Below are 144,179 nucleotides of genomic sequence, written 5' to 3'. Positions count from 1 at the left end.
CCATTCTAACTGTGGAGGGCAGCATGCCTTTCCACCCCAGCCAGAGACAGAGGGCACAAGGTGGGGCAGGTGACCTATAGCCGTTTGTGTCACTCTAGAGAACCTCTGCTCAGTCAGCCATTCAGTTTACCAGCCTTAGATTAAGATCTTTGAAAACAAGATAAATGGTGAGGAAGTTTTCTCCCAGCAACAAGGCAACAAACTGATAATTAGAGTAGATAATCTAACATCTTATGTTTGTGTATTTTTAATGATTTACAAAGCGTTTTCTCTTTTAGTGCCTCAGGATGACTCTGAGAGGTGGGTAGAGGGGTTAAACCCCCATTTCCTGGGAAGGGGCCCTCATGTCCTCATTCACCCTCATGTCCTTTCCTGGCTTTACTTAGCACTTTACACTCTTTTCTTTGTTTGTCCATTTACAGATAACGCTTTGGCAAATTGTTCTCCACGCAGAGTGTGTTAAGCCCAGTTCATAACTCATGAACTGTAGATTCCCCAGCTGCCCTTGCAATTAGTTTGGGACCAACTCCTACTGGCCGTTGACTTAAGATAGAAGGCAATTAAGAGCCACTGTGCCCTGTCCAAACTTCTCCCCGCTGAGCTGACCTTGGAGGCTGTGTATTCCAGTTGACGGTGTAGCCCACGACCTCTGTCAGCCTTAGGAATCAGAAAGTAGTCTTTCCTGTGTGAAGACGCTGACACTTCAGGGTTTATTTTGTGGTTTCATCATAACATATCCTATCCTGATTAATAAAATTACTTACTCTCCAGCCCTTCTAAGTGTATCATTAAGAGATGTTTCTAAGAATCCTTAGAAACTGGGGCTCTGAAATTGGAATGCTGAAACACTCCAGAACACGATCAGTATCATTTCTACTTTTAACTTTACAGGAGTTTTCCCATAGGCAGAATCGTAAAAAAAAATTCTTTTTATCAAAACCCTACATTTACATAGTGTAAAATGTCACTGGTGCTATCAGGCTTATGAGTACTGACAGCGGCAGCTCTCTGCCCCAGACTTTCTCTCCCAGGTCTGATTCCTTTCTGTGGTTTCCCCTGGCATTTATGTCGATATTTGTAAAACACTTATCCTGCTGTGTCTTGTCCTATTGTTTCAGACATTTTCTATTGACTTTCTGCTACTGCAGATGAGGATTCAGCCACATTTTCCCCCTCACCACCACTGCGCCTCCCCCATCTTCTCACATCTTCTCATTATATCACAATTTTTGGCTAAATCTGAATTTACTATTTATTATTTATAACCATGTAAATGTTGCTGACTGCTAGGACAAATATTGTGCTTCGAGTACATATATATTTTTTTCTGTGTAAGTTCCTCTTTATTTTTTATTTGCTTAGTTTGTGTACATAGCCATCAATAATGCTTCTCTCCTCATTCAAGCGCCCTTCAGTTCCAGTTTCCACATGGCTGAAGGTCATGGATCATTTTCTGATTGGAGCCTGTACTCATGGCACTTGCTCTTCCTCCCACAGTTGGGTCTGGCTGGATTGCTCCTCAGCTGCCATCCCAGATCCTGTTTCCTGGAGTCCATGTCTTCCTTCTCTTTGGTTTATACTCTTTTGTGATAGGAGCACACCCTTTTGGAGTTTCCAGAGAAAAGATGCATGAAAGGTGAAACTTTTGATATCTTGCTTATGTGAAAATGTTTGCTGATATTGCTGTGGATAGTTTGATAGTTTGGACTTAGAAATGGAGTAGAAAATAATTTCCTTCCCAGTCCGTCTCTGGAAGCACACACTGGGAGTGGTCACCCTTGAGGAGGAAAACAGGTTAGGGATGGAGCGAGACTTACTTCACTATATAACCTTTTGCACTATTCAACTTTTAGAAACCATTTGTAGACACTGCTTTATGAAATTTAAAAAGACATTAGTAAACAGAAATCATGAGCAATATGGAGAATATACTGCCCCCAATTTACCATGTGCTACATTATATTTAACATTGTTTTAGTCCTATGAGAAATGCATTTAGTGCAATACAAGAATTTTAGCACTGAAAGGGTTTACACCAGAAATGGTGTAAGCCCAAACATGATCATACTTGCATGTTATAATGGAAATTCATAACCTTGTTATCTCAGAGAATTTAGAAATTAATGAAGATTTGGAAATTTTAGGGAAAAAGAGCACATGTAAACCAAATTTTGGGTATCAAAGATGGAAGTCAATTGGTCTCTAACAGTCTTCCTATATCCTGAAATTCTTACTGCCTTTACCATTACCATTACCATTACTCTCCCTAACAATGCCACCCCAAACCATTTCCACAGAAACCAGGTTGCTTTAAGTGGGCTTTCTTGAACTTTCCCAGTTAAACCAAATAGCAACTCGGCAGAAAGGTAGGTATCTCCATGGGCAATGCAAGACAAGAAAGCTGACATTTGGCTAAGGGCTTACCTGCAACAGTTACATCATGGTACACGAGTTAAGTGAACATATGAGAGGGACGTGGTTCAACCTGTATCTTCTGTGAAATGCTCTTCTTGTTACATAATATTTTACATGTTTATGGGGTACCTGTGATATTGCGTTGCATGCATAGACTGTGTAATGATCAAGTCAGGGTATCTGTCACCTTGAGCATTTATCATTTCTACCTGTTGGAAACATTTCAAGGCCTCTCTTCTAACTACTTTGAAATATACAGTACACTATTGCTAATTATAGTCTTCTTACTCTCCTGTTGAACATTAGAACTTATTCCTTCTATGTAACTGTATGTTTTTATCCACTAACCAACCTCTCTTCATCCCTTTCCCACCCATACAACCCTTCCCAGCCTCTGGTGTCTATCATTCCACTCTCTACCTCCATGAGATCAACTTTCTTAGCTCCCACATATGAGTGAGAACAGGTGATGTTTGTCTTTCTGTGCCTGGCTTATTTCACTTAACATAATGACTTTTGGTTCCCTCCATGTTACTGCAAATGACATAGTTTCATTCTCTTTTATGGCCACATAGGGGGTGTGTGTGTGTGTGTGTGTGTGTGTGTGTGTGTGTATGTGTGTATATATATCTCACCATGTTTTAATGTGATATGTTTCTTATTATAAAAAGCTCTCAGGCTTGTCCTTAGGCATTAGAACATTTAAAAACATCTATCTATCTATCTTATCTGTCATCTATCTGTCTACCTAATCTACCATCTATCTATCATCTAATCTATCTATCTCTGTCATCTATCTATCATCTATCTATCCATTTACCTTATCTATCTATCTATCTATCTATCTATCTGTCTATCTATCTATCTATCTATCTATCTATCTATCTATCTATCTATCCATCCTACTCCCTGCCATGGTCAACCCAAGAGCATTTTAAATTATACAGATAATCTTTGCTAATCCTTCCTGCGTTTCCCAGTAATTGTGGGGGAAAATGGCCAAGGAGGAGCCTTCAGTGGACACATACATAAAATAATTTAAAATGTTTGCAAAAGGTAAATTCCCATAATCTAGCGACAGAGTGGTTCTTAATCTAGAGAGTGGTTCTCAACTCAGGCTGAACATTGTAATGACCCAAGGACCTTGAAAAATACCGACGCTTGGGTCTTTCCTGAGAGATTTTGATTTAATTGGTTTGGTTACATCCTGGCCGTCAGGAGTTTTAAAAGCTCTCCAGGTGATTCTAATGCAGCCAGGCCTGAGAAGCACTGCTCTAGGGAGGATACTGACCTCTAGAGATGGAAGTGAAAGAGGTCATTATTTATCTCCGATGGATCATAGACACTCTTATCTTCATATGTTTATTTATTTGGCAATATAGATTTTCCATTAGTTTTTTTCCATTTAATAGACTTTATCTCTTAAAGCAGTTTTAGTTCACAGCAAAATTGAGAAGGTACAGCGATTTCCCATACACCCCTCTCCCCATCCATGGATAGCCTGCCCTTCTATCGAGGGTCCCCAGCAGAGTGGTGATGCATTTGTTACAATTAATGAACCTACACTGACACATCGCTATCACCCAGAGTCCATAGTGTACATTAGGGTTCACTTGTGGTGCTTTGTAAATTCTATGGGTTTGGACAAATGTATAATGACATGCGTGCACCTTATCACACCATGCAGAATAGTTTCACTGCCTTAAAAATCTTCTGTGCTCTGCTTATTTATCCCTCTCTCTCTTCTGGCCCCTGGTAACAACTGATTTTTTTGGTAGTCTCCATAGTTTGCCTTTTCCAGAATGTCATATGGTTGAAATCATACTGTATGCACCCTTTTCAGACTGGCTTTCTTCACTTAGAAATGTGCATTTAAGTTTCCTACCCATATTTTTGTGGCTTGTTATCCCATTTCTTGTCTTTTCAGTCCTGAATAATACTCTCTTGTCTTGAGGTACCACAGTTTATCCATTCACCTATTGCTTCTAAGTCTTGACAATTATGAATAAAGCTGCTATAAACATCTATGTGCAGTGGTTGTGCAGACATAAGTTTTCAGTTCCTTTGGAAAGATACCAAGGAGTGCGATTGCTGGATCATAGGGTAAAAGTATGTTTAGTTTTGTGCAGAACTGCCAAACTGTCTTCCAAAGTAGCTGCACCATTTTGCATTCCCACCAGCAATGCGTAAAAGTTCCCATTGCTCCACTTTCCACCAGCATTTGGTGGTGTCAGTGTTTTGGATTTTGACCTTTCTAATAAGTGTGTAGTAGTAGTATTTATTTACTATTTGTTGGATTTTTTAAACTTATTTTATTCAAGGGTACAAGTTCAGGTTTGTTATAGAGGTAAATTGCTAGTTGTAGGGGTTTGCTATAAAGATTAGTTCACCACCTAAGTAATAAGCATGGTACCTGAAAGGTAGTTTTTCTATTCTTACCCTCCTCCCACCCTCCACCCTCAAGTAGGGCCCATTGTCTGTTGTTTCTTCCTTTGTGTCCGTGTGTACACAGGGTTCAGCTCACACTTATATGTGAGAACACGTGGTATTTGGTTTTCTGTTCCTGTGTTAGTTTGCTGAGAATAATGACCTCCAGCTCCATCCACGTCACAGCAAAGGACATAATTCCATTCTTTTTCAGGCTGCATAGTATTCCATGGTGTATATTACATGTACTACATTTTATTTATTCAGTCTACCATTCATGGTCATTTACATTGATTCCATGTCTTTGCTATTGTGAACAGTGCTTCAGTGATCGCATGTGTGCATGTATCTTTATGGTAGAATGATTTATATTCCTTTGGGTAGGTAGCCAGTATTGGCATTGCTGGGCTGAATGGTAATTCTGTTTTAAGTTCTTTCGGAAGTCACCACATTGCTTTCCACAATGGCTGAGCTAATTTACATTCCCAGCAGCAGTGTTTAATCATTGTTGGATTTAATTCCTACTTAAAAAGAATACATGCTAAATGCTCTCCAGACTTAATTAGTGTTGCATTTTTGGTATTACTTGTCTTTCATCTACATTTTCAAATTAAAAAATGAAATATACATGAAACTTGTATATTCATTATAGTACAGTTTAATGAATCACTATAAGGCGAATGCAGGAAACCATAACCTGGTCAACCAGCACTTAAAGCTCATTTCATGCCTTGCCTGAAAACTCCTGATTCTTTTGATAATCCATTTCTTGCCTTTGTAGTTCTGCCTGCCTATGCATGTACTCCTAAACAATCCAGTTGTTTCCTTGTATTTAAAAAATTGTTTAGCTTTGTAGCTGTAGTTTACACATTACTGTAGGATGTTCCATTGCGTGAATGTAACCTAATTGACCCTCTCTATTGTTGATGGACATTTTCATTGTTTGCATCTATTGGTTATTATGACTGATGTGCTTTGAACCATCTTGGTGATGTCCCCAGTGCCCAAATACACTAATTTCCTTAGCGCATACGTTCCTAGTGTGGCATTGCTGGATGATGCATATTTTCAACTTTAATACAAAATACAAATGTATTTCCAGATTGATTATGCTAACTTAGCCCCACAAACAGTATATGAGCGGTCTCATTGCTTTAAATGCTTCATAGCCCTTGGTATTCCAAGTTCCGTAGTGTTTACCAGTATGGTGGGTGGATAACAGTGTGTCCCTAAAGTTTTAATTTGAGTTTCCTCAATGAATAAAGAGACTCAGAATATGCAGTGAATGCTTCTGTTGCACTATGTTGTATCCCCTTGGCTCACCATCTGTTTCTTGGGTTTTCTTTGCTGTTCCTTTTCTTACTCCTTGAGATGGGTTCTCAGCCCATTCATTTCAGCCCTTCTTCCTTTCTATCTGTGTATTCAGGGCTATGTGTTTCTTCCTACACACAGCTTTAACTGCAACCCACAAGTTTTGACATGTAGTATTTCCACAAACTTTCAGTTAGGTAACGTTTATTATCTAACTGATGAGGATTTCTCAGACATGTACATTAGATTACATTTCTTTATTCATGGTATTTATTTTTACTATTTTTTTTGTCTGCCTGTTCTATCAATTACTGACAGAAAAAATGTTAAGATTCTCCCATAAGTATTGTGGATTTTGCTTCATATAGTTTGAAGCCAAGTTATTGGATATATATTAATTTAAAAGAGTTATATCACCCTGGTCAACTGAGTGCTGCATCATTGTGAATGACCCATTTTAACTCAAGTAATGTTTTGTGCCTTCCACTCTTGTTGATTTTAATATGTCAGCTTTATCTTTCTTACTTTTTACATGCTGTATTTTTCCCATCCTTCAACGTTCAACCTTAGTATATCCCTATATTTTACATGTGTCTTTTGTAAATAGCATACAGTGAGATTTTTTTCTAATCCAACAGTTTTTATGCCTTTTAACTGAAGTATTTAATATGTTTACATTTAATATAATTATTGACATATTTGGATTTTCCATTATTTTGAGCTTTGTATTTGTATTACCTGTTCTGCTTCCTTTTTTCTCCCATCTTGATTTATTTTGGGTTTAGTTAATTATTTTTGTCCCTCTAATAGTTTGGAAATTGTGAACTCTGATTCTATTGCTTTAGTGGTCACTCTGAAACCACACAACCATAATTCTTTGATAAAAATCTAGAATTAATCAATGCCTTTATCCTCTTCTTGGTTCATACAAAGAGATTAAACATGTTAATTATAGTTATTCTCCTCCTGACACGAGTTAATGTTGTCACATATCATAATTCTCTCATTTCAACCCCATTAATTGTTATTATTATTATTTTATAGGTAATGTTTGCTTATCTTTGCCCATCTCAGATCTTCCATGTGGGATTGTTTTCCTTCTGCAGAAAGTATCTCCTTGAAAATTAATATAGGATTGGAAGTTAGCAGTTGTTTTCTTTTAGGACATTGAAGATTTCATTCCAACCACCCTTTGGCTTCCATTGTTGCTGCTGAGAAACCAGCTATTGGTCTAACTGTCAGTTCTTTGCTTTAAGATTTTTTTCCCTTGTCTGGTATTCCACATTTTCACTATAGATATGGATTTATTTTTATCTCCTCTTTGTGGGAATCATTGAACTTCTTGAATTGCTGATATTTCCAAGGCTGTCTTTTATAATTTGAACTTAGGGAGCGTGGGCGTCTTGGAATCTGTATCCGAAGTCTTGCAAGCCTGTTTTGCCATTTGTTATTCTTCCCTACAGTGCCTTGTGTCCTTGTGTAGTTGACTTCCTTTGATTGGGCGCTGATCATTGCTCTTAAAATTACTTATGGGATTCCCTGAGGCCTAGGATGAAAGCACCTGCCTTCAGCTCTGAGGCCCACTCTCTAGGCATGGAGGTGCACTACCTTTTGGTACACTTCGACTTTACAGCTTGAGGTTTCTCGGAATGCTCCAGTGTGGTGGATCTGGGCTTCAAACCTGCCAAGCACCTGCCCAAGCACCTGCCCACTTTCAGACATATTTTCTCCTTTCTTGTTTTTTTATATTGCACTAAGCACCAAAGGCAGCATTCTTCACAGCTGTTTGTGGGTGAGAGGAAAGAAGCAGGCTCACCCCCACCCTAATTGTGGAGCTGTGTGTGGTTGCAGTGAATGTGCTGGGATCCTAATAGACTCACAAAGTTTACTGGGCCCTGAGTTTTAATTTCTGTCCCTCCCAACTCTGTGAGTCTATCAAAATACAGCTTTATCTTGCAGTCTGGACTGGCTGAAGGTAAAGGGGATCAAGCATTTCATTGACTTCTCTGGGGTCTTGCTTTCCTTTAGGTCTAGGCTTGGTCATTCATCATTATGTTGTCAACTCTTCAATGCATTTAACAAATGTAAAAAACATTTAGACAGCATTTTAAATTATTTCCAGAAGATTATTGATCTCAACAATTTAGCCCAGTATTGTTCGAGTATGTTCTGTGGGGATGGAAATGTTCTCTATTTGAATTTCCAATATGGTAGCCGCTGCCTTCTGTGGCTATTGAGCACCAAAAATGTAGATAGCACACCTGATGAATTAAATTTTTTATTTTACTTGATTTAAAATTTACATAGCCACACGTGGTTGTGGCTACTATATTGGACAGTGCAGCTCTAGTCCATAAACAGTTACCAGAAGTGAGAATGCCTTTATTCTTTAGATTTCCTTTGGTTGAGCAGATAACTGTCTGCAATGCATCTAGTCCAACTGCCAGAATCTTGGTGAAGCATAGTGGCATTTTTGGGTTTATTTAAATTTCCTATTCATATAGTAAGGCTGTATTCTTTGTATAAAACAGAAGAAAATTTTTGTTTTATTAAAAAATAATTGATTTATTTAGAGACATGGTCTTGCTCTGTCATCCAGGCTGAAGTGCAGTGACATGGTCATAGCTCACTGTACCCTTGAACTTCTGGGATCTAATGATCTTCCCACCTCAGCCTCCCAAAGCACTAGGGGAAAAACGTCGTTTTAAGTATCACCATAATGAGTAGGTAGAATGCCATTTCTTAAGATGAGTCACATTAAGCATAGGAGAGATACATACTTTGTGGACTTTTTTGGTGACAAACTTTAATTCAATAAACTCCAGTTTGCTTGTCATTCCAAGGCCAACCTCAACAACATAAGCCCTGTGCTCAGTCTTAGAGAAATATTTATGTAGAGAAATAAAAAAAGCAAAGCAACAAAAACATGAATGGAGTGATTTTCCACCTGGCTGGCTGCTTCCACACCGCTCACCCGGTGCAGGCAGCAGTAGATGTGTGGAGGAGGGCGATGACGTGTCCCGCGGCAAGAGTGTCTCCCTCTAACAGTCTCACGAAACTCTGTTGCCTCCTGCTGGGAGAGGAAAACAGCTTGAGGACAGGGTTTTGTCTCACATGTTTGTTCCACTCTGCAGAACTAAGCTTTGAACTGTACTTCATGCACCATGGGTGCACAGAAAAGATTTTCTGGGTAAAACTATTTTGGTGCCATTGTCTTGTAATTATTAGGAAATCAGAAACAGTACAGAATTATTATTTCCTCCAGTATTCTGGAGGATCCTACACTTTGCAGCACAGCAGCTGGCGTTGGCTTGGCTACAGTCTCCTCCCTTCTTGTTTCTCTGGTAACAAATGTTCACGTCTGTTGACAGGGTGATCCAGTACTGGCCAATCAGGGTGCCTTACTCCCCGCTCCCTGACCCAGGAATTGTTCATGGACGGCAGCTTTGTGCAAGCCCAGATCAGAGTCCTTCTTTGAGGCTGTTCTTGCCAGAATCTCAGGAGGCCCCACATGTGTCCCTCAGGGAGCCACAAGAATGGGGGCCAGCTGCTTTCCCCTGTAGCCTTCCCATTTGGAGAAGGCCTCTCAGTAGAAGGAGAGAAGGACACCAAGCAGGGAGGCAAGAGGTGCAGGTGATGGCAGAGAGGGTCCCACTGGTGTCTGGTGCCCAGTCCCCATCGCTGAGGCCCCCAGAGCAGGCCAGATTCTCTAGTTCTTCTTTCAGTTCTTTGAACTCTGCTAGTGTCCTTTCAACAAATTAATTTTCTGTTATAAATGATCCTTAATTGGGTTTCTGCCACTTGCAACAAATATCTTTTATCCTAAACGGTTAAAATGAAAAGTGTGTGTGTTGGGGGCACATGTTCAGGGGAAAGGAAATTCCCACCAGCTTTGGAATCAGCTGAGGTGGGTAAGCATATTCTTCCCCATGTTCTTCTAGCGCAATTCTTTTGTCCCTCTGTTGCTTTGATAGTTTTTAGTGGACATTATCCTAAAATTCAAATACCAAATGCATTTCTCATCCAAGATGAGCCGTGTCACCAATGAACAAGAAGAGCACCAGCATCGTGATTTTGTTTTTTTAAACAGAACTTCCGGACACAGAAAATAACACCACCCTGTCCAAATTTAGGGCCACACTGTCATCGAGGGATAATCAGTTTTTTTTTTTTTTTTTTTTTTTTTTGAGACAGTGTCTTGCTCTAGAGTGCAGTGGTGTGATCTTGGCTCACTGCAATGCACTCTGTCTCCCGAGTTCAAGCAATTCCCCTGCCTCAGCCTCCTGAGTAGCTAGGACTACAGGTGCACACCACCACACCTGGCTAATGTTTGTATTTTTAGTAGAGACTGGGTTTCACCATGCTGGCCAGGCTGGTCTCGAACTCCTGGCTTCAAGTGATCCACCCACCTCTGCCTCCCAAAGTGCTGGGATTACAGGCGTGAGCCACCACACCTGGCCTAGTTGTTGTTTTCATTTGCCCAAGACATACTGTTCTGTTCTTCCCCTCAGGCCCTCTGTCTGCAAGTGAAACATTGTCTTTTTAACCTAAATACAAGAAACATGATTAAAACTCAGTAATGGACATGGTCACCAAAAGTTCATGGCAGCATCTTTCATACTAGCCCTGAAGGGGAAACAATCCAAAAACTGTAATGGATGTATTGTCATTTGTTCATACAGTGGAATACCACCCAGCAAAGAAAAGGAATGAACCAGCTCCACGTACACCATTGTGGGTGAATCCCACAAACGTGACTTAGAGTGAAAACCAAACAAATAGAGAGAACAAAATGTGTTTACATAAAGTCCCCAAACAGGCAAAACTAATCAATGGTGTTGGAAGTCTTGACTATGGTCATTGTCCCTAGCCTGTGAGAGGAAGGGAGTTGGAAGAACTTGCAGGGATGAGGTGGGAGCAGGGCTTCTGGGCTGCTGACCACGTTCCATGATGTGATCTGGGCAGTTACCCATGTGTGATTACTTAGTAGGAATGTATCAGTTTGTGTGCTTACAACTTGTGAACTTTTCTGCATGTGACTTATGAATAAAAAAGTCTGAAATAGGCCGGGCGTGGTGGCTCAAGCCTGTAATCCCAGCACTTTGGGAGGCCGAGACCGGTGGATCACGAGGTCAGGAGATCGAGACCATCCTGGCTAACACGGTGAAACCCCGTCTCTACTAAAAAAATACAAAAAAAAAAACTAGCCGGGCGAGGTGGCGGGCACCTGTAGTACCAGTTACTCAGGAGGCTGAGGCAGGAGAATGGCGTAAACCTGGGAGGCGGAGCTTGCAGTGAGCTGAGATCCGGCCACTGCACTCCAGCCTGGGTAACAGAGTCGGACTCCATCTCAAAAAAAAAAAAAAAAAAAAGTCTGAAATAAAGCCAGTACTCTGGAGGGAAAAATGCCACAAGGAATGAGAAGTGCCTGAGAAAAGCTCCCTTGACATTCACCAAGGAGAAAGCAAATGCAAGTTGGATGGGATAGTGGCTAAACGGAACTCATAGGGGAGAAACGATTGGCATTGATAAGATGAGTTCTTTCTCTGGACTCAGAGCTTTGATATTGGCTTGTCATTGGAATTTGGGTGGCAAGACTGCTTTATGATAAAGACTGAAGTTCTTCAAAGGATCTCCAGATAACTCAGCCTTTTGCTAAACTTCTGAAAAATGAGCAATTAATTAGTTCTTCAACCCTCAGAAATTGTAAAAGCCAAAATGATTTAGGTAAACCAGGAAAATCAGAGCAGAGGAGACAGTTATGGCATGTGAGAAACCTGTTCACTACTCGAGTTGGCCCTAATGTCAAGCCAGGAATACAGAGAGAGGTTTGCCATTGTTGTACCCACCAAATGCTCTTCTAGTCCAAATGCAAAATGCAAAATGGTGGTCTCTGTTTAGACCTGAGGTACAAAGAAAACATTTCAGGGCTGGGCACAGTGGCTCATGCCTGTAATCTAGAACTTTGGGAGGCTGAGATGGATGGATTGCTAGTGCCCAGGAGTTCAAGACCAGCAATGGGTAACATGGCAAAACCCCATCTCTACAAAAAAAACACAAAAATTAGCCAGGTGGGTTGGCATGCTCCTGTAGTCTCAGCTACGTGGAGGGCTGAGGTGGGAGGGTCACTTGAACCCAGGAGGTTGAGGCTGCAGTGAGCTGTGATTGTGCTACTGTACTCCGGCCTGGGTGACAGAGCAAGACCCAGTCTCAAACAACCAAACAAAAAATATTTCAGAAGGGTCTTCTTCTCCCCATGCAAACTGCTAAGCCGACAAGTGCCACAGGGGTACAGATGGAAGGGACCTCTGCTAATCCCTGAGAGAGATGTCAGCTGGGGTTGCTATTACAAAGTTAGCGTATACTGGGAAGCTTAGAAACAAGAGAAACATGTTTCTCACAGTTCCGGAGGATGGAAGTCCGAGATCAGGATGCTAGCATGGTCAGGTTCTGATGAGGGATTTCTTCTGGCTTGCAGACTAATACCTTCTTGCTGTAGCTTCTCATGGTGGAAGGGGCAAGGCAGCTCTCTGGGTTCCCCTTTATACAGGTGCTAATCCCATTCATGAGGGTTTGACCCTCATATCCTAGTTACCTCCCATAGGCCCCGCCTCCTAATACCATCAACTTGGGGACTAGGTTTTAGCATCTGAATTACCGGGGAGAGCACACAAACGTTCAGACCTCAACAGGAAGCAAGCCTCTTGGCCCCCCGCTAGCATCCATCTGCAGCTGGGCACCCTGTCTGGTTCTCTGATGTAACTTGTACAAAATAGCGCACTCCTTCCCTCCAGCAGCTGCTCCTCTTCTTCTTCAGACCCACCCCCCCCCCCAATCAGGGATCCTCAAGATTCATGGAATTGACTGCTGGGTTGCATTGTCAGCTCCTATCTCCCCATCCTCCACCGAACTAGTCACCAGACTCACCTCTCGCCTCATCTCAGGAATAATGGTTCTCATCCTCAGCCCACGCTCAAGCCCCTGGAGAGCTTTGGAGTCACAGACACCAGAGACTCTGATTGAGTTGTTCTGGGGGGTGTAGCATGGGCCTTAGAAGTCCTCCAGGGGATTCTGATGTGCAGCCCAGGCTGAGAACCTCCGCTCTGGAATCAGCCTCTTTCTCTGTGCCACTGGGCTGATGGTCCTCATTTCCTCCCTCATTCTCTCTCCTCCGCACTGCAGCTTCCTAACTGGTCTGCTTATGTCCAGTCTCCCTATTCTTGTTCGCTTGTCCTGAACTGTTGATATCCTAATCTAAAACTCTAACCCTGACATTCAAAGCTTTCCAAAAGTTAGTTTCTGCCCACCTTCTGAACCTCACCTTGCTCTGCCCACCCCATGCACCCACACCTGTAGGTGCACAGGTCTGATCCCCTTTCACCAACCTGCTGCACCTTCCTGTTGAAGCTCTCGTCTGTCAACACCCAGCTGGATCTCCATACCTCTGGGAAAGCTTCCTGGATCATTCAATTATTTAACAAATCTCTTCCTTCTCCACTTCCTTACAACATGTGTTAAAAAATTAAAAAAAAAATTAAAAAAATAGAGACAGGGTGTCACTATGTTGCCTTGGCTGGTCTCAAACTCCTGGAATCAAGTGATCCTCCTGCCTCCCAAAGTGCTGGTATTACAGGCATGAGCCATCACACCCGGCCAAACACAGCACATTGCTAACGTCCAGGAAACATAGTCTGCCCTGCGTTCCGTATATGTATGGATTTGGCCCCATCCACAGCATATGATAAACGACCTTGCTTCCTCTGAATCTAGAATGGCAATGAAATTCCACTCCTGGGAGAATTGAGAAGTAGCTGCTCAAATAATTTCTTTATTCTGTAGTTCAGATGAAGAACCCAGCTGAAAAAGACTTTTCTTTTTCTTTTTGATGGAGTCTCGTTCTGTCACCCAGGCTGGAGTGCACTGGCGCCATCTAGGCTCACTGCAACATCCGCCTCCCGGGTTCAAGCAATTCTCCTACCTCAGCTTCCCGTGTAGCTGGGATTAGAGGTGCATGCCACCACGCAGGGTTAATTTTTGTATTTTTAGAAGAGTTGGAAGGCTTTTTTTTTTTTTTTTTTTTTTTTTTTTTTTTTTTTTGAGACGGAGTCTCGCTCTGTCGCCTGGGCTGGAGTACAGTGGCCGAATCTCAGCTCACTGCAAGCTCCGCCTCCCGGGTTTACGCCATTCTCCTGCCTCAGCCTCCCGAGTAGCTGGGACTACAGGCGCCCACCACCTTGCCCGGCTAGTTTTTTGTATTTTTTAGTAGAGACGGGGGGAAGGATGTGGATGTTTCTTTAATGTGGATGTCCTGTGACTTTGAAATAAATGAAATAATATATTCTGAACCTCAGTTCTAGAGGCAATGGGATTTGAATCAGTGTTGGAACATTCTTTCCATACCCTTTTCCCCTTTTCTTACTCCACTCTAAAGGGTACCAGGTAAAAATATTCCATTTCACTAGCTCCTTTGCAGCTAAAGGGCTCCTTACACAATTCTGGCTGATGAGATACAGGCAGAAGTCCCTGGGGGAGGACTCTCCTGTGCTTTTCCTCTTCTGTCTTCCTGAAATGTAGATGTAATAGCTGGAGGAGCAGCAGCCATCTTTTCACCTTTAGAGTCACGTGATGATGATGATGACGCTGAAGACAGTAAACACCTTGTGAGCAGCTTTGTTGGCTTTGGGCTTTTAAACTCGATGTTATGTGAGAAAATTAACCTCGTTATTTGTTGAAGCTACCCTTTGTCAAGTTTTCTGTTTGTGTTAAAAAAAAAAAAAAGCCGTATATCTCCATGCTCTCTCACACACCTGGGAGAGTGTTCTTAAACTAGCCTGCTTTAAGTTCATACATTAGAAACAAAGGTGCACTCTTAACAGCAATAAGATAATTAACAAGTCTTTTATTTCCTGCAGTTCATTTTCCTTTTACCTCTTATAAATTTCTTGCACTCATTAAAAGAACCTGCTGAGAACTTATTATCAGCTGAACTCTGGACATAGCATGGTGAGCTGGCCACACAGCATCACTGGCAGTGGTATGCTGATAAATGCTTGAGGGTAAGGAGACCTGGTTTGAGCATTTGTCAATTTCTGGGATGTAAACGCTCCCACCATGGTTGAGCCTCCAACAGAGACCTCGCTGAAGGGAGATTTAGGAAGAGATATTCTCAATTGGTTCTTGGGAGTCCCTGGAGCCGGCTGTACTACCCCCTGAAGACAGTGCCCCGAGAGAGCAGAGCAGGGCCCTTGCTAAAATCATTTTCTTTTCTTTTTCTTTTCTTTTCTTTTCTTTTCTTTTCTTTTCTTTCTTTCTTTCTTTTTTTTTTTTGAGACAGAGTCTTGCTCTGTCGCCCAGGCTGGAGTGCAGTGGCGCGATCTCGGCTCACTGCAAGCTCTGCCTCCTGGGTTCATGCCATTCTCCTGCCTCAGCCTCCCGAGTAGCTGGGACTACAGGCGCCCGCCACCACACCCGGCTGATTTTTTTTGTATTTTTAGTAGAGACGGGGTTTCACCGTGTTAGCCAGGATGGTCTTGATCTCCTGACCTTGTGATCCGCCCGCCTTGGCCTCTCAAAGTGCTGGGATTACAGGTGTGAGCCACCGTGCCCCGCCGCTAAAATCATTTTCTTAAAGGTGAGCCTTAGAGTATAGCTTCTCTAGGTAAAAGTCTTTTGATGGGTACATGCATCTCCAGGGTAAATAGCTAGGAAGCTGAGCAGGTTTGGTCATAGGTCAGTGGCTTTCCTTTCCTTTGAATTCCCCAAAAGTCTTGGCAAGAGCTCCATAGCCTTCCCATTTCCTTGTCTCTGTGTGTGTGTGTGTGTGTGTGTGTGTGTGTGTGTGTGTGTGTGTAAAATGCAGGTTTTGAGACACACCATCCTCACTCTAATTTATTTTTTGGGGGAATTTAATAGACCCATTGTTTTTTTCGTAGAGTTACGTTTGGTCATCAATCCTGGGCTGATCTGGTGTGTTTAGAATTAAGATGAATTATTTCTACCTTTAATCAGCTATTAATAATATAACATTTCCTTTTGCTGAAGTTTATATAGAATTCTCTTACTAGGGAGTATCTGAGCCAAAAGAAGCCTGCCACTCAGTGTTGCCAAAGGCAGACTTTTAGTGATGCTAACTAGGGTGCCTCCCCTCTGGGGGTCCTCACCTTCCCCAATCCCACCCACCTGCTTGATATCTTAGAACTTGCCTATGCTCATGGGTTGACCTGTTGAGAGCCTGATTATGCTCACATAAAGTCACAACTTCACTAATTAGGCCCCATTGACTAGGAATTTGTTATACCTCAATGTGTTTAGCTCATGCTTTTTGTTATACTCTGAAGGGAGTGTTTGCTAAGCAAATTAATAGTGTAATCAAGATCCCAGGGAGAATGCTTAAGAACCAAAGCCAATTTACAACAGAATATAATTGATCATTGAAACAAATAGCATAGGATCTTTCCTGAGAAACATCTTTGTAGGCAAATAATCTCAGTTATTTGATACGCCTAGAAATCATAAAGACCTTTGGTCTGAGTGTTGATATGGGTTGGATTTGTGTCCCTGCCCAAATATCATGTCAAATTGTAATCCCCAATGTCAGAGGAGGAGCCTGGTGGGAGGTGATTGGATCATGGGGGCAGAGCTCCCCCTTGCTGTTCTCGTTGTTAGTGTGTTCTCACAAAATCTGGTTGTTTAAAAGTGTGTAGCACCACCCCGTTTGCTCTCTTCCTCCTGCTCCTGAAATGTAAGATGTGCCTGCTTACCCTTTGCCTTCTGCCATGGTTGAAAGTTTCTTGAGGCCTCCTCAGCCATGCTTCCTGTACAGCCTGTGGAACCATGAGCCAATCAAACCTCTTTTCTTTATAGATTACCCAGTTTCAAGTATTTCTTTATAGTATTGTGAGAACCGACTAATATAAATGTGCTCTCCCAAAGTTTATGTGTTAGAAACTTAACCCCCAACTGCAAAGTGTTGGGAGATAGAGCCTAATAAGAGGTGATTAAGTCCTGAGGGATCTGCCCTCATGAGTTGATTCATGTTGTTATCATGAAAGTGATTAGTTATTGTGAAAGTGAGTTGTTATAAAAGCAAGTTTGGCCCCCTTCTCCCTCTTGCTCTCTTGCTCTCATCCTCTCTTGCCCTTCTGTGTCCCACCATGGGATCACACAGCACAAAGGCCCATACCAGATGATGTTGCCATGTTTTTGGACTTCTAGTCTCCAGAACCATAAGCCAAATACATTATTTTCCAGGAATTATTATCTTTATTCAATATTTTTTATATCAATTTTCCTTTTTATTATACTTTAAGTTCTGAGATACATGTGCAGAACATGCAAGTTTGTTACATAGGTATACATGTGCCATGGTGGTTTGCTGCACCCATCAACCCATCATCTACATTAGGTATTTCTCCTAATGCTATCCATTCCCCTGCCCTCCACTCCCTGACAGGCCCCAGTGTGTGATGTTCCCCTCCCTGTGCCCACATGTTCTCATTGTTCAACTCCCACTTATGAGTGAGAACATGTGGTGTTTGGTTTTCTGTTCCTGTGTTAGTTTGCTGAGAATGATGGTTTCCAGTTTCAACCATGTCCCTGCAAAGGGCAAGAACTCATTCTTTCTTATAGCTGCATGGTATTCCATGGTGAATGTGTGCCACATTTTCTTTATCTAGTCTATCATTGATGGGCATTTGGAATGGTTCCAAGTCTTTGTTATTGTGAATAGTGCTGCAATAGACACATGTGTGCATGTGTTTTTATAGTAGAATGATTTATAATCCTTTGGGTATATACCCAGTAATGGGATTGCTGGGTCAAATGGTATTTCTGGTTCTAGATCCTTGAGGAATTGCCACACTGTCTTCCACAATGGTTGAACTAATTTACACTCCCACCAACAGTGTAAAAGCGTTCCTGTTTCTCCACATCCTCGCCACCATCTGTTGTTTCCTGACTTTTTAATTATTGCCATTCTAACTGGGTGCTGAACCCACTACAGTGCAGCAAAGCCACTGTAGCCAGACTGCCTCTCTAGATTCCTCGTCTCTGGGCAGGGCATCTCTGAAAGAAATGCAGCAACCCCAGCCACGGGCTTATAGATAAAACTCCCATCTCCTTGGGACAGAGCACCCAGGGGAAGGGGTAGCTGTGGGTGCAGCTTCAGCAGACTTAAACGTTCCTGCCTGCTGGCTCTGAAGAGAGCAGCAGATCTCCCAGCACAGCGCTTGAGTTCTGCCAAGGGACAGACTTCCTCTTCAAGTGGGTCCCAGAGTCCTGTGCCTCCTGACACCTCCTAGCAGGAGTTGACAGACACATCATACAGGAGAGCTCCGGCTGGCATCTAGCATGTGCCCCTCTGGGACAAAGCTTCCAGAGGAAGGAGCAAGCAGCAATCTTTGCTGTTCTGCAGCCTCCTCTGATGATACCCAGGCAAACAGGGTCTGGAGTAGACCTCCAGCAAACTCCAGCAGACCTGCGGAAGAGGGGCCTGACTGTTAGAAGGAAACAGAAAGCAATAGGATCAACATCAGCAAAAAGGATGCCTGGGTAAAAATCCCATCAGAAGGTCACCAACATCAAAGACCAAAGGTAGATAAATTTCTCTTCATAAAAATTACCCTGTCTCAGGTATTCTGTTATAGCGGCAGAAATCAATTCTAACAAAGCTAGACTTCTTTTTGGATTATTCTAAAATCCAGATTAGTGTGACTTTACCCTAAATTGTGTGAATGAGAACTTTGAGTGTACTTCAAAGACTTTTTCAGATGCAGAATTATATTTTATAAAGATTATATTAGTTTTTAGTCTTAAATAAGATATATAATCTTTTCATATGATTCCAACTTAAATATGGGTAACTTGCTAATCAGTTCACTTCTGTTGTTTAGTTTTCTTAAATTTAAAAATAGCATTTATCTGCCCACATGAAGACTTGACCATAAATGTTCATAGCAGTTTTTATTTACAGTTATCCAGATCAGAAACAATTTAAATGTCCATCAACAGAAAGACAAAGTTTTATTATGTTCACCCAATGAAATGCTACTTACCAATACAAAAGGAACAAACTAATGATACAAGCAACATGGACAAGTCTCCAAAATATTATGCCAACCAAAAGAAGCCAGATATAAAAGTATCCATGCTATATAATTTCATTAATAAGAATCCTAGAAATGTTTAATCTTACCCTACAGTGTCTGAGAGTAGAGAATGGTTGCTCTGGGTGGCCAGCAGTTTAGAACATGGATATCTTTGGGGATAGCTTTGGGGGCTATTATTCAGCCCACCAATTTGCCCTCAGACTCCTAAAGACTTATGTGTGTCTCACATCCAAGATATAGTTACCCTATTCCAACGTTCCCCAAATTCTTAATCTATTGTATCATCAATTCGAGTCCAAAATCTCATCTAAGTCTCATCAGCTCCAAAGTTCCACATCTCATCACTTAAATCATTGAAATCAGGTACAGGTAAAACTCTGGGTATGATCCATCCTGGGGTACAATTTCTCTTCCTCTGTGGACCTATGAAACTAGAAAACAAATTCTCTGCTTCCAAAATACTAAGAAGGGTATAGCATATCAGTTACAGACACAATTGAAAGGGGAGACAATTGAAGGAAAGAAGCCACTGGTTCTTAGCAATTTCAGAATTCAACAGGACAAACTCCATTAGGTTTCAAGACCTAAGAATAATCCTTTGTGGCTTAAGGCTCAAATCTCTGAAGCCATGGGACTGCCTTCTTGGAGGGCCATGTGGTTTGCACACAAGTCAGGCCATCCTCCAGGTAAAATGACATATTGATAGGTTCTTGGGAGTAGGACATAGACATCCTTTGGGAGCTATTTTCCAGCCTAATATGTGTAGTTGCACAGGTGTATAAACTTGTCAAAATGCATTAAAATGTACACTTAAAATGGGTGCATTTTATTTTATTTATTTAGAGACAGTATCACTTTGTAGTCCAGGCTAGAGTGCAGTGGCATGATCATAGCTCACTGTAACCTCGAACTCCTGGGCTCAAGTGATTCTGCCATCTCAGTCTCCTAAGTAGGTGACACTATAGGCCTGTGCCATCATGCCCAGCTACTGTTGCCTAAGCTGGTCTCAAACTCCTGGTCTCAAGTGATCCTCCTGCCTTGGCCTCCCAAAGTGCTAGGATTATAGGCCAAACCTGGCCCATTTTGTTGCATTTAAGAATTATACCTCAATAAAGTTGATATTTTAAGGAAAAATAGGGTTGATTCTTTGTCATATTTGTCACTAAGGATGTTTTCAGACTTAGATGGCTTAAATCCTACAAAGAAATTTGCCATGAAATGTGGAATCAGTTATACAATTATAATTATAACATAATAAATATAATAATTATAAAATTGTTAAAATTTACAGACATTGTAAGATCATCCTTCTTATTTCAAAGTGAACTTCAGATAGCAAGAGGCTCATTACAGCTGGTGAACATTTTTGGAAACATTCTTCCCTTTAGCTTCAGATGCAAAATGCATTAAAGCAAGGAGTATACTTGACGCCTTAAGCACTGAAGCCTGTCTGGAGTGCTCTACCTTGAGGCTCTGACTTTGGTAGGATAACTGACAGGATCTTTAGCTTTGCTCAAGCTGGTGGTTCCTCTCTTTATTGTTCGTGTACGTATGATTCACATAGCTCTCTAAAGGGAAGTGAAGCACTTGCTTATGGAGCTGTGTTCTAGAGGCTAAGTAATCAAAGAGTGCATGGTGTTGAGTTGAGTTCAGTACGGGAATAGTTAGCTCCAATGAGACACATGTCATATTCTACTTGGGAATTCATAATTCAGCTCAGTGTTTCTTTTAGTGCCTTCTATGGGTTACTTGCACCAGAATCATCTTGCTTTACATAAGAATTCACCTGGACTTGTTGAATGGTACCTTCTTTATCCACACCAAGACCTACTAAATTGTAATTTCTATAAGCTGGAGGCCTGAATTCTGCATTTCTTTTCTTTTTCTTTTTCTTTTTTCTTTTTTTTTTTTTGAGACGGAGTCTCGCTCTGTCGCCCAGGCTGGAGTGCAGTGGCCGAATCTCCGCCCACTGCAAGCTCCGCCTCCCGGGTTCCCGCCATTCTCCTGCCTCGGCCTCCCGAGTAGCTGGGACTACAGACGCCCGCCACCTCGCCCGGCTAGTTTTTTGTATTTTTAGTAGAGACGGGGTTTCACCGTGTTAGCCAGGATGGTCTCAGTCTCCTGACCTCGTGATCCGCCCGTCTCGGCCTCCCAAAGTGCTGGAATTACAGGCTTGAGCCACCGCGCCCGGCGAATTCTGCATTTCTTAAGCTCCCCCGGTGAGTCTCTCTGCTCACCAAAGTCTGAGATCAGTAGATAAAAGAGAATGAGAAAAAGTAGTCAGAGAGGTAGAGGAACCAGGTGGCTGCAGCATCCTAGAAACAAACAGAAGAGCTTCCGGAAGGAGAGTGTTTGTTTCCGCCCTGTCATGCGATATGATGAGATAGAGTAGAATGTTATTGACGGCCAGGAGGTCACTAGTGACTTAAGCACATGCTGCTTAGTGGAGTGGGAAGAGGACAGGGTCCAAGGCAGATGCCCAGGAAGCAAAAAAAAAAAAAAAAAAAAGAAAAAAAAAAGAAAAAAAAAAGGCTCTATTAAACTAGACACATTTTGATGTGCAGTTCCAGACCTGGGTACCTACCCTGATATCACATGTAATGCTGTGCATGTGCACAGAGGTATGAGCAGTAATGTTCTAAAGCATTATTTTTAGTGATAAAAACAGGTTTTAATTGTCCATCAGTAGGGGAAGACTAAATACCCCAGATATTGTACTAAATATCTGTACTAAAGACTAAATATTGTACTAAAGACTAAATACTCCAGTGTTGTGGAGCCTTCTGCAGTATTTACAAAGAATTACATGGAATGCCCTTGGGAGAAAAAAAAGTAAGTTGCAATAAAGCTCTATATTTTATAAATGTATCTAAATGTGGAGGGAATGGTCTAAAGAGAATCATACCATGTGATGATTTTAAGTGGCGCTCTAAGGAGGGGACACGATTGGCGGGGGTGGGGTCAAATATCTTCTTTTGTTAAGACACAGCTGTTGTGAATAGTGCTGTGATGAACACACAAATACATGTGTCTTTTTGGTAGAAGGATTTATTTTCCCATTGGGTACAGATGGACATAAAGATGGCAGTGATAGGTACTGAGGACTGTAACCATCTGATGGGTTCTTCCTGCCTGCTGCTAAAGAAATGTTAGCAGCAGTGAATCTGTATGGACCTGCAGCCACTTCAATTCTCGCCTCCTCAGAAGAAAGGATTTGACCAAGAGGCGTAAGGCAGAGGGAGAGACCAAGGCAAGTTTTTTAGAGCAGGAATGAAAGCTCATTAAACACTTTTAGAGCAGGAATGAAAGGAAGTCAAGTACAGTTGGAAGACAGCCAAACAGGTGACTTGAGAGGTCAAGTGCACTGTTTGACTTTTGACTTGGGGTTTTCTACCTTGGCATGCTTCCAGGGTGTTGTGTCTCTTCTCCCCTAGTTCTTCACTTGGGGTGGGCTGTCCACATGTGCAGTGGTCTGCCGGCCCTTGGGAGGGGCTGTATTTGTAGTGTGTTTACTGAAGTTGTACACACGTTTACTTGAGGCATTTTTCCCTCGCCAGTTGAATGTTCTTAGGGGAAGGTCATATACCAGTTAAGCTCTGCCATTTTTCCTCTTGTTGTGTGTATGCTTGAGTCCACTTGCTCAACTTCTGAGATCTTACTGGGGAGCTGCTGATCACCAGTTTCAGGTGTTTCTATTGGGGGACTGCCTTTCTCTGGTGCCAGTTGTGACTAATTATTATATTATTTTAGAGAGAGAGTTTAAGAACCACCTAACCATCACCTGATGGTCACCTGACATTCCTGGTTGTGGGGGCCCTCTCCTGCCCTGCTCATGGATGACTAACTACCTACTGTAAAACATCCTCCCCTGTGCTCGCTGCTGATTGGTTGGGGCAGAGATGAAATTATAGGGGGTTGAAGCTGTTCTCCTGCATGCTGAATCACTTATGTGTGGGGCCACAGAATGGGGTGGGTGGGTCTAGGTGGTGCCATGGGTGTCAGACTTGCAAAAAATCTGAAAAGATACCTCAAAAGGCCAAGCTACAATAGTGGTGTTATTTGCAGGAGTAATCGAGGAAGTTGCATAGTTTATAACCTCTGGAATAATGGCTCGTAATCATGCCTGTCTGTACCTTAGCGGGTCTCAGGCTCCTCTCCTCCCCGCAGCCTAATCGCCTCCTATTAGCTTTACAAAAGTGGTTGAGTTCTGGGCAAGGCTTCTTATCATTTAAATGATAGCCTAAATGTCTTTCAAAGTTAGCTAAGCCCGATAGCCCTGGAATAATTAAGGGAAAGGCAAGATGGGGGGCGGGTTAGCTCAGCTCACTGTTACAATTGCTCTCCTGATACAATTTTTGCGAAGGCAGCTACAGGACTACTTAGGGGGGATGGAGGGGAGCAAGGGATGGAAAACAATCGATTGCTATGCTTACTACCTGGGTGATGCAATTCGTGCCCCAAATGTCAGCATCACACAATATACCCATATAACAAACCTCACATGTGCCCCCTGCACCTAAAATAAAAGTTGAAATTATTTCTTTTTTAAAAAAGGACACAGCCTTTGTCATACACTTCCTGGGGCTGAAATCCGAGCTTTGCCTTCTACTGTGTGACTTTATGCAAGTTATTTCGTTTATTTGGGACTTAAATTCCTCATCTCTAATATAAGGATAAAATAACATTACCTATGTGTTATACAGCCAATGAGCAAAGTAAAAAAAAAAAAAAAAAAAAAAAAAAAAATCAGAACGTGCTTCCAGGAGGCTTGCATAGACTAAAAACTCCACAAATGTTTGCTATTATTATATTGTGAGCGGTGAGCAAAAATGACTTCAATGTTGTGTAAAGCGTCTGAATTTTAAACCGTGAAACTATATCTTCAATGTATTATAAGTGTAATTAATAATCATCATTTAAAAAATAAATAGATAAAGTAACAGAAGTAGAAATGCAGATGACTCCATCAAGAAGTTTAAAGAAAAGAAGGGGAAGAAAGGCAGCTCAGGGAAAAGAAATGAAACATCTCCATTTAAACATACTCAATGGGCTTCACACTTGTTCACACGTCTGCACTGTACGTTTAAGTTCGAGGCTCAATACCAGCTAGTTGAGTAACACCAACCCTTAAAACCCACTGCTTTACTGATAATGCAAATGAACTGGAGAGACATAAAATAGGAGCAGAAATTGACCTTAAAAATCACAAATTGATGTCCATGTATTAAGGGAAATTTATCAACATAACTAGAAAGCAATTGAAGCCAAGAACTAAGGTGCCCTATGGAAAAAATAAAGCATGATTTGCACAGTTCCCAGGTTCAGGACACATTGGTAAACTAGATGGCAAGACTAGATTATTCATGCCTCCCCCTTTTAGACCATATAGGATAACTTTTTGACGCTGCCATGGCATTTGTAAGCTGTCATAGCGCTGGTGGGAGTGTAGCAGTGAGGACGACCAGAGGTCTCTTCTGTTGCCATCTTGGTTTTGGTGGGTTTTGGCCAGCCAGCTTCTTTACGGCAACCTGTTTCATCAGTAAGGTTGTTATGACCTGTATCTTTTGCCCACCTCCTATCTCATCCTGTGACTAAGAATGCCTTAACCGCCTGAGAATACAGTCCAGTAGGCCTCAGCCTTATTTTACCCAGCTTCTATTCACGATGGAGGTGCTCTGCTTCAAACTCCTCTGACAAAACCATCAGAAACCAGAGGGAAGGCAGACACCTCAAGGTGACGCTGGCCAAGAACCAAACAGGCATCATGTGTCCCAGTGGAGGCCAGCCCAGGACGACACCTGAGCCACAGATGATCCCTCTCACACCCAGATGCTATCTAAGGCCCATGGCAACCGGATGCCACCCTGAGCATGAGGTAGGAAGCAATTAACCCCTGGTTGGCTGAATTGACCCAGAGAACTGAGTTGACCTTAAATTATCAGTGTTGAACATTCTTCTAAGAAGACGTGGGGAAAGCTTGAGATAGAAATTAAATTCAGACATACTAAGCATGTAAAAATAAGGGATGTTCCATCTGTTGCCCACCCAAGGATAATGGACTGACAATTCAGGGATGTTAGCAACATGCCAGGCACTGTGCTAAGTAACTGCCACTGATTAGACCGTTTAATAATTACAACTGAGTGGGTGGTTAATGATTGTTATTTCATTGTTTTAGATGAGAAGCTCAGAAAAGTCAAGTAGCTTCGTTAAGATTGCACAACTATGGCCAGGCACGGTGGCTCAAGCCTGTAATCCCAGCACTTTGGGAGGCCGAGATGGGCGGATCATGAGGTCAGGAGATCGAGACCATCCTGGCTAACACGGTGAAACCCTGTCTCTACTAAAAAATACAAAAAAAAAAAACAAAAAAACAAAAAACTAGCCTGGCGAGGTGGTGGGCGCCTGTAGTCCCAGCTACTCGGGAGGCTGAGGCAGGAGAATGGCGTAAACCCGGGAGGCGGAGCTTGCAGTGAGCTGAGATCCTGCCACTGCACTCCAGCCTGGGCGACAGAGCGAGACTCCGTCTCAAAAAAAAAAAAAAAAAAAAAAAAGATTGCACAACTAGTAAATGAGGGAATCGGGCGTGCTGGGATTTTTAAGGTGCATTTCCCTTCTGAATGGCAGAAAACTGAAATGTGGAGTCAGTGAGACATCCAGCTATCAGCTTTATGCGTTGGGTCCTATGGTAGAGAGAATGCATCTCAGGTCTGAGCCTGAACTTTCACCCTCATGCTCCTTCATAGCCCCGTGTCTCCAGAGCCTAGGCTTCAGACATTGCTCTGGGTTGGGATTCCCAGGAAACAGACTCTGAGATGGAGATGTGCATGCAGGTGGTGACCGGAAATGGCTCTGAGGAACAGCCCCTGTGAGGGAGGGAGGGAGCAGGATGCCGCAGGAGAAATTGAAGTGCAGTAGGGATGCAACTGAGGCCTCAGCTGATCTCATGGAGAGCTTTGAAGCTTGGGTGGCATTTCAGAGATGCCTTGAATTAAAGTTTCAGGAGCTGGGTCTTTATATCCCAGCATCAATGAGTCACTGGATGCAGGCTACCCCTAAGGAGGAGGTGAAAAGTTGGATAAGGCAGCTCTCTTTGGCTAAAGACAAACTTGAGGAGGAATTCAGGGGCAAGCCAAGAAACACTGCTGGCGTCTGAGCAATGCGCGCCCTGAACCGAGGGCAGGAGTTAGCCAACAGACCTCAGCAACCACTGCAGTCCACCGGCAGCATTCTGCCACGTTCCAGAAGCTCGCTTGATGTAGGCAGAGCTCCTCTGGGATTTGGTTGATCTCTTTTCCTGGAGAAACCTACAATGGAAAGATTATTGAGACAAACTGATGTCTCTATGCTGAAGTGATCTTGGGACAATGACAGATACTCATGACTTCCCCCATCAACTACCCAGTCTTGATCCTCCTCACCCCCAGCTAGCACTGCTAGACCTAGACTTTGATGGTCCAGGGTGGGGGCTGCCCAGACTCTCATGCCTCGGGGTCTCTGTCCTCTGCTCACCATACTTCCTCGGTTTACGACTGGGGTGCCCTCCATTTGTTATCAATATTCGGTCAGCGAGGACTAATAGACACCCCCGTGGATCACGTGGGTGCTAAAAGTGTTCTTCCTTCCTTCCTTGTGCAACAGCAGCTTCCTCTTCTCAGCTCCTGGGTTCAAGCGATTCTCCTGCCTCAGCCTCCCGAGTAGCTGGGACTTCAGGTGTGCACCACCACGCCAGCTAATTTTTGTATTTTTGGTAGAGATGGGGTTTCACCATGTTGGCTAGGATGGTCTTGATCTCTTGACCTTGTAATCTGCCTACCTTGGCCTCCCAAAGTGCTGGGATTACAGGCGTGAGCTGCTGCGCCCCACCAGCAGCCTCTTTTTTAATGATTAGGGCCAATTAGTCCTGCCAGATGGTGACACCTCTTCTTGCTGCTGGTTGTATGGAAAAAGGAGCCTGAAGTGTCAGGGAGGCAGTCCCAGTTTAATGTGTAATGAGACTATTGCTGTGTGTGTCTCTTAGTGGAAAGAGTCCCCTCTGGGGAGTTGCAAGGATGGGAAGCACAGCTCTCTAAGGGAGCCACTGGGAGCAGTGATAAGTAGGGCAGCACTCCTTCCAGCCACTGAATCCCATACTCACGTTAGACCTCCTGGGGACACAGTGCCATGCCTTGGTTATTGATTTCGAGAGAATATTGCATCTTGTAGTGTAGCGCTCCATCCTTGCAGGATATTATCTCCAAGCTGTATCCTCAAAGGGTAGCTTCATTGAGCTATCAGGACAGAAGCTCCAGGGCAGTGTGGGATGTAATGGGACCGGTGAACCCGTGCTCACTTGCACGCTGTCAAACGTCCTTTGCCGTGAAGCAGGTCCCTGGGTCCAAAGGCACGTCATGCAGGATTCACGTGGGTGGACCAGATGTTTTGTAAACCCTTGGATAGCGATGGTGCCTGAAGTTCTGTGGACAGGAAAGCCAAACTCCCACCAGAGTATGAGTTAATTCCTGTCAAGCAGAATCATTCCCTTCCAGAGTGGCTGGTTGGTCTCTGAGTGATTGTGCCGTATTGGGGGCTCAGGGTTGTTCTCTGTGGCTTGCAGGTTGGGTATTTAGTAGCTAGATCAGCCTTGGTGAGTTGGAGACCATGCTGTTGGGTCCATGCATAGCCTCCTTCCCTGTCACCACGGCTGCTTTGTTCGTGGGTCCATTATGCCACTACTGGAGTGAGCAGTGAGTGAGGAGGGCTGAACCTCAGTTGGCTGAGTCATTCTGCCCGCTTGGTTGTTTGATGTCTCTTCCACGGTGAATGCTCTCTTGTGGAAACTAAGTAGGACATGACCATCTTTATGTTTAATGCTCATCCTGACAGGACCATTCACAGGCCTTGTTGTCCCAACCTTTGAATCTTTCTTCTTCTAAGTCACTAACAACCAGCCAAGCCATTCACCACTGCCAATGAATCTATATATGTTTTAACCTCGGGCCACTTTTGTTTCTGCTCCAAGTAGATGACATTGGGAGGAAGTCCCTTGTTACGTCTTTCAGAGGCACCCCGAGTTCTCAGGGGCTGTAGTGCAGGAAGAGTCCATTTTCAGCTAGTTCCATGTAGCAATCTGCCATCTGTGAACCAAGCATTTCCCTCCCTGCTAAGTAGGTAAAAAGGGACAAGCCCCTTTCCCTGCCACTGTGTGGTCACAGGTGTTAACTGAAGGGAAAACACTAGTTAGAAGTGGTGGACGACAGGCAGGGCTGGGTGTGGGATGGTGTCTCAGACACCTGCCAGTGCAACTTACAAGTGCCTTCTGGCCCTACTGGTGCTCCGTCATGAGAATTATTTGCAGATTGCTTGTCTGACCTTATGAGTTAGGGGGTCCTGACCTGAACCCAGGTCATGGTGGGCTGGCTGCATGGTCACTTGTTGCCGTGGTTAGGTAGCAGGACAAAGCTTTTTTCAAATAGTGCATATTTTTCTGCTGCTAATGACGTGAGCTTGCTCTAGACCTAAGGGTCTGCGCTGTGATTCTCCTGTTGAGCCTTGTCTTAAATGCCACCTGGTGTCTTTTCCCACTAGGGCCTGCTGGGCTGTGTGGACCAAGCAGCTGGAACACTTGCACCTCAGCCTGGACCTGCTCTTCCTTCTCTGGGTCTCATGCAAAACTGGCATCTTTCATGTCACAGGGTAAGTGTGTTTGAGCAATGTTCCCAAGGGTGGGAAGTGCTGCCTCCAGAATCCAGAGAAGTCTGCCTGGCCTTGTGCTTCCTTCTTAAAGATGGGAGGTGTAAAGTGCAATGATTTTATATTTTACTTTAGAGGGACTGTCCCAGCAAGCCCCAGACCACTGGATCCTTACAAACATTCTGATCTACGGGGTCCCTGGTCTTCACAGGGTTTCTCTCTTATCTTTCTTCCCACCTCCTGGCAACATACTTGCTACATTTTGTTCATTCAGCCTTAATGTGTCCACATGGTGGACCAACACGATGCTCTGTGGAATGTCTATGTGGTTCTGGTCTTTTCAGCCTGTATCCTGATATCCTGACAGAGAGCTGGAGAATTAACATCACCCTGGGAAGAGCCGCGAATGAGTACTGCTATCCATCCCACGTGAGCGCGAGCTGCTCCTACTCCTCCCTGCTGATAAAGAGGAGAAACTACATTCATCGGATCCTTGGCTGTGTGCCATGTTTGTGGTCACTGGCTCTAGGAAAAGTACCACGTGGGCTCAGCAGCTGTGCTTGGGACTACACTCGGGTGAGTTTGCAGTCCTTCACTTTCACCTTCTAAGATGTCTGTGGCTTGGAAGGAGCCTGATTAGTGAATGAAAAAGGGATATGATAGAATCCATTGGCCTTGCTTCCCCTGCATCTACTGTTTCCCTTGGGATACAATATTATTTTTGATTTACTGTCTTGGCCTGAAGGCAAACATAAGTTTTTGCTTGGCTCTCCCCGCTTTGATAGCTCTTACCCTGCAGAACAAGGAATCTACACCTGGTGTATTCGTTTATTAGGGCTGACATAACAAGTACCACACTCTGGGTGGCTTAAACACAAGAAATGTGTTGTCTCAGTCCTGGAGGCCAGAAGTCTGAGGGCTGGCTCCTCTGAGGTCGTGAGAAGGGATCCACTCCAGGCTCTCCCACAGCTTCTGCTCGTTGCTGCAGCCGCTGGTGAGCTTTGGCTTATAGAAGCATCGCTGGGGTCTCTGCCTTCATCTTCATGTGGTATCCTTCTTGTGTGTGTGTCTCTGTGTGTACATTTCTGCTTTATAAGGACATCAGGCACATGGGTTAGGGCTCACCCTAGTGACCTTATCGTAACTCATTACATCTACAATGACCCTTTTTTCAAATAAGTTCACATTCTGAGGTACTGAACATCAGGACTCCAATATATAATTTTTTTTGGGGGAGGGAAGACACAATTCAGCCCGTAACTTGTGGGTTCTGCCAACTGTCAAGTGTGCCCACTCCAATTACACATGGTGGATGGGGAAGCACCCACTGGGTGAGTCTATGGGCCTGATGGGCCTGGGCCAGGACTGACTGACTTCCTTCCTTCCTTTTCTTTCTTTCTTTTCTTCTTTCTTTCTCATCTCCCTTCCCTTCCCTTCACTTCCCTTCTCTTCCCTTCTCTTCCCTTCCCTTCCCTTCCCTTCCCTTCCCTTCTTTTCCCTTCCCTTCCCTTCTCCTTCCTTCCTTTTCTTTCTTTCTTTTCTTCTTCTTTCTTTTCTTCTTTCTTTCTCATCTCCCTTCCCGTCGCTTCCCTTCCCTTCTCCTTCCTTCCTTCCTTCTTTCTTTTCTTTTCTTGATATGAGGTCTCACTCTGTCACCCAGGCTGGAATGCAGTGGCATGATCTCAGCTCAATGCAAACTCCACCTCCCTGGTTCAAGTGATCCTCCCGCCTCAGCCTTGTGAGTAGCTGGGACAATAGGTGCATGCCACCATGCCCAGCTAGTTTTTGGTATTTTTAGTAGAGATGGGGTTTCACCATGTTGCTCAGGCTGATCTTGGACTCCTGAGCTCAAGTGATCTTCCTGCCTCAAGCTCCCAAAGTGATGGGATTGCGGGTGTGAGCCACCATGCCCAGCCCAGTTAATAATTTCTAATGCTATAAAGGCCTCTTTCTAAATATAAATACATGCTTTTGTTTTCATCTGGGCCATATCATTCCAACTTAGTTTTAGTCCAAGTTATAGAGGTCCACGTATTTATTTTCTTAATAATCATCTTTAGCACTCATTCATTCATCCATTTATTTTCCATTGAGTGCTTATCCATGACAGGTAGTGCCCTAGATTCTGAGGACACATTGTAAACAAATAAGAAAATAGATCCTTGCTCTTGTATAGTACACAGAGTGTTATGGCTAATTTTAGCTTGGATTATGAAAGTATAAATACAATTTCATTTTATTCAAGAGAAAATATGGCTGGAAGATGATCATTCATGGACTTTATAATTAGTATAATTTACAGTCTTCTTCCAACTTTAGGATGAGCATTCACAGGATTACTGAGTCGCCCAACCTCACTGAATCAAATGAAATATGGGTGTGTGTGTCTCTGGGGTGGCTGTGGAGGGAACCAACCCAGGGATGTTATTAAAGTAAAATTTTATATCCAAGGCTTTCTCATTCAGTACATCACCCAGCAGTGCCATCTGGCGGTTAGAATGAAGGGAAACATTTCAATCCACACTGATAATTATAGGAACCTGAGAACCGTGGGGGCTCCCGTGCTCACTTCCTAACAGGGTGTCGGGAGGGTCGTGCACTAGAGCCCCCAGTGAGTACCTGTCTCAGTGCTTAGTTGGACCACTGGGGAGGCATCATCCAGCCTGAAAGTGCCCTCCCTCATGACTTGTCCCTCCCCTAATACAAACACCGCACAGGTGGGGTCCAACCAAAAGTCTTACCCCAGCTTAGATTCATTTGAGTGATTTATTTTATTTTTATTTTATTACTAGCCACTCTAAAAACAAGAACTTTTTCTTTTTTAAAAAAATTTATTTTAGGTTTGGGGGTACATGTGAAGGTTTTTTTACATAGATAAACACGTGCCATGGGGGTTTGTTGTACCTATTTTTACATCACCCAGACATTAAGCCCAGTACCCAATAGTTATCTTTTCTGCTCCTCTCTCTCCTCCTACCCTCCCCCGTCAAGTAGACCCCAGTGTCTGCTGTTTCCTTCTTTGTGTGCATAAGTTCTTATCAGTTAGCTCCCACTTATAAGTGAGAAAATGCGGTATTTGGTTTTCTGTTCCTGCATTAGTTTGCTGAGGATGGTAGCCTCCAGCTCCATCCGTGTTCCAGCGAAAGACATGATCTTGTTGTTCTTTACAGTTGCATAGTATTTCATGGTGTATACGTACCACATTTTCTTTATCCAGTCTGTCATTGATGGGCATTTAGGTTGATTCCATTTGTTTGCTATTGTGAATAGTGCTGCAGTGAACATTTATGTGCATGTGTCTTTAAGGTAGAATGATTTATATTCCTCTGGGTATATACCCATTAGTGGGATTGCTGGGTCGAATGGTAGTTCTGCTTTTAGCTTTTTGAGGAATCACCATACTGCTTTTCACAATGGTTAAACTAATTTATATTCCCACCAATAGTGTATAAGGATTCCCTTTTCTCTGTAACCAAGCCATTATCTGTTATTTTTTGACTTTTTAGTAATAGCCATTCTGACTTGTGTGAGATGATATCTCACTGTGGTTTTGATTTGTATTTCTCTCATGATCAGTGATATTGAGCTTTTCTTCATATGCTTCTTGGCCGCATGTATGTTTTCTGTTGAGAAGTGTCTGTTTATGTCCTTTGCCCACTTTTTAATGGGGTTGTTTTTCTCTTGTAAATTTGTTTAAGTTCCTTACAGATGCTGGATATTAGACCTTTGTCAGATGCATAGCTTGCAAATAGTTTTTCCCATTTGGCAGGCTGTGTGTTTACTCTGTTGATAGTTTTTTTTTGCTGTGCAGAAGCTCTTAAGTTTAATTAGATACAATTTGTCAACTTTTGCATTTGTTGTGATTGCTTTTGGTGTCTTTGTTATGAAATCTGCCTGTTCCTAGGTCCAGGATAGTATTGCCTAGGTTGTATTCCAGGGTTCTTATAGTTTTGGGTTTTACATTTAAGTCTTTAATCCATCTTGAGCTGATTTGTGTATATGGTGCAAGGAAGGGATCCAGCTTCAATCTTCTGCATATGGCTAGCCAGTTGTCCCAGCACCACTTATTGAGTAGGGAGTCTTTTCCCCATTGCTTGCTTTTGTCAACTTTGTCAAAGATCAGATGGTCATAGATGTGCAGCTTTACTTATGGGCTCTCTATTCTGTTCCATTGGTCTATGTGTCTATTTTTGTACCAGTACTACCGTGCTATTTTGGACACTGTAGCCTTGTAGTATAATTTGAAGTCAGGTAACATAATTCCTTCAGATTTGTTCTTTTTGCTTAGATTGCCTTGACTATTTGGGCTCTTTTTTGGTTCCATATAAGTTCTAAAATATTTTTTTCTAGTTCTGTGAAGAATGTCATTGGTACTTTTATAGGAATAGCATTGAATCTATAAATCACTTTGGGTGGTATAGCCATTTTAATGATATTGATTCTTCTTATCCATGAGCATGTGGTGTTTTCCCATTTGTTTGTGTCTGTTCTGATTTCTTTGAGCAGTAATTCTTTTATAATTCTCATTGTAGAGATCTTTCACCTCCCTGGTTAGCTGTATTCCTGGGTATTTTATTTTTGCGTGTCACACTTGTGAATGGGATTGCCTTTCTGATTTGGCTCTCAGTTTGATTGTTCCTGGTGTATGGGAATGCTAGTGATTTTTGTACATTAATTTTATATCCTGCAACTTTGCTGAAGTTGTTTGTCAGCTGAAGAACCTTTCAGGCTGAAGCTACAGGGTTTTCTATATATAGAACCATGTCATCTGCAAAAAGAGTTAAGTTTGGCTTCCTCTCTTCCTATTTGGATACCCTTTCTTCTTTCTCTTGACTGATTGCTCTGGCTAGGACTTCCAAGACTAGGCTGAGTAGAAGTGGTGAGAGAATGCATTCTTGTCTTGTGCTGGTTTTCAAGGGGAATGCTTCCAGCTTTTGCCCATTCAGTATAATGTTGGCTGTGGGTTTGTCATAGATGGTTCTTATTCGTTTGAGGCATATTCCTTCAATACCTAGTTTATTGAGAGTTTTTAACATGAATGGATGTTGAATTTTATCAAAAGCCTTTTCTGCATTTGTTGAGATAATCAAATGGTTTTTGTCTTTAGTTCTATTTATGTGATGAATCACATTTATTGATTTTCATATGTTGAACCAAACTTGCATCCTGGGGATGAAGCCTACTTGTTCATGGTGGATTAACTTTTTGATGTGCTGCTGGATTCAGTTTGCAAGTACTTTGTTGAAGATTTTTGCATTGATGTTTATCAAGGATATTGGCCTGAAGTTTTCTTTTTTGTGTGTGTCTGTGCTAGGTTTTGGTATCAATATGATGCTGGCCTTATAGAATGAGTTGGGGAGAAGTCTTTTTCCTCAATTTTTTGCAGTAGTTTCTGTAGGAGTGGTACCAGCTCTTCTTTGTACATCTGGTAGAATTGGGCTCTGAATTCATCACATCCTGGGCTCTTTTTGATTGTAGGCTATTTATTACTGATTCAATTTTGTAGCTCCTTATTGGTCTGTTCCTGGAATCCACTTCTTCCTGGTCCCATCTTGGGAGGGCGTATGTGTCCTGGAATTTATCCATCTCTTCTAGGTTTTCTAGTTTGTGTGCATAGAGGTCAAATGAGAATTTCTGTATTTCTTTCTTTCCTTCTTTTTGTGTTGAGACAAGCTCTTGCTATGTTGCCCGGGCTGGTCTTGAACTCCTGGGCTCAAGTGATCCTCCTGCCTCAGCCTCCCATGTAGCTGGGACTACAGCTGTATGCCTATTTTTATTGTACTTTTCTTCCACCTGACTGTAAGCTCCATGAGGGCAGAAGCCATGTCCGTTTCACATCCCCAAGGCACCAAAACCAGTATCTGATATGTGATATGTGCTCTCTGTGTGTTGAGAGAGTGAATGGGTGTAGGGGGTGCCTGTGTTGTAAATCATGTTCTGGAGGTGACCTCATCTCCTTGGAGGCTTCCCTTGGGTCAGGTCAGGCATACGATGCATCCCTAGGCTCTCTCTGCCAGCGTGGTGGCAGGTTCTTTTCCAGGTCGTGTTCAGGCTGATAATTCATCAGTAGTAATTGATATGAGGAGAGACAGAAGAAACAGACAGGAACTAGAATCCGTAGACTCCTGTGCATGTGATATATGCCAATACAACTTAACACTGCTACACATGACACCACTCTCACTAAGGGTCACTGGTCCCTAAAGTATTTTCCTATAAGTATTACATGTAGACTGTATCAGTTTGGCTTGGTGTTCATGTGTTCTTCCTGCCATGCTGTAAGGCCTGCTGTGTGCTCCAGTCACTGAGGTTAGTGAGGCTGATAGGGAGTCATTTCCACTGGCAACACCCTGGGCCAAGCGTTATTCTCATACTCACAAAGCAATCCTTGGCAATTTGACATGTGGAAACATCTTCATGATTTAGCTTTCGATTAAACTTTTTTTTTGTCTTAGACTTTTTAAAAATAACCTTTTTGCTTTAGAATAGTTTTATACATACAGAAACTATAGTTTTATACATACAGAAATCTATAGTATAGATAGTTTTATACATACAGAAATCTATAGTATAGATCAGTAGTCCCCAACCTTTCTGACACCAGGGACCATTTTCATGGAAGACAATTTTCCACGAACCTGAGGTGAGGGAGATGGTTTCAGGATAAAACTGTTCTACCTCAGATCATCAGGCATTAGATTCTCATAAGGAGCATACAACCTAGATCCCTCGCATACACAATTCACAACAGGATTCACACTTCTATGAGAGTCTGATGCCACCACTGATCTGACAGGATGCTGAGCTCAGGCAGTAATGTGAGCAATGTGGAGTGGCTATAAATACAGATGAAGCTTTGCTTGTTCAGCCGCCACTCACCTCCTGCTGTGAAGTCCAGTTCCTAACAGGCCACAGACCAGGACCAGTCCATGGCCCAGGGGTTGGGGACCCCTGGAATAGAAGGTTCCCGTATACTCCATACCTAGTTTCTCGTGTAATTAACATCTTACATAAGTATGGTACATGAAAAACATCAGGCAAATCTCAGTTGAGAAACATTCAACAGGATACTTGACCAGTACTGCTCAAAACTGTCCTAGTGGCCAGAAACAAGAAAGACCTGAGAAGCTGTTACAGCCAAGTGGAGCGTAAGAAGACATGATGGCTAATGTAATGTGGTGTCCTGGATGGAATTCAAGAGAGGAAAAGGGCATTAGGGAAAAACTGAGGAAATAAATCTGAATAAAGTGTGGACTTTGGTTAACATTCATGTGTCAATATTGGTTCTCATCAATTGTGACGTGTTTACCATACTAAGGTAAGATGTTAATAACAGGGGAACTGTGAGCGGGGATATATGGGAATTCTCTGTATGATCATATTACTTTTTCTGTGAATCTAAAACTACTCTAAAATAATTTTATTTAACAACAACAAAAAATCAGGTACTTCAAAACAAAACTGACCACAGCCACCCAAAGTGAACAGAGTCTATGTCACGTGGCTGGTGGATTGAACTGCAGGTGGAAGTAATTTAACCTGTAGAAAGAGACATTTTAAACCATATCTTTCATTGAAATAAAAGTTTTTCAAATGGGAGATTAGATTAGTGAAGCATCTTATAAACTTTATCATGAATATCTGAATTAAAAGATGACACAGTAGAGTGAGAAGAATACAGGGAGACTCTGAAGTCAATGTTAGAGACAAAACTCTTGGCTTCCCAATAGCATGACTCTTGGCAATATCATGAGATCTTTAGAGCCTCCGTTTAGTCCCCATAAAGTGGGTATAATAATACCCACCTCTCACCATTGTAAGGCTGATTGAATGAGACTGTAGGTACAGCCCCCTACAAAGTACCTGGCACAGGAAAGCAATCGTTCCACCCAGGCAATTCTGAAATCTGTAAGACAGAAAACCAAGAAGGGCAGCTGGAACTCGGTGCCAGTGCAAGTTCAGGTGGAAGTCCTGCTTTTTCTGGGAATCCTCCTTTCTGCTCTTAAAGCCATTCAACTGATTGGATCAAGCCCACTCAGACTATCTGGATAATCTCCTTTACTTCAAATCGAATTAATGTTACTCACATCTACAGAATGTCTTCCCAGAAACATCCTTATTAGTGTTTGATTGAATAATTGGGGACTAGAGCCTGGCCATGTTGACACTGAAAACTGGCCGTCTGTCTGTTCCTTCCCTCCTTCCCTCCCTCCCTCCCTCCCTCCCTCCCTCCCTCCCTCCCTCCCTTCCTTCCTTCCTTCCTTCCTTCCTTCCTTCCTTCCTTCCTTCCTTCCTTCCTTCCTTCCTTCCTTCTTTCCATCCATCCATCCATCCATCCATCCACCCACCCACCCGTCCATCTATCCATTCATTCATTTTTCCATTTATCCTTTCTTCTTTCCATCCATCCTTCCATTCCATCCATCCACCCATCCATCCATCTACCTACCTGTTTATCATGAACACTGTTCTTCTATACAATAACTGAATGAAAGGTCATACCCATTAAAAAAATTCTGAGTTATATGGGTCAAGGTGAGCACACTTACTTTGTAAAGTGCCAGGTAGTAAATATTTTCAGTTTGTGGTCCCTTTGTCTCTGTCACAACTCCTCAGTTCTGGTGCTGAGTACAAAAGCAGCCACAGACAATATATGAGTGAGTGGGCGTGACTCTGTCTGATGAAACTTTACACAAAATGGATGCCAGGCGGGTCTTTGCCCATGGACTGTGGCTAGCTGACTTCTGATATAAACCAGTTGTAAAGGGGTGTTTCTAGAAAGCACTGACTGAGGGGAAAGGGAAGCTAGTGAAAGAAGCTTGGCTATGGTAGGTCTACAGAAAAAGAGACAGAGGGAAGAGCACTTCATTAGGGTTCAGAGCAAGGCAGGAGTGTGAGACCATGGCAAGTGCTGTACTCAGTGCACCCTCAGTCATGCTCTCACCAATTGTTGGGTTTTCGTCCTTCCAGGCACATGACCTTCTCTGCCCCGTTGAAGTCAGGTGTTGCCATGTGATTTGATTTGGACAGTGAAACATGAGAAGAAATATTACGGGGGAAACTTTAAGAGCAGCCCATGTTTGTCACATTTCTGTCCCTAAGGCAGCAGTTTTAGGATGAAGCTTCTACCAACCTGACTGTCTAAGTAAGAGGAGCAGAATCCCCTCACTCACCAGTGCTATGTGAGTAAAATATAAATTTTGGTTGTGTTAAGCCCCCAATATTTTGTGTTTGTTACCAAACAGAACCTGGCCTATCCTGTCTGATATACCTAACGACACCAGCCATATTTAACTAAAATTGCATTCCTTGTTACCGTCTAGCTTTAGTATGCTACCTTATTTGTCTTCATAACACTTTCTACCGCCTTACATATATTTCTTTGTTCATTTACTTGCCTGTTTTCTCTGCTGGAATACAAGCTTCCCAGAAGCAGGGATTTCTGATTATTGCTCTTAAATTTTGGCATGTATTTACTATGTGACATCATCAACATCACCAAAAGCATCAACAACAAAAACACGTGCTTAGTCCTTACAAAACTATGTGAGGTAGATAGTACCATTAACGTTGTTTTTCCTTATAGGTGAATTATTCTCATTTTACCTATGAAAAATGCACTAGTTGTCTATTGGTATGTAACAAATTGCCACAAAAGCAGCTTAAAACATCACACATTTATTATGTGTGAGTCAGGTGTCTGGGCATAACTTGTTGGTCCTTTGTTCAGGGTTTCTTGAGAGACTTCAATCAAGGTACTGGTGAGGGCTAAGGCCTCATCTGAAGGCTCCACTGGGGAAGGATGGACTTTGAAGCTCACATGGCTATCGGCAAGCCTTTATTTCTTGCAGGCTGTGGACTGAGGGCTGAAGTTTCTAACTGGCTGTTCAGGAGAGTCTGCCCTCAGTCTTGATTCCTTGACATGTGGGCCTCTCCAACATGACACCCGCACCATCCAAGTGCACCTGCTGAGAAGGGAATAGAGAGACTCTGCTAGCAAGACAGAAGCTGCAATCCCATGGAATCACAGAAGTGACTTTTGCCACAGTCCATGATTTAGAAGCAAGAGAAGCAAGTCAGAAGTCCCAGCCCCACTCAAAGGGAGGAAATTACACAGAGTATGATTACTGGAGGCAGGGATTACTGAAGCCATCTGAGAGTTTGCCTTCAACAAGGCACTTGGAATTCAGAGAGGTTACATAGTGGGTCAGTGGTAAAGATCGTGTCACCCTGACCTCACTGAGACCCGATAGGACTATAAAGGTTATGGGTCAAAAGGTAGAATGTATTCCCTAAAGCAAGGCACAAGTATTAATTTTGTTTCAATTAGGGCCAGAATCAGGATCTTGAGTGACACACATCTTCTTTGTAAAAAAATATGAAATCAGAAATGAATCTTTAAGAAATTAGCTGTTGATTGCATGAAATTATTAAACAAATTACTTGGATCTAAAAAATCTTTGGGCCTGGCATGTACGGGCTCAAGCCTGTAATCCCAGCACTTTGGGAGGCCAAGGCAGGTGGATCATTTGAGGTCAGGAGTTCAAGACAAGCCTGGCTAACATGGTGAAACCACGTCTCGCTTGAGCCTGGGAGGCAAAGGTTGCGGTGGGCTGAGATTGCGCCACTGCACTCCAGTCTGGGCAACAGAATGAGACCCTGTCTCAAAAATTAAAATGAAATAAAATAAAATAAAATAAAATAAAGTCTTGTATCTTCAGGTAATACAATACATTCTTATCTCTGTATTAATAATAGAATTAAGTAGAAATATTTTCATTTATTCCTCTTTATGTGAGTACTTTTATTTGGGGCAACAATGTATCCAGCTAAAAGAATATATTTCTTATCTTTCTTTGCAGGAGGTGTAGACATTTGACTAAATTCTAGCTATTGTGTTATGTGGGCTTCTTGGAAGATTCCTTATAGCTGGGTGATATGGTTTGGCTGTGTCCCCACCCACATCTCATCTTGAATTCCCATGTGTTGTGGAAGGCACCCTGTGGGAGGTAATTGAATCATGGGGGTGAATCTTTCCCATGCTGTTCTTGCGATAGTGAATAAGTCTCATGAGATCTGATGGTTTTTAAATGAGGAGCTCCCCTGCACAAGCTTGCTGTCTTTGCCTGCTGCCATCCATGTAAGATGTGACTTGCTCCTCCTTACCTTCCGCCATGATTGTGAGGCTTCCCCAGCCATGTGGAACTGTAAGTCCAACAAACCTCTTTCTTTTGTAAATTGCCAGTCTCGGGTATGTCTTTTATCAGCAGCGTGAACATGGACTAATACACTGGGTGATCAGCTGGTCATCACATTCTTTGTAGATTCCCTTCTTCTTGCTGCAGCCACCAGCTAGGCAGGGAGAGGATATTGAGAACAAATTTTCATGCTGAGGATGGCAGAGGAGAAAGATGAAAGGAGTCTAGGCCTGAAGACATTGTGAAGTGGTCTGGGACTATACCTCCCAACTTCTTTGTGCAAGAGAGTAATGCCTTACATGCATGAATCTGTTATTTCAGGTTTCTTTTATATGCATTTGGATTGCCTGTGGCTGAAACGAATCTTGACACAATAGAAAGTATTTACACTCTAGAGAGCTGTGCTAAAGAACCTATTTGCCATCTCATCAGGCGGAAAGTGACACACAGTGTTCAGTAAAACTCAAGCGGATGCTATTCTGTTCTCTGCTAAATGAGCCTGATTTATCCATTGTTATGTCCCACCATTCCAAATAAAGAGATCAGGATTCCCTTGCTCTATAGCTCTACTACAGAGTCTGCCTTGCCCATCTGACATGTAAAACCCTGAAATGTAAAACTCTGCTGTTTGTAGGAGTGCCAAGATGTTTAAACGTATTTTAGATATTTTTTGGAAAGTTGTAAAGCGTGGCTAATGTAGGAAATGGTAGCAGTTCATAAACTCTACTTGTTGTTCATCACTTCAGATGTTACTAGACTTATGTAAATGGAACAGAGATAGTTTTCTTTTTTCTGTGTGAAGTCAAGCCCATTTTTTCCTCTAACTTCGCAGCTACCCCAGAGTGGTTATCAGCATTTGAAAGCAGCAGGGCCTCTTTCTTCTTCTTGGATTTGGTTAAAACAAAAGGGCTACAGACAGTCTCGAAATGTGAACCAAAACCCCAGGTTTTTAAACACCTCAGCAAATCCGAATGAAGACAAGTTTCCTCCTTCAGAGAAAAAACAGGGCTCAGTCTATAAAACCTGCCTTTGAAGCAGAGGACAACTTTTCCCACAGGTGGTGCACAAGTACTTCTAGGAAACACAAACACCTAATTTTGATCTTATTTATTAGGATTTGACTTTAATGTGGATCTGGAAAAACATAACTAGCACATCATGCTCATAATTATACAGATCTTACTGTTTAGGAGGAGGTCTAATTAATTGCGTGCAATTAACAGCTGTTAATTGTGTTTTAAGCAGGAGATCAAGTTAAAGAGTAATCCTCAGTAAATCTTGGCTGCAGGTGACTGATGGAAGTTTCGGAGGCTGGACTGGAAGATGAAATTGGGGCGAGATGGCACACAGCATGGCCTCAGGAACCTGGGCTCCAGCAACCTGCAGGTCCCAATGGAGGCAAAGTCAAGGAGGGTCTCAGGGAGTGGTTGATGTGTGAAGTCTCTGTCTGCCCATCTGAATAACAAGAGGTGGGGCTTGTGATATTCCTCCACTGTATGTCGTCTGGTTCCTAACCCCCTCTTGTTACTGTCAGTTTTAACTGTGTGTGTATCTATGTGTGTTCAACTCTCATGGGCAGGGTGGCAGAACTCGCTAGGGTAGGAGGAGAGACCACGAAGACGGACCTTGATTCCTAAGTGTGCACTTTGAGAGAGTTTTCTCCATCGTTTAGCCTGTGGATTGCAGCATTTTGAAAAATTAACTAGAAATTCAGAAATTAGATGGAGACCTCTAGTGGAGGCCTGGGAGAAGAAGGGTTGGAAGATCAGAATCTGCAAAGGCTGGGATAGTGGCATGTGGATGGGCTGCTTGGAGTGCGCAGAAGGCACACAGGCCTCTGTCTCATGCTGGGGTCCACCAAGGCCTCTGGGTGCCGCATTCGGTGATGTTAGCTGGCCTCTCAATCACTAGTGCTCAGGCAGTGGCTGTGGATGGACGAGCCAAAATGGCAGGACAGGGTGGAGGGGGTGCATGCCCCTCACCAAGGCTGATGTAGCTGCTGCCTCCACTGAATGCTGTGTCCGTCCTGTGCTGCCAGCCCTGGGGGACCAGCAGACATTTGATAGCAAGTTGATTACATCTGTCCCCCTCAATTGCAGCTGGGGGTAATTTTTCCCTTACTGGAATTGACACCAGCTCCTAATACAGATTTGCCTTTTCTGCCTGTTCTCCTGCCAGCACCCCTACCTAAGGGCCTCCAGGAGGAATGACGTCTCAAATAGAAACCTGCATAACATCAGCCAAAACCAAGGACCCATTTTATCGTCAAAGAGGTGTGCCATGAATGCATGACTGTGGGATCCGCTCCTTTGACCACATATGGATGACTTGAAAGCTGCCAGCCTTCATGAACAATGAAAAGGCCATTGATGGCTCAGCAAAGGTGCCAGCTCGGGGCCAATGCTCCCCAGGGTTGGCCTCGAGGGTGGCTACAGTGCTGTAACAACAGCCAATAGGGTGCTGAACCTACAGCCTACCTAAGGTGCTTTGACACCAATTGTCAGAACACACGGGTCTGGAAGCCAAATCTTGGAAGTAGGATTGGTTGCTTTCGTTGTAACTCCTAGTGACCCACTAGTTGAATTTTGGTTCCTATCCCTGAGAACTTAGGTTCCACAGGACTAGAGAATCTGGTTCCTGGGATGAAAGCAGGGCAGCTTCCCCTGAGGTTCACAGTAAAGGTTCTGTTGAACCCGTATGTGACTGTCACTGGGACCCTTTGGGCCTGCCAGTGGATGAGCAGGCAAAGAAAGAAGTTACTCCACCATCAGGGGACAGAAAATTCCAGTTCTCAATGGGGCTATGGTTGCTTCCAGGGACTGAAACATGGCTGAGACCGAGGAGATTGTTGGTGGCTTCCTCTGGTGCTTCCAAGTCTGGGGTTAATGATGACTGGGCATTTGCAGCCATCAGGGCCTGATAAACACAAGGCAGCCAAGAGCTCAGGCCCTGAGCGGTGAAAGGCCAGCCAGTGCTCAGGCAGGTGACCTGGACCATCATAAGTGCTGATAGAAATCTAGGACGTGCGGTGGAGGAGGGAGATGACACATCCCAACCACGGTCCCTGGTTAGCTGCAGGCGGCGTGTCCACCACGCCTTCTCTATGGAGTCATTTGGAGATGGTGGCTGGCCACGATCGTGCAGGCTTAGTGACAGAACAATCTGAGAAGAACGAGGGGTGGGCTGCTGCAGACCCGTGTGGTGCTCTGACTCACGCCCTCTCAGCCTAACTTCTCATTTCAGCAGGGATTGGAGTGTGTTTCTGTTCCGTGGTTAAGTCGCTGCATGCTCACGGCAGCTTACTTCGAGCACGGGCTGCAAGGTTTTACTTTCTTCATCAGGATTCCTCTCATGCCATGAATGAGGAAAGTTTACAGTTGTAGGAGTTGATATACCTAGAGAAAAATGCTGGTGAGTAAAGGCCCAAACCTCCTGTTTCCTTTGGGGACTGTTCTAGAGCCTTCTATGCCCTTCTCATGATGTCTAAGCAGAATGGAGTGCCCATTGTTTACAGCAGTTTCCATGGCAATACTGTTGCTTTTTCCTCCCCAGTCTCACTGTTACAGGTTGAATTGTGTCCCTGAAAAGATATGTTCAAGTCCTAACCCTTGGTATCTGGGAATATGACCTTATTTGCAAATAGGGTCTCTGCAGATGTAATCAACTTAAGATGAGGTTAGGCTGGCTTAGGGTGGGTCATTAATCCAGTATGTCTGGTGTCCTTATAAAAAGACAATGTGAAGACATGTGGGGAGAAGACCGTGTGATGGTGAGACAGAGACAGGGATCAGAGCAATGCAGCTTCAAGCCAAGAAGCGCCAAGTTTGACAACAAATACCTGAGCCGGGAAGAGGCCAGGAAGGATTCCGTCCTATGGTTTTCAGAGGGAGCCTGGCCTTCCCACATCTTGATCTTGGACTCACAGCCTCCAGAAATGTGAGAGAACGAGTTTCTGTTGTTTGAGCTGCCCAGTGATGGTCATGGCAGCCTCAGGAGATGACACACTCACTCTTTCTGCTTCCTCTCTCATGCTCCCTGGGGTCACCTCTCCAATAACCTGCCTGATCACCATCCATTTGTCCAGAGTTTTCTTTATTAGAAACCCAAGCTAGGATAACCTCCACGCCATGCAAAGAGGGAGACACTGCTGCCTAAAGGAGACTTTAGTTTTTGAATGAACTCTTTTTTTGGTGATACAGTTAATCATAATTCAATTTACCATTTTCTGACTGCCTATTATGTGCCTGGCACTTCACAAACATATCAAGTCTAATCCAGTATCATCCCATGCGGTAGCTGCTATTATCACCATTTTGTAGATGGGAAACTGAGTCTGATGGAGGTTGGGAGACTTGCACTATTTGTGACCCCAAATCTACATTCTTTCTAAATACCTAGGACCCAATCTTTGCCCAGTAATTTACTTTCTCTGTAGGTTCCAACTTTTCTCTATGTATCCACCTGGATTAGTTGATATCTAGGTTTGGCTGCTGAGACAAAGACCAACATATGAGTGACTTAAACAAGATGGACATTTATTTCTTTACAGAAAGCTACATATGGGGCACTCCTGCTCCTCAGGGCCCACGGAAGCTCAGATTCCTCCTGTCTACTTGCTCTGCCAGATGTTGTTTTTGGTGGCTTAATGCCACTTTCACTCTCCAGCCAGTAGAAAGATGAGAAAAGCGAAAGAGGAGAACAGAGTTCTCTTCACTGCAGGATCTCCTTACATCCCACTGATCAGAATTTCCACCATGACCATGCCTAGATTCAAGGGGTGAGGTGAGGGGAGGGGCTGGGAAATGCAGTCTGCATTCTGTGCCCAGCTAAAATGTAGGGATGCAGTTGCCATAGAATCGGGGAAAGTGGATATGGGGGCATGGCAGCTGGTGCTCACGGGGCACCCTTTGCCTTTGACAGTGGATCGGGCATTATGCAGAACACGAAGAGGAGCACATTGTAGTCTCTGACTTCAAAAGAAGCAGACAGCAAAGGGGAAGTTTCTTTCCAGGTGGAGGTTGCCGATTGGTCTACGGAATGGTGAGAATACTGTGAAAGACGGAGCACAGATATCCAAGTGTGATCGGTCAGCAGGTCTTGGCCAGGAGCATAGGTAGAATAAACAAATAAATAAGTAAAGAGGGGAGGGGAAAGTAATATTAAGACTGTTCAAGACTTGGATTACAGCTCTCCTAAAAAGCAGCCCTTTGAAGTCTTGGGATATTAGAGAAAGATCCCAACAACCACTGAGCCTGGTTTCGATTTTTGGAGGAAACACACCAGGTGAATAAAGCAGTGTGACACGAGAGAAAGGAGGCCGGCAAAGGTGAATAGGACCCCAGCCTTTCAAGGACTTGGGCAGAGCAACTGGAGGAGGTGTGAGTTCAGCCAGCCATGTGGATCAGTTTCCTAGGCTGCTGTAACAAAGCACCACAACCTGGTGGCTTAGAACAACGGAAAGGCATTCGCTCAGTTCCAGAAGCCGTAGGTTAGAAACTAAGTGTGGCAAGGTCATGGCCCCTCTGAAACCTAGGAGGGAAGGATGCTTCCCTGCTTCTTCCTGCTTCTGCTCTCCCCTGATGTTCCTGGGTTAGTGGCAGCATAATTCTGGCCTCTGCCTCTGTCTTAACATGGTATTTTTCCTGTGTCTCTTCATATTGCCTTTTCTCTCTGTGCCTCGACCTCTGAGTCCAAATTGCCCCTTTCTATAAGGACACCAGTCACATTGGATTAGAGTCCACTTTACAGACCTTGTTTTTTTTTTTTTTTTTTTTTTTGACACGGAGTCTCGCTCTGTCGCCCAGGCTGGAGTGCAGTGGCCGGATCTCAGCTCACTGCAAGCTCTGCCTCCTGGGTTCACGCCATTCTCCTGCCTCAGCCTCCCGAGTAGCTGAGACTACAGGCGCCTGCCACCTCGCCTGGCTAGTTTTTTGTATTTTTTAGTAGAGACGGGGTTTCACCGTGTTAACCAGGATGGTCTCGATCTCCTGACCTCGTGATCCGCCCGTCTCAGCCTCCCAAAGTACTGGGATTACAGGCTTGAGCCACCGCGCCCGGCCTTACAGACCTTGTTTTAACTTGATTCCTCTATCAGGACCCTAAGAATCTCCAGATAAGGCCACATTCTGAGGAACTGTGGGTTAGGACTTCAGCATGTCTGTTTTGGGGGTCACAACTCAACCCATACCAGCTTGCTTGATGGATACTCATAGCCAAAGTCAAAGTAAATTTAATTCTCATCCCCAGAAGCAAGAAAGATTGCACAGCTAAGGCCAACAATCACATCCAGGGAGTTCGTTTCCTGAGCAACGACCAGCCCTTTGCACAGCACGAATTGCCACAAAAGGCCAGCGTGGTCATTTCTCAGCCATGCACACCTGTGATGTGGCAAGCCATGTTGACATACCAGAAATGAGGATTCTCTAGTAAAAATAAAATAGAGTAAATTAGATTAGAATGCTCCGAAGGCAATGTATACTTTGCTGTGCTTTGGGATTCATTTTCAAAACATGGTTCATTTTTTGAAAATCCAGGTTCACGTTCAAGGCCCCTTTGAGTTTGCATTTGGTTCAACTCTTTGTGTGCAATGCATGGGATAGTCACTAATGAGAACTCCTGGCTTAGAGCCAAGAAACCAACAGAAGGCCCCAAAATGAATGCTTTAAAAGACTGTGCACGTTTAAAGCCCTCTCGCCCATCAGCAAACGCCACTGTTTCTCCAAGGACAAACCAGAGTGTCCTGACAAGGTCTCCTCTTCCCTGGCGGACAGCTGACACCCGAGGCCCATCAGGCTGGGAGCTTGCTTGTCTGGAATGTCTTTGGAAGCACGGGCTATCCTCTCCCACTCCCCCATAGCCTCCCCTCACAACCAAAATAATTTGAAGATGTGGTGGTGTTATAAGACAATCTAGGATAATCCCCCAGTTCTTGCACACTCCTCTGTCGAGAGGTTGGTTTATCGCAGTTTGTTTTTAGGTCTATTACGATGTCTAAGTCCCCTCTCCCAGAATCTGAACTCTGTGACTGTGTGGCTGATAGAGTACCCTGGGTGTGGCTGTGGTGTAAGTCCTGAGGATGGATGTCCTTCCATATCCGCTTCCATTTGAGTGTGGGAGAGTCTGGGAATGCTGCACTGTCACTCTCGTGATTTAGAACAAAAGGGACATGATTTGAGTGGGCCTCGTCTAATCACGTGGACTTTTTATTATTATTATTATTATTATACTTTAAGTTCTAGGGTACATATGCACAACGTACAGGTTTGTTACATATGTATACTTGTGCCATGTTGGTGTGCTGCACCCATCAACTCGTCGGCACCCATCAACTCGTCATTTACATCAGGTATAACTCCCAATGCCATCCCTCCCCCCTCCCCCTCGGGGCCTATCACGTGGACTTTTTAAAAACAGAGTTTTTCTCCGGCTACCAGCAAACAAGGAAGTCTGAGATTTGAAGCAGGAGAATAGGGTGCATTGTTGCTGCCTTTGAAAATGGAGGGGCCACGTGCCAACCAGGACAAGTGGTTTTTAGAAGCTGAGGGCGGCCCCTAAGTGAATTCAGCTCACACAGGGAATGACCTTGGAAGTGGGATCGTTCTCAGAGCTTCCAGAAAAGGACTCATCTGGCTGACACCTTGATGTTGGCCTTATGAGACCCTACCTAAGAAGAGGACCTTCCCAGGCTTTTACAGAACTGAGAGATAGTAAATAGGTACAGTTTTAAGGCATGGAACTTGTAATAGTTTATTTGCCAATGGAAAACTAACACAGTGACACTGTGTCCAATTCTAGGTCTAGGCTGCAAAAGACTTGTAGCTTTTATTTGTTTCTTGGGGCAATTGCTCCTGGATTCCAGCAGCCATGCTATGAGGAAGCCCAAGCAGCCTCACAGAGAGGTCCAAAGAGAGTAAGTAAGACCCTCAGCCCAGCCACAACCAAGCTCCTAGTCAATGGCCAGGACTGACTTTCCAGCCTTGTGAATGAGCCACCCTGAAAGTGAATCCTATAGCCCCAGCTGATCTGTTCCAGCTGACCCGTGTGAAGCAGGACAGGCCATTACCACTGAGCCCTGCCCAGATTGCAAAATAAGTCGTTATTCTTATTTGAAACCACTAACTTTTGGGGTGGTTTAAATAGAGTGCAAAATTTCTGCTGCTCATCCTCATACCAAAATTGCTAATTATGTCTCTAGTAATATGGTTGATATCTAAGATAACTTAAATGAGACATTAAGTGACAATGTGACAGTCCTACCCAAGGGGAAAAACAGCTCTTACAACCATAAGGACATTTTGTTCTAACCTGCTTTCTTTATGGGATTTTGTGAATCAAGGACTGCAATGGACAGAGAATGTTTTGCAAACTCTTAGATATTGGGGGATTTATCAACTTTGTACCCGAATATACCACCCTTATGAAAATGACAATAAGCATTGCTGTTGAAGGTGTAATGAAGTAAGCCATCTCTGACACAACACGTGGGATTATAAATTGGCATAGTTCTGGAAACTAATTTAATTCTGTCAATAATTGTAAAGTGAGCAATGTTTTGACATACAATTCTAATTAAAAGAGTTAAAGAATCTAATTAGGAGGTAATTCCAAGCCGGGAACGGTGGCTCATACCTGTAATCCCAGCATTTTGGGAGGCCAAGGCAGGTGGATTGCTTGAGCTCAGGAGTCTAAGACGAGCCTGGGCGACATGGTGAAACCCTGTCTCTACTGAAAATACAAAAATTGGCCAGGTGTGGTGGCATGTGCCTGTAGTCCCAGCAACTTGGGAGGCTGAGGTGGGAGGATCACTTGAGCCCAGGAGGTCAAGGCTGCAGTGAACCATGATCACACCACTGCACTCTAGCCTAGGTGACAGAGTGAGGCCCTGCCTCAAAATAATAATAATAAAGTTAAAAAAATAAAAAAGTTAAAATGCAATATTTGAAAAAAGAAAAAAAGATATAATACCAAAGACAAAATAAAAGAAAACAATAACCCTCTCTGCATAAATAAATTCATCTCAATATTATTTGCAATATTGAAAAATGGCAAACGGCATAATGCTTAACCACATGGGTATTCTTACGACGTATTTAAAATGATATTAGGTTTTGTATCATAAATGTAGCATATTATTATGAAGCTGTTAAAGCAATGTTCATGAATGGTTTTTAATGGATATGTAACAATGTTTATAAGGTAGTGTTAAATTAAAAAGGATATAAAATTGTATATACAAATTACATTCTACTATGTAATACATGAAAGTCTATATGGGTGTCCAAGTAAAATGCTTCTAATAGCAAAAGTGGTGCAACTTAGTGTTTAATAATAGTTCTTTAAATAACCGACGGTACATCCATAAAACATAATATTGTTTAGTGACTCAAAATTATTTCATAATAATACAGAAACTTATGGAAAAACATTTAGGCTACTTGGTTAAGTGGGCATATTAGCTTCCCAGGGCTGCCTGGGAAGAGCTCCACAATTAGATAGCTTAAAACAACAGAAATAAACTCTGCCACAGTTCTGGAGGCCAGAAGTCTTGATTTCAGAAGTCTGATATCAAAGTATTAGCAGAGCCATGTTCTCTTTGAAGCCTCTAAGGATGAATCTTCCTCGCCCCTTCCTGGATTTTGGTGGTGGCTGGCAATTCCTGGCCTTCCCTGGCCATCATTCTAATCTCTGCCTCTTTAGTTACGCAGCCTTCTCCCTGTGTGTCTTTACAATGTCTGCCTTCCGTGAGTGTCTCTATGACTGAATTTCTCTCTTCTTATAAGGATACCAGTCATATCGAATTCGGGCCCAGCATCCTCCAGGGTGATCTCACCTTCATGTAATGAATTACATCTGCAATGACCCTGTTTCCAAATAAAGTCACATGCTGAGGTTCTGGGTAGACAAGAATTTGAGGTGAATACTATTCAACCTAGTGGATGAAGTGAAAAAACAGATTTTCAATATGTAAAATTACTTGTACTACTTCAATACAAAGTTAAAAATGATGGCTGGGTGCGGTGGCTCACGCCTGTAATTCCAGCATTTTGGGATGTTGAGGCAGTTGGACACAAGGTCAGGAGTTCGAGACTAGCCTGGCCAATATGGTGAAACCCCGTCTCTACTGAAAATACAAAAATTAGCTGGGCGTGGTGGTGCATGCCTGTAGTCCCAGCTACTTGGGAGGCTGAGGCAGGAGAATCGCTTGAACCTGGGAGGCGGAAGTTGCAGTGAGCCAAGATTGTGCCACTGCACTCCAGCCTGGGCAACAGAGCAAGACTCTGTCTCAAAAAAAAAAAAAAAATACACACACATACACACATACACACACACACACACTCATTATAGTATCATACAGAATAGTTTTACTGCCCTAAAAAATCCTCTGCGCTTCACCTATTTATCTCTCTCTCCTCTAGCTCCTGATAACCACTGATTTTTAGAAAACTGACTCCATGGTAGCAATTGCATTTTCCAGAACTGATTCTAAGGAATCCATCGGTGTATCCTTTTTGATTCAGTGATGGTGGTGTTCGCCACCACTTGTAATGGTAGAATTTAAAAGCAACTGAATTTCGTCTGTGGAAAGCTACTTACAAGTGATGTTATCAAATTGATGGGATTACACTTAGTCACTAAACATAATGTATTTACTGATAGGTATTCTTATGAAATAATTTTAAGTCACTAAACAATGTTATGAACAATATTACTGAAAGGTTTCTAGTACATCAAGTCAATAAAATCTGGTTGTCAAGTCAATAAAATCTGGTTGTCAAACAGTGGGTAAAATATAATCTTTTTTTTTTTTTGAGACATAGTCTTGCTCTGTCACCCAGGCTGGAGTGCAGCGGCATGATCTTGACTCACTGTAACCTCTGCCTCCTGGGTTCAAGCAATTCTCCTGCTTCAGCCTTCCAAGTAGCTGAGATTCCAGGTGTGTGCCACCACACCTGGATAATGTTTGTATTTTTAGTAGAGATGGGATTTCACCATGTTGGCCAGGCTGGTCTCAAACTCCTGGCCTCAAGCAGTGATCCACTCACTTTGGCTTCCCAAAGTGCTGGGATTACAGATATGAGCCACCGTGCCTGGCCAAAGTATAATCATTTTTAAAAAACAAATATATGCCATGCTGGCAACAGTGCTTGTGTCTGTATGATGGTCTTATGAGTAATCTGTTTTAAAATTTTCCTCCTTTTTGCTTTCTTTTCCTAATTTTTATATAATGACTATGTATCACTTTTGTAATAAAGAAAATCATAAAAGTTAGTCATTAAAAATTCATGATGCTTAACCAAGGGTGCTATTGCAATTACAGATGGTTGTTATTTTCTTCCTTATGTTGAGTCTAATAGAAAACTGCTATTTCTATAGATTACAAAAAGTTAAATATTGGCCCTTTAAACTACCTTTAAAAATATTTTCTAAATATTCTATAGAGATCATATGCCTAAATTCCTCATGCACCTAAATTTTTGAAATTCCTCAAAAGCCTTTTGTTAAAGGATTTTTAAAAAGATAACATCATGGTTCTCATGCAAATCGAAATAAATTCCAGCCAAGGATTTAAGTCATGAATGAAGGAACGGGCAAGATGTTACAAGAGATTCAATGGAGAACTCAAAGAACGTGCATATATATGCCATCATGGACACTGAAACATTTACAAATAGGAGCAAAATTAGTCAATATCTGCCGGGCAAAAATCGATGATGTCTCCCCCAAAGTTCACTTGCATTTCCAGGTGTAAAAACTATCTGCATTGCTCTCACCTCCCTACAGCTTGGAGTTGTAAATCCCTTAAGAGCAGCTCAGGCCCTATTAAATCAGATCACTCCACAATCTTTTGCCATTTCAATTTCTTTTTCATAATTTTCCTGATGTTCCTTTTTACACCTGAAGATAAAAGGCAAACTCTTGACTGTGTGCTTGGGCCTGGCCCCTCTGTGGGCTCATCTAAGGCCACCCCTCACTCCCACTTCCTTGCATTCAGGATGCACCAGCCTCTTTAACTTCCTAAGGGGTCCCAGGGCCCCTGGTACCCACCCTGCTGCCTGGATACCCATCGTTTTCTCTGCCCCAAGAGGTGGTCCTCCCCACGCCCCACCATCCTACCCACTTAATGCCTAACATCCGCCCCTCACCTAGTACAAACCCACTTTCCTCAGGGATTCCCAGGGCCTCTCTCACTCCATCAACAGTTCCTTCAGGGCCTTGACTGCAATTTGAATTACAACATGAATATGTTTTATGCAAATCTTAACTTTGTGATTTTAAAATAGCATAGGCTAAAAATATTAGTAAAGTCTCTCTTTATGCTCAAACTTTGAAATAATGCAAATCTCCCAAATTACGAAAACAAAACCAAAAAAAACCCACCCCTCAAAGCAAAAGTCTATCTCAGGACTGTACATTTTTAAAGCTGCATTTCCAAAGGGTTGTAAATAGGGTTTCCACTCTTGCCCCAGTGTGGCCTCTCTGTAACTGGTCAATAGAAACAATCCCGGCCCAGGGTCACTGGGTGGGGGACCCTGTTCTTGCTATGGAACTTCCGGGAGTGGCTATTACTAAGGCATATGCATTGCTGTTATAGTCTTGTTGTTATAACAACTTAAAATCTTCCAGAAGCTCTAACAATATTCTCCAGTAGTGGTGCTGAGGCTGAGGCCAGGCATCTTGGTGATGGGGTCAGTGCCTTCCCGGCCAGCCCTCCCAACTCCTGGTGCCGACTGATGCGTGATGACAGAGGCCAAGAGAATACAAAGCACACAGGGCAAAAATGCGCTACCCTGACCTCAGATTTCTATTCCTGTGGCACATTGTTCTGGAGTTACTTGAATTTTGACTTGTGCTAGGCTTGCAGAGACATGGGCCATGGATAAGATGCAACAACCCTGTGTATATTTGTGAGATTATTCGACTAATACGTTGTCTCCCTGATCTGTCTGCTTTGTTCACCATTTTTCTTAGCAGCTCCTAGTAGAAGAGAAAAAAATATTTCTTCTTGTTTGTGTGAAAAAAAAAAACAACCCTCACCAATCATTGTGCTTTTTCCTGTTCTCTCATTCAACACTGTAACAGCCAGCACAGACTTCTGGCTGGGGTTGGGGTTCTCCAACACAAATTGGCAGGGGTGGGGTTCTCCCTACCACCCAGCAGGCACTCAGCTCTGCATTGGACACTGACTGGGTGTCCTCCAATTCCATTCTGACATTTTCTACTTGGAGACAGCTCAGATCCCACAGGGCGAGGGCTCCGTTACACAAGACAGACCCTCCGTACTTTCCCACCGATCTGCCTGTCCGGGCCTCCAGAACTTCTGACCGACCGGCTTCAAGCTGGAGTTCCCACAGTCCCTTCTTTCGGTTTGATCCGTTTGCTAGAATGACTCACAGAACTCAAGAAAACGCTTGTTTACGTTTACCCGTTTATTATAAAGCATATTGCAAAGCATGCAGATGAAGATGCACAGGGCCAGGGATGTGGGAAGCGGGGCGGAGCTTCCATGCCATCCCTGGGTGTGTGGCCCTCCAGGATCCTCCATGTGTTCTGGAGACGTCATTGGATATATATCATTGCAGCATGGATGGGTGTGTTGAAATGAGATTGGGCAAAAAGGGTTTGGTCTAAACCCAGCAGGGCCTGTCTGTTCAGATTCTTTTGGCCTCTCTCTGCAGCATTCCTTCCTCCAAGGGATGCGGCAGGACCCTTTCTGGAATGAGGGTCTTATGACCCACAAACAGGCTAGAGTCTGGCTATGGGAAAGTGAAAGGAGAGTGGGAGTACGTCAGAGAGAGAGATTATGTTTACTCAAGAGAGTACACAGAAGGGCGATGGGAGTTAGGAGCCAGGAACCACGGGTGGAAACTTATTGTGTGTATATATCTATATCATCTATATCTATTTCTATGTATATATCACACTTCTACCCTCTTACATTCAGCAGCTGATGCATTAGTCTGTTTTCACCTTGCTGATAAAGACATACCCAAGGCTGGGAAGAAAAAGAGGTTAATGGACCCCCAGTTCCAGGTGGCCGGGGAGGCCTCACAATCATGACGGAAGGCAAAAGGCACTTCTTACATGGCGGTAGCAAGAAAGAATGGGAGAGAAGCAAAAGCAGAAACCCTTTTTAAACCCATCAGATCTCATGAGATTTATTGACCACCACGAGAACAGTATGGAGCAACCCCCGCCCCAGCCTCTTGATTCAATTATCTACCTCTGGGTCCCTCCCACAACACGAGGGAATTAACAGAGCTACAATTCAAGATGAGATTTGGGTGGGGACATAGAGCCAAATCATATCAGCTGGCAACTGTGAATTAAAGTGACAAAAGATAGAGTCACAGGAGAAAAGGCATACAAATTTTACCTGATAATAATATTTTAATTTTTATGTGCATGGAGGTCTTCAAAGAAAGTGGAGACCCAAACAAGTGGTTAGATTTGGGAGCTTGGATACCATTTTAGCAAAGGGCAGTACATTGTGGAGAGGTGACCAAGGAAAAGGGGTTTGGGCTTCTAGGTGTGGTCACTGTGGGAAAGTAAACACGCAGGTGAAAATTGTGAAAGATTGGGTCATTTAGCAAGGTTTAATCCATGCAGACTCATCTCGGTGCTGTCTCCCCTCTCTGGTGATAGAAGTTGTTCTTCTCTCCCTCGTAGGAGGGATGAGGGAACATCTTCACAAGGGAAATTTATGCCCTCCTCTCTGGCAGATAGGAGGAGGACAGAAGCTTTTTTTTTTTTTTTTTGACAGAGTCTGATTCTTGTCACCTAGGCTGGAGTGCAATGGTGCAATGTTGGCTTACTGCAACCTCCACCTCCTGGGTTCAAGCAATTCTCCTGCTTCAGCCTCCTGAGTAGCTGGGATTACAGGCACCCGCCACCATGCCCAGCTAATTTTTATATTTTTAGTAGAGACTGCCACCACACCTGCCTAATTTTTGTATTTTTGGTAGAGATGGGGTTTTGCCATATTGATCAGGCTGATCTTGAACTCCTGACCTCAAGTGATCCGCCCACCTCGGCCTTCCAAAGTGCTGCAATTACAGGCATGAGCCATTGAGTCTGGCCCTCTTTTTCTATCTCTACTTTTTCTCAATTATCTTCAGCTCAAAATAATTCTTATGGCAAAATGGCATATTTTGGGGTGGCATATTCTGATCCTTTTCAGCATAGAGGTTTATTTTTTTGAATCAATAACTGAGGAATAAATATTCTTACTAAAACCCAATGATTCATCAACTCAGAAGGGTCTTCTGAAGAAGGTGGTCTCCCAGCATGCTCTGGGTTCTGTTTGCTTGCCGATGGAATCCAGTTAATGAGCTCACGGGACTCATGAAGCTTGCTTGCAGTGAATAGCAAGACACTTTCAGAATAGGGGCTTAGCACACTGTCAGGGCTCTCAGAGTTTACCATTGTTACCATCATTATTATTAACTATCATTGTTATTATTGCCTACTGTTACGATTTCTAACATGCCTCTATTCACCCTTCAAGTGAGTGAAACATTCCTCAGGCCCTGCCTGGCAAAAGCACCTTGGAGAAGTTCAGGCTGCTGCTAAGGGTCTAGAGCTGACCCCAGCATGCCCTGAGGAAGGTCAGCACAAGAGTAGGCACTTGGCTTGGTTAGTTGCTTTCTCCTGCCTAGGCTAAGTGTTAAGTGCTCTCTGAACAGCCACTGCATGAAATTAGTGGATAACACAACTAACCTGGTGAATTAGTCTGTTTTCACGCTGCTGAAGTCATACCTGAGACCGGGAAGAAAGAGTTCTAACGGACTCACAGCTCCATGTGGCTGGGGAGGCCTCACAATCATGGCGGAAGGCAAAAGGCACTTCTTACATGGCAGCAGCAAGAGAGAATCAGACAGCCAAGCAAAAGGGATCTCCCCTTATAAAACCATCAGAACTCATGAGATTTATTCACTACCAGAGAGCAGTATGGGGGAAACGGCCCCCATGATTCAGTTGTCTCCCACCGGGTCCCTCCCACAACATGTGGGAGGACAATTCAAGATGAGATTTGGGTGGGGACAGAGTCAAACCAGGCCACGTGGCTGTGGGTGCCAGGAACCTGGAAGTGGACTTAACTGTAATATTAAAGAGGAGGCTCTTCTTCCAATACTGACTTAGCAGAACTGTTTAATGAATTAATTACTTAAGAATGATTGGAGCTACCGCCAAGTTAATGAGGATGATGGAAATTCAACACAAGGAAACCCACAGAACCAGGCAAAAGACCACCTAAAATTTTGTTCACCTAAAATTCTAGAGTTCTTTGAGCAAACCATAAATTAACAGGGATAGATAGGAAGTCTAGGTCATTAAAATAATTTGTGCTTTCAGTTCATTTTTCAAATAGGCTTCCTATTGCATTTTTCTTCTGATTCAGTTGAGCTAGGGTGACAACTCCTAAATGTGTGATATTTTCAGCTAAGTGCTAGTGTCCAAGGACAAGGCAACCCCGAAAAGAAAATGGTTTAAGTGAGGAGTAACCAGAGAAACACAGAGTGCACATGAAAAACTTAGGCAAAAAAAAAAAAAAAAAAAACCCAAAAACTGATTCCTATTAAAAATGGCTTTTAACACTAAAGCACTGAAGGATTAAATGTTCATAATTTAGAATTGATGACTATACCAGATTTTCAGATATGGCCATTTTCTGTGGAGGAAGAAGCGCTACTGTCTGTCAGTTTGGACTGCTATAACAAAATCCTACAAACAGGGCGGGTTAAGTAGCAGACATTCATTTCTCCCAGTTCCAGAAGCCAGAAGTCCAAGGTTAAGGTGCCAGTAGAGTCAGTGTCTTGGTGAGGGCTCTCTTCCTGGCTTGCAGGTGTCCTCCTTTACGCTGTGTCTTCACATGACCTTTCCTTGGAGTATGCAAGTGAAGAGAAAACAAAAACAAGATCTTTTTTTTTTTTTTTTTTTTTGAGATGGAGTCTCACTCTGTCGCCCAGGCTGGAGTACAGTGGCGCAATCTCAGCTCACTGCAATGTCTGCCTCCTGGGTTCAAGCAATTCTCCTGCCTCAGCCACGTGAGTAACTGGGACTACAGGCGCATGCCATCACGTCCTGCTAATTTTTGTGTTATTAGTAGAGACGGGCTTTCACCATATGGGTCAGGCTAGTCTTGAACTCCTGACCTTGTGATCTGCCCGCTTTGGCCTCTCAAGAGAACGAGATCTTATAAGGACACGAGTCCCATCACGAGGGCTCCATTTTGAGGACCTTATGACCTTTCCAAGGCTTCATCTCTAAATACCAGGACATTGGGGGTGGGGGCTTCAACACAGCAATTTCGGGGGAACACAAGTCCATTTATAGAAGCTAGCAAATAATGTGCCAGTTGTGAAAAGGAATGATTTTTACACTATAATTTTTTTATTTTAATGGAGTGGTTGTGGTCAACTGAAGTTCCACCAGAAGACAGGAAAACAGCCAGTGAGGTTATAAGTAAGCCTCAGCACTGACTGAATTGTGACGTGCAGCTGAAGTCATCCTGAGAAAGTTGCACTGGATGACAAAAAGGATACAAATGAAACAAATGTCTAGTTATTGTATGACACACACAAATTAACTTTTCTACTATCTTCTTAGGTTCAGCACCTGGCGCCTGTGGAAGAAACTTATAAAAGACAAATTAACGGGAGAAAAAAAATGTTTATGCCTTATGCATGTGAGAGCCAACAAAGGAAGTAGCTGGCTCATTAATAGTTAGAGTTAAAGAGTTAAAGGCTTATATATCTAACGTTGTAGGAGAGGAGAAGGGGGAGAAAGGCTTCCTACAGAAGGAACAAATAGGTTTCTTTTGGAAAGACAAATAGATTTTTTCTTTCTTTCTTTTTTCTTTTTTTTTTTTTGAGATAGAATCTCACTCTGTCACCCAGGCTGGAATGCAGTGGCGTGATCTCCACTCACTGCAACCTCCGCCTTCTGGACTCAAGTGATTCTCCTGCCTCAGCCTCCCGAGTAGCTGGAATTACAGGTCCGCATCACCATGCCCGGCTAATTATTGTATTTTTAGTAGAGATGGAGTTTTGCCATGTTGGCCAGGCTGGTCTCAAACTCCTGACCTCAGGTGATCCTCCCACCTTGGCCTCCCAAAGTGCTGGGATTACAGGCGTGAGCCACCGTGCCCGGCCAGTCTCAATCGATTTAGAAAGCTTATTTTGCCAAGGTTAAACACGCACCTGTGACAGCCTCAGGACGCCCTGACAACATGTGCCCAAAGTGGTCAGGGCACAGCTTGGTTTTGTACATTTTGTGGAGGCATGAGACATCAATCGATGAGTGTAATATGTGCATTGGTTCGGTCTGGAAAGGTGGGATACCTCCAAGTAAGGGGGCTTCCAAGTCATAGGTAGACAAGAGACACAAGGTTGATCAGCCTCTCACTGAATACACAATTTACACCTGAGAGAGGGGTAGAGGACTAGTCAGTTATGCCTTGGTCTGACTCAGTGAATCTGTATTTCTATGTAAGCAATAGGGCAGAGAAAGCAATCAGATACACATCTGTCTCAGGTGAGCAGAGAGAGGACTTTGGGTTCTGTCCTTTGCTCCACACCTGCAAAGATCAGCTACAGTTTACATTGCCAGGGTGAAATTCAACAGAGCTGTTTTTAAGGTAAAGATCTTGAGGCCCACAAGGGATTTTTGTCATGGGCAAATTGTGAGGGATGTATGTAGCTTTTTCGTCTTTATAGCTACGTTATTTAGGAATAAAACGGGAGGCAGGTCTTCCTGATACAGTTCCCAGCCTGACTTTCTCCCTTTGGCTTAGGGATTTTGAGGTCCCGTGATTTATTTTCCTTCCACACCTTCAGCTGGAAGGAACAGCATTCTCCGCCTCCCCCGGCCCCATTTGCTTGTTTCTTGGTCTTTAAATGTGTGAGCTGTATCTTCCGTTGGTGCCTGTTACATGCAGAAATCCTTGATTCTGAGTTCTCTGACAAGATTATCAAAAAGGACCATTAAAAAAGCAGACCTTTCACTGGGTGTGGTGGCTCCCACCTGTAATCCCAGCACTTTGGAAGGCTGAGGCTGGAGGATCGCTTGAGCCTAGGAGTTCAAGGCTGCAGTGAGGTAGGATCGCGCCACTGCACACTCCAGCCTGAGTGACAGAGCAAGACGCTGTCTCCAAAAAAAAAAAAAAAAAAAGCAGACAGTTCAGTATGGTGCTGAACATCAGGATCTTGGGACACAGTCTTCTAGAACTGTCACAGTGCTCTGCAAAGCCTTGTCCCTGTGTTCATCTCCCAGCATTGGGGGGTGGGGAGTTGGAGCTCTGCCTTACCCACCAGTCATCAAGCAAACGCCAAGGAAACCACACTTACTCCTAATGGCTGTCTCATCCAGAAGCCGCACCCTCAGGACTTTTTTCTTTCTTAAGAGAATTTGTTCTTGTGGATGTCAAGGTGCCTGGCTGGGAGAAGGAGCCAGTTCCACCAGCCTCTGGGTCTTTGCTGGAGGCAAGGTCAGTCAGCCAGGCAACTGGTGGAAGAGGACCAGGGTGGGGCCTGAGCAGGACCTTGACTCCGAAGGACTTGGAGGAGGAGGACGAGGGAGTGGAGGCCGGAGTGGAGAGGATAGACTGGCCCTGAGGCCTCTGCATTCCCAGCCCGGGGGCCTGGACTTCCTGTGTTTGACTGCTGTTTGGGGCTGGCTCTGGCTGATGATTAATTAGGAAATATGCATTCTGAAGAGCTTCTGCCTCCCTGGGGTGTGAGGCCACATCCGTGTTTATAACACAGCCTGTGATGTGACAGAGACATTTCGTGAGGAACTTCTGGTTCTGGTGAGGCAGCATCAGGACTCTCTAGAGGCCAGACAAGAGTGTGTTCTTACGTTTGTGTGGAGGGAGGACCACAGCCACGAAGAAGCCTTTAGGAAATGAAGCTCCTTTGCTGAAGCTCTCCAGAGGGTTTACCTGTCGTCTGGCGTAAGACGACTCCAGTCTGTGGCTCCCCTGTGACAGGTGTTTGTCAAGTGAGTTTCTCCACAGGGCCCCTCAAGCCCCATACAGGCCGTTATCTGAGTTTCCCAGGAAAGTGCTGGACGTTTACACACATGATCTTCGCTTTCCAATTTCCACAGGGTTAAAAACTACAAGCGTGGACTTCTCTGAGAGTTCAGAAATTCCAGATGGTTTCTGATCAGTGAGTGTCGCTTTCACAGTGAACTGTTCTTGGGATGGGTTGAAAGCTGAGACTAGGCTGAAATTTGGTGGGCTGGGGGAGTCGGGATTCAAATAATAGAAAGTTTTAAAAAACTTTTACAGACTTCGAGGGTACAAATGCAGTTTTGTTACATGGAGATACTGTGCAGTGGGAAAGTCTGGGCTTTTGGAAATGACTGACTCATGACGTCTGCCGTTCATTGGACAAGCTTGTAAATGCCTTTTCCACCCTCTAATGAGATGCCTTAGGGAAAGTAGAATTGTCCCGAAGTCTCTGGAGGTTCCAAGAAGGCAGGCCCTGAATGCAAGGTGTTCAGAGCTGGAGTCTTCCGAGTGCAGGAGAAATGCCAGCGCCTTTTTATTGAGCCGTGGAGGTGTCCAGGGAGCCCATTAGCCCCTTACACGGTTTTTGTTACAGCTATTTCCTTCTTCTTTTTTTCTTTACTTAAAAAAATTTTCAATAGTTTTTGGGGTACCAGTGGTTTTTGATTCCATGAATAAGTTCTTAAATGGTGATTTCTAAGATTTTAGTGCACCTGTCACCCGAGCAGTGTACAGTGTGCCTAATATGCAGTCTTTTATCCCTCACCCTCTTCCTCCCTGAGTCCCCAAAGTCTATTGTGTCATTCTTATGCCTTTGTGTCCTCATAGCTTAGCTCCCACTTGTAAGTGAGAACATATGACGTTTAGTTTTCCATTCCTGAGTTACTTCACTTAGAATAATGGCCTCCAGCTCCATCCAAGTTGCTGCAAAATACGTTATTTCATTCCTTTTTTATGACTAAGTCGTAGTCCATGGTGTATATGTATCACATTTTCTTTATCCACTCATTGGTTGACAGGTATTTAGGTTGGTTTCGTATTGTTGCAATTGCAATTGTGCTGCTATAAACATGCATGTGCAAGAGTCTTTTTCATATGACGACTTCTTTTCCTTTGGGTAGATACCCAGGAATGGGATTGCTGGATCGGGTGGTAGTTTTACTTTTAGTTCTTTGAGGAACCTCCTGCTGTTTTTCATAGTGGTTGTGTAATTTACGTTCCCAGCAGTGTAAAAGTATTCCCTTTCACCACATCCACACCAACATTTGTAGCTTTTTCTTTTATGATAATTCTTGTAGGAGTAAGGCAGCATCTCATTGTGGTTTTAACTTGCATTTCCCTGATTAGTGATGTTGAGTATTTTTTCATATGTTTACTGGCTGTTTGTATATCTTCTTTTGAGAATTGTCTGTTCATGTTCTTTGCCCACTTTTTGATGGACTTATTCTTTTTTTTTTATTTTTTTCTTGCTGATTTGTTTTAGTTCCTTGTAGATTCTGGATACTAGTCCTTTGTTGGAGGCATAGTTTGCAAATATTTTCCCCCACTCTGTGGGTTGTGTGTTTACTCTGCTGATTATTTCTTTTGCTGTGCAGAAGCTTCTTAAATTAGCTCCTATTTATTTGTTTATTTATTGCATTTGTTTTTGAGGTCTCAAAGCATTTGCTTTTGAGGTCTTGAGCTTAGGCACACTTGCTTTGGAGTGTGCCTAAGCTAATGTCCAGGGCATTTTTCTGGTGCCATCTTCTAGAATTCTTAGAGTGTCGGGTCATAGATTTAAGTCTTTCATCTATCTTGAGTTAGTTTTTGTATAAGGTGAGAGGTGGGGATTCAGTTTCATTCCTCTACGTGTGGCTTGCCAATTCTCCCAGGATCATTTATTTAATAGGGTGTCCTGTCCCCAATTTATTTTTTTGTATGCTTGGTTGAAGATCAGTTGGCTGTAAGTATTTGGCTCTATTTCTGAGTTCTCTATTTGTTCCATTAGTCTATGTGCATATTTTTATACCAGTACCAAGCTGTTTTGGTAACTGTAGCCTTGTAGTATAATTTGAAGTCAGGTAATGTGAAGCCTCCAGATTTATACTCTACAGTTGTTGGGAAGAATGTTCTGTAAATATGTGTAAGGTCCATTTGTTCTAGGGTATAGTTTATGTCCATTGTTTCTTTGTTGACTTTCTGTCTTGATGATCTGTCTAGTGTTATCACTGGGGTATTGAAGTCCCCCACTATTATTGTGTTGCTATCTATCTGAGGTGCATATACGTTTAGGATTGTAATATCTTCTTGTTGGATTAATCCTTTTATCTATATAATGTCCTTCTTTGTCTTTTTTTTTTTTTCCGACTGTTGTTGCTTTAAAGTCTGTTTTGTCTGAAATAAAAATAGCTACTCTTACTTGCTTTTGGTTTCTGTTTGTGTGAAATATCTTTCTCCAACCTTTCACCTTGAGTTTATGTGAGTGCTTAGGTGTTAGCTGAATCTTTTGAAGACAGTAGATATTTGGTTGGTGTATTTTTGTTTTTTTAATCCATTCTGCTATTTTGTATCTTTTAAGTGGAGCATTTAGGCCATTTACATTAGGTCAATATTGAGATGTGAGGTACTGTTGTATTCATCATACTAGTTGTTACCTAGATACTTCTATTTTTAATTGTGTTACTGTTTAATAGACCCTCTGAGATTTATGCTTTAAGCAGGTTCTATTTTGGTGCATATGAAACTTTTGTTTCAAGATTTAGAACTCCTTTTAGCATTTCTTGTAGTGCTGGTTTGGTAGTGGCAAATGCCTTCAGTATCTGTTTGTCTGAAAAAGACTTTATCTCTCATTTATGAAGCTTAGTTTTGCTGGCTATAAAATTCTTGGCTGACAATCATTTTGTTTAAAGAGGCTAATGATAGGACTTCAATCCCTTCTGGCTTATAAGGCTTCTGCTGAGGAATCTGTATGGCTGTTTCCCACCAAACTTGAGCAGGCACTTGTCCCCTATTCTGTTTGTTTTTGAGCTTCTTGCTGTTGCCCCAAACAGGACATTTTCTGGCACTTTTGAAGATTCCATTATCAAGCTGTTTCCAATAATCCAAAAATAAGGGGCTAAGTGAGATCTCAAATGCACCAATTTTCTTTCTGAGAGGACTAGCTTGGTGAGTCCTGGCTGATCTTCTGAGTGTGTTTGCCTCTTGTCAGGACAGGGAGGAATTGGTGGGTGGCTAATCCTGTCTATTTAATACAATTTAATAAGACTAAAGACTTTAAGAAAAAAAGATTTTTCAACTAAGTGTAGGTAATTCAAGTCTGCTATAATGAAATGAATGAGAAGTTAAATCTCAAGTCCTGTTCAGACTACCCTACAGGGATATTAATGAACAATACCTGGCATATGTCTTTATTTAATTAAAGCAGCTTGTCTGATTTCAGTTAAACTTGAAATCAGCTTTATGACAGTGTTCCAACTGCATACGCCCTTCAAATGCTATCGCCTCTCAAATCCATATCTGTAGCAACCTCACTGCTTGGTTCCTGGAGCTCTGACGGTGTTTTTGCACTGTCTGCCCTGTGATTCTGCTAGATTCTTCTTTCATACAGAGATGAAATGCAGATGACATGTGAGGATGTTGGCAGAATGGAGTGTTGAGTAAGTTAAGCAATCTGTTCTTAGTCTGTTGCCTGACTCTACCTGCTTGTCAGGGACTAGAAGTCTCTCCTAACATACCTTAATCTATTGCTGCGTTGTTTTCTATAACACTGGATTCACACTTGGCTGTGTCTGCTTTTGGTAAAATATGTAATTTTTAATAACTAGATGACTCAATTTCTCTTTCATCCTCTGCTAGAGCCTGACGTTCCAGGTGACTACTTGTGGAGTTGTGTTAATCGAACCTTAAAAATCAGTGAATGATTTATTTGACACTTCATAATTCCAGATTTTGGATCAATCTGGGAAGGCTGTGATTTCATTTTGGTTTGTATACAGCTGTTGTACAACTTGCTACTGAGGCATATTTGTAGGGATTTGCTGAGTCTATGGTAGATTATTGCAAGGGGCTGGGTCCCACAATGAAATGTTGCTGCAGCACACGTATTTTAAACCTTATATTAAATTACAGGCTGGGAGTGGTGGCTCATGCCTGTAATCCCAGCACTTTGGGAGGCCAAGACAGGCAGATCACCTGAGGTCAGGAGTTCAAGACCAGCCTTGCCAACATGGTGAAACTCCGTCTCTACTAAAAATACAAAAACAAATTAGCCCAGCGTGGTGGCGGGTGCCTGTACTCCCAGCTACCTGGGAAGCTGAGGCAGGAGAGTTGCTTGAACCCAGGAGGCAGAGGTTGCAGTGAGCCGAGATCGTGCCATTGCACTCCAGCCTGGCCAACAGAGTGAGACTTGGTCTCAAACAAACAAACAAATACAAACAAACAAAAAATTACAGACACGAGTAGTTATAGTTTGATACATATGTTGAATTTTGCTTTCCAAAGACCTCGGAGAAATGAAGGGGTGGAAACCCCACATTCTTTCTCGAGGCTGTGAATACCAGTAATGCACTTAAATGCTAAACGCGGGTCACGGGCCTGAGCATCTTTGCTGTCCTTCACGCTGACACTCTGGGTTTCATTCAGTAACTTGGGTGAGATGTCCGCAGATCAAGGTGTGGCAGTGGTTTTCCCATCACGGTTTCAATTCTTGTATTTTTTGTTTCTGGGTTAGCTGTGGGATCTGCCTTCCAGGGCCTATCGAAACGAAAGGAGACTGGAGCCATGGATGTGTGTTGTCAGCACATTAGAAAGTCTCTCCTCAAAGTCCCTGATGGGACCTGGCACCTTATATTCTGGAGGGATGGGTGGACTAGCCTCGCAGGGCTGTGGAATGTGTGTAGATGCCAAAGCTGAAATGAGAACCGTTCGGGTCACTGGACTCCACTCATTGGTGCTGCAGAGGAATGTTTGCAATAAAGAGACCCTTTCCTGAGGCTGAGGAGTGTTGTTTTGCAGGTGGTTCGTGACATAGGTGATCTAACCCTGAATCTTCCAGGAGGACACAACAGTACTGGTGAGTGTCTTGGATAAGCGTCTCCTAGGGAAGAGAAAAAAGCAAACAGAAAAAAATGCAAGGGTGGAGGGTGACCAAGAGGACATCAACGAACAAAGGGGGTTGGAAGGAAGGAATAAAAGGTATACATGGAAGAATCCTCATGTGCTGTCAATGGTCTGGCCAGGCCTTACCCCGTCTATCCTGACCTCCCTGATCTCTGACCTCACTCCGTCCACCCACCCCTCGCTCTGCCGCAGAGCCTTCTCTGCATTTGGTCAAGCACAGCAGGCACAGTCCCCCTGAGGGCCTTAGCACCTGCTGTTTCCTCTGCTGGGAAAGTTCTTCCTGTAGGTGTCCAGTGCGGTGGCTGTTGTCTAACCTCATTCGCTGTGCGTGGTGCAGCTTCGCGGGGGCCTTTCTCTGAGCACCCTGTTTGAAGTGGTAGCTGGTCCCCCTCCTTGTCCTGTTTTTCCCCACACCTATTGCCACCTTCTAATAGGCCATGTCATCTATGTATTCATTTGGTTGCCTGTCTTCCCTTTTGAGACTGTGAACTCATGAAGGCAGGAGTTTTTTTCTCAGGGATTAGTGACTGAAACAAATGTAATAAGCCCATGCTCTGCATTTTGGTCAGTCATTCAGAGGTGAGTCTACACCATCTGCATCCCTTCATGATGCAGGTGGGCTTGCGGGTGGGGTAAGACCATTTCATCCAGTTATTCTCAAATTTGACCAGGCACCAGAATCACCTGGAGGGCTTCTTTAAATCCAAAATTCTGGGCCCACCCCAGGGGTTTCTGATTCAGGAGGTCTGAGGTGGGCCCAGAAATGTGCATTTTTTTTTTAAGAGTCTCGCTCTGTCACTTAGGTTGGAGTGCAATGACGTGATCTCTGCTCACTGCAACCTCCACCTCCCGGGTTCAAGTGATTCTCCTGCCTCAGCCTCCTGAGTACCTGGGATTACAGGTACACACCACCACACCTGGCTAATTTTTGTATTTTTAGTAGAGATGGGGTTTCACCATATTGGCCAGGCTGGTCTCGAACTCCTGACCTCAGATGATCCACCTGCCTCAGCAAGTGCTGGAATTACAGGTGTGAGCTGCTGCACCCGGCCTGTGCTTTCTAACACTTCCCAAGAGAGGCTGCCACTGTCTACACTGTGATGTGCCAATCTAACGTGTCCACGGGCACACACCAGCTGGGGGGTGGGGGAGGGGTGGCACAGAAGACTTCTGAACAGTAGATGCTCGTCAGTGATGGGCGGTTACCTGCTCGCTTTATTTTCCCAGGGCCAGGGAGAACATATGGAGGTGCAGAGCTACGGGAAAGCTGTCCTGACCGTGCTGGTCGTCCTGGCTGGGCTGGCAGGTAGGGGTCGCCTGAGCTTTGTGGGCTGTTCACCAATGTCTGCTTGGAGTGTTGGGGGAAGACGAGGGCCACAGGAGGCCTCTGGAACACACAACTGCCAGAAGAGTCTTTCTCAGCCACTTCCCACTGCAGACCTTCCCGTGGCGACCTCTTCTGTGTGACCCATTTCCTCCTGCATCGACTCGACTCCCAGAACGGTCCTTCAGGTGCATGGCATCTCCCCCCATCCTCATCGGGGCCATCACTGTCCTGGGAGTCTGCCTTCGGTTCCTTCCCACAAGTGGTTGCACCTGCTGAAATGTTCCTTCCCCTCCCTGGTTTCTCACCTCTTCAATTTCTCTCTGGCCTTCAAGGAAAACCTGACTCAGAAATCACCTCCTCCCTGAAGCCTCCTAACCCTTGCCATTTTCAGGGCGAGAATCCCAGTTTCCATTTACTGACAGGGGAAGGGTTCTGTTGTGTGTGACACACTCCAGCGCTCTCCAACGGTGTCAGCTGGAGTGAACTCCTGCGTGCAAGGCCTGGGTCTCCTGGTCAGACTACTTTCTATGCGAGAGGCATAGCGTATAGTCTGGGGTGCTGGGAGGAACTGGGGTTTTCACAGCCAGCTTTGGTTTTCATTAGGTTTGTTTAGTTTCCATTGCTTCAGGGGGGTGTTAGTTTTGTGTTCCCAACTAGATAGTAAACTCCTCTTGCATTCCTGATGGCAGTGACTCGAAGGCATTTATTTGAAGAATAACAGACGTACAGAAAGGGGCACATTTCATAAAGGTATAGCTGGGTGACTTTTCACAAAGCGAGCATATTTGTATGATCGACGTTGAGGCCAAGAACCTTCAATGGACAGCTCCCTTCCAGGCACTCCACCCCACTCCCAGTGATCATCATTCTGACTTCTTTTTTTGTTGTTGTTGTTGTTGAGACAGAGTCTCGCTCTGTTGCCCAGGCTGGAGTGCTGTGGCTGGATCTCGGCTCACTGCAAGCTCTGCCTCCCGGGTTTACGCCATTCTCCTGCCTCAGCCTCCCTAGTAGCTGGGACTACAGGCGCCCGCCACCTCGCCCGGCTAGTTTTTTGTATTTTTTTAGTAGAGACGGGGTTTCACTGTGTTCGCCAGGATGGTCTCAATCTCCTGACCTCGTGATCCGCCCGTCTCGGCCTCCCAAAGTGCTGGGATTACAGGCTTGAGCCACCGTGCCCGGCCCATCATTCTGACTTCTAACTGTGTAGACACATTTTGCATGTTTTGTACTTTACAAACATATCTACTCTATTTTAGGTGGCTAGACATTGTGTTTTACAATTCTGGCCATGACAGTGTTTGAAAGAATAAAATGGATAAAATAGAATGGGCAGTAGCAGAGCGTGTTGCCTGCCTAAGAACTGTTTTGTGACATTTTGGCTTTGGGTCTGTTTATACATTAAATCTAAGAGCACCAGAATGTGGTGCCAAAATGTGTTTGGGGATGAAGATATTCTAAAGGCCTGCAGCAAGCAAAGCAAAGTGTTCCAGAGGTGGTTGTTAAACATTTGTTTGTAGAATGGAGAGGAAGACAAGGTCCCTGCTTGTATAGAGCTTAGGGACTGACTGTAGGGTTAACAAACCACCCTCAATATACATCTTAGGCATATGGCATTGTATGGGCCTATTTCAGCCATGGGTACAAAAAACTCTTCCAAAGGTTTGGTGGGCAATGGATGAACGCTGGGTCTAGTGTTTCTGAGACACTTTTTCCTGAAAAAGCTGAGGCAGGCTGGTTGCAGTAGCTCATGCCTGTAATCCCAGCACTCTGGGAGGCCAAGGTGGGCAGATCACAAGGTCAGGAGATCGAGACCATCCTGACTAACACAGTGAAACCCCGTCTCTACTAAAAATCCAAAAAATTAGCTGGGTGTAGTGGCACGCACCTGTAGTCCCAGCTACTTGGGAGACTGAGGCAGGAGAATCACTTGAACCCGGGAGGCGGAGCTTGCAGTGAGCCGAGATTGTGCCACTGCACTCCAGTCTGGGCAACAGAGCGAGACTCCGTCTCAAAAAAAAAAAAAAAAATGCTGAGGAATATGTGCTGTTTTGAGGGCATGGAGGATCTGGGTTGAGGCCTGGAGGTGGCTATTTCAGGAGAGGAGAGTATATGTGGGCTAATTCTAGAGCTCCTGAATGTCCATCCCCAAATTTGTAATTAATGCAAATTTGTAATGGATACCAAAGCGTTCAAATGCTTCATGTTGGAAAGTCTTATGGGTAGAGTCATTTTCATTTGTAGATATCACTCTGAATATCCATTATCGACCTGTGTGTGCACGCGTAATGCTCTTCCCAGCCCTCTCGTTGCCACCTTGCCTACTGTATAATGGGTTATATAGAACTCAACCAACATGTGTATTCCCTCAGTACATAATCATAAGCAGTTGTTATGGACCACTTCTTTACCTGTCATGTGACGCTGTGCCAGAATCAGGTTGGAAAGCAGGCCGCGTTATATAGGGTTCAATGAAACCCCTCTGATGAGACTTTATGGTTTGTAAGGTGGACTCCCCAGCCCCTTAGATAAGAATTTGGGCAAGAGAAGAAAAAGATCAGCCTTCGGTCCTTAGTGACAACCTTAGCTAGTGGCCACAGGGAGGTTCCCAGGCAGGAGGAGACATTGATCTTTCCCAGTGCTCTGCCCCCATCTGACTGTCTGCTCTATAAAGCAAAAGGGAGAGGAAAGAGGAAAGCGAGGTTTTAAGTGAGGCAGGTAATTGTTGGATTCAAGGTCTTCTTTACAGTTTTCTCCTATTCTGTATAGGGGAAGGTTACCGCCGATAAGACACAGCTGAGAGAGGGATGAGCTCCCAGGACCTAAAGTGACCAGAAATACGGCTCCTGAGTCTTGAGGCACAGCTGTAGCGTGGTTTACTTAGGGTTTGTTCTAGCAAGGACATTAACCTTCCTCCAGTGTTTATTCTGAAGAAATGTTTGGCTAGCCTTCCTCATCTCACTGCCTGACCTTGCAGTGTAGAAAAATGCTGATCATTGCGGCTCTTAAACAGTTAGAGCTAAATGCCTAGCTAAACACACGTAACACAGTCAGGGGAATTTGGTGTTTAGAGTTGGATACCTCCTGTTTCACCTGAAAGTCGAATCCAAGTCAAGGAGTTTCCATCTGGTGCAGCTCCCTCCTTCCTCCTTTTCATCTCCCAGCTGCAGAATAGGGTTATGTGGGCTGCACAGATTGTATGATTCCGTAGTGACACGTGTGGCCTCCAGGGTACATAAAGATTGGCCTTGGAGTGAAATAATCTCAGCACTTCTCACAAGGCATTGGAAGGAACTGTGGTTTCAGAGGGATGCTGGTTCTGTTGGCGCTGCATGGCCCGGGCTTCTCACTGGGTAAGGCTGGGGCTCACCCATCCATCATCCCCACACTCACCCTGCTAGGCTCTGTCCACTCGACTGCCATTGACCCAGGGTGGGAGTGCAGGGGGAGTGTGGTTATTACAGCATGGACCCTTGGGGCGCAGACTTGGCTATTTTCTCTTCTTCTTAACAAGCAATTCAGAGTTCATGGAAAGGGCATTGCGGCTTCCCTGGGGGAATTGTTTTTAAATTCCATTTCTCACACTTAAAACAAAAATCAAAGATCAAAGAGATCTTGGATCAGAGAGACTTGCTGTGAGGTCAGGGAGAATACCTAATCTGAGTTGTGTTTTAAAGTCATACTTTCTCTCTCTCTGTTTTTTTTTAAATGATGTCCGGGGACAAAACAAAGAGTAGTAATCATGTTTATCCAAACGCTGGCTTAGCCTTAGTGAACTCTCACCTTCTTCAGTTCTGCCTCTCCCAAGCCAGTGGGCCCCTCCTCCACCATGGCATCCTCGCCTGCTGGTCCTGCTTCTGGAGGGAACTGTTCCTGGTGGCGGCTTACTCCTTCCCTTTCACCTGTCGTTCTTGCAGGGGCAGTTTGGCCCCCATGATGTGCCTGGGTACGCAGGTGAAGTGCTAATGTGCTACTGTGTGTCCAACGGTGTGATTCCTCCCCAGAAACCTTTAGGGCTATAATGAGATTCTTTTAGAACCTGCCGTGCCATTTTTTCAGACAGAGTCTTGCTCTGTTGCCCAGGCTCTAGTGCAGTGGCACGATCTTGGCTCACCACAACCTCTGCCTCCCGGGTTCAAGTGATTTCCTGCCTCAGCCTCCTGTAGCTGGGCTTATAGGCACCCACAACCACACCTGGCTAATTTTTGTATTTTTAGTAGAGACGGGGTTTCACCATGTTGGCCAGGCTGGTCTTGAACTCTTGACCTCAGGTGATCCGCCCACCTCGGCCTCCCAAAGTGCTGGGATTACAGGTGTGAGCCTCTGCGCCTGGCCTACCTTGCAATTTACAAGACAGAAGGAAAGGGAGGAGCTGCAGTTTTGGGTGCTACCCAGTGTATATGATGGCAGGCTACCTGGTTCACCCACAGGGATCCCACAACACTAGAAGGTAGTAGGACGTGTTGCCGTCTCATTGATAGGGTGGGCACGAATGAGGAGAAGCCACGGTCTGTGGTGTGCCAGGGTGTCTTCCTGCTATAAACTCTGAATGACATCAGAAGAGAAAAGAGGATGAAATTCAGAGCGGGAAGGTCTGAGTTTGGGTCCCAGCCCCACTGCTGTGAATGCCAATCCTGGGATGTTGCCAGTTGGCAGAGTTGGTTTTTTATGGAGGCTCTGAGGGAGGGTCTTCCGTGCCTCTTCCTTAGCTTCTGATGTTGCTCCAATCTTTGGCATTCCTTGGCTTGTAGATGCATCACTCCGGTCTCTGCATCCATCCTCACATGGTGTTCTTCTCCGCAGGCCTCTGTGTCTCAAATCTCACTCTGCATTTCTCTTGCAGGGACACCTGTGATTGGATTTAGGGCCCATTCTAAACCCAGGTCGATTTCATCTTGAGATCCTTACCTAATTACATCTGCAAAGACCCTATTTTCAAAGGTTCCATTCTGAGGATCCAGTGGACATGTGTTTGGAGGAATACTACTCAACCCAATACAGCTGTAGAGTTAGGGGGTAGAGTGGAAAGGAGGGCATGGCCATGGCTTCCACCGGAAGCTCCTGATCTGCCGGGGAGAGCTGGTGTTAGGATCCAAAAGACACAGAGTCTGAGCCACTGGATGGTAACCCTGGGGGTTACCACTGATAAATACAGAAGGATTACAGCACACAGTTGATTTATGGAGATCCATTCATTTACCAACTTGAAAAATTGGCTGCCTTCCAGGTTCTGGATCCGGTAATGAAGTCATAGAAGGCCCCCAAAATGTAACAGTCTTGAAGGGCTCCCAGGCTCGCTTCAACTGCACTGTCTCGCAGGGCTGGAAGCTCATCATGTGGGCTCTCAATGACATGGTGGTGCTGAGCATCAGGCCCATGGAGCCCATCATCACCAATGACCGCTTCACCTCTCAGAGGTACGACCAGGGTGGGAACTTCACCTCGGAGATGATCATCCACAATGTGCAGCCCAGTGATTCGGGGAACATCAGATGCAGCCTCCAGAACAGTCGCCTGCATGGATCTGCTTCCCTTACAGTCCAAGGTGTGTATGCAGGTGGCTTCTGAATGCCACATCTGAAGTCCATCGGGTTAAATGTCAGAGGGCAGGAAGAACCTTCTAAAGTTCATGCTGCGTATGATGGCAGATGTGGTCTACCTTCAGTTGGTGTTGACGTACAATCATTCTGAACTGATGAATGCTTTGTGGTTTGTCGCCTCCTTCCTCCCTCATGCTCTCCCTGCCTCCTCCCTTCCTCTTCCCTTCTCCCCATCTCTTTCTTCCCTCCTATGTGCTCTAGCCTTCAGTTGGCAATAGGCTTAGAATTATTCTGGATGGACTAATGTTTATTGTTTTGTTGATTTATCCCACTTCTTCCTCACTTCCTCCCTTCTTTCCCTTTTTCCTGCTTCATTCCCTCTCTCCTTCCATCTTAGCTTTCCTTCTTTTTTTTCTGGTTAAGACTAATAGAGACAGATTTTATCACTTCCCCTTTGAATCCATTTCAGTATTTAATAGCCTTTCTGGAAATATATCCTGCAATTCTTCTGGGGCTAGTCGCAGTCATTTTTCTTTGATTTAGAGACAGTTGGCAATCACTGCCCTTTCTCTAGTTTTTCCATGTACATGACCATATTTCTCTGCTTACATCATTTATCAACTCTGAAGTACGCTTTAACTTTTTCGTCTTCCCAGCAGAATCCCCCCAACTTATTTCTGTACCCTGCCTTCAATTACAGTAGGATAGTTACTACAGTCAAAGTTGTGTGTTCACTAAATATATCGTCATTGAGAGAAAAGGAAAGAATAAACAAAATTTATAATAATAGATAGCTTATTTTTCATTTTAGAGGTAATTTGGAGGCACTGAAGATAATGTTTCACAGTAAAAAAGGAAAAGGATGCTTTACAAAGATTTGGAAGAGTCGTACCAAAATTTAGTCACTTTGCATTCTTTACAAGTGTATTTATACTCTACTTAAAGATAGAGAGTTCCTGATTTCTATGGCAGCATTTCTTATAAGAGGATATATTATATCGTATAAATTCTTTCTTATCTCTATGTATTTACTTGTCTGGAGAAATTCCCAAAGATTTTGTTCATATTTATGTTGCTATTAAATCAGATTTCATAACCTTTGGTGGAGATATGTTTACCTATTTCTATTTGTGCTTTAAAAAATGTTTGCTTCCTTTAGAAATTTAGCTAAATCGGTATGTCTTTACTTTTGTGTGTTTTTAATTTTGTGTAGTTTAATTAGGGGCACAATTGTATTTTCTAAATAAGTGATTTTATAAGGCTATTTAGGACTGTTGGCCTATTTTGCACGACCAGATTCTTATTATGATAATTTGTGATGTAAGAGAAAGAACAGAGGAAAAAAGAATCAAAGATATAAATTCTGGTTTTGGCTTCATCAGTTATCTATCAGACAGACCCCTGAGATGGCTGAATTTCTTCATTTTTAACCTGGAGATGAATCTTCCCAGCCCACCTCAAGGGTTTGCTGTGTGGATCGGGTGAAAAAATGACTAAAGATGGTTTGATGACTCCAAAGTCCTGTCTGATTTAATTCCCTGCACGTTAAGATGGGAGCCAGAGTGTTCTAGTGGTCAGGAGTGCAGACTTCGGGCTTGGCTGCCTGGGTCCATGTTACTGCTTTATGACAATTTGTGACCTGGGGCACAATTACTTAATGACTTTGAGTCCTAGTGTCCTCATCATAGGGCTGCTGTGGTGTCAAATGAGCAGGTCTATGTAAAGCCTTTACCACACCTGGTGCATAGCAATCACTGCATGGCCATTTGCTATTATTTATTGTGTTCCCAATTGTATTGGGATGCTATTGTATTTTTTTTTTTTTTTTTTTTTTTTTTTTGAGACGGAGTCTCGCTCTGTCGCCCAGGCTGGAGTACAGTGGCCGGATCTCAGCTCACTGCAAGCTCCGCCTCCTGGGTTCACGCCATTCTCCTGCCTCAGCCTCCGGAATAGCTGGGACTACAGGCGCCCGCCACCTCACCCGGCTAGTTTTTTGTATTTTTTAGTAGAGACGGGGTTTCACTGTGTTAGCCAGGATGGTCTTAATCTCCTGACCTCGTGATCCACCCGTCTCGGCCTCCCAAAGTGCTGGGATTACAGGCTTGAGCCACCGCGCCCGGCCGATGCTATTGTATTGGGTATTTAAGAGTGACTCAAAGAGGAATGGAATAAGACACAATTTCTTTCTTTTAAAACCTCACAAGAAGAGTGGATAATGCAAGTTGCACAAATAATAGGGATGCCAGTCACCCAGATGCTGGCAAGTGAGATGGAAGGGAGGCAAACTCGGGTTCCAATCAAGAGGGGAGCTTGACAGAGTCAATAAAGCCTTCACGGATGATTTCATGGAGAAGGTGCCATTGAAGATGTACTTTCCAGGTCTGTAGATGGTAGACAGAATGGGAAAGCAAGAGAGAAGGAGGGCATCTCTGGAGCAGGGAAACAGGATCACAGGCATGGCTTATTACTGCTATACTTATGACACATCACATTCAGAAACCATGTGGTTTTGCAGCATGTTTTCCCAAAGTCACAAGTCTACAAATTTGTCTGAATCCCCCAACATGACTTTTTATATATTGGTAGTTATGGTAGTTTTTAGTTTTAATACAGATGGAAGAGCAAGCATTTAGAGGAGGCAAAGACGTCTCCAAGATATTGCGAGAGGAACCTATAGAGCTTGGACAGAACTGCATCCCTTTATCCTCGTGTCATTGCTCTGAATGGTACTTAGTTCCTAGAGGAGCAAATGTTCTCTGAGCAACAGGGTCTCCCTCAAGGGAGAAAGAATCTTGAAAAAAGAGGAAACAACCATGAATTATTTTATGATTGTTTCCCCCTCCTTATATGTCAACAAAATAGAGATGATATAACTCCAAATTGAGTCATCTGAAGTCCATGGGAATATTCTAGTATCACTTTTGTATAAAGTGTTCGTCATGCTACTGGATAACCTTTGTGAAAGCTGGTGGGGGAAGGTGGAATCCCAATTGTACACAGAAAAAGGAAATCCTTCAGATTGCTGAGTTGCTCCACTTGCTGCCTTATCCACCAGTCAATCGAACACCAAATTCTAGACCTCTTATGTTTTGAGGGCTGCAAGGACTTGAGTTCAAAAGTTTCTGTTATTAACTGAGACAATATCATTCCTCCCAGTTCTGGCATCTGAAACCATCTCTGTCACACAAAACAAACACAAAATCCTTTAGACTTAAGGGACAAACGCTTTCTCCTCTCCTTGTTGCATTTACAGTAGCCCTTGAATTAGCAAAACTTCCTTTCTTATTCCAAGGGAATATTCAGGAAGGAATAATTGAGAAGCTAACATTTCAGAGCAAAAAATCTTTCAGAGCTGACCCAGTTCACTGTACTCTGGGGACTCCTCGATGCACCCTGAGGTCCTTTCAGGGTGGTCTGTGAAGTCATGATTGTTTTCATAATAATATGAAGATTCCTATTATTGTTGCCTTTTTCAGCCTCCTCACAAGTGCACAGGAGAGCTTTCCACTGTACATTGGGAAGGTCTGCATGACTCAGCAGAACTATGAAGATTCGTATTATTGTGGCCTTTTTCATTCTTATTCTTACAAGTGCACAGGAGAACTTTCCACTGTACATTGGGACGGTCTGCATGACTCAGCAGAACAGCATTTTCCAGATGACTGAAGTGTAATAAATTCATGCAAGAATAAAAGGTCCATTCAAAGTGCCAGATAGTGCAATGGGTTTTAACATAACAGAAAATGAAAGTTCCTTGATAGAATTTCAGATTCCACTGTGTAAAAAACATTTAAGAAACCTCAGCCGGGAACGGTGGCTCATGTCTGTAATCTCAGCATTTTGGGAGGCCCAGGCGTGCAGATCACTTGAGCCCAGGAGATTGAGATCAGCCTGGGCAGCATGGTGAAATTCCATCTCTTAAAGAAAAAAGTGCTGGGTGCAGTGGCTTACGCCTGTAATCCCAGCACTTTGGGAGGCCGAGGAGGGTGGATCACCTGAGGTCGGGAGTTCGAGACCAGCTTGACCAATATGGAGAAACCCTGTCTCTACTAAAAATACAAAATTAGCTGGGCATGGTGGTGCATGCCTGTAATCCCAGCTACTCGGGAGGCTGAGGCAGGAGAATCGCTTGAACCTGGGAAGTGGAGGTTGCAATGAGCCAAGATGGCATCATTGTACTCCAGTCTGGGCAACAAGAGTGAAAATCTGTCTCCAAAAAAAAAAAAAAAAAAAAAAAGAAAAGTAAGTTTTGGTACAGTATCAAGAATATCCACAATTATCTGCAAAGCTATTAAATACTCCTCACTGTTCCAACTACATATCTGTGTGAAGTTAGGTTTTCTTTATATCCTTCAAACAAGGCTGTATATTGCAACAGACTGAATGAAGAGACAGCTATGAGAATCCAGCCAGACATTACAGAGATTTATATAAGTATAAAACAATGTCACTCCTCTTATTATTTTAGTTTAAAAGTGTGATTCCTTTCCATAAAAATATGTTAATCAAAATTAACATGTAATAAATTATTATTTCTAAATATATACTTTAAAATAATTGTTTAACTTTAATGTAAAATATGATAAATGGTAGATAAAACTCACATAAATGAAAGGTCTTTGGAGTCCTCAGTGATTTTGAAGAGTGTAAAAGGTACTGAAACCAAAATGTTTGAGAAGTGTTGATCTGGTCAAACTATCTCATTCAGTAAGTACAACAAAGAGAGCCAAAAAAATTCAGTGACTTGCCCAAAGTGATGACAATTTTCTGGCAGAACCAAGATTGGGAAGAAATTTTTTGATTCTTAGTTTAGTATTCTTTCCCTTATGTTGTGTAGTCCAGAGTTTCAGCATGTTTTTGCTTGGACATTTATATGTATGTGTGTATATATATATATATTTCACTAACGCTGTCTTTACTGGGGCCAATCTTCAGGTTGTTTTAGTCACACTTGTGAAAACAAGTATTATTTTCATATGGGTTGTTTTCAGTATGAATGCTGACCTATGCAAGAGTGTTCTTAATAAAAAATAACCTATCCAAGTTATTCTGACACATGATTTGGGTTAGTTATTTCTGTAAATATTAGATTGGATTTTGATTTAATTTGTAATGAGAAACCTGTGTTAAGGCAATATCCTAAGAAGTTATGTTTAAGACCATATGCCCCTAGAAAGAAATAAAAATGTATCTGATTGACCAAAACTCCAGGGGAGACTTGCGTCCCACTCTGGGCTGTGTCCTCGTCACAGTGAGAAGAAGGTGAAGCTCGTTTCTCTTTTTCGCTTTGCTCCCTGGACAGCCCAAGATAATTCTGTAGCTCACTTCAGGTACTGCATAGCCTCCTATGGCACGCACTCTCCCTTTTCTTTCCCATATAATTATTTCCCCTGGTTTCTGACTTTTATGAAGCATTTTCTGTGTAACTTTGTGCTTTCTTGTGAGCAACCTCACCTTCTTCAGAGACCCTGGCAGGTGTGCAAAAAAGACCCAGATAAAATCTGAGTTAAGATTTCCCAGTAGAGACACAGCCCCTTTGGGCTTGGGAAAATAGGTCTCACAAAACGTAATTTGAAGCAAAATTAAAAAAAAAAAAAGAGAGAGAAAAAGAAAACTTAGAAGTGAGAGTCACAGTCATGTCTTCAGTGTGTTTCTCTCTTTTCTTCTTTAGTTATGGGAGAGTTGTTCATTCCCAATGTTAATCTTGTAGTCGCTGAGAATGAGCCTTGCAAAGTTACTTGTCGAGCCTCGCACTGGACCCGGCTCCCGAATATTTCCTGGGAACTCGGTCTCCTGGTCAGCCATTCAAGCTATTATTTTGTTCCGGAGCCCAGCGACCTTCAAAGTGCAGTGAGCATCCTGGCTCTGACCCCACAGAGCAATGGGACTTTGACATGTGTGGCTACCTGGAAGAGCCCGAAGGCCCGCAAGTCTGCAACTGTAAATCTCACTGTGGTTCGGCGTCCCCAAGGTAAGTGATGACTTTCTGCTTTACATGAAATGAACGATTATTTCATGCTTCACTATTATGTAGAATACTCCTTCATCCACGATGCCTGGAAAAACCATATGACAACCTTGATTTCGGGTAGGGATGATAAGGCCAATCACATCTGCTATCAGCTTAATAATCTTTTTTTTAAAAATTATTATGCTTTAAGTTCTAGGGTACATGTGCACAACGTGCAGGTTTGTTACATATGTATACACGTGCCATGTTGGTGTGCTGCACCCATTAACTCATCATTTACGTTAGGTATATCTCCTAATGCTATCCCTCCCCCATCCCCGCACCCCACGACAGGCCCCAGTGTGTGATGTTCCCCTTCCTGTGTCCAAGTGTTCTCATTGTTCAATTCCCACCTATGAGTGAGAACATGTGGTGTTTGGTTTTTTGTCCTTGCGATCAGTTTTTTTGCTGAGAATGATGGTTTCCAGCTTCATCCATGTCCCTACAAAGGACATGAACTCATCCTTTTTTTTGGCTGCGCAGTATTCCATGGTGTATATGTGCCACATTTTCTTAATCTGGTCTATCACTGATGGACATTTGGGTTGGTTCCAAGTCTTTGCTATTGTGAACAGTGCCACAATAAGCATACGTGTGCATGTGTCTTTATAGCAGGTGGGACTGTAAACTAGTTCAACCATTGTGGAAGACAGGGTGGTGATTCCTCAAGGATCTAGGACTAGAAATACCATTTGACCCAGCCATCCCATTACTGGGTATATACCCAAAGGATTATAAATCATACAGCTTAATAATCTTATACCCTCATCTGCTTTTAAAATTCCATCTTAAAGTTTTTTCTCTTATTACATTTGAAAGCCATTTAGAATCTTGCCAATTATTTATCATCAAAGAGCATCAAGTTTGGAGAGAAATGCTTGAGTTAAACATTTTTTTTCTGTAGCTTTTACCTGCCACTAGATATAAAGCAATAGATATTGTGGGAATATCCTGTTTACCCACCTAATACAAAAATTTTTTAAAAACTTTTATTTTAGGTTCAGGGTTACACACGCCAGTTTGTTATACAGGTAAACTCATGTCACAGGGGACTGTTGTACAAATTATTTTATGACCTAGGTACTAAGCCTACCCATTAGTTATTTTTTCTGCTCCTCTCCCTCCTTCCACCCTCCACCCTCAGATAGACCCCCGTGTGTGTTGTTCCCCTCTATGTGTCCATGTGTTCTCATCATTTAGCTCCCACTTAGAAGTGAGAACAGGCGGTATTTGGTTTTCTGTTCCTGTGTTCGTTTGCTAAGGATAATGACCTCCAGCTCCATCCATGTCCTTGCAAAGGAGACGACTTTGTTCTTTTTCCACCTACTAACTTTTACATTCATTGATGAATCATTGCCTGAATCAATTACTTCTATGGTGGTTGTAAAGAGTGATTTCCTGCTTCCATTATTCTTTCCATATCTATTAATTGGCTTTCTTTTGTTAAACAAGAGACTTCCCTCCCCTTTCTTCCTTTTCTTTTTTCTTCCTTTTTTCCCCTCACAGTTTTAGTAGGGACTCAATTTTGTTCAATACATTCTAATCTATTCCTGTCATTTTTCATTTTGACACTCAGATTGCTCCAGACGTGGCCAGTTGGTGTCCCTTCAAGCTGGTGCTGGCGTCCTTCTGACATCCCCCTATTAGTTTTCGAGCACCTGGACCCATTAGGTTTTCCAGACTCACTTTGTACTCCCCTGTCTCCACCTGGAATCAGTCATTTTTCCAGGGAGCCAACCTTAAATATCATACGTTAGACTACTTAAATATGGTAAAGGATGGTCCAGGCTTTGAAAGAGAAGATATTTTAAAATTCCATTAGCACCAAATGGAATAAAATGGACTGGTTAAAGCATATATCCTAACAAGGTAATGATACAGCAGGAGCTCTGGCCTGATTGATGGTACCTTAGAGAGAGAGATTTTAGAGACTGGCTTGCCTGCAAATGTTTTCTTTTGCAGTGGAAGGGAAAGGGAGCACTTAATTTCCCTTTATCAGGTTTAATTTGCTGAATTCTTCTTAGACCAGGACTAGTGCCTTAATGACGGCAGCTGGAGGCATGGCTGCTGGGAGCGGGAGGCTCAGAGGGTGCTTGCAATGAGTCTAGCTTTATTGAACTCATTTGGAAAAGGGTAATTTGTTTCTAAATTATTCATCAAGATCCAGTGCAGCTGATGGCTGGCTGCATGTTATGTGTTTTATGTAAGTTTTATTAGCTGAAGACCTCATTGCAGCCTTGGCTGGCAGAGCTGGTGACCAGACGAGGCTGTAAGGAGAACAGCCAGGTTTCTAGAGAGCCAAGCGTTAATGGGTCTATGCCCATTCAGTCTTCTTCAGGAATCACATAAACATCCATTTTCCCCCCATTTCCTAAAAGTGCAAAGCATTTGTTTTCATTTCTGAAATGATCCCTGCAAGTCATTGAAAGAAGAATGACGTCAACTTTGGAAGCCTATCCAATCAGGGCAAGTCACAGGGTTGTATGAAGTACTTCCTGGTTTATAGTTCAAAAGGTTTCTTTAGAGAAAAGCATTCTGGGAAGACTAACCCTCATTTCAGATCTGTTTTTTAGAAATTGATTTTCTTAACTACCGAAGTGATACAAACCTCGAGCACTGCAGATGTATCCAAAACTAGAGAGTGAGGCCCTCTCACCCTGACTTGGGAGAAGCACTGTCAGAGCCTTCTGCCCCTCGGGGTGCTTTTCTTTGTGCAGTTATTTGTGTGTAGGTTGTGAAATGGTTAAAATGAAGTAGTGTTTTTAGGACACACGAGCACCTTGTAGAATGTAGTGATTCTTGGTTATAACCTTACCGTGTTGAGAAATGGCAATTTTGGGCACAGAGAAGAGTAGTAGAAGTGACAGTCCTGGGCCTTTGCCCTGGCACTGATGGTGCAACTTCGGGCAAGTCAGCAATCTTCAGGGCTCAGTTTTCTCACCTGTAAAGTGGGTAGGAGAAGAATAGAGAAGTCCTCTCTCCCGGCTGTGGGTCAGGGCCAGCAGAGGAGCCTTCTTCATAAATACACTGAGGCTCAGCTGCCTCCTGGGGGTTTTGTTTCATGGGTTTTTGTGGATCCTGGGAATTACAATTGTAAAAAACGTTCCCAAGTTACTCTCATGGGCAGCCAGGATTGGGGGCTACTGAACTGAAAAAAATCTCTAAGGTCCAACCTTCCCATCCAGCCCGATCAAGTGCTTTGTCTACACAGACTTGGACATTAGACAACCTAGGTTCCAGTCCCGGCTCACCCAATCACTAGCTGTGTGTCTTCTGGACAAGTTACTTACCCTCTCTGAGCCTCAGTTTTAGAACAGTCCTTGCCCCAGAGCACACAGGACTGGAAAGGGAGTAATTGTTATCATTCACACTATTGATTCAGAGATCTCTTGTGTCGCCTGTAGTGGGCACAGGGATGTGCTTTGCGCGTGATGGTGGTGACATTTGGTATTCATATGTACTTGGCACATGGTGGTGGCGACATTTTATATTAATACATTTGGTTTCAAGAAATTCTATACCTTTTAAAACCTCTATGCATTCCTTTGAGAGCATCTGGGAAATGCTATCTTCCTTGTCTTCACAGATGGGAAAAGGACAATCTCCAAGCAGAGGTTAAAGCACATGGTAAAGTCAGTAATGAGGCCCTAACAAGCACACAGTGGTGTGAAGGAGCGTAGGGGGAAAGGCAAGCGGCGTTGACCTTGGAGCTCATCTTCGTTAGTCACTATTCAGCTCTAGTGTGCTCATCCTCTCCAGCACACCCGCCATTCACCTGAGCCAGGCACACCCACACCCTCCAGAGGTTACAAGGCACAGACCAGCACCCCACTGTAGACTTTATGCAAATATGTTTATGTCACCTCTGGGCCATATTTTCCTCAGAAGGATTATTCTACATTGGAGACAACACATGGCAGGATGGAAAGATATGAGCCAGGAGCCCTGTGGCTTCCTGTTCTGGGCTCCCTGTGCCATTTACTTAGTTCCTCTGTCCCGAGCATCTTGTCTGCATGCAAATTGGATTATGGATGACATCATTCCACGAGTCTGTTTTCTGTCCACTGTCAGATTTTTGATTTGTCAGTAATATGTGGCTACCACCTATTTTTCAATCTACAGTAAATGCACTCTTTTAAAAAAAAAATTAGCCCCATACTAAACAAAAATATCCATGCATGTGGGTATACTTATGTATATACATATAATATATGTGTTATACATGATAAGCTTGAAATGGTTATGAAAATAAGAAAGGGCTGTCTGTGTAGCCCCAGCACTAAATCATGCCTCTTGCTGACTTATACGCTACACTTTGGGCTCCACTGGATTAAAGGGAGACTTCAGTTTAAGTCTCACCTAGGCATAAAACTCCTTGGAACATTTGCCTTCCACTGGAGTGTGGTCACAACAAATAGGAAGCGAAAGAGTAAGTGATATGGTTCCTAATACCAGCTCCATTTTGGTCAGCGTTTGGGGCTTTTAACTGAATGCAGGCATCACTTTCTGAACTTTGTGGTTAAATTAAGGGACAAAAGAGTGTTTAAAGTCCCTCTGGCCCTCAGTCTCTCCCTTGACTCAGTCACCACCCCCAGCAAAATGTCCCTTCCCTTCTGTTCAACATGCACTCCCTGAAAATAAGGCAGGCTCTCTGTGCTAGATTAAGGCGGGCCGCCTCCATGCTAGATCAAGGCAGGCCATCTCCGTGCTAGATCAAGGCAGGCCGTCTCCATGCTAGATCAAGGCAGGCCATCTCCGTGCTAGATCAAGTCAGGCCGTCTCCGTGCTAGATCAAGGCAGGCCGTCTCCGTGCTAGATCAAGGCAGGCCGTCTCCGTGCTAGATTAAGGCAGGCCGTCTCCGTGCTAGATTAAGGCAGGCCGTCTCCGTGCTAGATTAGAGGAAATGTCACGTCCAGATTCAGGAAGTTTGTCACACTCATGTTTCTGTCTAGTAGGGGAAGAAAAGTCTACCGATAGGGAGTGTGTAAGTCCACAAGCATACTGTCTTGTGTCAGTGAGAATTTCAAGCCTGTCTCTTAAATCTTGAGCCAGACCTCATTGGTTAACCCCAGCCAGCTCCTTTATTAAGAAAACTTGTTATATTTGCAAACTTCAGTTCATAAGAGTTCGTTAAATTGGAACTAGGATGACCACTGCCAACTGGAACCTGTGCGCTGTAACTTACAGCATTCTCAGAACTTTCACACACACCCCTGAACAGCCTGGTGGGAAAAGAGCCATTATTGGCAAGTGAGCCAGAGGCCAAAGGTAATGCAGCAAGAAATGCTGGTCATGAGATTTGACTGGTTCCAACCACAGGAAACCTAAAGTTCTTTCTCAGTCACAAACCTCCCACATAGTGGTCCAACCTCCAACTCAAGACTGTGAAGATCATTGATGCAACTCTGGACTTCATCATTTTATTATCACATCTGTGGGAGGGGGAGTGTGAGAGCATCCTGTCATGTCGTGGGTAGCTTGGGCAGTGTTTACATTCTGGCTGCATACAAGGGATCCCCAAAATGTGGGTCACCGACTGTCTGCCTCAGAATCATGGGGGTATCATTTGGGATATCCTGACTCTGTGTCCCCTGAGGTGGGCTTTGAATCTGCATGTGCAGTGATATTCCAGGTGATGCTTGGGATTCTGCTGTCTGTGGAGCAAGGGGATAAATGTGCTCCTCTGCAGGCGAAGGGTCTGCCTTGTGTCAGTGCTTCAACTCTGGGAAGGTGTGGAATGGGAAGGGTGTATTCTGTTCCTTCCGTCTTCACCATTTTTGGGAGAACCCTTTACAAGTCTCTGTCTATTCCAGCTCATCTTGGATGGTGGGAGAGGTGGAGATAGACAGCATTAGGAAAGTAGTTTGACTTCCTTACAATCCTACAGTTCTGCTCTGGGCATCTTACTATGGGGAGAAAGGTGATCCCTAGACCTGGTTCAGCTGCAGCTGACTGCCTGGTGCATAGACTTCTCTTCTCCATGTAGAGTCATTTAACTTTGACACAGGAATAGCCAACTACTATTGCACAGTCAATTTTCCAGGAAAATTATAAGGAAGAACATCTAAGAGCTGTTTTTGAACGCTAGTCTCTGGTTCCAAAGTGGTGGATGGCCATTGATTTCAAGGCAAACCCCATGTTCCTGTTTCAATATTTTCTAATGACTAGTATCTAATGAAATAGCATGCATTTACATTAATATACCACCCAAGCATGCAGGGTTGAGAACTGTCTCTTAATCTTTCCCTTCATCCATGCATCCACCCACCCACCCACCCACGCATCCATCCATCCACCCACCCACCCACCCATCCATTCATCCATCCATCCACCCACCCACCCATCCATTCATCCATCCATCCATTCATCCTATATTAGGGTTCTCTAGAACCTAAATAGCATGCATTTACATTAAGATGCCACCCAAGCACACAGGGTTGAGTGACAGCCTTTCATTGAATAGCAATTCACAATTAAACAGATCAACTTAAATGTGTGTGGTTTGACATCAGCGTGGTGTGCTAGGGAGAAGCGAAGGGCTAGATGAAAATTTTCTTGCAACATCAGTGTAATTCCCATACTGTCTCTTTCTGTGATGATAAAAATGTTCTACATCTGTAGTGACTGAGCACTTGAAATGTGGCTAGTGCAACTGAGGCACTGACTATTTAAAGACTCATACTTTTAATTAACTTAAATTTGAATTTGGATAATCGTGTGAAGCCACAGCAGCTCTGCCTAAGACATAGTGGAAAAGAATCAAAATGGCTTTTTCCTCTGTCCTTCTCTCCCTACATCCATCTTGCTTCCTGATTGCTCTGCCTCACTTTACCCTTTTTTCCTGCTGCCTCCATGACTACTAGGTAAAATAAGAGGGAAACATACACACTAAGGAAGGTGCCTCCTGAAAAGCTATGGAAAAAGCAATTACTGTGTGAGGAATGAATTTGAGGAGTCGGGGAGTTGGATGGGGCAAGGGTGAAAGCCATGAACCTAAGTTCCTTTAGAAGTGACCCTCCCTCAAAATACCCTTGTTTCCTCTGGGCTCTGGATTCTCAACGAGTGGGGACTTGGAAGGGAGAACAAAATGTCTTTATTCCAGTCTTGTCCATTTTAGTGCTCAAAAAGTTTCCTTGATTAAATAAAGGATGTCAAACGTGACCATCACTATGCCAGCCTCAGGGGATTGTCAGCCAAGCCCTGCCTTATCTACCTTTCAGGGATATTAGAGACATTAAACAACCAACACCTGGACTGGGTTACTAAGAAGTTGTTTACTGGCAGAAATAAATATTGTGATGGAAGGTACTGGAGAGTATTGAATAATTAAACACATTGAAAGAAGCTTGACCTATGACGCCTAGCCATAGCACGCTGAATGGTTATAATATTACTAGAACACATAATGCAACTTGTAATGGGGCAGAATCTGTGATTCTAGGCAGTGCAAGTATCACTAAAATATATATTTTTCTCCTTTAGGCACCGGAGGTGGTATTAATATTCCAGGTATATTATCAAGTTTACCAGGCTTAGGTTTTTCATTGCCTACGTGGGGCAAAGTTGGACTTGGATTAGCAGGCACCATGCTTCTGACGCTGACGTGTGCTCTTACAATACGCTGCGGCTGCTGCCGCTGTTGTGGCTGCAAATGCTGCTGCCGTTTCTGCTGCAGAAGAAAAAGAGGTAACTTTTTTGTTCATTTACATTTGTACATACGTCTGAGCTTTTGGTACAAGCAGTTGAAGTTAATGAACTCATCAGCTCTTTCAAAGATAGATGAACCACAATGTCACTTTACCTCTATTAGAATGCTATTATAAAAAAGACAAAAGATAACAGGCGTTGGAGAAGCTGTGGTTGCACACTGTTGGTGGGAATGTAAATTGTTACAGCTTTTGTGGAAACACTATGGAGGTTCCTCAAAAAAATTAAAATAGAGCTATCCTATAATCCAGCAATCCCACTCCTGGGTCTATATCCAAAAGAAATGACGTCTTCATATTGGAGAGATATCTGCATTCCCATGTTCATTACATCACTGTTCACAATAGCCAAGATATGGAATCAACCTGTGTACATCCGTAGATGAATAGACAAAGAAAATGTGGTATATAGACACAATGGAACACTAGTCAGCCTTCAAAAAGAAGAAAATCCTGTCCTTTGCTACACCCTGGAGAGACCTAAAGGACATTATGCTAAGTGAAATAAGCCAGACACAGAAAGGCAAGTATTGTATGATCTCCACTATAGGTGGAATCTAAAAAAGCCAAGCTTGTAGAAATAGGAGGTAGAATGGTGGGCGTTACCAGGGAGTGGGAATGGGGGTTGGGGAAATGTTGGTCGAAGGGCACGAGTTTCAATTAGACAGCAAAAATAAATTCTGTAGATCTACTGTATAGCATGATGACTGTAATTAATTATGATGTATTGTGTACTTGAAAATTGCTAAGAGAATAGATCTTGGATATTCTCACCACAAAATAGCGATGAATGTGTGAGATGATGGTTATATGAATTAGCTTGATTTAATCATTTCACAATGTGTACATAGCTCAAAATAGATTCCTTCTAGTCAGTCTATGGATCCACTGACTAAAAACATTAGCAATTTAATGACAGTTTTTTTGTTTCGTTTTGTTTTTTTGTTGTTGTTGTTGGGGGTGAGGGCACAACTGTATCAGTTGATACTATTGGTACATATTGATTGAAAATGTATCTTTGAATTAAAGAAATATGGTAATATTAATATAACAGTGTCTAGTCTGTTAAAACAGTAACACCTACTTTTGAGTTATTGTAAAAATTAAATGAGCTAGTACTTTGTACAGAGCCTACCTGGTGCTGGCACATGGTAAGAATTGAATGAAGAGCAGCAATGATTGGTAACACAAAACATCTTTTCTTGATATATGGAGTCTTTATAGTCTCACTAATCAAATTCAATATTCACAAAGTAATAAGTAAATACCCCTAGGTATCTGAAATATAGTAAGTACTATATAGTCTATATTTCAGGTACCTAGGAGTTATTTATTTTTCTAATAGTTAACAGTGAATTCTACTCTCCTATGCTTGGAAGTCATTTGATACTTTGGTATGGGAAAACTTAATAATAAACTTTGGGTCACAAATGCTAACGTTAGGTCTGTTAAAATAAGGGAGTCTATAAAAATTAATGGGACTCGATTTTTAGAATAAGTATCCTGATTTTTCTAATGTAATTTTGTTCTTTTCTGCAGGATTTCGTATTCAATTTCAAAGGTAAGTTTGAAACCACATCTATTTTCTGAAAAAAAAAAATTGAACAACAACAATAATAACAATACATACACACAACTGTGGGAGTTTCGGATTTATATTATCCAAAATTAAGTACTGAAAGTAGACAATGCTGAAAAACACGTATGCCAATCACAAACTCATAGGGCAACATTAACTGTGGAATGAAATAGGTGGGTTGCCACTGCCTACCTTTGACTTGCTCTGGTTCACTTAGGGAAATGGAGATTTTCTTAGTGTCTAGCATTTGCAACTCTTTCCACAAGAGGACACTGTGCACCATGACTGTCATCCTGCCTGCTTTGGGTGGAGGCCAGGGCCACCAGCAGAGGTCCTGCTGGAATTTCTGGGGTAGTGGAGAGCAGTGAGCCAAGCGGATGCCTGCAAGGCACGTGAAACTGTCCAGGCAGACAAATTAGGCAGTGTTCGGTGCTCATTCAGCCACGGGGAGTGGACAGGACTGAAAAATTCCTTTCCTTCCCAGGCTGCCCAGAAGTAGCTGCAAGCACTTTTAAGGTAACTGTGTCAAGGACTTATAATAAGTAGCCAGTAACCCTTTTAAATATCTGCAGTATTAACATAGCCATATGTGCACCAAGGGGAGGGTTTTTTAGACAGCTGTTGTTTCTTGTGGGTAATATAAGAACACATGTAGTTATCAGTATTTTATTAGAATATTTACATTTTTAAGTGCTGAGATTCTAAAACACCCTTTGGCTACATTCTGTGAATGAATGTGCACCATCACCATGTGGCAAAGGCTATCCCTTCTCCCTCTGATCCCTGGCGATCACGAAGTTTGGAGAGAGGACACCACCAAGGAGCAATCCAAAAATATTCCTCCTTTGAGGCCTGACTTAGGGCAAGGGAAGAGGAAGAAAAATGGACCCTGATAATTATTCTGGCATTTCTCTTGATTGCTACTACTGGCAGAACGGAAACCTGGACTCTTGGTTCACCGTTGTTGACTGTGCCAGCATCTTCCATTTCTGTTCTCTGGGGTCTTAGGTGATTTGAAAGCACAGCAAAGTGATCAATAGCTAGTCGGGATAATGGGTAGAGGATAACAACAACTGTAGAATAATGACACTGGGCGCATGAGAAAAGCTAGTGTATCTTGAGTGCCTGATGTACATGCCAGGTACTCACTGCTGCATGCTTTGTAGAGTTGTTTGAATGTGAACTGGGCGGACCTGACCCAGGGCTTGGGCCCTTCTCTATGCAGCCCTTAAAGTTAGGCGAGACTGCATTAAGCTCCAGAAAGACAATGGGGGTTGTCCATTGCATAATCCAATCCCACTTGCTTTCCCCTTTCACGATGTCCATGGTGCTTGCTCCAGCTGCTCAAGGATTTCTTTTGCATTAAAATAATATATATATGTAGTTGTATGTTTATTATAGAAAAAAATCAATGCATGTTTAAATAAATATAAAGATAGGCACAAGAAATAGTTTTAAAAAAATCACCCACACTTCTATAGTTCCAAAGAAATTATTGTTAACTATGTGTGTACCTACATACATAGTTCATGTATGTACCCACAGATATGCACACAAAGCATTTTGTGAAATTTGGATCATAGTAACCATTATTCCATAGCTTGCTCTTTTCACTTGGCACGTTCTGAAGATTATTTCTATTAACAAATACTTGCACACAGCATTTTTGTATTATTTGTTTGATAGTTTTAGATAGATACTTATAAGTACAGAAGAAGTATAAGATAGTTTTAGATAGATACAGATAGTACAGAAAAGTGCACAAGTTGCAGGTGTGTAGCTTGATCAGGTTTCGCAAAAAGCACAAACGCCTGGGCTTGATGGCTGAAAGTCACAGCTAGAACACCCTCAGCATCCCCAGAGTCCCCTAGACCCCTGTCAAATTGCTGCCTACCCCTCCTCCCCAAAGGCGACATTCTTCTGACATCTTTCCCACATCCCCAGAGATGAGGGGCATGTATCAATGGTGTCATTTTGTGTATACTCATTTATGTCTGCCTTCTCAAGCCTCTCACTGTGAGGCTGATCCATACCATGGCACGTGGGTGTCAGTGGTTCATTATTATGTAATACTACATTCTGGGCACATATGCAATGCATTTTTACTTTTTGCTTTAAATGGGTGTTTGAATAGTTTTCAGGTTGGGACCATTGCAAACACTAATGCTCCGGCCAGGCACGGTGGCTCACTCCTGTAGTCCCAGTGCTTTGGGAGGTCAAGGCGGTGGAGCCCTTGAGCCCAGGAGTTGGAGACCAGCCTGGACAACATGGAAAAACCCCATCTCCACAAAAAGTACAAAATTAGCTGGGTGTGTTGGTGCTTTCCTGTAGTCCCAGATACTCAGGAGGCTGACTTGGGAGGATCCTTGGAGCCCAGGAGGCAGAGGTTACAGTGAGCCGAGATCACGCCACTGCACTCCAACCTGGGTGACAGAGTGAGACCTTGTCACCAAGAAACAATAAGAACAACAAAAACAACAACTATTCTGAGTTTTACGGTAGGAGTCTTTTGGTGAACATAAGTACTCATTTCTGTTTGGTTCTGACCAAACAGAATACAGCTGGCCCTCTATATCTGCAGGTTCCATATCCTCTGATTCAACTAACTGTGGATCAAAAATATTTGAAAAAATATAGTAACAGTAAAAAATAATACAAAATAAAGAAGCAGTACAGTATAACAACTATTTGCATAGCATTTACATTGTATTAGGTATTATAAAGAATCAGGAGATGACTCAAAGTGTATGGGAGGATGTGTGTAGGTTATATGCATATGCAAATCCTACACCATTTTATATCAGAGGCTTGAGCATTTGCAAATTTTGGTATCTGCAGGGGTCCTGGAATCAATCCCTAGCAAATACCAAGGGAGACCGTATCTAGTCCTAAAAGCTGGGCCAGAAGGTAGCATATCTTCAGCTTTAGACGGTGCCACATGTTTCCAAAGAAGGGGTACAGGCTTACACTCCCGCTAGCAGTGTGTGAGAGCTCTCATATGTAATAATTTTGACAGGTGCCATGGAATTCCATTTTAGAGAACTATCATCATTTATTTAAAAGTCCCCTCTGATTGGGCACTTGGTTGTCTGTGGTTTGCTTTTATAAATAGCTCACAAATCAACATTCTTTCAAGTACATATTTGTACATATCCTTGATTGTTTCCCTAGCATACGTCCTTAGAGGTCAAGTATGACTATTTTAAATTCTTTGGCTATCCATCGCCAGACTTCCTTCCAGCCTCCAAACCCTAGGAGGCTGCACCGACTTTTGCTTTATTTCAGCAGTTGGCACATCTTTTTCCATAAAGGGCTACATAGTAAATATTTTTAGTTTTGCCAGCCATATGGTCTCTGTCATAAGGACTCAACTCTGCTGTTATAACATGACTATGGCTACATGTTTAGGTAGTCGTAGACAATATGTGAGCTGATAGGTGTAACCGTGTTCCAATGAAACTTTACTTACAAAAACAAGGGGTGGGTCAGATATGGTCTGTGGGTCACATAGTTTGCTGACTTGCTTTATTTGGTGAATGGTTTCTGAGAGTTGAGGAGCAACTGGGGAGTGGAGTCCATGGACCATGATAAACTTTCATCTCTCCCCATAATGGGAATGTGTGAATAGGCAGACGTCTACACCTGCCACACAGTGACACAGCTATAGGTTGCCTGTGTTAAGTTCCACATGTAAGCATACTCTTGAGAGTAACCATGTGAACTACGTAGGTATCCATTGCCAATTAACGTTTGGCAATGTTAATGTCAACAATTAACATGAAGAGCCAGGCGAGGTGGCTCAAGCCTGTAATCCCAGCACTTTGGGAGGCCAAGACGGGCGGATCATGAGGTCAGGAGATCGAGACCATTCTGGCTAACACGGTGAAACCCCGTCTCTACTAAAAAAATACAAAAAACTAGCCGGGCAGGTGGCGGGCGCCTGTAGTCCCAGCTACTCGGGAGGCTGAAGCAGGAGAATGGCGTGAACCCGGGAGGTGGAGCTTGCAGTGAGCTGAGATCTGGCCACTGCACTCCAGCCTGGGCGACAGAGCAAGACTCCGTCTCAAAAAAAAAAAACAAAAAAAAAACAAAAAAAACTTTTAACATGAACATAAAATGGTCTAATTGTAGGAAATCTGAAAAAGAGAAGACAAACAAAGAAACTAAGACAGAAAGTGGAAATGAAAACTCTGGCTACAATTCAGATGCACCAAAGACCACAGGTGAGTAGACAAGAGGGGGTGGTAGAAAGACCTGGAAAAGAGAAAACCGGAAGAAGGGTTGGCTTGCTAGATACCAGCTGCACAGGGAGGACAACTTGACAATGGTGGTTATTATTTTTTGTATAAATTTTAGAAGAAATTCTAGAACTTGGAATATTCTAGGAGTAGGTTAACAGTAAAAATCCACCTATTTGTCTAATGCTTAAAATAAAGTGAGGAAGAACCCTGAAACCTTTAAAAAAAAATTGTTTTTTCCCCATGCTTTCTTTTTTGTTTAAAGCCTTCTACATTAAAACATGTGGGGAGATATTTTAATACATCGGGGGTAACTGCCTCCCAATTTCAAGTAGAATCAAGTAAGAGATCTGTTCCCCTTGAATGTAACAGGGTGTTGGGAATGCTGGAAAATCAGACCCTCTCTTGGGGAGTCTTGCTGTAGTATCTCATTTTCTTGCCATGAGACAATACAGAGTGATAATGGGATGAGGCCATCTCTAAGACAATGTCACCAGGAAGCAGCAGCAGTCGAGTTTTGAAGGCCAAACACACCCCTGCTCTGCAGGATGAATGGGACAGCTGCCCTCACAGGCTGCTGGGAACACCAAATTCCATGGGAAGGTTTTCAGCCAATCGATTCTCACTGAAGGGCCTAAACACCTTCGTTTTCCACAAAAATTGGAGCTCTATTTTCAGCAGCCCCATTTTTTTGATTTTACCATGGCTGCCTCCCGTGTGTATTCTAGATTGCATCTTTCAGATTAAAAAAAAATCCAGAGAGCATGGACTGTTTCCTTTGATAATCTGACCACAGCTTCTTGCAGGTTCCTGTTAGTGCATATTTACTCATTGGTATTTTGAGCAATTAATTATCTTGACAAAAATCATGGCCCAAATCAAACATCTCTGTCTCTTCTATCTCCATTTGTCTGGCATTTATCTTCGTTGATCAGCTATTGAAGCTTTAGATCATTTTGTCTCTGGGTGAAACTAATGTGTCGAGAAAGAAATTGATTTTGAGTTAGTTTTCCATATTTTTATTTCTTTAAGGAAATAACGTTCTAAAGGGATGGGATCTCAAGGGAATTTAAAACAAGTGTTTATGGTTAAGGATTATGCCAGGGGTACTACATAAAAGCAAATGTGTTTCTTTATAAATCAGAATTGTTAGAGCACACAGCTTGGTTTTTGCCCCTTAATGACTCTAAAATTGTTCTTTTATTGCAGAAACCGCTTCTCCCCCTCCAAAATCCTGTGAATCCAGTGATCCTGAACAAAGAAGCAGTTGCTGTGGCCCTCCTTGACAGGTGGTTTAGACCATTTCCCCCCTTTTTGGACTTTTTTGGCCATTTAAAAATTCTTACCTTGTGGTGGGTGATTCTAAAATGGTGCACGTTGTGTATTCATGATGGCGGCACATTGCCTTTCCTCCCCTCCGTATCAGTTGGTCAGTGTGGAGAGATGGGGCTGAGACATGGACTGTTTCTTGCCCTCAGTAGCAGTGGCTCCAAGATCAGGGCTGGTTCTGGGTGACAGCTCTGGGTTCACATTTTGGGAGGATGTGACTTGCTTTGGGACATATCCACCTGAGTTGGCATAAGAGTGAGCAGCATATATAATGTGCCATTTGTTCTCGTCGAGCCATGTTCTCCCAGGACTCAAGTCCATTCTGCTCTCCTGGTTACCCGGCTCCCACGTGGTGCTCATCTGTACTTGGACCCTTGGGGTCTTTGGGCTCATGGAAGGATGTACTGGGTTTGAGGATCAGGACAGAGAAAATGTGGCTTGCTCTGCATGCAAGTTCTATGCTGATAAGCTCAAGGGTTGAAAAAATCCTGTTGGGGTTAGAATTTTAGGGGAGAGAGGAGGAGTCCTTGATGGTTAAGGAATATGGCCAGAATGGCTAAGAGGCTGGAGGTGCCATTAACCTAGATAAGGAATGTTATGGGTGGAGCAGTTTAGGGGGAAAGATCAGACATCTAATCTGGAGCTTGTAGATTCTAAGGTCTCTGTTAGATGTCCACATGGAGACACTGGAAGTGTAGTTGAATTCAGCAGTCTGCAGTTCCAGGGAGAGGCACTAGCTATACATGCTGGTTGGTTGGTTGGCGATGTTTCGACGGGAGCTGTCTTTTCACAGGGTGGTTCACTTAAACTAAACAGTCAACTGGCAGCACTGAGAACATAGTATGTTAATTTGCTGATGTAGAGTCAGCACTGGTTATCACACATGAACGAATTAGCGTTCTTTTTTTTTTTTTGAGGGGAGTCTCGCTCTGTCACCCAGGCTGGAGTGCAGTGGCACAATCTTGGCTCACTGCAAGCTCCGCCTTCCGGGTTCACGCCATTCTCCTGCCTCAGCCTGCCGAGTAGCTGGGACTACAGGCACCCACCACCACGCCGGGCTAGGTTTTTGTATTTTTTATAGAGACGGGGTTTCACCATGTTAGCCAGGATGGTCTCGATCTCCTGACCTCGTGATCCGCCTGCCTTCGTCTCTCAAAGTGCTGGGATTACAGGCGTGAGCCACGGCGCCTGGCCTAGAGTTCATTTTACATCCCAAATCATAAATTAGGTAGAATATATATAACCAATACCCCTTTCTGACCTGTACAAATGCAACTTCGAACAAGAAGTATTTCAATGAGATTCTGTGATTTTGTCCCCAATAAGTATAGATGCTATCTTCTTTTAGCTTTTGGAAAAGGTAAACTTGCAGACTGGGTTTCGGATAGCACACTGGGCCAGATGGGTTGGGTTTGTTCTGCTAGGAGCTGCTTTACCTGAGGGGACGGTGCTCAGCAGGTGCCTGTGCAGCCCCTGATCATTCTTTCTTGGCACAAGTATTTACCTGAGTTTCCAGGGAGTTCTGGGAAATAATATTCCTCCCTGCAATTGGGATTCAGCTCAATAACCTACATCTTGCAAGTGATGTGTGTTTTTCAGGCCTGGAAGGAGAAAGGGAGGGCTGATTGATGCTCAGTCATGTACTGGGAAACCTAAGATGATACTATTAATATTAGTGTCAATACAGGTAGCCAGACAACAAGACATATGAGGGGCCTGGGGTGTAAAGGAAGCTGTGCCTGAGTAACAAATAGTTAGCTCCTGGTACAAGTTCCAGCGACTTTCAGGCTGGGTGTCAGGAAAATGGAGAGGTAATGTTTTTTTCCATCAGGACCACTCTCTTTGGCCCTGATGGAAATCTTTTGATGCATTTAATTTGCATATATCTTTTGATGCATTTAATTTGGAGCTGGAAGGGAAGGTGATGCAAACAGGTTTCCTTTAGAAGGACGTCTCTGAGTGAGAGGTAGCGGTGGAAGGGAGTAATTGTCGGGCTGTGAGGTGGCTGGCTGAGGGCTCTTTCCCACCCCAGCTCCAAGCACGGACAGCCAAGAGCACATTTAAGCCAACCATGATTTCCACAGCCCTTCTGTGGTTATCTTTGTCTATGAAGTGTGTTTCTATCAGACAAGCCAAAGTGTTCAGGTCTGGTGCTGTGGGGAGGGTATAAGCTGAGAGGAGATTCAGAATAGGGTCATGCCATGTAATTCTCTTTGAGATACATCTAGTATGAATGAGGAGGAAGGGGAACGTGAGGTGCATTTGGATACCCGAGTGGAGGATGACGTTTTGGAGTCGGAGTGATGCTTCTTGATGCTCGTAGTGTTCTTTTGAACATACACAGGGAGAGAAACTTAAGAGGTTTCTGCTACTGGAACATGTGCCCAGCTAAATAATCAATTGGTGGAAAAAGAACAGTGACCCTCGAGGTGCTGAGCCCTGGGGACTGGTAACATAGCCTCGTGTTTCTTATTTCCTGAAGGGTTTGTCGTCTTCTAGGGGAGCCGGGCACCTCATCAGAGAGTGCCAAGGCCCTTAAGAAACAAATCAGGACTCTAGGAAGTTGAATTATCTTTGGCTGGGCTAGAAACTGGTGAGGGTTATTAAATAACTGGATCTTTCTACTCATTGTGGGGGGACTTGAGGACAAAGTCCTAAAGAAGAGGTCTATCTTTGATTATGACCGAAGAAGGACTTTGCAGTCATGGGCCCAGGCACGGCCTCCACGTTGCCCATTTGGAGAGCCTGGATACAGGATGTACCATGGGCCATGTTTCCTGGGAGGCACTTAGAGGAGGAATGAGCAAAATGGGCCACAGGGGAAAGGCTGGGCCTGGGGACACAGCCGTTCCCTTCCATTTCCTTGGTCCAGAGAAGACATAGACCTTGTTGTGGTCAACTGGCCACTTGAGAGCTGCCAGAATGGCGAAGCCACAGCTTGTAGAAGCAGTCAAGGTGACGTTGGCAAAGAGGTTCCTTTTAAGAACTTCCCCAGGCCCTGCAGCCCTGCCAGGCCTCTGTCACCAGGTTCTTGCTGTGTGGGCTGATGAGAACCTCCGAATTCTGAATTCCTTGTTCCAAGGTGTGAAAACAGTGCAACTGTGCCTTCTTTTCTCAAAACTTTCTCCATTCTGCAATAAGCCTTAGTTCCTTATAGGGCCCAGGAGAGGCAGCTGAGAGCTATTCAGAGCACCATCTCAGTGTTCCTTTCATCCTCCTCTCCGCATGCCTCAGTATGACTCCAATTTGTCAGAGCCTCCCGCGCTGCTGCCGCATGTTTCCTGCACACAGGCCTCCCAGGCCCAGAGCTGGGGCCCAGCAGGGCTCCTGCCCGAGAAGCCGGCTTGTTAGAGTTCAGGGTTGTTGACTACAGATTGCACTATTTTGCAGACACCCCGCATGAAGCTCAGGTCCTGAAAAGCCTGTAGATTAGACTGAAAGATCTCAAGCTGTGAGCCAGCCTGACGCAAATGCTTTTCCGATCACGGTTGCTGAAGAGCTAGTTGGGTCAGATAAATGGCCTATCCATGGAGACGCGGCAGGCACAATAGCAACTAAAGCTCCTGCTTTGTCTTAATAGATCGCAGAGCAGGATAGTCGGTTTTGTGAACAGGATGGCAACTGCTGATCACATACACTTGCTCTCTGCTTACGCTGCATTCTCCTCTGCTGAAACTGGGGATCTGTTAACACTCAGCAGTTTCTGGAGGACTTAACTAATGGATGACGGCTAGTCCAGCATTTCTAGGTGCTCAATAAACAGTTACTCATTAAAGTGCGGAATACCTTCCATGCCGAGCATTACGCTGTCACAAGCAAGGTACTATAAGGTGCGTGCATGTGCAGATAGACAAAGTTCCTTTGCTTTTTTTTTTTTTTTTTTTTTTTGAGATGGAGTTTTGCTCTGTCACCCAAGCTACAGAGCAGTGGCGTGATCTCGGCTCACCGCAACCTCTGCCTCCCGGGTTTAAGCGATTCTCCTGCCCCAGCCTCCCGAGTAGCTGGGATTACAGGTGCCTGCCACCTTGCCCAGCTAATTGTATTTTTAGTACAGACGGGGGTTCACCATGTTGTCTAGGCTGGGTTCGAACTCCTGACCTCAGGTGACCTGCCCACCTCAGCCTCCCAAAGTGCTGGGATTAGAGGCGTGAGACAGCGTGCCCGGCCTTTTAAAAAGTTTTTTGAGACATGGTCTTGCTTTCTTGCCCAGGCTGGATTGCAGTGGCACGATCATAGCTCATTGTAATCTTGTACTCCTGGGCTCAAGGGATCCTCCTGCCTCAGCCTCCCAAAGAACTAGAACTACAGGCACTTACTACCATGCCTAGCTAATTTTAAACATTTTTTTTTTTTGTAGGAATGGGGGTCTCACTGTTTGCCCAGGCTGTTCTTAAACTCTTGGCCTGAAGCAATCCTCCCACATGGGCCTCCCAAAGCATTGGGATTACAAGCACGAGCCACTGCACCTGACCCCTACTTCCTTTGCTGTTAATCCCAATCGGTTATGACAAAACTGTGATTAGATCACTATAGATGAATATACCACCTAAAAATAGCATCATGTTTTGGGTCATTTAGAAAAGTTAAATAATTTCATATCAAACTGCCTTCCCACTCCTTTGTGATTGGGGACACTTTGGTTTTCTCCAGGGGTCCATTGCTTCAATACGCCCCCAGGATGGGGAAATTTGATGTGCCAGGGTTGGCCCACAGGTCGTTGATGAGGCCCTTGGGAAGTCCAGATTCATGGTCTTCACCTCTAGACATCAGGACTCAGGGAGTTGAGGAGGTGTTTAAGCAGCTCTGCTTTTTAGGTCAACTCAGTGTGGCTAGACTTAAGGGTTATTGGTTACCTTACAGCAAGAGGTGAATCAGGAGTTTTGGAAAGGGAAGAGTGGCAGGTCCCCAAGCACCAGTCTGCCTCCTCCATAACTTCACCCTGCCCGACGGGTACTCAGCGATTTCGTTTTGCTCAGCATCCTGAGGCCTTCATAATGGCCCGTGCTTACCCACCTGGAGTGGGTGCTACTGGGGTTGGTGGTGCCCGTGCTCTTGCTCTCTCTGCTGGGAGTTAGCTATATTTCTGCAAGTAGAGAAGTGTCTGGACACTGAGTCTGGAGTCTAGGAAGGCACCCAGCTCAGGGTGGTGTATGGCGTTAGTTGGAACAGCAGGTTTCCAGGTTACTTGTACTGCCACCTTCAATGTGACAACCCTCCAGCTCTCTTCCCTGAGTTGTACACATCTGTGTCTACATCTCAAGGCTGCTGTGGGTCTCTGCATACGGCATCTTTGTCATGAATCACCCAGCTCAATTTTAATAACATCCAACAGTTACTAAAACAGGAAACTAGAACTTGAATATTTTAGGAAAGGACAGAATTTGCTGCTGCCCTAGCCTCCCATAACTCCTGCCCCTTTGGCATCCTTTCAGTTAAGGGCCAGCATGCCAAGAGCACACACTGCCATGGAGACGAGCAAGACAAGATGCAGTGGTGAAACCATGTTTTCAAACCCTTAGTTATCCCCTGATGCTTTCAGTGCCTGGAATCCTTAGAAAACTTCAGAAAAGTGGGGGCATGTCTCAGGAGCAGTGTCATGGGAGACAGGCTGGGGTTGGAGTTTTGACCCACCAAAGACCAGGCACTGTGGCCAGGAACTACAGGCACAATGGCTGACATAGGCCGGGTCCTCAGGAGGACGCTGGGTTGTAGACAATGGGAAGAGGCACCAGTTCCTAGAATTCTTGGCCCCCAGGCTGCCTGGAGCTCCCTCTTTTGCTCATCTCCATCTCTAAGCACCCTCTCCTGCCAATTTCTTCCCTGAACATGAGACTTCCTGCTCAAGAAATGGGGCAGTTCTTGTTCTTGCCACCACCTGGCAGAAATGGTGGATGTATTTCCTGAATTCTCTATTCCAGTTTTCCCAAAGAATGCTTGCTGATCATGGAGGTGCACCCGGTGCCTATAAATACCTCTGCCTTGGTACCCTGCTGGCGTAGCAGCAGCTCCCAGTACAGCTCTGTGCCAGGAACACACTGGGTACTTGTTAAAATGCACACTCTTGGGCCTCCGCCAGACTTTCTGGATCAGACTGTCTGGGAGATAGGGCCAAAGAATGAGTATTTTTATCAGATTCTCCAGGTGATCTGCTTTGAGGTGATCTGCTTTTTGTCTCAGGGTGAAAACTCCACAGACAGGTATAGCATTGTTTCTAAGGGAATGTGTTCCCTGATATCTAGAAGTCTTCCTGCAACTGTGCATTGAGAATGACTTGCACCTCGTGTGCCTGCTCCACTGACCTTGCTGCAAAGCACAGAGAAGAGTTTGAGATGCTTATGGTGGTGCCATGATCAATGCCAAATGAAAGGCCTTGACACCAAATACTCCACTGTCCATGTGGCACCCTACCAGGGGCACTTATTTAAACCTTCCATATTTTAGATGGGTCCTAAAGCACATTACATTAAACATAAATGAAAAAGTAGAATCCTAGACTGTAGAGACTCAATCATGGATTAAATTGTAAGAAGGGTCAGAAGGAAAAGAAGATAGATTTTCAAAACTGGCATATACAATATGACACTTTTCTTCTCTGATTATTTCTCTGATGACTGAATCTACAGTTAGAATACGTAGTACTGACATGGTTTTCTAGACAAGAGTTTCCCTATTGGTTAAATAGAATGAATTTGGGTGTAACTGTAGCTCAAACACATCAGGGTAAAAGTAATAAGTAAAATTAGAAATTCTTACTAAAATTTGTGATCAGTTACTGGGAAAGGCATGCTTTTTTATTTTTATATGAAGCCAGGGGATTTGCAAATGTTTTGTATTTTAGTGAATATTTAAAACAAAGAATCCTCCTTTTCCTGTCTTTGTCCTGTGCCTTAACTCACTGTCAGTGTATTTTTCTGGTTGTTTTAGGAAATTCTCTGTCTCTGTCATTTTCGGAAGGTGGGCATATGAACAACTTGAGACCTGGATCAAGTCTTCCCCACAAATCACCCCCTCATTGAAACAAACAGAAATACATACTTGATAAACTTAGAAAACAGCGATGTTTGCACAACCCAGCAGTGAAAACAAAAGCAAACAATGCAGGAATCTCTAGCATATTCGCAGCAGAAGGCGCACATCTTAAAGCATTGCTGACATAGTTTCATCTGCTGTCCAGTTTTTTCTGTTATCGGGAGTCAACAAATTAAAAGCATTAACCAGAGTAATTCTAACCTCAAGACTCGCTAGCATTCCATTGCAATGTGAATAATTTATCATGCCCAGTTACATTATTTAATATGTTAAATGCAGCTTCTGTGCCCTGGAACCTGAGCTGCCATTCTCAGGACTGGCAGGAAAAAGGTTTTGCACACATTTTAATAGGGCAATGTTATGAGACAGGCATTGGCGACTCTGGAGGATTAAATGGTTGGTTTGGGATTACATTTCTGAATGAGAACAGGGAAGACTATGTTTCTCCCTGATAGGGAAAGGAGACAGATGGGTGATCTATCTGGAGTCAGTTCTTCAATTTTGTCCTCCTCCTCTAAAAACAATGCGTGCTCTTTAAGAAGCTTAGAAATATTTTATATTTTCATAAAAAAATCTAGTCAGTAAAGCAAGAACTTCACAAATCCTGATTCTTGGAATTGGATTGCTCTTTAGGACCTGAACTTGGAAAACTTCTATATTGTGTGTTATCGGAAATAATGCAAGAAAGGAAGAGCTTATTTTAACATTTTTGTTCCTCTCTGTACCTTAATTTTATCTTAACAGATGAGTGAAGCTTCCTTTTCAAGTATGCATTTTACAGTGATCTCAACCCACTAAACTGACTTTTTTTCCTCCTCTGTTGCCAGGAGGCTGATCAATGTCCACCCAGACCAGCAAGTCATCCACAGGCTTCTTTTAATCTGGCCAGTCCTGAGGTCAGGAATACAATTGTAGTATAGCAAAGACTTCCCCAAGCTCCACTGAGCACTTGGCTGACAATTTACAACACGGCGATGACATCCTTCCTTTCCATCCTGAGACTGGCCTGCAGCTTTGCCAACATTACCTGAAGAGGAGATGTCAGAGTCATCAGAACTGATACTTGACAGTGAGAGAAGGAATTGATTTTTCCAGATTTCAAAGTAGAATGTGACTTTTAAGAGGTTTCAAGGTTTTTGTGAATTCCATGAAGTTACTAAGTAAAAGCTGCAAATTCATCATAATTTTTCTTAACACTCAACACTCCTACTTGTGAATCCAACAAATGGTAGATGAAAGTCTGTATTCTACCATGACTTTCAAAAGTTTTTATTATCTTAAAGCATATGAAGATGATATTTATGTATATTTAATATGTAGGGGTATTATTACATATTATTAATGAAATACAAGTATAAAAATTAGGGTCAACCAAAAATCTACAATTGACTTCAAAACTGAGCTCAGTTAAAGTAAGATTCAGTTCTAACATGGATGTGCATGTTCCTAAATATCTTATGATTGAATATTTACATGAAGACATTCATTTTTATCTGCCCCCTTATCAAACCTATTTGCATCTCCTCAAATGAAAGAGATACGGCTTATGCTTTGCAGAGGATGGACCTCACCTACTCTGCACACCATGAAAAAACTGGAAATGGGCATTGTAGTATTTAATTTATAAAAACACCAAAAAATGTGTATTGCCTTTAACTCTTCACTATTCAGGTGGTAGTTTAAAGAATCACAGTGTTCAGGAATCAAGCCTTTTCTGAGATGGAAAACAAGAGCCTTCGGCAAAAATCCTTCCCATCTTCACAATTATCTTTGCTGACTGTACATTCGCCTCATTGAAAGTTAACATGAATGTTATTATGAAGAATAAATTGCTGCCTTTGCCAAATATTTTTCTTTTTCCATGTAGATACAGTCAGTGAATTTCACTGCTCATTCTACCCCTTCATATTTAACCTAGAGGCAAGACTGTGATTTGACCGTGCTCTGAACTGGTTGGTGCAGATTTCTATGCTGGTTATAATTAGCAACTGCTTTGAGGCCCTCAAGCTCAACCATGCTATTGCTAAAGTAGAATTTGACTTTTAAAATGTGTCAGGATTTTAGTGAATTCCTTACAGATACTTAGTAATAGATGCACATTTGTCATGACGTTTCTCATCACTCACTCCTGCTTGCTAATCCAACAAATGGTAGAGAAGTCTTACACTACCATGATTTATAAAATACTTTTATAATCTTAAATCACATTCAGCCCTACCCTGGACTGTCCTATAAACTAACAACTAACTGAAGGGATGTATTAGTCTGTTCTCATACTGCTAACAAAAACACACCCCAGACTGAATAATTTTATAAAGAAAAAGAGGTTTAATGGACTCGCAGTTACACATGACTGAGGAGGTCTCACAATCATGGTGGAAGGCAAAGGAGGAGCAAAGGTACATCTTACATGGTGGCAGGCAAGAGGGAACTGCCTTTATAAAACCATCAGATCTCATGAGACTTATTCACTATCATGAGAACAGCCCGGGGAAAACCCACCCCTATAATTCAATTTCCTCCCACTGTGTCCCTCCCACAACATGTGGGGATAATGGAAGCTACAATTCAAGATGAGATTTGGGTGGAAACACAGCCAAACCATATCAAAGGGTATTTCCTGGCACCATGTGGAGCTAGGCATGTGTTTTGATAGGCTTATGCTCATACTGTATCCATTCTGATTGGTCAGTGCCCATACAATGTCTGTTCTAATTGGGCAGTGTTCATGGCTTACTGGTTGTCATCCATTTTGAGTATCATCTCTGCTTAGAGGATCCTGAAAAAAAAAAAGGTCATCTCTTCTAGGACCATGTCCCTAATGTGAGAAAATTGGCTGCCTAGATTCTAGGGAGTAGAACTGAAATGCAAAATCTCAAAAACCCATAAATATTGCTATATCATATTCCTAAGAGTCTTTTCAAGGGAAAAAGTTGCCAATTCAACCGGTCAAAAATGAGACTCATTTATTATACTAATTTCTTTATTCCCTGTCAAAATGGTTCTGACTTTTCACTATCATTCTTGAATGGATACAAGGAGAAGAGAAAGACAAGAAGGTTCTTGAGTCTCTTTGGGCAGAGCTAGTGGGTGAATGCTATACTCTTCACTTAATAATTTATTCTCCTTAAACCACCACAGAAGTCAGATCCTAAGATAAGGCAAATGACATGTCATTTATGCCTTTTGTAACTTTTGCAGCACCTCCTATTACTGCAAGTGTTGAGTAAATATTGACATCAAACTGGTCAATATTAAGAAAGGCTACATATTAAATACAATAAATATTTTTGATTTGCTTGCTGCTATAAGAAGAATATTTTGTGGCAATTTTGAGAGTCCAAGGGGTTGCATATAAAATATAATTGAAATTTAAGTTTTGAAATCTGGAGGACAATGGTAAATAATTTCCACAGAAGTTTCTCCAACTTAGTACATGCTTGTTGAGTCACACTCAAACTATTCTTCATTTATCAGATTATGGGATTTTTTTGTGGTGTCACTTATGAATAGGTTCTTCTTACTGAATCTTACTCCAGGAGTAAGGTTTCTCAAAGGGATCCCCTGGCCAGTTTTTATTTCACATTAGGTAGATGCATTACTTGAACAGAACTATCTAGAGTTGCACTGTCCAATACTGTAGCTACACAGTGCTATTTAAATTATTTAAACTAAATATACAATTCATTTTCCCGGTTGCACTGGTCACACTGCAAGGGTTCAATAGCTACGTGTGATCAGTGGCTACTCTACTGGACAACGCACATGGTAGGTTTCCATTGTTGCAGCAAGTTCTGCAGGAATGCTCATCTAGAGATAGCTACTTGGAAATGACCTTGATGTGTCATATCATCTTCATATGCTTTATCCTTTTACATAAACACACAATCTGTGTTTTCTTCAGTGTATGTCTGTGCACTCAGCCAGTTTCTATTTAGGAATCCTACAACACCCAAGGCAGCTCTCAAGAGAAAATGGTGTTTTGCTGATGTGGTAAATTTCCATCTCACTTCTGCAATGCAAAGAGCTGTGGCAGGCTCAGGGGGGTGGGATGAGAGGAGTCAATCAAAGCAAAACCTCATGGTCAAGGTTGTTTCTCAGGAAGATGCAGCTCTCTGCTAATGAATGTCCTATGAGGGCTGCAATTTTATTTAAACAAATACCCCTTAAAGTTTTATGCCATAAAACCCTAGCCAGGGAAACCATACCTGCCCATCCCTCCCAGTCGTCTTTTACTTCGGTTGGTCTGTCAGATTCCAAGCAGGACTCATGTGATCAAGGCTCTTCCATAGTTTACTCAGGGTAGGACCTAAGTGGTGATGCCAATGCCTTGAAGACAACTGGAGAGCTTGAGAGCTTCCTCTGCTCTGTGTGGCCCTGACCTTGTAAAACTGTTAGGGACACTAAAGTTTGGTCGCGTGTTCCTAAGAGTTTAATGACATAAAAGGTTAATGGATGAGGCTGGACGCAGTGGCTCATGCCTGTAATCCTAGCACTTTGGGAGGCCAAGGCAGGCGGATCGCTTGAGGCCAGGAAGTGGACACCAGACTGGGCAACATGGTGAAACCCGTCTCTACTAAAAATACAAAAAGTAGCCAACTGTGCCTGTAGTCCCAGCTACTTGGGAGGCTGAGGCACAAGAAGGTTTTGAACCTGGGAGGTGGAGGTTGCAGTGGGCCGAGATCGCACTATTGCACTCCAGCGTGGGTGACAGAGTGAGATTCCATCTCAAAAAATTTTAAACAATGGCCAATAGATGCTTCAGAGCAAACAAGAGATACCATGCCAGTACCTGAACCCCTCTGTTAAAGTGCTTGTTGATGTCTTTGGGGAAGAACACCATCTTGTGTGAAGATGAAGGATGGTCCGCTCTGTGGGACATATGAGAACTTGAAGAGTTCAGAGATGGGAGAATCAGGTGAGAGCAGGACAGGAAGCAAGCGTTCAGGGGAAGGTAATGTGAGGTGAAGGTCTTGACAGGCAGGTGGTCCAGTAAGCTGGGAGCCATGCCTATAGGCCTGAGGAGCTGTTACCATCCACTGGACCAACGGGGCAGAGAGAAGATGATGGGCCAGTGTGGAGAGTCAGAGTGACAGGGCTCCAGCCATCCATTCTCTCCTTTCAGTCTCCTGCGTGTGCCTCCCCCTGATCACACCCAACCAGAGCCAGAGGTCCTGGAGCCCATCAGTGTGGTCCATATGGGTCAGTCCCCTGGGAGGACTGTGCTGGATGCAGAAGGTGGGAAATGGATGTGGAGGGGCAGGCAGAGCATTTAGCAAGGAGAAATTGATGAATGGAGAATGTAAAGCGGATGGGAGGAGAATGAATGATCCATATAAAGTCAGAAGGAAGGGCGTTTTGCCTGCTGGTGCTCCATTGCTTACCTTCCTTAGGGATGAGGCCATTTACTGAGAAAGGTGTAGGGGCTAAGAACTCAGCTCACTGAAAGTTTGCTGAAAGTCCTTTAAATGCTGCAGATGGGTAGGAGAAAAGGCATACAAATTTATTTAATGTATGTATAAGGGAGCCTTCAGAACAAAGACCCAAAGATGCAGGGGAAATTATTTTTATGCTTTGGCTTAACAAAGTATAGACTGCCATGTAAAAATGTGATTGGACGAAAAGGGTAAGACCTAATGCTGATAGACTGAGTGGGGAGATCCAGCATGACCTGTCTGCCTAGATTCTTCTTGGCCTCTCGGAGTATCATTCCTTCCTGCTGGGCATGGGGCAGGACTCACTCTGGAATGGGAGTCTTGTGACCTGCAGTCAAGCAAGATAGGTCAGATAATTTCCTCATGGCCAGTTTTTATGTAGAATATGTTTAAGTGTTATGGCTGGCTTTAGAGAAAAGGAGTTCTGGTTTCTATGGCCTGCCTTGGGAAAGAGAGATTATTGTTTCAGCTCGCCTTGGGAAAGAATGAGACTGAGAGACAAGAGGGCAGGAAAAGGTCAAATAAAAACTTCTGCTTCTGAGGCCTTCACTTTGGGGTATTGTTTTCTGAGCCCCAACAGAGCATCACTGGGAGGAAAGGAATTTGGCTGCATTGAACTTGAGTAGCTCCCATCTTTGTTGCCTACTTCCATCTTAGTAGAAAAAGGGAATTGGATGGCAGGCCCTTGAAGTCCCTTCTGGCACTTATCTTCATAGAGATATTCTCTCTCTCACACACACACACACACACACACACACACACACACACACACACACACACTCATCCTCACCTGACATGACCCAGCTGTTAGGACCGAGGCTGCGCTGTCTGAATGCGTGCAAGCTTCCCTTGTCCCTGCCGCATTGGGAGGGAACTGTGTTTTTGCGGACGGTAAATATTTAATTCTCGCCTAGCACAGTGTGTAAATCATGCCACAGGTGGTGATAGCCTCAGGGAAAACCCGCTTTCCAACATTTATGAAGCACATGCTCCGACTTCAAGCACAGACCTTTACAAAATGCAGAGTGTGGGGAAGCAGGCTGGGTCCCCAGCTGAAAGCAACCAGAAAATTGTCATTCTTCTTTTCTTGGGGAAGCCATGTCATTTATAAAAATACAATGGGATTCTGATCCTGAGGACTGGTGGGAAGATTTGTGAGAATTATTGCCCCGTCAATGTTTTCAGACATTCGTGCTCTGCCTCCTAAGAATACTGGGTTGACGCAGTGGAAAATTGATAAGGTTCCAGGAAACTCTATGGGGAAATGTAGTACAGAATGCATTGATTCTATTTCTCTTCAGAAACCTTAAGGATGTATGCACAGGGAAGTGCATTTTGGAACAGGAATGTTTACCCAAAGCCTGTACCATCATTTTGCCTTGGAAGTAAATCACTTGTCTTTGGTTTTACAAGCTCACTGGTGGAAGGAACTTGCCTTGAGTCTCAAATGAGACTTTGGGCTTTTGAGTTAATGCTGGAATGAGTTTAGATTTTGGGGACTATTGAAAAGGGATGACTGTGCTTTGCAGTGTAAGGACATAAGCTTTTTGGGGGCCAGGGGTGTAATGATATGATCTGGATGTTTGCCTTCCTGACACTCATGTTGAAATGTAATCCCCAGTAGTGGAGGTGGGTTTAGTGGGAGGTGTTTGGGCCATGGGGGTGGATCCCTCATGAATGGCTTGGTGCCTTCCTTGTGGTAATTCTTGAGTGAGTTCTTGCTCTGAGTTTATGTGAGATCTGGTTGTTTAAAAGTGTGTGGCACCTCCCTCCCCACCTTGCTCTCTTTTTTACCATGTGGTGCACTGGCTGTCCCTTCACTTTCTGCCATTATTGTAAGCTTCCTCAGGCCTCACAAGAAACTGAAAAGATGCTGGTGTCATGCTTGTACAGCCTGCAGAAGTGTGAGTCAAAATAGGCCTCTTTTCTTTATAAACCTGAGGCTTTTCTTTATAAGCCTCAGGTATTTCTGTATAGCAATGCAAGAATACCCTAACACAGCTCTCGCCATGCCAGCAGCAGGTGATGGAAGAATATGTCCACCCTCTTAGCTTCTCCCAGTTGCATGGCATGTGTGCCTGTGTATTTGTGTGCATATGTGTGTATATGTGCATGTTTGGGTGTGTTCTGGTTGTGTTCGTGTGTGGATATGTTGTGTCTGTGTATGTGTGCTGTTGTGTGTGTGTGTATGCATGCATGTATATATATGGTGTGTGGTGTGTCTGCGTATGTGTCTCTGTGTATGATGTACATTGTGTAAATGTGCGTGTGTGTGTGTGTAAATATATGGTATGTGTGGCTGAGTGTGTCTGTGTATGTGTGTATATGATACATAGTGTATATATGTGTGAATGTACATGTATATGGTGTGTCCATATGATTTGTCTATGCATGTGTCTGTATGTGTGTTTGTCTCTGTGTGCATATGTGGTCTGTATATGTGTGTTTTTGGGGATTTGTGTGTTTGCATGTGTGTGTCTGTGTGTGAAAAGCAAGGAAAGGAGAGAGACATTTGCTTTGTGTCTGCCACAGGGGTCAGCAAACTATAGCCCACAAGCCAAGTACAGCCTGCTGCTTATTTTTATATGGTCTGCAAACTAAGAATCATTTTTACATTTTCAAGTGGTTGACAAAAAAATCAAAAGAAGAATTATATTTCATGATGTGAAAATTATATGAGGTCCGAATTTCAGTGTCTCACAAGTCAAGTGTACGGGAAGGTGACCAGTGCTCATTCACACATAGTCTGTGGCTTCTGTCATGTGACAGTGGCAGAGTTGGGTGGTTGTGATAGCAACTGTGTGGCCTATGAAGCCTAAAAATGGACTACCTGGCCCTTTGCAGAAAATGTGTGCCAGCCCCTGGGAACTTTTTCATGGTTTGTCTCGTTTAATCCCCCCTTAATCCTGTGGTGCTTTTTTGTCTCCATTGTACCAATGCTTGAGGTAACGGCAGGAGACTGGAGTCACATAGCTTTTGACCTGAGTCTTTCAGACTCCACGGTGGGCACATTGTCTACTCTCCCTGCCAGGTGACACCTCCCTCTCAACCTCCATCACTCTTAGGATAAAATGTAGGCTGGATGCGGTGGCTTACATCTGTCATCCCAGCCCGTTGGGAGGCCGAGGCAGGCAGATCACCTGAGGTCAGGAGTTTGAGACCAGCCTGGGCAACATAGTGAAACCCCATCTTTACTAAAAATACAAAAATTAGCCTGGCATGGTGACAGATGCCTGTAATCCCAGCTACTTGGGAGGCTGAGGCAGGAGAATCGCTTGAACCTGGGAGGCGGAGGTTGCAGTGAGCTGAGACTGTGCTTTTGCACTCCAGCCTGGGCAACAAGAATGAAACTCTGTCTCAAAAAAAAAAAAAAAAAAAAAAAAAAAAATCCTACCATGGCTTAGGAGGCCTGGCCAGGTCTAGCCCCAACCCAACCCTGGCTGTGCACCTCTGTCTCCCAGAAATCACACTCAGGTCCCTGTAGGGCAGAAAGTCCCTCAGGCCTCCATGCCCTGCCTGTCTCAGGGCCTTGGTGCTTCTGCTTGGGCACCCCCTGCAGCCACTTCCCCAGATGCAGAGGCAGCAGCTTGTTCCTTCCCCAGCATGTCCTGTGATTTCATGAAGGCTTATTCCTATAATAGATCACTGAACACATATCACCTGTGTCATAATGCTTCCCTGATGGGACTCTAAGGGATACACCCTCCCTGTGCCCTACCAACTCCCAGACTGGATTAGTGCCTCTGTTAGTATGTCACCTTAGACTTCTCCTTCAGTTGTGCTGATCACTAATGACATAATTGTTTGCAAAATTATTTATTGGATGCTTATTTTCCCTTTAAATTCCATGAAGGTGGGTAGGCTCCATGCCAGCCTTGTCTCTACCGTGGCTACTTAGATCAGAGCATGCATTTTCTATGCAGAATACTTACAGAATGAATGATTTATTCTAAAAGCAGAGGGGACATGAACATTGATTTTGTTGTTAGGTGGTGGTTGACATTGTTTGCAGAATCTCTCAGCTGTCTAGAACCATTGACAAGCGCATGTGAGTGGCCACTTTCCACTAGCTGGCTCACCTGGTGCCCCAGCTTTTCAAAACAGGGGGACACAGGCACCCCATGTGGCTGAAAGACACACCTTTAGGGTAATTATAATGACGTATTTTGTTTGTTTGTTGTTGTTGTTGTTATTGGTCAGAGGGTCATTGTAGAGTTGGATTTTCCCTTTGTGGAGTCCCAGAAGCATGATGCAGAGGAATGAGCCTGGAAAGAAGAGACTGAGCCTAGTGTCAACTTGTTTTGTGGCCTTGGGCATGTCACCTGACTCATCTGAGCAACATTCTCATTGGTAAAAGACCTGGTTCCTCTCCCAGTGTGCGTATGGGTGCTTGAGTTTCTTAATTATTGATGGGTGCTTGTGAACTTTTAGGTGGAGGGAGGATTCCTGGATGTCCTACAATACTTAAGAAAAGACTGCAAAACTTTCAAATATCCCCAGAGACATTGATGTAATTGATAAGCTTGCTTATCTGAGACAATTTGTTATTATAATTATTTCACCGTATATAAAAATATAAAATATGTTGGTCATGCGTGTAAGGTACTCTGAATTTTCCATGAATACAATACCTCAAATATCAAGGGAAGGCAAGGGAAGGCTAAATACCTTGAATATCAAGGGAAGGCTAAATATCAAAGGGAGGCATTCTATGAATGCTATACCTCGAATATCAAGGGAAGGAATATCAAGGGAAGGTTAGCTTTGTTAGGAACTTCAAGAATTGTTTGCAATTTTAGAAAACATATCACCAATAACACTGCCACTTGTAGTCTTGAGTTGACAATAGAACACACATACACCCATTTAATTTATAACTGTTGCATTTCTTGTGATTCCAAGTATAGATTTGACAACTTCATATGTCTACTGGTGTAGTCCTATTGAACATTGCATTTGCTAGATCATAAACAACTTTCCTTTTACGTCAGCTTTATATAACATATAGTGAATCACGTTGGAGTTTTTTGTCTAGAAGTTTAGGTATAGAGGTAAGTTCCCTAATCAATTAATTTCAGAATCGTAAAATAAGCATTGCAAAATAATTGTTATTCAAAATTAGGCTGCATTGGAAAGCACTGGAGTCTTTAGACTATCTGAATGTGAATATCCTTTTAGCTTTAAAACATGTCTGCCTTTTCCCCATTCCACAATGCCACATTTGATTTCTAAAGGAGGTTTGGCAAAGGGAAAAGAGAGAAAACCCAAAATTAGCATGTTCAGGTATCGATATCTTTTTCCATCTGTTCTTCTTAACTGAATATTTGCATAGTTATTGAAAACTTTTAGAGCAATGGAGGATCACCAGTGACTTCAAAGCTTCTTGGGAATTGTGTTGTGCTTGACAATGTCTTGTTTGCAAAATAGATTCTTCCAGGTGCTGAATTTAGCATTTACATGCAACAAAACTTGCCGTTTAACATGAGATATGGGTTCTGTGTCTGCCTAGGATATAGGAAACTGGAAAGAATGTCATTCCGACTTTAAGGCGAAAAAGCCAGATTAACTACCAAATCATGGCTTTTCCTGAACCCATCAGGGAGCCAGAGAGCTAAGATCATGGGGCAATCAAGTAGCTGGCCATCCCAGGAAGGAGAGTCTCTCCCCCAAGAAAAGGCAGTGCACAAGCACTGAAGCAGAACACAGGAGGGAAGCAACTGTCCCATATAAGGGTTTGGAAGAAACCAGCCAAAGTTTGAACAACTTGCTAAGGCCTAGTGGGACTAGTAGAACAACAGAGAAACCCTGGGGGTAGCAGCCACAGGGGTTCACGCTCACTCACAGACTCTTCTGTAGACTTCCACCAGTGACCCCTCAGAAAGATCGCGGAGGGGAGCAGGAGAGAGCTTCTTTGGTAGTGCAGGTCTATAGGGCATGATTGGCACCACTGAAGGGGTAGGGGGCCTGGGTGGCAGGGAGGAGGGGAAGAAGCAGAAAACCCCACCCTTCTGCCTGGTGCTTCCCTCATCACAAAAGCCTTCAGCTGTTGACAGAGGAGGCGGTGGAATTTGTAGCCTCCAAGGCACAGAAACAGACCCATTGCTGCTAAGGGAAGGATAGAAGACAAAGCCTCTACTCTGGGGCAGAAAAGGCCCTAGGCTAGTGTATTAGTCTGTTTTGTGCTGCTATAAGGGAATACCTGGGGCTGGGTAATTTATAAAGAAAGAGGTTTATTTGGCTCATGATTCTGCAGCTGTACAAAAAACATGATGCTGGCATCTGCTTGGTTTCTGGTGAGGCCTCAGGGAGCTGCTACTCATGGCGGAGGGTGGAGGGAGAACAGAAAGTCATATGGAAAGAGAGGGAATGAGAGAGGGTAGGGAGGTCTCAGACTCTTTAACAATCAGATCTCATGTGAACCCACTCATTACCATGAGGATGGCAACAAGACATTCATGAAAGACCTGCCCCCATCGCCCAAACACCTCCCACTAGGCCCATCTCCAACACTGGGGATCAAATTTCAACATGAGATTCGGAGAGGACTAAAATTCCAGACGATATCAGCCAGAATACTATTCCATCAGCACTAGGATCTCCTATCCCTAGGGGAGGGTAGGAAGGCTCACAGCAGCTAGAAAGCAGAGCTTGGCTTTCATGGGAAGGAGGGTCGGGGATACTTAGAAGGCTGCTGGAGGGTGCCAGGATATTCCACCCTAAAATATATCTCTTCAGCATATGGATTATTTTGAGCTAAAGGCCACTGACAACCAGCAGATGCAGAAAAAGCTCTAAAAATAGGGCAAAGTTTTCTTTATGTAAAAGAAATTTGCATTTAGAAAGGAAATTTCCATTTGGAAATGTGTCTCCTTCTCCCATACCAGGAAGAGGAGGACTCTTAACTTTTATCAATGGAGAAGACACAGACTAAAATTTGCGTAGCAAATCTAACTAAATAACCTTTGTTTACTTTCTCTGGTCCAATTCCCGTAACTTGCCACCTTCGGTTCCCACTCCCCAGATTCCCCTAACCCCCCTTCCTTTGTTTAACCTAATGTGGTATATAAGCCTCAATCATCTGGCACCTCCCTGAGGTAGATTTTTTTTTTTCTTTGTGAACTCCCAAGCATTTTACATAATTAAAACTGTTTTTTTTTTTCTCTTGCTAATCTGTCTTTTATCAGTTTGATTTCTTGACCCCAGCCACTGAACCTAGGAGAGCAGAGGGCAAAACATTTTCCTTCCTTATGCTGTATTCTTAAGCCCCAAACACACAAGGACTATCTAAGACTGATGCAAGCCTAGGGCAACAGAGATCTGCTTGCAACTTACCATCAGCCTTGCAAACACTGAGTGACAAACAGCAGCATCTACTGATGGTGAAGGACACAGCTTGAAGAAACATCCTCTGTGAGGCTGGCACATAGGATTGTGCAAAAGCCGAGGGTGGAGTAGGATCGGTGAGAAAAACCTCCGAGCACTAAAGCCCTCATCCTAAGCCAACGCATTGTTAATGGGATGCAAAAGCTTTGGCACAGGGATGGTAACTGTATGAGTTTGCTAGGGCTGCTGTAACAAAGTGTCACAGACTATAGGAGCTGAAAACACAGAGATCTATTTTCTCATAGTTCTAGAGGCTGGAAGTCTGAGATCAAGGAGTCAGCAGGGTTGATTCATTTGAGGCCTCTCTCCTTGGCTTACAGATGGTCATCTTCTCCCTGTGGCCTCACATAGCCTTTTTGTGTGGTGTGTATGCATCCCTGTCCTCTTTAATAAAGACATTAGTCAGATTGGATTGGGCCTTAATTATGATTTCATTTAAACTGAATTACCTCTTTAAAGACCCTATGTCCAAATACAGTCACATTGTGGGTTAGGGCTTCAACATAGAAATTTTGGGAGAGGGGACACGATTCAGTCCATAATAGTAACCATAGCTAAAACAAAAACCCAAAGCAGTTCAATCCTAACTAGATTTACTCAACACCACTTCTTGTCTTAAAAAAAATCACCTATCACTGTATTTTCCCTATTGCTGCATAGTCTTCATGGCTGCCATTTTTGATGGCTGCCAATGGTTTCTTTGAGTGCATTTCTTGTTCTTTACTTATGCCTTAGGTTTGTTCCATTTTTTTTCCTGTAAGGAAAAATCATTATGCACATCGTTTCCTATAGTTTGGAATAGTCTCTTAAGACAGGTTCTGAAAAGAGAAATTATTGCACCAAAGGTCATGACTCCTGTCATGGGCTGAATTGTGTCCCTCCAAAATTCATATATTGAAGCCCTAGGTCCCAGTGAGATGGTATTGGAGATGGGGCCTTTGGGAGGTAATTAGGGTTAAGTGAGTCCACAAGGGTGGGGCCTTAAACCAATGGAACTGGTGACTTTATAAGAGGAGGTGGAGACACCCAAAAGCTCTCTGTCTCCAGCTGCCATGTGAGTACACAGCAAGAAGATGGCTGTCTGTGAGTCAAGAAAAGAGCCCTCACCAGAAATGGAATTTGCTGGCATTTTGCTCTTAAACTTCTAGTTTCCAAAACGGTGAAAAAATAAACTTCTTTGTTTAAGCCACCCAGTCTGCAGTATTCTGTGTGAGTCCAAGCAAACAAATGCAACCCCTTTTATATGCATTACTTCTCAAAAAATGTATCAACCTGCCCTTGCCTATATTGACAGCCATCTGCCTTTTTTTTGACTGTTTATATAAACTTCTTTGTGTTAATCCCTTCTAAATTAAGTTTTCTGTCATCTGTAAATGACAATTCACATGCACTTCCTCATGAAAATAATTTACAAAGCTATATGTCAGATTCTAGCACTAATATCCAATAATTCAAAATCATACATTTTGTATCTTTAAGCCCATCAATAGCAAAGTAGTCCTTCTGATTCTGATATTTCTCTTTTTCTCTCTATTTCTTGGATAATCTTGTTGGTGTTCAAGGAAACACACACATAATAAAAATCATCTCCCTCCAAAAAACTCAAACAAACCCCAAACCCCAAATAAAAAAATCCTAAAGTCATACAAATTCATTCCTAACCCCTATAGGTATTTTAACATAAATATTTTTCTAAAGTATATTTATATGTATCTTAACACACAAAAAGTGTTAGTTAAATCCTTGTTGCTATGAAGTAATTTGTGTTAGTTTAAAAAATGGAGAGGAAAAGTTAAATGAAACATTTTTCTTTCATGTGAGTCAGCAAATACCATGAGTGAAAATTACACAGAAATTAAAAATGAATAGCCAAGGAGAGATTTACCATAGTTGAAAGATTTGACTTCTAAGATAAACCATGACTCTCGCTAGAAAATGGCCTCTCTGAGACTCCAGAAGGATCATGTCAATGGAAGGCCAAATTTTGTTCAGAACATTTATTTTATTATCTTTGATAGAAGCTACTTCAAAGTCAGGCAATAAACATTTATTAATCTCCAAGGTTTCTTAGGACATAAAGAATAAAGTGCTATCCTTATAGAATTTTCAAGTTATTGGTTTTGTCAAAGTGTTGTTTTAAGGTTGAATGATGATTGCAGTTTTCCCTGTGGACTTGCATTTGAGTTCTCACATGAGCTAATACTCTCTGAAAGAGAAAAATTTCTTTGCTTCTCAGGTCTATTTACTTTATATTTCTTCTCTATTTGCTTTATATTTCTTGCAGCCAATGTACAGGTCAGGACTTTTTGAGGTATTAGTGAAATTTTCAGATGATCCAAAATTGTCACTGTCTTAGTTTGTTTTATGCTGCTATAACAGAATACCTGAGAATAGATAAGTTAGAAAGAACAGAAATTTATTTAGCTTATAGTTTTAAGGGCTGCAAAGTCCAAGAGCATAGTGCTGGCATCTGGTGAGGGCCTTTGTGCTGTGTCATCTCCTGGTGAAGGTGGAAGGAAAAGAGAGAAGGAGACAAAGCAAGAAAGCATGCTTGTGAGAGAGAGAGAGAGAGAAAGAGAGAGAGAGAGAGAGAGGAGGGGAGGGGAGGGGAGAGAAGAGAAGGGAAGGGAAAGGAAGGGAAGGGAAGGGAAGGGAAAGGAAAGGAAAGGAAGGGAAGGGAAGACAACTGAACTCATCCTTTTGTCAGGAACCTGCTCATGTGATAATACACTCCTGTGATATAATGGAATGAATCCACCTATGACAACAGAGCCCTCATGACCTAATCATCTTTTAAAGGTCTCACCTGTCAATGCTATTGCATTGGAGATTAAATTTCCAATATATGAACTTTTCAAACCATAGCAGTTACTTGGGATTAAAATCGACTCTTAAATTCAGTTTCCTTATCATTCAATTTCCTGACTAAACATGTGACCCAGTAGTAGCAAAACTGATAGAGAGGAGGATTTGTTTGAGTCTCCTCCCCCATCAAATAAGGTGATTCCAGAAAGCAGGAGTTAGAGAGTAGGGAGATTGACAGAGGGTTTGACAAATGAGGGTACCCTCATATGTTATCAATATAATACATAAAGCCAATAGGGGATGCTGCTGTAGTTGTTGAGGGTTCAAGCCCAGTGGAGCCCCTGTGAGGAGCATGGGATACCTCCCAGAAAGGTCTGCTTGAAGGACAGGAGGGTGCAGCACTTATTCATCTGTTCCCATTCCCATTGGTTGGGGATATTAATCTCCTCCTCCCTCCCTCCCAACTACGGAGAAGACCCCAGAGCAGGCAAGAGAGAAAGACCCAAGGTGGCCATCTGAGGTACGATGCTGCAAAATGCAAGATGGGTGATATGGTTTGGCTGTATCCCCACCCAAATCTCATCTTGAATTTTAGTTCCCATAATTCCCACATGTCATGGGAAAGACCCAGTGGGTGGCAATTGAATCACGGGGGAGAGTCTCTCCCATGCTGTTCTCATGATAGTGAATAAGTCTCATGAGATCTGATGGTTTTATAAATGGGAATTCCTCCTGCAAAAGCTCTCTTGCCTGTCACCATGTAAGAAGTCCCTTTGCTCTTCCTTTGTCTTCTGCCATGATTATGTAGAACTGAGTCAATTAACCTTCTTTCCTTTATAAATTACCTAGTCTTGGGTATGTTTTTATTAGCAAGCTGAGAACAGACTAATATAATGGGTTTGAGCTCACCCAAAACTCTTCATCCTATCTGGAGGCAGTGGGTCAAAGAGATGGGACTTGGAACACCAAAGGCATCTACTTCAGGAAATTTTGCCTCTTTTCCCTTTTTCTATTTGACTTCAGAATCAAATAAGCAAATATCAGGGGAAGAGTAGAAGCAGAGGATTTTAAAAAATCCCAGATTTGAATACTACAACTTCTGGCATCAAGAACTGACTTTTTAAGTCTTTCTGTTTTATTGGCAAACTGCTGAGAAATTGTACCATACTTGCAACTACTCTTTGATTATGATAATTGTAAGGAAACAAACAAATAAATCTGGGGGTATTAATGAACATTCTTCTGTTGTTCTTGATATGCAACTGGTTCTTCTTGTACAGATCTGTAGGAATAGCTAGACTTAAAATTAGTGCATGTGACATGCTTTAAACATATTTGCTTTTTCAGGGAAAATGTGGGATAGCAGCCTGCAAAAATACAAAATTTAGGTATATTCTCTGGAAAATGCACAACCCTAACCTTCCAAGACATGGACAAATTGTAGTAAGAGCATTGACTATGGTCAGCCATGTTTAAGGATAACGCCAGAATACTCTTGACTTTTTATTCCATCATTAAGATAAAAATAATAACATGTGTCTGAGCGTGACACTACATAAAATCAAGCTGTGATTTATGCCTTCTTAAAAGCTTAAAGTACTGAACGGATTACTGAGGTTAGAAATGAAATAATGTAGAGTCAACCAGGTGAACGCTTAAATGAATGTTTTAAAAAGCAGGCTGTTAACATCATTACCAAGTAGCAAGGTAGTTAGTATTGTTACGAGATTTCATGTTTCCTTTGGGGAGGGTGGGCTGGGAGATTTTCCCATCATTTTCACATAGTGGTAAGTTTTTTTTTGGAATAAATGGATTTCAAGGACTGCCTAAATTTAGGATGAGATAATAAGAGAGGAGATTGGAGATGAGTAGACTGGGATTCCAAAGATGACTTGAAGATGAAACTGTGGTCAGCAGTGTACTTAGTACATTTTCCAGAGAAGAACAGATACTTTAGGCATTTCCAGAAAAGAATACATACTTTAGGCAATCTAGCAAAAGTTGTTGCTGTTAATAACACTGAATTAATGGATAAAGAGAGATGTAGATGTGTAAAATGAAGAAGCCCAGTGAAGGTTGAAGAAATACATGGAGGTAATGGATTTTGTCCTTCACTATGAGGGGAAAGATGTTGGAGAGATCCAAGGGGAAAGAAGTGATAGGAAGAGGAAGAGGAGGTCAGGGTATAGCCCAAGAGAAGCCAAGCAGCAGACACATGATCTAGTGAGAAACAGGCTTTAATGAAAAGCAGGGATGAACCAGAATCAAGAACATGGAAAATATTATTAAGGACCTATGCTAGGGCAAGGTCTTTGATAATTCATGGGTGATGGGTTACTGAGAATCTCCTGAGGAATTGAGTGGTTTTGAGTGGCCAGATTCTCCTCAGAGCACTTTTACCATAAATCATCTTCCATTGTGTAACTGAAGTCCCAGTTTCACTTCCCATTCTTTGGTTGTTAAGTCCACTCATTGATGACTTGAGGAGAGTCTGCATGGAAGCAGCTCTCCAGACAAGAATCTCTTCCGTGCTGCCAAGTGCATAGCTAGGGATTTCTCCTAGAAAGTCTGCCGATCTCTGGCACACCTCTCATGGAAGCATTTAAGGTAAGGGACACACAGGGCACAGTAATCCTTGCAAGACTTCTCCTTCCCCAGCCTCTCTACCTGTCTGAGGATATCATTAGGGCTACTTATCCACTGTCTCCTAAAAGACCATGAGAAATAATCTCCTCACTCTGTATGTCTCAGTCTCCACCAGAATGTCAAGGCTTTGAGAAGACCCTTTCCCCCCAACCTGACTTGTGCCCTCAGGAGGTTCTTCATATTCCTTAAGAGGACTCAATCTTCCAGCCCTTCCTTACCAAGCAGATACTTCCACTGTGCCCTCTGGAATCAGCACTATCATCAGCAAAAACCCCTGTACTTCCAGTCTTTTCTCAGAAAGTTCTCTTCTCTGAGATCTGCTGTCTCCTGAGGACCCTGCTTTCTCCTGTAGTCTTCTTGAATGGTGGTTATTTCCTCTCCCATTCTGCATGGAGTACAGAGTTGGGAAGTATGGCAGGCTTTCTTTCTGATTTGCATGATCTCTTCTTGATCATTTTCTTCCCCCTTTCCTGAAAAATTCTGGTCCTTTGAGGTAACTGCCATCACCATATGAATTAGTCTGGGTTCTCCAGAGAAACAGAACAAATAGGCTATCTATCTATCTATCTATCTATCTATCTATCTATCTATCTATCTATCTATCTTCTAGCAAGTGATTTACTGTAATAAATTAGCTCATGCTATTATGGAGGCTGAGTTCAAGATCTGTGGTCAGCAAGCTGCAGAGAGTTAATGGTATAGTTCCTGCCCATCTTGGAAGGCCTGGGAACCAGGAGAGCCAATAGTGTAAGTTTCAGGCCAAGTCCAAGGGCATGACAACCAGGAGAGCTGATGATATAATTTTTAATCTGAGTTCAAGTTCAAAGGAAGGAGAAGACCAACGTCTCAGTTCAAAGACAGTCAGGCAGAGAAAGAATTCCTTCTTACTCAGCCTTTGGTTCTATTCATACCTTCAATGGATTGGATGAGGCCCACTCACATTAGGAAGGATTATCTACTTGACTCAGTCTACTAATTCAAGTGTTAATCTCATGCAGAAACACCTTCACACAGACACCTGAAATAGTATGCATTATTGTTTGGATAAGTGGAGTATTGGAACAATGGCTAAAATGAGAATAGAGAAGACAAATTTAATCAAATATCTGGTCACCGTGTGGCCCAGTCAAAATGACACATTAAAATTAACCATCACTCCGCACTTGTCACAGGCCTCAGCTCATCTTCTGGTTACTTCTCCTTGCTTACTAAAGGTTATTAACATTCATGTCATTCTTACTAGCTAGGGAACAATAGAGAAAATATTTCTGTGTTCCTGGAGTTAGAATTTTCTGGGCAAATTTTATTAAAATCTGGGACCTGGGCTAAAAGAATATGGCTTGAAAGCTAAAGAATGATTGGATACTGAGAGACTTTCCAGAGAGATTTATCCTCCCAAAGGTATGTGTTTACATTTCAAGGGGGATGAGACCTGGGACCGTGGGCGTATTCCTGGGATCCAAATCTGGAGACACTAGTCTTCTCTTCCTTTTAGAGACATTTATTTATATTCTGAAGTGTAAAATCTCTGGGTATTTTCTAAAGAGAATTTATTTAACTAGGGAGATTATTTCTTTTTCTCAGAGCAGAGGAGGGCTACTGTCTAAGTCAGCCTCAGTAACTACTCAGGTTTATGATGTCATTGCAGACCATGGTATACAGAGGGTGATGTCTGATCTGGCTTTCATTGCACCACCTTAGAGGTAAGAATGAGGCAAGGAGGGAAGAGTATGGTTATTATAAGTAAGAATTATTAATCTGCTTTTGCTCCAGAACTCATGTCTTTTCAACTTAATATGAACAAATACAAACATTAAACACTTCACTTTGTCTTCAAAACTGCTCCTAGCATTTTCCTAGCATTTTTGGTGATTCAACATTCAAGTCAAACCACCACACTTGGGTTCCTCAGTTTCTTCATTTCCTCATTGTTGCATGCATAAGTTTTTCTCTGCTCTATCTCAGCCACATCCTACCCCTTTGGTTATTCCTTAGACCTCCACAATTTTAATTATAAGCATTTTCCTCCAAGATATCCCTCATTTCTTTACTTATCTTAGTCATTCTCTTCCAACAACACTTCATCTGTTTTGGGAACGCCAACGAACCTGATTTCTTTTTCACTGGTCATTACCCCTATGTCTGCTCTTTCTTTTATTGCTTTTTATTGACCCCATTTAGAGTTTACAGAGTCCTTAAATATAATCACTACTTTGCAAACATCCTCAGCTCTTTTGCTCCTCTTGACTTTGCTTGGCAAAACTCAGCCTTGGCTAAAACTTCTGGCCATTTCACACCTGCATCCAAGTAACTGAAGGTGACTAGAAACAATTGCTACCAGCATGGACTGGTTCCACTTTGAATTCATAGCACAACCTCCTGTAGCTCCTCAGCACTGCCTGACTAACCTATTACTTTCTCTTGTCAATTTTTTTTCCACACCCAGAAACAACTATTTCATACTTTCTTATCTCCCCTCAAAATGCCAATATCCTTCTGTATCAGTCAGTTTTTGCTGTGGAACAGGCAAGGACACAATCCCAGTGGCATACAGTGGGAAGAATTTGTAATCATTCTCACAGGTTTGTGCATCAGCTGGGGCTCCTTGTTTCATGTGTCTGTCATTATTTTGGTACTGCCTGCTTGCCAAGGGCATATTCTTCTCATGCCAGTGGCAAAAGCCCTCTGTTCACTTCATATTTACTCAAATTTCATTGGCCAAACTAAGTCACAAGGCTAAGTCCCATGTCAATGAGGTGGGAAAGTATATTCTTCAGATGGAGATGGCAGGGAAAGGGAGCGAATATTTGCTGAATAATAATCGCTCCCAATTGATGACCTTGCTTTATTTCATTGAGCAATCACCAGAGAACTACCTTATGTTTTCCCCACCAAATCTGCTAACCCAACAGCATTTGTCTGTCTCATGCATTCTGCCTTTGCTCCTCTGATATACGGCCTGCTGTGTCTAAGCCCAACCCATGCAATTGTGCCTTGGATACCATTGCTTCCGTCTATACAGGTGGCTTCCTTGGGTCATCCCTTTTCCCTTCTCTCATGGAAATATGCTGTATGATCTCCCATACCAAAATATTGTTCTTTGACTTCTCATCTGCTTCTAGTCACGAACTTAATTTGCTGATCTTTACAGCAAAACCTTCAAAAGAGTTACTTGCCCCAAATGAGTTTGCACTCTCTCATCTGCCAGGCTCCCTTCTTTCTATTCCTATGAAGGATTAATTCTCCACATTGCAATTACTTTTGTCAAAGTTGTCAATCACCTCCATCTTGTCAAATCCAAGGCACAATTTCTGGTCCTCATCTTGTGTGATGCACCAGCAACATTTGATGTACTTGATCACTTCCTTCTTGAAATCTCATTTGGTGTCTATAAACCTTGATTCTCCCCATCCCATATCACTAGCTTCTCTTTTTATGCTTTTTCTTTTTAGGATTGTCCTCTTCTTGTGACCTCTGAATATTGGTTGAGACTAAGAGTCATTCTGGACTCAGTTTTTTGTTCTCTTCTCTTCTTTATCTACAATTCCTCCCTAGGTGGTTTCACTGTCTCATGGCACTAAAAACCATAAATATGATGATAGTTTCATGTTTTTTCTTTATCTTTGACCTCCTCACTAAACTCAATATTTGTCATCCAATTTGCTATTTGGTATCTCATGTGGATATTGAATGGACACCTCGGGATACATAGGAATATCAGATTTCTTCCCAAACTCACTGCCCCTCAAATCAGTATTTGGTGCTGCTAGAAGTCAGGCTACCTGGCTTTGGTTCTCTTCTTTACATATTTCATTCATTGTCTTGTTGGCAATATCCTTAAAATACATCTGGAATTCATCTATTTGTCATCCCTTCTGTGGTAGGCAGAATAATGGCCCCACAAAGATGTTCATGCTCTAATCCTTAGAACCTGTAACTATTACTTTACATGACAAAAGAGACTGTGCAGATGTGATTGTGGTAATAGACCTTGAGATAGGAGATTATCCTAGATTATCTGAGTAAGTCCAGCCTAATTCACATGAACCTCTAAAAGTAGAAGAGAAAGGCTGAAATGTGGGTCAGAGAGATATGACATTAGAAGGACTGAACTGCTGCTGCTGGCTTTGAAGGTGAAGAAAAAGGGATCACAACCAAGGAATGTGGCAGCCTCTAAAAACTGGAAACAGCTCTTATTTTACAGCTTGAAAGAAAACAGAGACCTTGGTCCTATGGCCAAAAAGGAACTAAATTCTCACAACTCAAATGAACAGGAAATAAGTTGTTCCCTAGAGCCTCCCAAAAGGAATGCAACCTCCCCCACACCTTGATTTTAGTCTCATGATACCATATCAGCCTCTGATCTACAGAACTGTAGGATAATAAATCGTGTCATTTAAGGCATTAAGTGTGTGACAACTTGTCACAGCTGCAATAGACAACTAATATAACCTCAATTACTATCATCCCATCAAAGCCAGCGTATCTCTCCCCTGCAATAGTCAACTGATTGCTTCTACTCCATTAAATAATCAGAGTGATATTTATTTATTTATTTATTGAGACAGAGTCTCGCTCTGGCACCCAGTCTGCAGTGCAGTGGTGCTATCTCGGTTCGCTGCAACCTCCACTTCCCGGGTTCAAGTGATTCTCCTGTCTCAGCCTCCTGAGTAGCTGGGACTACAGGTGCCCACCACCACACCTGCCTAATTTTTGTATTTTTAGTAGAGGTGGGGTTTCACCATGTTGGAAAGGCTGGTCTTGAACTCCTGACCTCAAAGAATCCACCCACCTCAGCCTCCCAAAGTGCTAGGATTACAGGCGTGAGCCACAACACCTGGCCCAGAGTGATATTTTAAAACATAAATCAGATCATGCCCTTCTCCTACTCAGAAGCCTCCAAAAGTTTACCAATACATTTAAATAAAACCTAAGTTTTTGGCCACGACCCATAAATCTCTGCATGTCTGCGTGAATTAACATGATCTTGCATTCTTCTACTCTTTTCTCTTGTTTTACTCTAGCCAAACTGGTCTTCTTGCAAAATTCTCAAACACACCAAGCTCATCCCTGTCTCAAGGCTTTTGTCCTTTTAGTACCTTTTCCCTTGAATTTTCACTTCTTCCCCAGATACTCACCAGGTTTGTTTCCTCATTTTATTCAGGTCTGTACTTCCTTTGTTCCTCCACCAGGGGAACTCTGACAACTATATCTAAAATCACTCCATGTCCCACTCCTGCCACCTCTATTTCTTCACCTGCTGCATTGTTCTTGGTAGCATTTATTTGTATTTGAAATGAGTATCATGGATTCATTTCTTTACTAGTTTATTGTATGCCTTTGTTCCCGAAAGCTAGCTTCATGAGGGTCCCCAAAAACTCTGTTTTGTGCGTTGCTGTATTATGTTTTTCCGGCTAGACAGCTCCTGGTATATAAGAAGGGTTCAATATTGTTTTGTTGAATGAATAGGTAAAGGGCAGAGCGTGGCTAGGGCATCTGAGTCTTTGATTCAATGAATCCATCTCTTCCATGCCTCACATGTATGGCAGAGGGAGTGAAGAGAGACACTCTGAATTTTCTAAATGATTAATTTTTTATCAGACTGATCACCACATCAGTGAGTTCACTGGGTGCAGGTCTCTGTAGAGCTACAGAAGGCAGTGTTGCTGAATGGGTCTGCTGGCACATTGTGTATTTCCTACTACAGCAGAATCAGGGTCCCTGAGATAAGTCAAACGAGGAGCATTTGAAGGCCTGGTCAGCTGCTGCCTCAGGGCTTTGGGGCTCAGGCGTTTAAGAGTTCATGGCATTTTTCTTGCTTCTTTGGTTTTCTGCTGAACCTACATGCTTCTCAAATATAATGATTGCTGGAAGGAGATTCTCCCCTCTTTCTACTCACAAGATGAGCTGGTCCCATGCTGTCACCACCTGGGGCAGAAGTCACCGAACATGATCTTCTGATTAAGTCATGCATCTAGCATCTCTCATTTCTGATGACATCACTAAAATGTTGACAAGGGCAAATGATGCTAACAAATACTTATTCATAGAACAACCCCCTTTGTTTAGGGAGGTGAGTCTGGCAGGTGTGTCCTCAGGCCTGCATGACTATTATGGGAAGACTTTCCCATTTTGCCACTTACGTCTTCCCCCGCATGCTTCAGGACCCAGTTTGCACAGCAGAACTCCACCTTCTTTGTTCACATCATGAGTTTGTAAGTTTGACAAAATAGTGCTTTGTTCTGGTCAAGTGCCTCTGTTGGTGACCTTTTCCAGGATCAAGTAGCATCTTGTAGTGCACATTGATTTTAGGATTTCATATGTAGTGATCTACAACTCGGGGGCCATGCCGAGCTGCATTCAAGTGCCTTGTGATGGGTAACAATAAACCCTTGATATTTATTGGAGATGACTATGTGCCAGACTCTGTGTAAGAACAGCACTATATAGGCACAGTCCCTTCTCTTCTGTTCTCTTTCCACCAGCTTCATTCTGGCTTCTGGTCCCATCACAACACTGAATCAGCTAAGGTCAAGGTTACCCATGACCGTCATCTTGTCAAGATCCAAGAGAATCACATGTGTACTTACCCTAGTCCTTTCAGCATTTGATTCATTTGACCACTTGCTTCTTTTCTCCCCCCATTTTTTCTATTTCAATAGGTTTTGGAGGAACAGGTAGTGTTTGGTTACATGAATAAGTTCTTTTATGGTGATTTCTGAGATTTTGATGCATGCATCACCCAAGCAGTGTACACGGTACCCAATGTGTAGTCTTCTATCCCTTGTCATCCTCCATTGTTTCCCCCGAGTCCTCCAAGTCCAGCGTATCATTCTTATGCACTTGCATCCTCATAGGTTAGCTCCCACATGAGTGAGAACATATGATGTTTGGTTTTCCATTCCTGAGTGACATCGCTTAGAATAATGGTCTCAAATTCCATCCAGGTTGCTGCAAATGCCATTATTTTGTTCACTTTTGTGGTTGAGTAGTATTCCACGGTATGTGTATATATTTCTTTATCCACTTGTTGATCGATGAGCATTTGGGCCTGTTTCACATTTTTGCAATTGCAAATTGTGATGCTATAAACATGTGTGTGCAAGTATCTTTTTTGTATAATGACTTTTTTTCCTCTGGGTAGACACCTAGTAGTGGGATTGCTGAAGCAAATGGTAAATCTACTTTTAGTTCTTTAAGGAATCTTTACACTGTTTTTGACAGTGGTTGTTCTAGTTTACATTCCCACCAACAGTGTAAAAGTGTTCCCTTTTTACGGCATCCATGCCAACATCTATTGTTTTTTGATTTTTTGATTATGGCCATTCTTGCGGGAGTAAGGTGGTATTGCATTGTGGTTTTGATTTGCATTTCCCTGACTATTAGTGATGTTCAGCATTTTTTCATATGTTTGTTGACCATTTGTATATCATCTTTTGAGAATTGTCTATTCATGTTCTTAGCCCACTTTTTGATGGGATCTTTTTTTTTTCTTGCTGATTTGTTTGAGTTCTTTGTAGATTCTGGATATTAGTTGTTGTCAGAGGTATAGATCATGAAGATTTTCTCCCACTCTGTGGGTTGTCTATTAACTCTGCTGATTATTTATTTTGCTGTGCAGAAGCTTGTTAGTTTAACTAAGTCCCATCTATTTATCTTTGTTTTTGTTGCATTTGCTTTTGGGTTCCTGGTCATTGGGTCTTTGCCTAAGCCAACGTCTAGAAGAATTTTTCCAATGTTATCTTCTAGAATCATTATGGTTTTAGGTTTTAGATTTAAGTCTTTGATCCATCTTAAGTTGGTTTTTGTATAATATGAGAGATGAAGATCCAGTTTCATGTCTCTGCATGTGGCCTGTGCATGCCTCTTGCCAATTATCCCAGCACCATTTATTGAATAGGGTGTCCTTTCCCCACTTTATGTTTTTGTTTGCTTTGTGGAAGATCAAAGTATTTAGGTTTATTTCTAGGTTCTCTATTCTATTCCGTTGGTCTATATGCCTATTTTTATACCAGTACCATGCTGTTTTTGTGACTATGGCTTTACAGTTTGAAGTCAGGTAATGTGATGCCTCCAGATTTGTTCTTTTTGCTTAGTCTTTCTTTGGTTATGTGGGCTCTTTTTTGGTTCCATATGAATGTTAGGATTCTTTTTTCTAGTTCTCTGAAGAATGATGGTGGTATTTGATGGGAATTGCAAAGAAGTTTTAGATTGCTTTTGGCAGTATGGTCATTTTCACAATATTGATTCTACCTATTTATGAGCACAGGATGTGTTTCCATTTGTTTGTGTCATCTATGATTTATTGCAGCAGTGTTTTGTAGTTTTACTTGTAGAGGTCTTTCACATCCTTAGGTATATTCCTAAGTATTTTATTTTATTTTATTTTTGCAGCTATTGTGAAATGAGTTGAGTTCTTAATTTGATTCTCAGCTTGGTCACTGTTGGTATATAGCAGAGCTACTGATTTGTGTACATTGATTTTGTATCCTGAAACTTTGCTGAATTTGTTTACCAGTTCTAGGAGTTTCTTGGATGTGTCGTTAGGGTTTTCTAGGTATACGATCATATTATCAGCAAACAGTGACAGTTTGACTACCTGTTTACCAATTTGGATGCCCTTTATTTCTTTCTCTTGTCTGATTGCTCTGGCTGGGACTTCCAGTACTATGTTGAATAGAAGCAGTGAAAGTGGGCATCCTTGTCTTGTTCCAGTTCTCAGGGGGGAATGCTTTCAACTTTTGCTCATTCAGAATTACATTGACTGTGGGTTTGTCATAGATAGCTTTTATTACATTGAAATATGTCCTTTGTATGCCGATTTTGCTGAGGATTTTAATCAAAAAGAGATGTTGGATTTTGTCAGATGCTTTTTCTGGATCTATTGAGATGATCATGTGATTTTTATTTTAAATTCTGTTTGTGTGGTGTATCACATTTATTGACTTGTGTATGTTAAACCATCCCTGCATCCCTGGTATGAAACCCACTTGATCATGATGGATTATCTTTTTGATATGCTGTTGGATTCTGTTCACTAGTATTTTGTTGAGGATTTTTGTATCTATGTTCATCAGGGACATTGGTCTGTAGTTTTTAAAAATTATGTCCTTCCCTGGTTTTGGGATTAGGGCGATACTGGCTTCATAGAATAATTAAGAAAGATTCCCTCTTTATCTTTTGGAATTCTGTCAATAGGATTGGTACCAATTCTTCTTTGAATGTCTGATAGAGTTCAGCCATGCATTTGTCTGTTCTTGGACTTTTTTCTTGGCAATTAAAAAATTACCATTTCAATCTCACTGCTTGTTATTGGTCACTGCTTGTTATTGGTCTCTGTTAAGAGATTCTATATCTTCCTGGTTTAATCTAGGAAGGTTGTGTATTTCCAGGAATTTATCCATCTCCTCTGGGTTTTCCAGTTTATGTGCATAAAGGTGCTCATAGTACCCTTGAATAATTTTTCTATTTCTATAATCTTTTCTATTTCTATTCTATATCAATTGTAATATCTCCCATTTCATTTCTAATTGAGCTTATTTGGATCTTTTCTTTTCTTGGTTAATCTTGCTAATGGTCTGTCAATTTTATTTATGTTTTCAAAGAACCAGCTTTCTGTTTCATTTATCTTTTGTATTTTTTTGTTTGTTTGTTTCTGCTAACTTGGTTCTACTCTGATCTTCATTATTTCTTTTCTGCTGCAGGGTTTGGGTTTGGATTTGGATTGTTCTTGTTTCTACAGTTCCATGAGGTGTGACCTTGAATTGTCTATTTGTGCTCTTTCAGACTTTTTGATGTAGGCATTTAATGCTATAAACTTTCCTCTTAGCACTGCTTTTGCTGTATCCCAGAAGTTTTGATAGGTTATGTCACTATTATTGTTCAATTCAAAGAATTTTTAAATTTCCATGGTTATTTCATTGTTAACCCAGTGATCATTCAGGAGCAGGCTATTTAATTTCCTTGTATTTGCATGGTTTTACGGGTTGCTTTTGGAATTAATTTCAAGTTTTATTCCACTGTGGTCTGAGAGAAAACTTGATATAATTTCAATTTTCTTAAATTTATTAAGCCTTGTTTTGTGACCTATCATATGATCTAGCTTGGAGAATGCTCCATGTGCTGATGAGTAGAATGTTTATTTTGCAGTTGTTGGGTAGAATGTTCTTTAAATATCTGTCAAGTTCATTTGTTCTAGGGTATAGTTTAAGTCCATTGTTTCTTTGTTGACCTTCTGTCTTGATGACCTGTCTGGTGCTATCAGTGGAGTATTGAAGTCTCCCACTCTTATTATGTTGCTGTCTATCTCATTTCTTAGGTTTAGTAGTAATTGTTTTATAAATTTGGAGGCTCCAGTGTTGGGTGCATATAAATTTAGAATTGTGATATTTTTCTGTTGGACTAGTCCTTTTATCATTATATAATGTCCCCGTTTGTCTTTTTTAACTGCTGTTGCTTTAAAGTTTGTTTTGTCTGATACAAGAATAGCTACTCCTGCTTGCTTTTGGTGTCCATTTGCATGGAATATCTTTTTCCACTTCTTTATCTTAAGTTTATATGAATCCTTAAGTTCATATGAATCCTTATGTTCAGGTGAATCTCCTGAAGACAACAGAAACTTGGTTAGTGAATTCTTAACCATTCTGCCTTTCTGTATCTTTTAAATGGAGCATTTAGGCCATTTACATTCAATGTTAGTACTGCAATGTGAGGTACTGTTCTATTCATCATGCTTCATCATGCTATTTGTTGCCTGAATACCTTTTTTTTTTCTCATTGTATTGTTATAAAGGGAGTAGCAAATTCTCTCAACATTTGTCTGGAGAAGACTGTAGAAGTCTTCTGGAGAAGACTTCTTGGAAACTTTGTTTTTTAAAACTTCCTTTTTCTTTGTCTCTGATGGATTGGATTAATTCAAAAACCTTGTCTTTGACCTCTGAAGTTCTTTCTTCTTCTTGTTTGATTCTATTGCTGACATTCCAGTGCATTTTGCATTTCTCTAAGTGTGCCCTTGATTTCCAGAAGTTGTCATTGTTTTTTTATTTATGCTATCTATTTCACCAAAGACTTTTCCTTTCACATTTTGTATCATGTTTTTGATTTCTTTAAGTTTGACCACTAGCTTCTTCTGAGCCACCTTCTTTTTTGGCTCCTATGTTGCCTCATTTTCTTGATTTTTCCTGCTACTTCAAATTGCTTTCTTTAGTGCTTGTTTTTACAAGATTGCATGTTGGACGACCATTTCTCTTGTCCTTGTTTTCCTGTTTGTTTACAATGTCTCATTAGGTAATTTTTTTATGGTCCAGTGACTTTACATACCACTTATATGCTAACAGCTTCCAAGTTTATCTTAACCTTGTATATAAAATGCCCCCTTGACATCTCTACTTTGATGTCTACTAGGCTGCTCAAACCAAAATGTCCAAAATAGAACTTTTGATCCTGTATAAAATATGGAGAAAAATCTGGAAGTAGATCTTAATTCTTTTCTTTCCTTCATTGTGACATACAAATCCACAGCAAGTCTTGTCAACTCTACCTTCGTAATATATTTCCTCAACTCATCCACTAGGCTCATCCCCATGGCTCCCAGGCAGGTCCAAGCCACCATCACCTCTTGTCTAGAAAACTACCCTAGATTCTTCATGATCTCCTTGCTTTCACTCTATCTCCAGTATGTGTCATTCTCTTAGCAGCAAGAAGAGTCTTTAAAAATGTAAATCAGATAATATTATTTCCTTATTAAAACTATCCAGTGGCTTCCCATTATACATAAAGAAAAAAAATCCTCCAAGCTTTCTTAACCTGGGTGTGCCTAATTATTCTGACTTCAGTTATCCCCCAACCCCTGCCCACCCCACCAGCACACATATGCACTAGACGACCATGTTGCAGCTTCTCTGGTCTACCTGCCTTCCCCACATTGGTTGACCTTCTTTCCATCTCATGACCTTTGTATTTGCTGATCCTCTGCCTTCAGCACTGTTTCCACACATCTTCACACCATTCAGGTCTCAGATTTATGTCACCTCCTCAGAGAGAGCCTCTCTTCCTTGCCTGATAGGTAAACTGAGGCTCAGAGATGTCTAATAACTTGCATGAGGTTACCATGCTAGTAAGTAGCATATGTGTAATCTGAGCCTGGAGGGTCTGATGCTACATCCTGTGTCTTGACCACCATTTTATCTGTCTTTACTCACCCATAATAGGAGCAAGAGAATACAGCACAGTGCAGCGCTTGTTGGGGGCCACACTTGCAGAATATACAAAGAATGGAGGAAAGAAAAGGAGCAGAAGAAGGAGGAAGTGAGCCCATGAACATTTTTTGGCAGCAGTAGCAGAGCCCAGTAACAGAACAATTGGATGTTGAATAAAATGAAGAGTGAGCCATTAACGCCTCAGTACAGCCAAGGTTAAGATATCAGATCATGATCCAGAGATGAGAAGATCAGGACTGTGAAACGAACATGCTGTCCCAGCTGGATAAGTATTATTTATTTCCCGGGGAAGTAAAATAGGAATAAAAACCCAACTCGTACTTGTGTCCATAATTAGCATCTTATTCCTGATTTAACAACTCACTTGATATCCTCAGTAATTTATCACAGTGTGAGTGTTATTCTCAAGTGAGTCCTTTAGTTCACTATTACTATTAAAATAACTGCAATGGATATTGGTTGAAATAGAAATATCTGAAACTGGTGGATTGGCATTGAGCAGGAGAGAATGATGGAAATAAGAAGAAGAAGAGTGGACATCAACGTCCTTTTAGGTCATTTAGGTGTTCCTTTTGGGTACATCTCTACGCCAATCTTCTGGGGAGAAAGAAAGACAAGAGGCACCTATGATGGGGCCAGGGAAGAGGGTAGTAATTACATAAGCACATTGAGACACCGGCATAATCTTTAGTGCATATACTGACTTTCATACTGTCTTCCCAAATTCATGTTCATTCAGAATCTGTGAATGTGACTTTAGTTGGAAATAGGGTCTTTGCAGATGTAATCAAGTTAATATGAAGTCATTGGGGGAACCCTAAATCCAACATGAATGGTGTCCTTAAAAAAGGAGAAATTTGGATGGAGAGACACATATGCAGGGAGAATGCTGGGTAAAGACAGACAGAGGTGAAGATTGGAGTAATGCGTATACAAGCCAAGGAGCACCAAAGACTGCAGCCACCACCAGAAGCTGGAAGAGACAAGGAAGGATCCTGCCGTGGAGGCTTTGGAGAGAACATGTTCCTGCTGACACTCATTTCAGACTTCTGGCCTCCAAAACAGCGAGAGAATAAATGCCTATTTTTATAAAGCAGGTCATTTGTTGAGGTCATTTGTTGAGGCAGCCCTATGATTTAATACAGCAAATCTAAATAATTGGCTATCACAGGTGATTACTCTAAGTAAAATTTCCACATAATTGCTTTTTCTTCTGTTGACATAGCTTATTTTTATTTTAAAAACTAGTTTTAAAGAATCTATATGAACAGACAGTACATTCACATGGTTCCCAAATTATAAATTAAGCAGGGAATGACATGAAAAGCCCCCCTCCTTCCCCGGCTCCTGTTTACCCTCTTCACAGACATTTAAAAAATTCATTTCTTGTGTATTCTTCCAGGAGAATCATGTGCATATACAAACAATTCAAGGACATATTCTTCCCTGTTTTTAAAACACAAATTATAGCATATCATACTCTGCTTTGCACCTTGCTTTTTTTCACTCAAGTATATATCCTGGTAAACTTTCCACATAAGTCTATGCAGAGCATCTTGGTACATTTTTACAGCTGCAAAACTTTCCATTGTATGCTTAGAATGATGATACATCCAGTTGGTCCTCTCATGAAGGCAATTTAGATGGCTTCCAATATTTTGCTATTATATACAAAGCTGCAAGACATCACCTTATATATATAAATGCTTCTTGATTCATGATGGGGCTATGTCCTAATAAACCATCATAAGTCAAAAAATCCTAAGTCAAACCATGGCAAATCAGGGATGGTCCGTGTGTCATTTTATGTATTTGTGATTATGTATGTAGGAAAAAATTCCACAAAAGTGAAATAGAATCCATAGGGCATATGCATTTGTTGTTTCTAAAAACATATTTATTTTATTGTGGTGAAATATACATAACAAAATTTTCCATTTTAATGATTTTTAAATGTACAGTTCAGTGGTATTAAATACATTGATACTATTGTGCAACTATCACCAACCAACCTCCATCTCCAGAATGTTTTCATCTTCCCTAATTGAAACGCTGTACCCATTAAACACTAATTTCCCATTCCCCAGCACCTAGCAGCCATAATGCTACTATCCATCTCTATGAATTTGACCACTCTAGGTATCTTACGCAAGTGGAATCATACAATATATTCCTTTTGTGTCTGGCTTATTTCACTTTGTATATGTCTTCAAGGTTCATTCATGTAACATGTGTCAGAATTTCCTTCTTTTTAAAGACTGAACCATAGTCCATTGTTTGTATACACACATTTTGCTTAACCATTCATCCATCGATAGACATTTGAGTCATTTCCACCTTTTGATTATTGCGAATAATGCTGCTGTGAACATTAGTGTACAAACATTTGTTCTAGTCCATGCTTTCACTTCTTTTGGATATATTCCCAGGAGTGGAACTGCTGGATTGTATAGTAATTCTGTGCTTAATTTTTAAAAGAATCACCATATGGTTTCCAGAGTGGCTACACCATTTTACATTCTCACCAGCAATGGTGGGAGTGCCAATTTCTCTACATCCTACATCCTTGCCAATACTTTTTAATTTATGGGTTTTTTTTTTTTTTTTTTTTTTGGATAACAGCTATCTTAATGGGTGTGAAGTGGTTTATTATCTTAGTCATCTTGAGCTGTTATAACAAATATATTACAGAAAGACTGACTTAAACAACAAACATTTATTGCTTTGGTTCTGGAGGCTGGAAAGTCCAAGATCAAGTCATAGGGGGTCCCTTCTAACATCATTAAAGTCTTAGCTATTGAGACTTCAGTTCCAAAGAGGCAGTGAACTAAATATTTAGGAGAGCTCAGAATTGAAACTGATGGTCAGAGCTTAAGAAGCCTCCTGCTTCATAGTTATCACATTCAGATTAGTTTCCAATTCATAAAAAAAATACTCAAATAGCCTTAATAATTTTCATTTTCTTCTGACTAGGTTTACAAATGGTTTAACTCAATCTGAACCCTCAGACCTTGGATTTTCAGCAATTCTATAAATACAGGGACCTCCTTCTATTCATTTTAAAGCTTTAATGTCTTCTTTTTTTTCATTTTATAAAATAATAGGCTGGATTCCAAATCTTGATAAGGCCCTGGAATTCTTATTCTATTCCAATGGATTTCCTTTGTTGAGTGTTTTCTTTTTATTAATCTCTCTCTCTCTTTCTCTCTCTCTCTCTTTCCAAAATACACAATTTAAACCCTAAAGAAAGTTAGAACCTTTCTTCTGTTTACTAACACATCCCATGAAGTATTTGGAAAGCATAGGTTTATCTTACAAAGGGGCTTGGTGCTATGGAGGAGGGGCCCTAAACCTTCCAAGCAGGACAATACAGCTCTGGGGCTTTTCCTATCTTCTCCATGGTGTACTATTTTTCTGAAACTATCCTCGATGGTGAAGGAGGGGTATAGAGTTTTTTCAGTGAAGGGTCAGGTCGATCAGGGAAGAGGAGTGCAGGCTGAAAGAAGTGAGGCTGGGACTTTGTGCAGCTCGGGGTTCCTTTTACTCTCCATGGGAGACGTGTGAGGATCCAGGTCTTGAGAGGAGGCTGTCACACGTAGAGTTTCCTCACCACGACCTGTGCTTCTTTCCTACCCTCCGCGCTTACAGCACAGCCTCTTTCAATGTCCTGAATTCACGGCACCCACGCTCCCTCGGAGGTCGCTGAGCTCCCCTACAAGGACTGAGTTGGTCCCTTCGTGGGTTCCCTTCATGAATCTTGATTTCTGAGTGCCTCCAGGCTGGGCTGGACTCGGATGGAGACTCTCACTGCTGCTGAGACCCAAGGGGGAAAGGTCCAGGCGGTTTCACAGTTAAGTGTGAAGCACCTCCAGTTCCATCTCACAAACAGCCTGATGGGCAGCTGCCAGCTTCCTCTCACCTGCAAAGCAGGCACACCTTGCCAGGGTGAGCACTGTTTCTTCCTGGAGGCAACACAGTCAGCCTCACACAATGAAAGAGGTGTCACTCCTGCTATACGGCCTTGGCATCAACCCTTGCAAACCACAAGCCCTGCATCGTTCCCTGGAGCTTTTGGCACCTTCCCAGGACGGGCTTCCCTTACAAATGCCTCCTCACTGGCTGCAGATGAGCCTCTCTTTGCCACACAGGGAGGAGGACTCTGCTCTAAGATTATTTTACCTCCAAACCTCCCCCAGCAATTAGAGCAGTGGCAGTGTTTTCCAATTCAGACACTTCAATATATTAGAAGTTATCATAGAGCAAGACCCTTGCCCCACACTCAATCCTGTGCATGACTTTGTCTTTGTTTTCCCATTTTGGTTCCATGTTGATGTTTTGACTCTACTCTGGGTATGGAGAGATTCTCCTCTCCTCCCCGCTTGCATGGGTCAGTTGGGGAGGGGCAATGGGCACGCTGTTGTCTCTGTCATTCTGGGTACCGGTGATTGAATTATTTGAATATTTTGGCATTATATTATTAGTTTTTGAACAGGGAACACATTTGCATGATTTAAAATTGAAACAATATAAAAGGTGTACGACCTCAACGTCCATTCTCCGTGCTCATGCCCTGCTCGGCCCGGGAAGCTGCCCCCATACAGTGCACTGGCCCTGCTTCTTGGGCTTTGTTTAGCCAGTGGGAGATGCGGACAGGGCATGGGGTGGAGCCAGAGGAGGGAACTCAGCAGGTTCCATAACCTCCCCCTTCTGCTCAGTCTCTGCCTCACCATGGTTGGGGTCAGCTACATTCTCGCATGGCGGCAGGTTCTCTGGGGTTATCTCCTGGGTGAATCCCTTCTCATGGGACTCAGGTCACTGTTTCTGCCCCTCAGGCAAGGGGGCGATGGGAGGAGGAAGGGGTGATGGAAACGGCTTTCTGAAGCTGTTAGTCCCTGGCTGTTTAACTTCCTCTATGGTTGTCTTACTCCTGCCTGAAGACATGGTGTGTCATCTCTACACTGACTGGTATTGATTGGGTATATAATCTCTACATTCAACTCTCCAGCTAAACCATCTGAGCGGCCCAACAGTTTGTAGTCAGGCCCTGAATGACACACTTATCACTCCTTATACTTTATAGGTAACTGCTATTACTAGTTTTTCCTTATGTAAACATGAAACATTTGCATATATATTGTTTTTTTTTTTCGGTGACAGGGCCTCACTCTGCTGCCAAGGCTGAGTGCAGTGGCACACTTGTGGCTCACTGCAGCCTTGACCTCTGGGGCTCAAGTGATCCTTCCACTTCAGCCTCCTGAGTAGCCAGGACTACAGGTGCACGACACCATGCCCGGTTAATTTTTGTATTTTTTGTAGAGACAGGGTTTTGCCATGCTGCCTGGGCTTGCATGCGAATTCTTATCTCCCCCTTTCTTACGTGAAATATAGCACCTTCTTCACTGAGCAATACATCCTGAAGGTATGTTCCTAATACTGCACAGAGTGCCTCACCTTTCTTTCCTCTCTCCCTCCTTCCTTCTCTCCCTTCTTTTTGATGTTTGCATAGTGTTCTGTTTTGCAGGTTTTCTATAGTTTGCTCAATAGGTCCTCTGTTGATGGACACTTTCTCCCTTTTTTTAAACCAACATAGACAACGGCACAATGAGTACCCTTGTATAGATGTGTTTCACTTCTGTGCAGGCATACATATAATGTCAATTCCTAGAAGTGGGGAAATGCATTTACATTTTTTATCAATATTGCCAAGGGCTCATCATTCGCTGCTGACATCCCTCCTGCCCCCCTGAGCTCATCTTCTGAACTGTCAATAGAGTTCCTTCTTAGAGCACTTCAAAGCAATCTGTGGCTTCCTGTTACCCAAGCCGCCTTCCTAGAGAGGTATAGGTGGTGTTTTTCACTCTCTCGTTCCAAATTCTCTCTACAGCCTCAGCAGCTCCTGCCTCATCTATGCACCACGCCCTCTGGCACAGAGCTGCTGGTGATAACAGAACACCAGGATTGTCAGTTTTCTGTATCTCAGCTCACTGTGGTCACCGAGTCTTCAATATCCCCTTCCCCATCACTCATCCTCATCCTTCACCCCATTCCTCCTATAGCTCTAGATGATGAAACGCAGTATAACATTATGTGTTACGCATATTAAACCATCGTGTAACTCTAGATGACGGTAAACCCCAGCTCACATGTGTTTCCCTGACCCTCGCAGGCCATCTGGCTGCCCCTTAGCTGCCTGTGTTATGAAGCCACAGCAGACCACACTCACTCATCCACACATGAATTGTCCTAAAAAGTCATGAGTCCTTAAGGAAAACAACTGAGGCTTACTCTCATTTTCTAGCAAGGAGCCTGGCACAGAGTGGATGTTCTAGAAATCGTTGTTGTTGTCATTGCTTACTTGCTTGTTTTAAAAATAGTGCTCTCTCCATTTCTTGCCTAACAGTTGTCTAACCCCTTATTTCCAGAAGACTAGAGACCAAATAGATAAACAAACGATCTAATCAAGTTGAGAAAAATCACAAATTGGAGTGAAAGGCTGAGAAGAAAACCTGGTTCCTGTGTCCTCCGTCTGTGTGGAGGGCACTGTGATGCCCCAGGGGGCTTGCGGGTCTGGGTCTCAGTCTGGCTCCAGTCTTTTCTGAATTAAGGAAGTTTTCTGTTCTCACCAGCTCTCTGTGTGCATGGTCGTGTGTGTGTTTTGTCATCTGGAGCTGTAGGTGGCTTGTCCCCTGCTCAGCTAGTGTGGGCCCACTGAGTGGGAGAGGGAGTGTGTGATGGGGCTGTGGTATCCCCAAATCTCCCTTCTTGGGGGATTCAGTAGCAGGTGATTTGGGGTTTAGAGAGGAAAACAGGTTTAGAGAGTGGTAAGGAAGGAGGGAGTGCGAGAGACGATAACAGTGTAGGGGAGGGAAGAGGAAGGGACAAGGAGAAGGAGAGGGGCCTGTGACTGATGCCGCCGCCACTCATCTGTGGTGTCATCCACACTTTTTTGCATTTAGCAACTCAATTTGAGTGGTGCCACAACACAGGAATATCTAGAACGTGAGGTTCCCTATTAAGGGCCAGGGTAAGGTCCAAGAACATATTTTATTAACTTACCCTAGAGAATATTCCTTTTCACTGGCTAAGAGACTTGTGCTCTATTCAGGAAGGGAAGTAACAATGTAAATCAGATATATGCTTGGGACTGGGCACCATGGCTCACATCTGTAATCCCAGCCCTTTCGGAGGCCTGGGCGAGTGCATCGCTTGAGGCTAGGAGTTTAAGACCAGCCTGGGCAACATAGTGAAATACTGTTTCATCAGTATCTCAGCTACTTGGGAGGCTGAGGTGATCCTAGGAGGTTGAGGCTTCAGTGAACCATGATCATGCCACTGCACTCCAGCCTGGGCAACAGAGTAGGACTGTGTCTCAAAAAATAAATAAATAAATAAATAAATACAAATAAAAACATGTGCTTGGTGAGCCCAGAATCAAACAAAGTGAACTGCATCGTTTCATCCAATATTCTACCTGGGATTGTCTTTGTTATCTTGAGACTTTGGTGTCTAAGGTAAAAAAGGCTTTGGTGTCTGTGGGTTTGGGCAGCTTCATTGACTGTGTCTTTACTGAATATCTACCATGGATCTGGTCAGTGCTCGGTGCTGGGGACACAGAGGTGGAGCGAGCACAGCCTCAGGGCTGGTGGTGTGGTGTGGAAGGGGAACTGAGATGTGTTGACTGCACTCTGTGGAGGCTTCCTTGGTTCTCCCATGAGGTTGATGTTTCCAGTTCCCGTTGATTGGAGGGAGGGAGAGTGGGGAACAGGCCGGATGTGGTGGCTCATGCCCGTAATCCCAGCATTTTGGGAGGTTGAGGTGGGTGGATCACCTGAGGTCAGGAGTTCGAGACCAGCCGGATCAACATGGTGAAATCCCATCTCTAATAAAAATACAAAAATTAGCCAGGCATGGTGGCACAACCTGTAATCCCAGCCACTTGGGAGACTGAGGCAGGAGAACTGCTTGAGCGCGGGAGGCTTGCAGTGAACCAAGATCCTGCCACTGCATTCCCACCTGAGCAAAAAGAGTGAAACTCTGTCTCAAAGAAAAGAAAAAACAAAAAAACAAAAAAAAAAAAAGAAAAAAGAAAAAAGAAAAGAAAAAAAAAAAGAGAGAGTGGGTGGGGATCAGAGAGGTCACACAGCTTTCTCAAAGTCACGCAGTCCCCAAAGCCCGGGAAGGTCTGTGAGTCTGACTGACTCTACTCTCTCCCTCTTCGTGAGGACGGCTTTGTGGTCAACCGTTGTGCAGGATAAGGCCTGCGATGGTCTCTAACCCAGGAGACACCCTCAGTCTGGTGCTGGGTCTGTGGAGATGTGAGTGCCTGGGAAAAGGTTGCAGCCCTTGCTTCTCTGAGGATGTAGTGATGGCGACGGAGGAGGAGAAGGAAGAGAGGACATTTGAGGACAGGAGGACAGGGCCAGGGACGGGATCTACGCTGAGGGCACCACTCACATACACAGAGACCCTGATCTGTTTGGAACTCTCGTCCACTCCTTCTGAGGAATCAGCATCTTTGACAATAGTGCATTGGTGTTGTCTTTTGCTTCACCTTTTGCAAAACTTGCTCCTCAACCCCTTGGCCTGCAAGGTTGAAGTCCTGGGGAGTTTTTGGTTCTCATACTACGAACAGTGTTTGTGGGCCCGCAGAGGAGCTGAAAGCTCAACCTACACTGGGGTCTTTCAAATGAATTTTTTTTTCCTTTCTGTATTTGACCCAGGTTTTAATTTATTCATGGCAGATGACCTCACAGCATGTTGCCCATCTGGCAGAGCTATCTTGGAGCAATTTTAATCCGAAGAGCTTAAAGCCTTTTGATCTCCCTCGTACTTTCCATTCTCAGAGGCTGAGTAATTCAAGTAAGACATACCAGTTCAATTTTCCTTCCAGGGAAAGAAAGGAAGGGAGGAAAATGACCTTTCTGGGAAAAAGTAGGAGAATATCTCAGAAGGAAGTTTGGGGGAGAAAAAAAATCACAAGGTTACAAATAACTTAACAAGGGCAGTAGAAAATCATTGTCCTCCACCACGAAGCTCTGCCGATGTGATGACTGTAAAGTCACGATGGCAAGAGAACCCTTTCTTTCCGCTTCCTGGGAGCAATTTTATTTGACTCTAGAAACTTTTTGCACGTGGCAAAAATCCATCTGGACTTAGAGGTGAGCAGCAGAAGCCATTTCCACCCGCACTCGAAAAGCCAAGCTCTAGGGGGACAGGACAGGAGCAAACCGAGAAAGACATTCCTGTGCAGAGTTCCAAAGTCTTCCAGAAATGACCAAGACCAACCAAGAGCCTGCAGACACCTGCCCCCTCTGCTGGGGTCTGATGCCATTCCTTTCAAAGATGTTGATAATTCAGTCCACAGACTGGCCACTGTCTTATGCCAAATCGCTTGCACTCCTTCAATCCAGAGCACTGGCTGGCAGGTGTTGGGTGTGGCTGTCCTAGCACCCAAGTTTTCCAAAATGAGAAGAAGAGTGTGGGCAAAGGTGCATTTTTATCTTCACCCCTTTTCTCAACTTCCAGAAATAATTATTGAGGCCTTTTAAAAACACATTAATTCCCTTGTCTGAATAGAGATTGAAATTTGTTAACTGATAATTAATGTCTCTTTACCTTTTAATTAAAAGTTAACTGCTAGTGGAAAGTGCCAAGGATAGTCTTTGGGCTGTGCCCAGGGGGTTCATGTGCTCCGTGTTTTGCTGGCCTGCTGGAGCTCAGACCTGGAGCCAGCGGAGGGTCTCACGGTGGTGTGTGTATGCATGGGACAGCTTAGGGACTGGTGGAGCTTGAAATAAAAGCCATTTCTTACATGCAAAATTCGAGGTAAGGCTGAAACAGTGAAATATGAATACCACCCCAAAGTCAACCACCCTGCCAATTACCAATCCCTGTCCCCTGCCTCTTGCTTGCTGGAGACCCAGGCTTTGTGTTGTCTTCAGGGGATGACAGCTGAAAATCGCTTTCTCCAGTGTCTTCTATAAGCAGAAGACGGCTTGGCCACCAGCTCTACAGCTCCACTGGGATGATGCCTCCTTTTGTCCTTCCTATTGTCACTTAACCAACTTTCTTTGAACTGTCACAGATGGTACTTAATTAAAATTTCCCCAAAGGATATATTCTTAGCGCTATCTTTTCTACCTTCGTTAATGCCATGTGCTCTATTCTGTCCAAAGTTGAGGTGGGGTGGGAATACAGTGCTCTTGGGTAGAAGTTATTTTTTCATTGTATTTTGCATAGTCTGCATTTAATTTGCATCCCTGTAGGATTCATATTTATTGAACACTTACTATGTGCTAGAGCCCTTGAGTGTTATGTGAGCCATATGAAAGAAGATATTCAACTGTTTGCCCTGCAAATCCAGACATTTCATATGGCTCCATCTAACATCTGATTTCACTTAATCCTTACAATCAGTCTATGGGAGAGGTGCCATTGAATTCATTTTTTGGATGGTGAGGAGCCGTGGTCCAGGAATGTGAAGGTATTTCTGAGGTTGCATGGTTAGGAGGCCGGCAGAGGCCACTGTCTCATGCTAAATTACTTGCACTCTTTTGTATCTTGCTCTGGATCTCAGGACCCTCACTGTGAATTTCAAAACACTTGGACTAAAACCTACTGCTTTTCAATAGGATGCTGTGCTGTGCTCTGAGGAGGCACATGACACAAAGGTGGGTGGTTTAGTGTCATGAAGACTGGATAGAGGACGCTTTGGCTTATAGTAGGTGAGGTAGGGGTGTGAAGCCCTTGCAGTGTGGGTCAGGCTGACTGATGACAAAGCATTTTGCTCCACATGCCTTTTGCTTCCTGTTTAGAAACATGGGCCCACATGAGCCCCACGTCTCTTCAGACAGTGGAATCCAATCACTCAGCCTTCAATGAGCCCCAGCAGAAGAGGGGGGTACTTTGCTCGGATGGCTGCCTGGTGGGATGACCTGCCCCTTTTGGGAACATGCTGGCCCCGCCTGGCTTAGGACTGGTTCCTGGGCCATGATTCTGGATCAGGTGGGGGTGATCCAGCCGTGGGTGGCACCTGGCCTAGCTGGGCTATGGGAAATCTGTCCAAGTGCTCACACGGGCCCTGCCACGTGTAAACTCAGGGGCTGTGGATGGTCATCTTCTACCTACCCTGTGGCCTTGAGGGACTGAGAAGACTGGTTTGCAAAGAGAGAGGGTGGAAGCTCACCATTGATGCCTCCTGGTTTCCCCGGGGCCTCCTCGTGGATCACCTGACTTCCTGTCCTTGGCTTCCATGAACTAGCCCTGTCTCCCTGCAACCCCTCCTCCTCTTTGGCTTAAGCCAGCTGGGAATGTTTGCTGGTTTTTGAAACTGGAATAAGCCTAAGCAAGATAACTCTATTGGGTCTACCCTTGCTCGAGTATAAGAGAAATGTGGAAAGTGAACCACACTTCAGAGCCCCTTTAGAAGATGAAAAGTGAAACTTAATGCAAATGTGAAGATGCTCATCTTAGACTCCACAGGAGATTAACATTTTTAGAGTAGAAAACTTTAGCTTTAGCTTTCATTGTGTAAGATGAATTTTCCATAATTATGAAGGCAAATTATCTGTGAATCTGGAAGCTATCATTATTTAAAACAAGTTCAATTAGAAAATTCCCTGGTTTCCCAACTGTAACGATTTTTTTCTTGCAAACCTTTTTTGAAATTGGCCTTGTCATTTGTCATGAAATGCAAACAATATTTACCTATTTGTTGTGCAGCTAATTTTAATAAAATGGAAATGCATTATCATACTGAACTTCATTTTGAAGTAAGAACCTGGGTGCTTTCTTACTTAATAGTTACACATCAGGTAACTATTACCTACGAATGCTTGTCAATTTTGTGTATTTTTCTTAGGCGAGAAGAGCAGCTGTTTTCCTTGTATGCGGGTTATCATAGCTTAAATATTCCTGCTTAATTATCTTCAAGGCTTTATCTTTGGAAAAGTCACTGAACTACTTGGAAATAATGGTTTCAGCATCGACTAAGAAAATTATTCATGAAAAATTTATCTTCTGATGCTGAAAGGAATCATGACAGCATCAGACATTTACTCTACTCTTCTTTTATTTTTATAATTATAAGTATTAGATTCCATCATCTTGAAAAAGTAATACAGTTAATTTATGAGGACAAAAATGGACTGAGTCTGTTGCACAATGAGAACCAGATGAGCAACTCCTCAAACAAGTAGGAAAATTCTTTGAGATTTGAGAATTTCCTGAAATGTTTTTGCTAGAGTTGACTTTCAAGGTGAATCATCCATAGTCAGATAACTCAGAGTGCTTGGCAACCATAGCCCAGCCCCTGCAGAGCCCTGCTGTACCTCGGGTCTCGGTCTCAGCTCTTCATATCCAAGTCCACTTCATTCAGTCAGTCATTTGCTCACACCTCTGGGGGCCAAGGGAAAGGCTTGTTCAGTAGAGTCAGATTTCTTGTGGTCCAAAGCTTCATGTTGGCTGTATGTGTGTGTGTGTGTGTGTGTGTGTGTGTGTGTGCATGCCTGTATGTGTGTGTCTGTGTATGTGTGCCTCTGTGTCTGTGTGTGTGCTTGTATGTGTGCCTCTGTGTGTGTGTGTGTGTGTATGTGTGTGTGTGTGTGTGAGAGAGAGAGAGAGACAGAGAGAGAGAGAGAGAGAGAGACAGAGAGAGAGAGAGAGAGGGAGAGACAGAGAGTTGGAAGGCAGGGGAATGGATGGGTTGGGAAATAGTCTGTGCTGGCGGCTCTGTGTGCCCAGACACCCCAATGCACCCATGTCTATGCAAAGACCATCTCTTGAGCACCAGGCCTTTTAACAGCTGCTATGGGAGCCTCACTCTCTCACTTCTGAGTTGTGAGGCTTGGGCAGTGTGCTCCCCACACGTGTCCATGTGCCGATCACTGGAACCTGAGGATGTGGAGCCTTACATGGTGAAAAGGGACTCTGCAGGTGTGATTAAGTTAGGGATTTTGTGATGAGAAGATTTTCTGAATTATCTCAGTGGGTACATTGTAGTTACAAGGGTCCTTAAGATAGAGGAGGGGACGGGAGAGTGAGAGAAGGGGTTGAGACAGCCAAGGCAGATGTGGGAGTGACAAGCCCAGGAAAGACCAGGGACACGGGTTCTGTCCTGCAACCTCCACAAGGAATGCAGTCCACCTGATGTATTTTAGGCTGCTACCATCTGGAACTAAGGGATACGGGATTTGTGTTGTTTTAAGGCACGAAGTTTGTAGTGAATTGTTACAGTAACAATGGTAAGTCAATACAAACAGTCTGCTAAACCTCAGCTCATTTTGTATTTAAAAATGGGGTTAATGATGCCCAGATCACGATGGGACGAGGTGTCGTAAGGCTTGTGAATGTGCTTTAGAAACTGAAACGACATACTTGGCAGCGGAAACCTTTATCGTGTGATCTTTGATGCCAAGGGGCCATCAGGTGTAGCCCTGGAGCCAAATCATAGGGCGTTGATCACTTGTTTTGTGTTTTTTGTGCCAATGCCATCCCCTTGTTTAGTGGGGCTTACTGTATGTTCAGACAGCCAGCAGCCAAGGACGAGGGCAAACACACACACACACAAAGATGACAGAGGCTCAGACGGGCTGGCCAGGCAGAATCGCACCATGGGGAGCTGAGGCTTCGGAGCAGACTGCCTGGCCCTGCAGCTCAGCCTCTGGCTGCCAGCTTCAGCTCTGGGCAGTGCTTTCCAGTT

The 144,179-nt window shown here is 43.1% G+C and overlaps 1 protein-coding gene across 2 annotated transcripts; it reads left to right on the top strand.

The window, feature by feature from the left end:
- The first annotated feature begins 29,427 nt into the window (after nucleotides 1-29,427).
- Nucleotides 29,428-130,605, top strand: IGSF5 (immunoglobulin superfamily member 5). 2 transcript variants are annotated; one of them, XM_077995739.1, is made up of 10 exons: nucleotides 29,428-29,507; nucleotides 65,133-65,190; nucleotides 66,465-66,543; nucleotides 71,789-72,106; nucleotides 77,773-78,072; nucleotides 85,595-85,798; nucleotides 87,358-87,379; nucleotides 91,529-91,620; nucleotides 92,845-92,924; nucleotides 130,472-130,605. In XM_077995739.1, exons 3-9 carry the CDS (start codon nucleotides 66,480-66,482, stop codon nucleotides 92,919-92,921), a joined length of 1,077 nt encoding a protein of 358 aa, XP_077851865.1. In that variant the 5' UTR covers nucleotides 29,428-29,507; nucleotides 65,133-65,190; nucleotides 66,465-66,479; the 3' UTR covers nucleotides 92,922-92,924; nucleotides 130,472-130,605. The 2 variants fall into 2 exon arrangements, with proteins under 2 accessions (XP_077851865.1, XP_028701153.2); XM_028845320.2 differs by lacking the exon at nucleotides 130,472-130,605 and adding an exon at nucleotides 100,821-101,836.
- The last annotated feature ends 13,574 nt before the right edge of the window (nucleotides 130,606-144,179 follow it).

Source organism: Macaca mulatta, chromosome 3, assembly GCF_049350105.2.
Source record: "Macaca mulatta isolate MMU2019108-1 chromosome 3, T2T-MMU8v2.0, whole genome shotgun sequence".
Lineage (NCBI taxonomy): Eukaryota > Metazoa > Chordata > Mammalia > Primates > Cercopithecidae > Macaca > Macaca mulatta.
This window is presented reverse-complemented; position numbering and strand designations above follow the sequence as displayed.

Excerpts from the sequence above, each read along its gene's own strand:
- IGSF5 (XM_077995739.1), top strand. The coding sequence starts at position 66,480 with ATGGAGGTGCAGAGCTACGGGAAAGCTGTCCTGACCGTGCTGGTCGTC. Across the intron at positions 72,107-77,772 it reads TGCTTCCCTTACAGTCCAAG|TTATGGGAGAGTTGTTCATT; the intron begins GTGTGTATGCAG and ends TTTCTTCTTTAG. Across the intron at positions 78,073-85,594 it reads TGTGGTTCGGCGTCCCCAAG|GCACCGGAGGTGGTATTAAT; the intron begins GTAAGTGATGAC and ends TTTCTCCTTTAG.